Genomic DNA, 144179 nt, shown 5'->3' on the forward strand with positions numbered 1-144179 from the left:
CCCAGCTACTTCCGAGAGACCTCCTCAGCTGCTGACGCCTTGCGTTCGGCTGTGAGCGCTCGGTTCGGATTGTCGATGCACGTGCCTTTCGATGGTGAGAAAAAAAAAGATTGCGAAGGTTTTCTGCGGAACAAATGCTACGTTGATTCCTCCCAATTTGCTGTAACGGTGACCGGTAAATGCACTCCCGACGCAATAACCCTTGTAAACTGTTTACATGCTGCCCACTTGCACAGATGAGTGGTGCGGCTTACCGTAAATAACGCCATGGGCCGGGCAAGTTTGCATGCTTTGGTTATATTTCGTTCGGTCTGACATCGACGATTATTCTTGACGGCCTGTTAGAATGCAACTAATGGCAAGTTGGATTCCGCCCCCAATGGAATGCGCCCGTAGGGACCGGGAATAGTACCAGTACCAGATACATTGTGTTCGGGAAATGTTTCTTTCTTTCTCTATCTCTCTCTCTCTCTCTCTCTCTCTCTCTCTCTCTCAGTAGTATCGGGGAAAATCATTTTTAAGTTTTACAGAATTTTTAAAGATCGCCTGAGGCAGATACAAAAATTGTTCATGAGATTGATTATTTCAAGAGGCCGGCATTAGTATTAGGAGAAATTAAAAAAAAAACAGATATATTAATTAACAGAATTTTGCTTCACTTTCTAAAGGATTACTTCGGGGCACATAGCACAATTTACGACTTTAAGTGAGCTTACAAGAGGTATCCACTTGAAATATATTTCCAGGATGACGCCACTTTCGAGTTACTTCCAAAAGGGCCCTGCATGGTTGGCGCCCCTATTTCAGGGGCCAACCATGCAGGCCGGAGATCGTCATCAACCAATAGAAGTTGAAGACATCCGGCCTGACCGCTGAATTAATCTTTCTAGAGCAATAAAGTTTACTTCCTCCTCCTCCTCCTCCAAAAGGGGGGGGGGGGTTGACCGGGGGAACGAAATGCATGGGCGCTCCATCTACTTTGGCGTTTCGGTGCATAAATGAGCGTTTGCTTAGAAAAAGGTAAGTGGAACAACAGTGCATTCTTACGGTGAGTTTGATGCTGCATATCTCCAAGCTGGTGTCATTCTTGGAATTCATTACAAGTAGGTGCGCCTTGCAAACTCACCGGTTACAAGCCTTAAACTGCAATATGGGCCGCAAAGTAAACAATTAGGAAGTTAATTAGTGAAACGTGTTTAACTAGTTGACTGGGCATTTCGATTTCTCGTAGGAATAATGTCCGTCTTTCTGGATAATCGAGCTCAAGAAATGGACTTCTGTTATCTGCAACAATGAATTTTCTAACAATTCCGTTGAACTAAAAAAATTATCACCACGTAGAATGCCATGGCTATAACTAAGCCGCCAGAGTGGATGCACAGACATTCGAGTGCGAACGCCAAGGCTTGCCTTGGCGTTCGCACTCGACGACGGCAATTCCAACTTAGTGTGGTGCAATTTGTCCTCTTTCTTTTATTTTCCGTATGTTCGCGAGTGTATTTAACTGTGTTCTCTAGAGTTTTTGACCCCATGAAGTTGTTTCATCACTTCTTACAAAATTTTTTTACATTATTATTGTTACTATTACATAAGAAGGAGTAGCCGTCATCCATCTAGGGTGTCTGCATATCTTTCTTATTTTTTCCCAGTTAAAGTAAAGAGAACAGCGATAACAACACAGAACATGCGACTCAGTTCTGATTGTGCGTATGTATACTAGAGTACTGCCTATGATTGACATTAGCTGCTTGTGGTGTGTATTGTCTGGGCTGTTTTTTTTTTCTCTTGCGGCCTTGTTGTGATTTCTGTGGTCATGTTTATGCGCAAATATGCATGCTGCAAATATGTATAAGGTGAAGCCACTTGACTAGACTGCCCCCACCCGGTGTTATGCCTGACTGTCGCCTGTGCCGAGCTATGCTGACAGTGACAACACCAATTTAGTCGTGTAATTTGCGTGCTTGCGGCTTGTCCTTCCGCATCGGGAAGTGGCTGATAATTACTGCTTGCTTTGTTCTTTCTCGTTATTCTTGCCTGGGTAGTGGATTTGGGATAAATTGGTAAATAATTAACGCCCTCAAAAATGAATAAGGGTGTTAAATTGGTGTATAACTGAGATATTTACACCGAAAAAGATGTAAGGGTGAGAGTTATTCACCGCTTTACGCCCTTATTCACCTTTAAGGGCATAAATTATTTCACAGTGTAGCCGGCCCAAAAGAGGTTTCGCTTCCCGTGTTTCTGTGTTTCAATATGTTGCTCCAATGTTTTCAGTATTTTACTGCAGTTAATAAACAAAACACATAATAAGGCATATAAATTATCGTATTTGCATATACTGGGGTGCGGTGTACTAATTACGTCGGAAAGCTGAGCAATGTGACGACGTCATTAAGCGGTGGCAGAAGATCAAGAAAACGTCAAAAAAGATAAACACGGGAAGACACCGCAAAAAGAAAATTTTACAATCAGTCACAATTTCAAGAGAAAGCAGCTGTCATGTATTTTATATATGACCTACCAGCCACGGAACAATCTACAATGCTTTCGGGTAGTTTAGGCAATGGTCCGTGTTCCTTTTTCGCGAGAAAAACATCACTTTCGATTTATCAAAGGCAGCTGCAGGTCGATCCCTAATACTATTCAGTCCCTCGTTGTGCATTAAAAAAAAAACGGGTACAGCCTCTTCGTTTTTTTAATGAATATTTTTATTGTTATTGTTTTTGTTGAAATTGTGAAACGAGCGCGGTTCCTCGCGAAGGCTGTGGCAAGATTATACAGAGGAGTAAACGCACAGCGGGTTACGCTTCTCTCTTTAAATGTTCATGAATCACATCTTTCCGCAAAGGGCCGGAATCTCGATTACCCCCGGAGAAGTATTGAGCATCCCAAAGGAGGAATTAGGGAAGAATGGACGCACACAGTACTTTTCCCGGTTCCTTAGACTCCACTGGGAACCACAATAACTTCCGACAAGTTATCGCGGGATGAAATATAAAGAAAATTTCATTCACACACAAACAGGGATTTCTGATCTAGTTTTGGCAAGGTGTTAGGGGGATTTCAGGAAACACTTTAAAATTTTTCAAAGGTTGCCTGTGGTACATAGCTCAGTTCTAGTTTATGAGCCGGTCTACTCAAAGCGGCGGACACTACTTGCAGAAAAAATTGAAATGCAAAATCGACTAATTTACAAGAATCCACTAATTAATTTTTAGCTAACTATCTTATGACCCATATTGCAAATTACAAATTCTAGCAGTGGACTTCGCAAGGCGGATCCACTTGGAACGAATTCTCAGGACGACACCAGTTACGAGATATAAATTCCCGAACTTTGCGGAAAAATTCATTGGCGTTCCAGTTACTTATGTGCTTCAGTGCATGAAACGACGTTTTGTTAGCAAATTAATTGCCTCGAGTCAGATTCGTCGTCGATAATTTCAATGAGTAGCGCTCCCTGGCGGTAAAAAAGAACATATGCACAAATCTTTCTTCCTCCTCTCGCCTATCAGCTATTCTCTTCTTTCCACTGGCTTCATTTAAATTTTAGCTTAGTTTACATGTTCTATGAAAAAAGTTGCGGAACGGAGCGTCGACCGATTTCTTTACAAGCGTGCAGATGACGTTCCACATTACTACAGCCCAGACGCAATATTCTTGCAACGTCAGCGGAGTCTCCTGTGAGGTAGAATGTTCGAAGCGCGTTTGGTCAGCTCCGCAGTTGGAACTCTCGCGGTGCCATGCTACGCTAATGAATACATTGTTGCGCCATGCTACACTGTTTTTACTTTTCTTTATAAAATTACGGCCGGGCAATTCCTGCGGCAGGCATTGGCTGGCAGCCATCGAGACGACTAGGAGAAGGGAGCCCCATAACAGCCGCCACCGTAAGAAGGCGGTGTTCAGAAAGTGCCCGCAAGTAGCCGTCGTGCAGCTGTGTGAGAAACCATCAATTTCTGACTCGGGAGAGTGTTGGGCGCTCCACTACCATCACCACCACCACCACCATAATAATAATAATAATAATAATAATAATAATAATAATAATAATAATAATAATAATAATAATAATAATAATAATAATAATAATAATAATAATAATAATAATAATAATTATAATAATAATAATAATAATAATCTTTTATGTCCACTGCAGGACGAAGGCCTCTCCATGCGATCTCCAATGACCCCTGTCCTGCGCCAGCTGATTGTAACTACCCACCCGCGAATTTCCCAATTTCATCGCCCCACCTAGAGTCCTGCCGTCCTCGACTACGCTACCCGTTTCTTGGTACCCATTTGTAACCTTAATGGTCCGACGGTTATCTAACCTGCGCATTATATGACCTGCGCACCTCCATTTTTTTCTCTTAAGGCCAATAAGAATATCTACTATACTTGTTTCCTCTTTGATCCAAACCGCTCTCTTTCTATATCTTAACGTTATGCCTAGCATCCTTCGTTCCATAGCTCTTTGCGCAGTCCTTAACTTCTCAAGCTTTCTTGTCGGTTGGGCGCTCGACTCTCGCAAAATTCGATGAGTGGTACTTTCGGCATCGCGGCAAGACGTCTTTACTTGTAATGCACCCATTGCTTCAGCATTTGTTACACACACGGCGCCGGTGGTGTTGTGGAGAAAGGCGTAAAAGGAGAAGCCGCAAGGGCAGATCCAACTAGGCGCGCCCACCGGTACGGAACACCTCTGCAGAATTCCAAATTACGTGTTATACGTTGCCTTCGCCCAGTGACGTACGTATTTCTCCGCGACGCATCTTGCGGGAGCTCATATCTCGGGAATGCCCGTAATGGCTCCCCCGAGGCAGTGCCATTTCCGCCCTTTTTCGTGTCACTAATCTTCGGCTCCTCGCGCAAGATTTACAGCGATATTTCGTACTCTCTCTTTTGTTCTGGGTGTTCTAACCAGATGATGAACTTTGGAGTATATCGTCCAGAAGGCGCATAGAGTAATTGCGGTTAACGTAATGACACAAGCAGACGGGATCGTGGTCTCTCACCGTTCACCCCGGCTTCCTGGCAGTATACGATTGATTACGAGGGCTTATTGAGAGCAGCGAGCGTAGTAGCATACAAAGTACGAAAGGCTCGCCGTAGTTATTAGTTTCTGTCTGATCCAAACCGGCATAGGGTGGATGAAACTGATTATCCAAACCATGGCTAGTAAAGGATTCACGAAAGATTCGCTTCACGGAGATTCCAACGGTTGCGTTGGATCGAGAACACATAAGGCGTGAAAGCGTTTGTGTGCATGCGCCAGCTTAAATTAAAGCGGGGTCGTAACGAAAGGAAAGTAAAAAAATAATGTCTTTGGCGTCGTACTTCTCTCAGAATATATATGCGATCACCATTGTTACCTCGATAATCATCGCGTTCGTCCTCGGGATGATCGATGCGTCGACGCCTCATAGTGTACGTTCGCGTGCGCTTTATGTGCATTGCAGCTTACATCGCACCACAATAACGCATCACATTGCGTCAATCACAATGTTGTTACCAATACAGTGCATAAACACAAACATTGCCTGACATTACACGTTGCATAAGGGACAACCGTGTACATCGCATTTAGTTTTATGGCATTAGAGTAGAGGTTTCGCGAAAGATTCGCTTCACGGAGATTCCAACGGTTGCCTTAGATCGGAAAATTATTTATTTTTTCACCAACATACATTTCACCTAGATCACACCATCGTCTTCGAAGAAATACCAGGTGGCCGCGGGAGCCAGCTCAGGTACTTCGTATACATACCTAGGCCATATGAAGGGCAGAAACATCTTTCCGCCTGCATCGATCTTATCTCAGGTTATAGCAGCTACAAAACTAAATTGTACCATGCTTTTTTTAATGGTTGATGTATATGTTGTAAACATACAAATGAGCACTGAAATAGGTAATTAATGAAACGAATAAATAATGTAATTCAGTCGCAGACGCAATAACTTGCTCCTTCGTTTTGTAAACACAGGACGCCTGAAATGATAATCGTGGATGTGCGGTTTCGCAAAGCATGAACATAAATGCTGAATTCGTGTTTTGTGAAGCACATCTTTGGTGGGCGTTCTAAAAAAAAGAGCAAGAAAACAGTGCTTACCGGAGAAAATACTCCCTAACTAACAAAATGAGCATTGAAAGCTGGGAATCTGAAAGCACTGGAAATTTGTTAAAATAACAAACGAAATACTGTTTCTGGTTAAGTTGCACGGGTAAAAGGTAGATCACGTTCTCGGTAAAGTCTTATACCCGCTTTCATGAACGGAGATGTTGGTGAGGTAACAAAACCAAAATGCAGAAGCAAGCTATAAATATTCATACTTAGAGAAACGAGTACATAGTAAAAAAAGGTAAAAAAGAAAGAATTGAGCTTTTCTCAGCGCTCATGCAAATCGCTTGAGAGAATTTCGAGCGAACACGAACATTTACGTTTAGCGTACTAATCAATATCGGGTTTGAAACCAGGCAACACGTTTTAAGTAAATAAAAAAGGGGAAAGGAAAATGGTGCATCCAATTTAGTTTCCGATTCTCTGACAGTCTATGGCGCAGAATAGACGCTGACTGCGATGCACTGAAGGGGCAAACGTTTTGAAACCCCAGCCACATCAATGCGGTTAGAATAAATTTCATATGAAAGCATCGTTTGGAAACGCCAGTTCTCGAACCCTGTTTGCTTCTTTCAAAAGTGAGTAGGAAAGTTGGAATTCATCGCAACATTTACCTTGAAACCTGACGCGGTAACGTTGAAAGTGTAAAGACCACTCCAACAGAAGCGCCGTCGTAGTGATAGGCCCATTCCATAGTTTTTCGACGTCCACAAAGATGTATCGCCAGACACATGATTACGAGCGCCATCTGAACACGACGCTACAGTTGTAGGTTTAAAGAAGAGTTGCCTGATTATTAAAGCCTCGATTCAGTTACAGGACATGTATGGGCCATGAGCATAAGCCTTTAGTTTCTTTCGCTCCATTCACGCTTCAATTTTTACTGCGGAAGGTAGTGTAATAAGTCTATCAAACGGATAAACGAACGACGCAGGCACTGTGGACGAAATTCCGAGCAAATATGTAGCACTTCCTAACTAAAAAAAATACCGTCGTCTTGAAAAGCGGCGGAGAGCTTTGAACACCGTAGAAACAGATGTCGAAATGAATGCGGTGTCGAGTTCAATTTCAGCAATCCAAAATTGAGCTTGTCGTACTCCATTATTCACTTCTTAACGACGCCTCGAGCTTAAAGCACCCGAGATACTGAAGAAAATGAACACTTGTGCTTTCAAGAGCTTTCAAGAGCTTTCAAGAGTTCTGTATCGTGGCTCGACGAGTTTGATGGTAGCATTGCCCTCCAATAAGTATTGAGCTGTTCCGGATGCCCGATGTCAACGATAAAAGTGTAAAAAAAAAGTTGTTGAAATTGAAAGGCTTTGTAGACAACCGCTATTCACTCCTTACTCAATTTCATAGACCCGTGCAGCGTTTCAGCCAGCGATTCGTTATAAATTTAACAGCAACGAAACAATATGGCGAAACGCAAAAGCTCACCAAAACGGGATGTTCTTCAGCAGAAGAGCACGAAGGAAACGATTCTCACCTAATTTAGAGATATATGTTCCTGTCTGAGCCAAGCAGTGTGTAGATGTTCACAAAATGATAGGAACTCGTCAACAATGATCTAAGAAAGAATATTTGGAGCCAATGTTTCGGTAAGCCGACTTGTCGTCTCCAGTGCAACTGCTACTTTTCTTACAAGTGGATCGACTAAACATGAGCTCACATGAAGGTGTTTTTCCCTTTTATTGCGATAACAATTATATGGACACTCCAAGCAAATATTTGCTGTCGGCGTCGCCGTGAGCTTTCGCACTTATCAATGTATATGTGTGTTACACACCACGCCCTGCAATAATACATGCGGTATATAGGGGATTATTGCCATACCATTCTGTTACACTCTTGACAGCATTATAAGTGAGAATTTTGAGAATGGATGCCCACAAACAAAAGTCATGAAACAAAACACCAACAGCGCGTGTCTTTCATCTTAAATCTTCTCAGATTTTAATGTTAAAAGTGCGCATTAATAACTGAGCTCAAACCCAAAATAATGTGATTTCATTAGCACGGCTGTGCACTGCTGCCAGGATCAGCCCACTAAAGAGGTTTGATACGTACCCGATAGGGAGAAGTGGTGGTAATTTCGCTAAGAAAGGCGTTGGCTTTTATTAATAAGCATATAAAAAATTGTGCGATGGAATGATTAAAAGACAGGACCCCTAATGCAAGACACAGCTCGCGTTTACTTTGTGAACTTACGTGTACTTCCATTCATACTGCCACTACAGTTACGAGTCTTACGCTTTGCGTAATATTCTAACATGTTGCTTTCATATTTTACAACGAAGCCGTTTATGCGGGCCCTGCGCCGTCATTGTCGGACTTGCCTAAAAAGGCGCCACGTGACCTAGCGGGAGCGGTAAAGAAGAGCTCAACAGAAGGAAAGGAGTTCCAGTGCCCATTTCCCCGCTTGAGAATTCTGTCTGATATTCGAGTCTTGTAAAATTGCCACACGGTGCATTTTCGGCGATCGAGCCAAATCAGCGTCGAATCTATCGACGATTGATTCCACCCTGCCGCGAAATAGACAAATGTTATGCTGGCGGTTGGCGACCAAGGAAGAGTGCCCAGCGATTGGAACGCGATATTAGGAGCGGGTGGCGACCGGCACTTCTCGCGCCAGCAAGAAGTGCCGGCAGCCACGTCAGACGCCAAGCCGATCCAACCAATCGTCAAGACAATTGCAGCGCCCGCATCTCCAGTGGTGGGCGTTGGGCCCAATATACGGAACCTTAGATTAGTGGTTTCGCACATTCCGTCGCAGCTACATCTATGGAAAGACCACGAGTAGTGCGTACTCCTGAGGAAGAAGCTACTTACCGTGAGCGCCCGCGAAAGTGCTCGCGAAGTTTGATTTGCATGGTGCAACGCTCGGTGTAACTAATACAGCTTCGCTGTTCGACCATCTTCTCCGCGGACTGGAAGGGGCGGTGATCTTTTTTTTTTTTTTGTTCCACCCCTCTTTCTTGGAATAACATCAGCCAGCGTGTTACAACAGCCAACACTATTACAAGTAGCACAATTTCAATAGCTAACCGCTAAATATTTAACTAAGCTTGTGTATGCAAGTTGATAAATTGGATGGAGGAAAGAGACAACTAATCATTTTTTTTTGTTTGGGAGATACTTCGTGCAATGAGCCACTTCCGAAAAATAAGTCCTTGAAATGTGCTGTGATACTGGGAGGTGGACTAAATGACGCAAGCCTTCACAAGGACTATATATATATATATATATATATATATATATATATATATATATATATATATATATATATATATATATATATATATATATTCTTTTTGCAACTGAAAGACTACAGTAGGTAGCAATGCAGTGTTTCTATTTCAGAGTCATCGCTTTGGGCGTTTTCTCGTTCACCCTAATGCTGTCATAACTACGTCACATCCACGTCACAGCAGTAGACAGTAAGAACACAAGAAAACCTACCAAAAGAAACCGCAAAAGGAAGATGTTCACACAAACATGAGCGCCTGTGTCCTCATTATACAAGTCTGGGCGAACGCCTTTTTTTTTCAAGTCCGGTGCTTTATTAGAATCATAGAACACTTTAAGGTCACAGAGGACATAACGCATGATACGTATTGCAATTCCGATGATCAACAGCAGGCGAACAAGGGAAGCTTCAGCCTGCTGGTCAGCGATTCGACAAGGGGATTTGTCTTCGTCAGGGTAACAGCCTTGTACCACTGTGGAAATGCTGACTCCAGACTCGCACCTCACGATGAAGCCCCTCTTGTCGCCCACTGCTGATAATTTCTGGAAAATTAGTTCTATGGAAGCCTGCAAGGAAGGTTCAACAAAAAAAATTTCATCCACCCGGATGTAGCACGAAGATATACAAAGGAAACTCACATGTGTTTCTCAGAAAGTGTTCTTTTACTTCGAGTTGCCGATGTACTAGATCTCGCATTGCGATATGGTAGCCTCGTGGTTAGCTGAGATTTCGTGGCTGTCGCCCCGGAAAAACGTTGGTTCTTGGTTTGATCCCGGACCAATATCTGACCTCTTCTTGAACTGCGTTCTTCTGTAGCTTCGTGCTATGGCCAGCGGATGACGATTTTTCCGCTTTCTGTGAATCACTTTCAGTGTCCGTTTCCCTGTGATCCCTCTGTGATTTTTGGACAAACAACACACGAACACAAGTCGTTAGTAAGCAAAAAAAATGCATGGATTCCCGAGTTGCTGTTACAAATGCTCGCAACTTGTGAGTTCCGTTTCTTGTTATTGCATTTTACAGCCACCCCGTCTTCAATCATATTTTTCATTCAGCCTATAGCTCTCCTTTTATATTCTTCGTATTCGACTGTGCAGAATCTGTGCGACAGCTTTCATCTTCCCACAACGCCGATGATGACGTTAAGGGGACGGCAAGCACGCCATTCACTGGCTAAGGCTTGTTAGGTGTGGTACACTTTTTACGTAAAATATTCGACAATATACTATTAGGCGTACAGAGGGCCAGGACGGCCGTTTGGTTACCATAACTTGACTACTTCGTGACGAATTGCTTCGTCCCGGATATTATATATTACGTTTCAAGTATCGTGGCGTTTCTAGCCTTCTCTAGCCACATAATTTAGCCAAGCTAAGAACAGAGAAAGAAGAACTGACCATCAAATGGAAATCTGCGTAAGGTACGCGCTTACCAAAGGTAGGCGAAGGGAGGAGCGTGCAAACGCAATACTAACCGTACTTAGAAAAATAAACAGGTGATCAAAAGAAATAATGGCGGCGGATGTACATGGAGGCAGTTTCGTGAAGTCACACGAATGCATGACTGCGTGAATTTACATGAAGGCACATGGATGTTCTTCCAACGCACTCAATGGTTTCACGTGTTAACCACGAGGACGGAACATCCGCGCCGGTGCGAAGCAACTTGCAGCCGGAGCTCTGCCGCCGCTTCCGGCGTTTTCTCCTTACGCATTGTTTTATTTCCATCGTAAAGAAATGCAAGTCTCCAGCGTGAGATCACTCGAAGGCGCAGGCAGCCGCAACAAAAATTTGGAAAGCTCAACCTTGCGCTTTACCGGAAATTGAAGAGTGCTAGGCAACATGACGAAGTGAGAAAAAGAAAAGCCACAATGCTAATGCAAGCAAGTAGACACGCGCATTCAGAAATTACGCGAAAAGCCAATACCGCGTGGGCCTTCCAAAACAAAATATATGCGTACTTCGGATGCTCATGCCTAAGCGATGCTCTCTTTTTGTCCTTTTGTGGCAGAATAAATGAATTGAATTCCTCGCTTGCTACGGATTATTTCACTACAGCTTTGGAACTGCAGCACGCGAAAATGCTTTCGGTACCACGTTCTACGTACAGAAAGCAAGTGCGCGCTTTTATTTGTACTACTCGTGCGCTGCACAGCGTTGAGCGATTCATTTTCTATTTTCCCGTCTGACCTAGTTTTGTCGAGAGCAATCGAAATGCACTGTCTGATTTCCTCGGGCAAAGTGAAGGAGTCGTATGTCTCGCTGTGTTTTAACAAATTCACTTCTTCCCTCGTCATTTCGCTACCACATTTGCTTCACTCAGAACCTGTTTCGTGTCTTTACAGTGGTGTCTCTCTTGTTCTTGTTTTTTTTACTCCCGTCTTCGTGTTTGTTTACGCGCTGCATAATTATTCGATATGGACGCCTTGCGGTCTTGCAACGGAAAAGCCCCTAAATCCAGTTATCAAACAATTCCTGATATCGTACCTTCGTATCAGATTCCTGAGAACGTTCTACTTTCCTGTAAGATATCCTTTGCGAACCACGGGCTAGTCTATGTTACCTCTTGCACTACCTTTTATTATGGGCGTATACAGCTAGCTCTTTCAATGAGAATTCCGTCGAGACCATTTCGGTGCGATCAATATGTGAACGTTTACTTTCGCCTTTTTAAGGCTTCCTCTATATGAACCACTGAGATTTCGCCGTCTGCGCGCTTGAAATTCTTCTGTGGGTGACAATCTTCGACCCGTTGATTATTGCCGACTTCTGAATAATGGAGACTCTGCTAGTGTGTGCGTTTTTTATTTGTTCTACTCACTAGCTGGTTTCTAGTAGCTTGCAAAATGAAAAGCCGATTACGAGACGGAGGCAAGGGAGAAGCGGTGTGGAGTGCAGACGTCTTTGTACGCGATGGAAATAAGTGTTCTGTATGCCTTTCGGTACAGTTGGTTTCGAATGAAAATTTTCCCCTCCAACGAGTGATATACAGTTCCCCTCTATTCTGAACGAGTGCCTGTATCTCGTTTCAAACAATTTCCCCATCTCTTTTCCATGTAGCGGAAAAACGCTATGCGTCAATTTTTTTTCTTATATTGTTTAATAGAAAGTGCCCCGAAATTTATATACTTCCGGTCATAAGCTTCACGCGCGTATATTTTGTTTTCTCTTACTGTACAACTTTCTTGTTTACGTGTATCTGATATTAGATACATGGCAATGAAGTAGCAAAGTTTGCAAAGCGTTTGCGCGCTGTAGCTCATACTGAGCGCGATAGTATCTGATGATCGTGCGGGTAATTGTCCTTGAAAGATTGAGAACACGGATACGAACTGGCTTCATTCAATGATATGTTTTGAGATAACAAGCCATAATATAAAAAGTTCAACGCAGGTTATCATAATCCTTGTTCATTGCCCGCCCTAGTTCACAAAAATTTAGCTCGGAAAATTTCAAGAGAAGTATCTTGACTGAGTGGAAGTTTAGTAACATTTACGTAACTAAAGAATTAAAAAATCGAGAATAAAGATTATAGGTTGCAGTATGCATCAGAGAGCGAAATCACGGGGGAAGAATTATGCGGAACGCCCACCTTTAGGAGCCAGCGATTGCGAAACGTAGCATTACGACAAGAGTCGCTCTGCAGATTTCAGTGATGAACACGTCCCCTCAGCCACCTTGATGGACGTTGTTGAGAAAGCGGAAATTTTATTCGGCATTGAAAACCTGCCGAATCAAAAGGTACGACAGGCTCGAAACGCGACACCGCATCACAATACCATGAGAGACACTCAGTGAATTTCGGCGACGAACGACAACTAGTTCTCTCCATTTGTCAGCTGGAATGCGTGCGCGCTCACCGTATTTTTTTATAATTCTTGCTATGCGACGCGTCTGATGCACCAAGCGTCCTAAAGCGCCGAGTTGCGCGTGGAGGAATGCGTAATGGAAGTTCTGCCTTTTGGGGCATGCGTCCATTGCCCTAAGGATTACAGCGTCCGACGCCCTGCTGCCCGCATTTCGATGAGGGCGAAATGCGAAAAACACCCGTGTACTTAGATTTAGGGGCACGTTAAAGAAGCGCAGGTGGTCTAAATTTCCGGAGTCCTCCACTACGGCGTGCCTCATAATCAGAAAGTGGCTTTGACACGTTAAATTCCATAATTTAATTTTTTTAACGCCCTGCTGCGATTACCGGGTTCAAAACTAAACACCGGTCATGTAATTTCCTTTAATACTGAGCAACAGTTACCCCTCGGCATCAATCTATTCCTGTGATCTCACGTGGTTCTTTGTTCCGCGTTCCGAAGAAAGCCCGTGAAATATGAAAAAAATACCACGTGTCGGGGCGCTCGCGCACTGTTATTGTGCTGCTCTCAAGCCTGCGACGGATGAACAAGGTCGGCAAAGCTCGGCCAGCAGCATGAATTTGCACCGCAATGCGATAAGAGCCGCATGCCCAGATACCTACACCAGACATAACGCCATGTCGCGGGCCAGTCTTGCTGCAGCCGGCCTTGCTCATCCATTGCACGCTTCAGAGCAGCGCAATAACAGTGACGAAGCGCCCCGGCACGTGGTATTTTTTTCATATTTCGCGGGCTTTCTTTGGAGCGCGGAAGAAAGGACCACGTCTGATATATCGTGTTGGAAAGAATTGATTCAGAGTTTTCTCATTGTGCTCTACAACTTTGCGTAGCACACTTGGGGTATGCAGCCAATACATTAAAAAATCATTAATTAATCATAACCAATCCTTTAGTTAAGGAGAAAATAAAAAATAGCCTGAGTAACTCCAGGCCAGCACCAACGTTATGCATTCGGTTCAACTCGCGTCCGGAGTGCCTTTCATTTTTAAAGCTTTGGCTCAATTCTGTGGGAAAACGGGTTGTGCGTGCGTGCGTGCGTGCGTGCGTGCGTGCGTGTGTGTGTGTGTGTGTGTGTGTGTGTGTGTGTGTGTGTGTGTGAGAGAGAGAGAGAGAGAGAGAGAGAGAGAGAGAGAGAGAGAGAGAGAGAGAGAGAGAGAGAGAGAGACCGATTTGTCAGGTGGGTTGACTCGTGGTTCTTCACCGCTGCGTCAATACGTCCTATAGATGGTGCCTTTGTTTAGCTGAGCCAAATATTTAAAAATAACCTGTGGCAGTTAGCACTATTCTAACGCGTGACCTAATTTCTTCAATGAGACGGCAATTTACTTGTGGAAAAAATACAGAATGCCTCATTTTATAATTATTATAGTGACGTTATTTACCTTTTTAAATAGTTTACAGTGCAGCACAAATTTCAATCTGTGAAATATACCCGGTGCGTGCGTTCGCGCGTGTTTCTGCACGCCTAAGACGCCATTGGGCAAAAAGGGATGTTCCACATCCGCCCACCTTGGCTCATATTGGCGCTGGCTAACACTCCTGAAGCTAGATCTAGCAAACAGAAATACCCAAGTTAATGGACGAGTTGATAGCCATCGCCGTTGCACAATTTGTCGTGCAACGTACGTGTAACGCAGAGGTTGTAGGTTCGGCTCCCACCGGCGAGAAGTCATCTTTGCGTCCACCTTCATTTCCCGTTTTTTTTTATTCTTTTCTAGACTCCAATTTAAGTCCCAGTTAATTTCCCCGATGCTTTCCTTGGGTTCATTGTCTGTTGGCGTCATGTGGGCATTATATATATGAACGAGAGGAAAGGGAACTGCGGTGCCCGATCTTTATTAATCATATCGTAAGAAGCGAACACACAGACACTAAAGACAACATATGCAAAATTACTTACACTTACCTACGGCCCACCTGCTGCCAATTGTTTTTCAGTCACATTATTTCCTTTAATTTATCATTTCTTTTACTTAATTAGTGAGTACAGGTAATTTCCACTATGTTGTCCTTGATGTATATACATATATGATTATTTAAAGAAAATTGATACTTCAAGATAAATGGAACACTCTTCCTTTCATAATCAAAAACGCAAGATCTTTATCACAATTTAAAAGAAAACTAAAAATGCATTTTTTATTGCCAGATTAACGACAAGGATTACTGTAGTCGGTCCTTGTTCGCTTTTTATATTTTTATTTTTTATTTTGTTGTAAATAAACTTCATATTTTGTTCCCGCACAATTTTTGTTGCTACCATGAGATATGCTAAACTATGTTATTATTTGTAATCAATTGTTTATTTTGTTCTGTAACCGTTCTTTTCTTATTTGCTTGTATACTTCCTTATTATATGCTACTGTTGCTTTGAGATGTTAACTATAGTAACTGTTTTTGTTCAGGAGGTCCCGACACAGTCTTTGACTATGGGACCTCCTTCTGTATACTAAATACTTGTAATGTAACCCAACTTCTAATAATAAATGCTGATTCTGATAAAGAGTGGCGTGATGTCTTGAATGTAATTGAAGTCTGAGCGCTATTCTAACTTTGCCTGATAGCACTGGATCCGAAAGATAACGGTGGCCTGCTACAAAGAGAGTGGCTGGCAGGAGTTTTTCGCTGCTTCTCTTCTTGTTCTCCAAACATGTTATAATAAAACAAAACCACTGTGCACTACGGGGAGGAAGAAGAAGAAGCCGACTAGTGCGGTCGTGCAAACATCGGCTCCCACTTTGATCAATGTTGTTGCGCCGAATTTTTGTGCCACCCCTGAGAATCTGGTGTCGATCGACGCGTCGTATCACAAGGATTACGTGGATGCCCATTTTTTGCCGGTGGGTTCATTTTTCGCCTCTTTGCAAACTGTTTTCTGCGTGCCACGTAGAAAAGGTGCCAGCCCCGAACTCGCGCTGTAGGCCTAGGCCTCACGCGCAAGACGGAGTGTAGGCATGGCCTCCGGCTTAGCTGTTGAAGGCATGGAGATCCCCTCGGAGGAAGATATCGGATGGATGACAGCCATCACTCGCCGAAGGAGACGCGCATTAGCCGCTGGCGGAAAATCCGTGGCTATAAAGGATACCAACCATGGCGGGAAAGGTAGTCGCCGCTCGGCCACCTCGCAGAACGTGCTTAAGCGCGTCGCTACCGCCTCTAGGATCCCGATGCTACCGGGGGATCACATCAAGATAATTGTCCGCCGCCGTGGCGGCCTCGACGTTAAAAAGTTCAGCCTGGTACATCTCTCCAGAGCGCTGGCCATGGCGGCAGCCTCAGCGCCGGAAGACACGACGGAGGATACGTACTGTCCGAACGGCTGTCAAAACATTTTGGTGGTATCGACTCCGCGGGAAGAAAACGCGAGAGCTTACGCCAAGGTACGCAAGATCCATACGAGGGATGGACCCTTCGCAGTGGCGGCCTACACTGCAGCAGGAGAAGATACATGTAAGGGTGTTGTTCGCGGTATCGACCTGGACATTAACGACACGGAACTGAAAACCCCTTTCGTCAATCACCGAAATCCGGGCCTCGTCGAGGTACGTCGGATCAAGCAAACTACAACGGTGGTGGTACTTTTTGAAGGACAAAGAGTGCCAAACCACGTTATTTGTGGTAACGTACTTATGCCCTGTTATCTCTACCGACGACAGATAGATGTTTGCTACGGCTGTGGTGAAATCGGACATAGATTCGACGTATGTCCCAATCCGGCAAGTGTTAGAAAGTGTAGGGGCTGTGGAATCACTTCCCCACCTCAAGATCATCATTGTGATCCCAAGTGCGCTATTTGCGGTGGCGCACACCCAACTGGGGACCGAAAATGCAGTCGAAGATTCCAGATACCTTATATTGTGAGACAAAGGCGTCGAAGGCGCCAACGACAGCAAGCACGCTATACACAGGTGGCCGACGACATTGAAGACAGCGAGGATTCCCAGCGCAAAGGGATCATGCAAGAAAATGACGCCAACTTGCGCTCTCGCACGAGAGGACGCTCCAGCTCACGAGGGCGCTCCCGCTCCAGGGGGCGTTCTCGATCCATAGGACAACCCAGCTCTGGAGAATCTTCTGGTGTCGACCCGCAACCCCGAGGACCTGGGGCAAGATCGAGGTCCCGTTCACAGTCGACCCCAAGAGCAACCTGGGCCGATCGATTCAAGAACGGAGGCCTTGGGAAACCAGGACAACCGACAAGGGCAAGATCTAGGAGTACTAATGGTAGGGCACAGCCGGAACGTGAGTCAAATCCCCGAATATTGGCATTAGAATCAGAAAATCGGAAATTAAGGCGAGAACTGTCTGAGCTCAGGGAGGCTTTCAAATCCTTTAAAGAAAGGTCCGAAACACCCCCTAGTCACCCCCTAGATGGAGACAACGGCTCCAAAACGCTTGGCCGGCAAACCTAAACGTAAAGCCCCCCACCCTCTTCCCATTAGCGAAACAGAGGAGGAAGATTTAGAAACCTCTGAGGCAGAGGAGATGGGAGAGAGTGAGGCACCCCCCAAACACAAAAAAGTCAGAATAGCCTCAAGGTTAGCCACAATAGACAGGACCGGCGAAAATCATGGAGCTCATCACTAATCTAGATGCTCGAGTGGGTCAACTAGAAAGGCCCAAAATTAAGGCAAAGGCAAGCGCAGCGGCTGCATCGCCAGTCCACGGAGGCACAAACGGTAGCCCGAGCGCGGACTCTAGGGGTTCGGGTAGTCAACCAATGGTATCATAATGGCTTTAAACGACAAGAATAACATTAAAATATGGCAGTGGAATTGTGCGAGTTTCCGAAGGCCCAAGGCTCCCCTGCAGCAGCTCATTAGATCGACAAAAGTTAAGCCGCACGTTATTCTCTTACAGGAAACACTAGCTTAGGAGGATATCTCTCTACCGGGTTACAACTCCGAAACCTTGACCATTCCAGGGGGTCGGGGAATAGCGACTTTGGTTCGAAAGGGTACCTCCTATGAAACTCACGAGCTTCCCAAGTACAAGGTTGGTCTAGAAGCACAAATGATCGAACTCATCCTGAAGAACTAGAAAGCAGCTAACGTGTATATAGCTAACGTTTATAGCTCTCGGCAAGATAGGAAAAGGGATATTAAGACCCTCTTGGGCCGCATTTCCAGTAAGGCAGATACAGCCCCACTCGTAGTGGCTGGGGACTTCAACGCTCCCAACAAAGAATGGGGCTATGGTCATCAGAGCGTCAGGGGTACTAATTTAGCAACCACGGCAAGTGAATTAAAATTTGCTCTTATTACAGACGCTAACTTCCCCACGAGAACTGGTACCTCCACTACCAGAGATACAACCCCGGATCTAAGATTCCTTCGGGGAATTGAAGGCTCATGGGACAATCTGCAGGAGAATTTAGGAAGTGATCATTACATAATTGAAGTCATCTTACAGACGCAACCACCACCACTAAGGAAATATGAGTACGTGGACTGGGATCTCTTTCGTAAGTTGCGTAACGAAACCAGCATAGATGACGAATCTTATGAGAAGCTTTTAGATCATCTAATGGCAACGATTAAGAAAGCAACTAAAGCAGTCTCAACAGAAATCGAAGTCCCAAAAATGGACTCCAAGCTAGCTCACATGCTGGAAGCGAAAAATTCCCTGCTAACCAGATGGAAGAGTCACAGACTCAATAGAAGACTTAGAGCCAAGATCGCCCAAGTTAATCGTGATATCGAAACATACGCGGCTCAACATTCACGTCAACAATGGGACGAAACTTGCTCAGAAACAGACGGTAGATTGCACAGAGGAGGCAAATGGAATCTATTGAAGAGCCTACTTAATGATAAGCTCTCCAAAGGTACTACAAACCTCGCCATAAACAGACTCGTCAATAAACAGATAGCTATAGGGCGGACAGCAAGTGAGGTCGCAAACGACCTCGCACACATATACCTGCCACTTAAGAATGAATATTAAAACGAAGAAGAAATAAGCGAACCTTACTCCGGAATATCGCAACCGGACTTGGACAGTGACTTCACTGCAGCTGAGATAAGGCATGTACTTCTTAATTTAAATGGGAGATCTGCCCCGGGTCCGGATGGCATCACAAATAAACTTTGCGAAACCTGGACGATGATACCATAGACATAATCACGGTCAAAATTAATAGTCACTGGAGATCCGGCACTGCCCCACCGGAATGGAAGGATGCCAAGGTGACGTTTAAACCGAAACCCGGCAAACCACTAACAAAGGAGAACCTCAGGCCCATATCACTGACATCCTGTATTGGCAAAGTAGCCGAACATGCTACTCATAACAGGATAATAGAACACATAGAAAACCAGGAGCTTTTCAGGCACAATCTCATAGGCTTTCGGAAGGCATTATCCACACAGGACGCCATGCTCATGATCAAACGGGCTATTATTGACGACCCTAGCAGGGACGTAAAGGGCCTCCTGGGTCTGGATCTTATCAAAGCATTTGATACGGTTGCACATAAACATATTCGACTTGAAATCTCAACCTTGAACCTGGGAAGCAATTTTTACAATTATGTGAGGTCCTTTCTAGCTAATCTGATAACACGGGTCAAACTCGGTATAGTCACAGGCGGTCCATACAATTTAGGCGACAACGGCACCCCACAAGGTTCAGTATGGTCCCCACTCCTCTTTAACATTGCCATGCACAGGCTCTCGGAGGAATTGTCCAAAATCCCGAGCTTGGGGCACGTCATATACGCTGACGATTTCACAGTGTGGGTCCCAAGGCGGTCACTCGCAGCACTAGAGCAGACACTACAGGTAGCGGTAGACACCACAGAATCCTTCCTTAAGGGCACCGGACCCAGGCTATCACCTCTTAAATCTGAGCTGCTGCTCTTTAGACAGGGGAGACAAGGTGTTAGAAACCTTGTGCCTTTAGAAACTCTGCCAATTAAAATCACAGACAACACAGGACGGGTCATACCCAGAGTAGAGAAAATTAAAATTCTGGGTCTTCTCATTGACGCAAGGAGCTGTAACGCTACCGCCCTGAACCGTCTCACAGGTCAGGTCAACAGTACTTTAAAGCTCCTGCGCAGGGTCTCAAATCGAAATGCAGGCCTCAAGGAGGACAATCTCATCAGAGCATATCATGCATTTTTCATCAGTCATGTGACGTACATTGCATCCTACCTGAACTGGGGGAAAGGAGAGAAGGCTAAGCTAAACGCACTTATACGCTCCGGACTCAAAAGGGCTCTGGGACTCCCGCATGGAACGAGTACCGAACTCCTCAACAAGTTAGGACTTCATAACACTGTAGATGAGCTCATTGAGGCACATTCGATGTCACAAATTGCAAGACTCTCCAACACTAATCCAGGGTGTAAAATTCTAGATGAAGCCGGAATACTGCCTCGAGGAGGAGACGTCTCTAAGTTCAAAATACCCAAGGAGGTGGACACACAATTAGTTGTAGACCCCATACCAAGAAGTATTCATCCTGTCCACAACAAGGCCAGAAGGGACGCCAGGGCCAAATGCATTCTGGGTAAACGGCACCAACAACACAGCTCAGCTCTTTTTGTCGATGCAACTAGTTATGGATCGGGCAACCGCTACGCTATTGCCATGGTCGATGAGAGCGGTGAATTAATAAGCGCGGCGTCACTAAGAACGAGCTCTATTCATGCCGCCAAAGAAGCAAGCATAGCACTTGCAATTACAATGAGGAGAGGCTCCACGATTTTCTCCGATTCCCGTACAGCTATTAGGAATTACTCAGCCGGCTTTGTCTCAGTGGAAGCACACAAGTTACTTATAGACAGTATTAATACTCATAATTACGACCAACTGGATAGCTCACACCTAGCCTGGTTTCCGTCTCATCAGGGCCACTCGGTCAGCCCCAATGGCTGCAATCCTAATGAGCAAGCTCACTCTGCTGTGCGAGATCTCACATGCCGCACATCAGATCAGGAACTGCTCCAGGATAACTGCGGCTTCTACAAAGACCCACTTACTACTTTTCACGAGATCACCTCACACTATAGGGACGGCAGGAGATCTTTTCCTCCTCCCCATCAGAAGCTCAACCGAGCTCAGGCAGTCACATTAAGAATGATTCAGACTAAATCTTATCCCACACCTTTCGTGCTTAACAAAATTGACCAGGATTATCCCGCGGAATGTAAAAGTGGTGGACACCCTCCATGTCTATTTGATCATATGTTCTGGCTGTGCCCAAACCAAAGGGCTTCGGATCTCAACAGTGAGGAGGACTGGAGTCGACGCATATCCAGCGAAGTCCTCCAAGATCAACTCCTGGCCGTCCGGAGCGCTCACGACATCGGGAAAGCCTTTGGCCTACCGGTGCCTACGTGGGCGGAGCCACCGACTTAGCCTGGGGGTTCGTGCCCTCGGACCCTAGTTTCTCTGGACTAAAATAAAGTTCTTGCCATGCCATGCCACTGTGTACTACGGCCTCACAGCTTGGGGTTTATATGCCCGAAGTTATTCTGCCTTGTAGTTTGAATCAGGTTTGTGGTTAGTCTGAATTGTTGCTGTGCCTGGTTCATTTACATAAACTGAGACAATCGCCTCTCGCGTGCCACGTCTATGAGTTTAACCTTCTGCCTTTTGTAAACTACAAATTGCTTGATTCAGTGCACTCAGGCAGATGCCCATTAACGTCGTTGTTGTTGTTGTTGTTGTTGTCCTGAGTGGCCGTGGCACACACCCACAGTGGGGGATTGGCCAAGAATCGGGCGGTTTAATTAGGTGCCTAAAGATAATAATGATAACAAGGGAGTTAACAATTTGGGCGTGTGAGTTTAAAAATAAGCGTTTTGTGGTTGGAGAAAAAGGAAATAATCAGATGAAAACCGGGTATAAGATAATAATAATAATAATATTAATAACAATAATAATTAATAATAGATAAGAAATAAAAGAAAGCTATGGTTGGGAGGGAGAACGATCAATCTAACATGGAAATCGATTGGTTTCAATTAGGTAATTTTGGATCGCCAAGCAAACATTTCTGTGGCTGAACCCAACAATGAAGGCTAGGCTCCAAAAGATAGAATCACAGGCACTGATAAAGTTAGACCAATAGAGCGAAGCGGGATTTCGAGTAGTCGTTTTCTTATAATAGAAAAACGTCTGCAAGACAACAAGAAATGGTCGATTGTCTCCGCTTCGCCACAGAATGAGCATAATGGTGAGGGGACCAGACCAGACCTGTGGAGGTAGAAGTTCAATGCAGGTATACGGCAGCGCAGCTTCGTGATAGACACTTCAATTTTCCGTGTTCGGCAAAAATTTCTGTTCCAAGGGTGCAGGAGATGTTCGTAATCCACAGAGTTAGTAATTGCGGAGCCTGATACTGACTGTATAATGATACTCCTGCGAAATCTAGCTGCAGTAACATAAGCAGTCAAAGGGCAGCAAGGAAGAATCGGGCCACTTAGCGATGCCTTGGCTAGAGAGTCTGCAATTTCATTAATGATTAGTCCTTTATGGCCAGGCACCCAAATCAAACGCACGCTTCTCCAGTAGTCAGGTACCAATGATTGAAATGTCCTCATCACGCGAGAATCACTAGAAGCAGTAAGGAATGAGCACAATGATAAAGAATCAGTAACTATCACGGCTGATGCAATTGATGGTCCTAATTTGCGTAATGCCAGCACCACGGCCATGAATTCGGCGAAAAAAATCGGTATGAAATCTGGCATCCGAAGAGAAAATGTCCAATCGAGAATCGGGGAAAATATTCCGACACCTGACTTTCTTCACATTGTGAAGCATATGTAGCAATTACAACGTTTGTTTGAAGGTTTTTCAGGTGATCTTGTAATATACCGTCTAGAATACGGTGTGGAAGTAATTTTGCATTATTAGGAAAGATGTCATCAAATTGAATATCCGTGGCAACAGCTCTGTCGGTAATAGGAAGTACATCGCATATGCGCACGCCCAAAGAGTCAAGTAATTTTTGCACGAATATAATTTGCGGATTATGTAGTCGCGGCCAGATGACACCAAAAACTATGCAGGTTGTGAAATAAAGATTATTTGGGGATGACGCAGTGGTGATTCGTAAATCCTTAAGAACGTCTGCACCGTCAAAAGCCGGAACCTGCACGAAAGTGGCGGAACACGGGATTCTAGATAAAGAACAGAATTTGCCACAAATTTAGGAAGACCTAAACACAGACGTAATGCTTGTCTTTCTAAGAGGATTAGAGGACGGGACATGTAGGCTGGAGCTCCAGAGAAGAGCACGCAACCAAATTCTAATACAGGGCGAACGTACATACGATATATCATTAGGAGTGTATCTCTTCTCAATCCTATTCGACAACTGCTCAGCCTACGCAATATGCCAATTGCACGGGTACATTTCCCAGTCAAATGATCTATGTGAGAGCGCCAGTTGAGAGAAGCGTTATAAATAATTCCGAGGTATTTAACAGATTCCACCTGTGGTATGTCTTGAAGGTGGTAAGACAATGAAATGTGCACTATGTCACGTATCGGAAAAACGAGAACAGCACATTTGCTGGCATTGAGTGTGAAGTGACTAGCATCTAACCACCTCTCCAGATCATAAAGGTAAGTTTGCAGTCGTTGGTACAGCGTGTGGATGTCGTTTGCAGATGAAAAAACGCAATATCGTCTGCATAAACATAAGTAGTTATTTCTTGATGACAAGGTAGTGTGCTCATGAGAATATTAAAAAGTACCGGGGAAAGAACTGAGCCTTGCGGTACGCCTCTCGTTTGTTTGTGTTTAGAAGAAGAAACGCCGCTTTCGTAGCAATAGAATTCTCTTTCACCTAAGAATGACTGAATCCACGCTACTATATACCCAGGAACACCACAGGAAGTTAACCGATTGATCAATAAAGTGTGCTCCACAGTGTCGTATGCTTTAGCGATATCGAGCGTCACTAAGGCAGCGTATTGCTTCTGACGCCGAGCGAGTTGTATTCGGCTTTCTAAGTCGACGTGGGCATGCCAGATGGGGCAGCCGGCCCTGAAACCAATCTGGGAGGGACTAAGAATGGAATTATCATTAATAAATTTCATGACGCGACGGTGAAGAAGCCTCTCAATGAATTTTACTACGTTTGATGTAAGCGCAATGGGCCTAATGTTCTCTAATACATACCTTCCTTCTTGTTTCTTAAGCATCAATATTACCTTGGCAAGCTTCCATTGCAGCGGAATCCAAGCATATTTAATTGAATAATTCACCAGGTCTAAAAGAACGTTAGGCGATTCCTGTAACAATATTTGTAACATTGCATTTGTGACGCCATCAGGGCCAGGGGCTGAATTCGGTAAACATAGGGCAGTCTCATTTAGTTCAGCTAAGGAAATTGGAGTAAAGCCATCCCAAGGACCTAATGTAGAATGAATAGCCGGAAGCCTGGCCATAAATCGATTTTCTAAGCCTTCGGCAATCTCTTCTAGGGAGGCGCTCAGTTCCTGCGGGGTCAAAACAATTGAATCTAATGTTAAGGGTGTTGGTAGCACCTTCCTAGCACGAAGGAATGCAAATAAAGCACGCTTATTTTTTGAATTAGATAGATAATTGTAATGTCTAATATCGTATTCCTCTTTGGCTCAATTAACAGTACGCTTAAATACACCAGCACGAAACTGATAATTTTTCCAGTTTGTCGGGCACTGATTATGCAGAAGGATTTTCCAAGCAGCCTTTCTTTTTCTGTAGTCCCGCGTACACTCATTATACCACCAACGACAAGCGGTGCCTTTAGCCGAAGGGATGACAAATTCAGCTTGCTTCCGGGAATGCTCTAGAATTGAGCAAATTGTCGAAGCGATTTCCTTATCATTGGCATTGGCAAGTTTCGAAACGGCAGAACACAAGAAAGTCTTAAATTTCGTATGGTCCATAAATGTGCATGCCTGGTATTTTAAAGATGTTATTTGACAATTGATTTCAAATGACACAGGAAGATGATCACTGTTGGTTGCTGAATCAACCGCTACCCACGACAAAACCTTGATGCCAGCGCTACAAAATGTCAAATCTAACACTGAACGGAAGGTTCCTCTAACAAACGTTACTTGTCCTGTGTTCTGACATGAAAGGTGACTATCAATAGTCCACTCCCAAAGTCGCTTACCACACAAATCTGTTTTTTGCCCCGCGACACGTGATGCGAGTTGAAATCCCTACAAACAAAATTTCTTTTCTACAGGCAGCCACAGCCCTATCAAGTTGACGTGTACTTTGCACACCGCTGGGGAAATAAGCATTTATAATGGAAAATGGATGGCAGCCTGGGAGACATAAATCTATGGCCAAAATTTCACAGTCGCAGTCCATGTTTGAAAAGAAATTTTTGCCTTGTGACAAATTTTACTGGAAACAAGTATCATTAATCCTCCACCTCGCTAGTCTCTATCTAATCGGAAGGACCGATAACCTTTTAAATGAGAATTTTTCTCTGGTGAAAGCCACGTTTCTTGAAGAAGTAAGATATCTGGATTGAATTGAATAGATAGGCAAGATAAATCTGTTGAAGCTGAAAATATAGAACGACAGTTCCACTGCAGCACTTTCAACTGTCCAATGGTGTTGAACGCACAGCAGCGGCAACTGCCGCCTTTAGAATACTTTCTGTAAGCACAGGAGTTGGTTGACTCTTTTTTGATTTTGGTTTCATAGTTTTTGAAATTGGGGACTCCATACGTTTGGGAGCTCGAGTGTCAAGTTCCATGTCTGTGACAGTAACAGTGTCTGAATAAGAGGGCTCATCCTCGCGTGTTTGGACTAGCGAAGTGGTGTCTGTGGGATATTCTGCAACTGTGGAAGGCGTCTCTACTTCGTTGCTAGACGTTCGAGGTGTGGCGTTAGATACTGGGCACTGCATTGGTGTCTTAGTGGGCTGCATTATTTGCATCATGTGACTGGAAATGATTTGCGCTAAGCAATCAGAGAGACTGGATATCAATTTATCCATAGCTTTAGCCATTGCTTTTTCCACAGCAGAGTCAATTGCTTCTGAGAGGTTAAGATCCATGCTTGGAGTGTTGCGCGCTGTAACACCAGAGTATACGAAGGCCCTGTCTTTGATAACTGAAATTGCATCTCTGCGGGAGCAACGACGGCGGTCGATTATTTCAAGAATTTGTATTTCTTGAGCGCGAGATGAGCAGTTCGAATAGTCTGCTGGGTGTTCTCCCCCACAGAGGCGGCACTTTTGAGATTGAGTAGAGCATTCACTTGTAGAATGACCATCCCCACAGGTGCGGCAACGCAAGCTAGACTTACATCCTCCTGCGCTGTGCCCGAATCTCCAACAATTCTTACACTGGATTGGACGTGACGCAAGTGGCTCTACACGGAACACAAGAGGCCACACCTTTATTTCAGATGGACATGATGTGCCCGCAAACGTTGCAATAACAGATTCTGTCGGAACCCTCTCGTTATTGGCCAGTCGATTGCAACGGTAGATGGCAATGACGCCTGCTGCGAATAGCTTGTCCAGGGTTTCAGTAGGACTTAATCGGGAGTCTACGCCCCGTACAAGACCCTTGGTGCACGCGAGGTGAGGTGGAATAAAAGCACTCACCGGGGTGGAAGCGAATGAAGTGCATTTCAAGAGGTCTTCTACACAGGTCTGGTCGGGTGAACGACACACTATACCTCCCCGTCCGAACGCTCGCACATCAGTTATGGTCTGGAAGTGGTTGGACGTGGCCTTAAGTGCCTTCTGGACAGCCTGTGGATTCGTGATCCTGATGAAACCTCCATTGGTAGGCACAAGCGCCACAGGAATGGTGCAGACGCCACTGCGAAAAAATAAATCTATGGGCAATTCATTAGGTGACAGGGATGCTGACCAGGCGAATCGCGCCTAGCCAGGAGAACTGGTCGACATCAGCTCAAGACGGCAGACGTAAGGAATGCCAATCAATCAGGAACTAAAATACGGTTATTGAGACACCTTAAACCACCCGATACTCAGCCAAAACACCACTGCAGGTCAACGAAACAGTCGCTCTGTCGAGGCCAGCAGGAACCAGGAACCTTCTTCACATGCAGCCGTTCGATGCCACGAGCTTGCAAGTCTTCCTTCGTTTCATACTTTTTTTAATCTGAGAGGATGACCGATAACGTGCCGCCCACCAATCTTCGCGAACTTCTGTTGCTGCGCATATGAAAAGGATGCTTTGCTGCTGACAGACTCTTGATGAAAGAAAGCCGGCTTTAAAAGATTCAGGGACTCAAATTAGATGCTGTTGTTTTTGTTTTTTTCTTCTTTTTCTCTCTGAAATAAAGGAAACGTGCTGCTGACGGCTAAAAAAAAGAAGAAGAAACCGCATTAACACGTTTATAGTTGTTTCTTGAGTACCAGACTTCGTTTGGCGGCGAAACCGAAATGCACCGTAATTTTTCGGAGCGTAACGCGTAACGTTGAGGTCTAGCGTTCGTCAAAAAAATCTATTAAAGAGGGGCATTTTTCATCCCCTCGTTCTGCAAAGGAAGCACTTACAAATCCGAGCTATTGTTTCTCTACCTTCATCCATCGTGTTCTACAGAAGGGACCTATGCAATAATGTTCCAAAAGCAGGGTGAATTCATGATTGAAAATAGGTTTACTCCGACTTAAAAAATTACAACAAAAGGGTATAGACGTTTCGCCACCCATGCAGATGGCAAAACTCAATTGAGGGGAGGTCCAGTCTACTCGTCCCACATTTCCTTGCAAACACCCGGCAGGGGGCCCTGGTTGGTGCTGCACGCCGATTCGCCACGACGGATGAACCGCGATTCCCTGGAGTTTTCTTTCTCCCCAACTCTTGCTCTCGGACCAGCATCGTCGTATTTTTCAAGGTCGAAGCTAAACCGTGTTGTCCAGCAGTGTTCGACAAGTTCGGTCTTAGAACACCTTGCATGGGTGGCTTTGGCGACGTCTCCTTTGTGTTCTTTCAATCTCGTTGACCTTTTTCTGCCCGTTTCGCCAATGTAAGTTGCGCCACAACCCCCGCATCGAACTTTGTAGGTGACCCGCTCTGATCGTCCGCAGGGGCGCGGCGTTTTGGTTTCGTGAACGCATCCCCAAACTAGAATGGCGTTTGAAAACTGTTTCTATGCCCAGCGGACGCAAAGCCCTCCGCACAGTATCTGACACACCTTTAACGTAGGGAGCAGATATACTAGAATCCGCCCTCACTCGTGACTCACTTCCCCTTCTCCTCCGCTTCGCTTCTGGACATCGTTAAGAAGCATCCTGGGACGATGGCGCCGTTTTATTGCGTCAAATACCTTTTCTATTTCTCGTAGCCGCAGCTGCTTGATCGAGCACGCTGCATCAGAAAGTGATGAAATAAGTTCTTACAACGGGGCGTTTGACCCGACCGAAGACAAACTCTTCTTCGTAGACGATCTATTCCATTAGCGGTTTATTGTGACGGACAACTGATTGCGACGTGTTTTTCTAACTCTCGATAAAATAAAAATAAGCGTGTGGTTTGGATACAGAAACGTTTCTTATCTCGTCCCTTAATGCGACAACCTTCCGGGGGGCTGCTTATGAGAAGTTAATGCAGAATTCACGTGGAATCATTATCAATTTTGTGGAAACGGCGCTATAAAAGCAAAGAATTTTTCACGTGGATAAAAAACGTGTCGCTATGATATGACATCATTCTTATATTTCATTGACAGAATACCACCGCGCCGCAGAAATAACTAAGGACTGCTACCGCATTATCGAAGCTTCGAGCACCAGTAGTTTACCCAACGAAATCATTACAACGGCCGTATGAAGCCACCCTGGCATCTCGCTGACTTTGACATCACACTGCTAAGAACGAGGTCGCGGATTCGAATTTCAGTCGTGGCAACCACATTCTCATGGCGGTGGAATCCAACAGAAAAAAAAAAATATCTCTGGCGATGTCCCGCGTTGCCTAACGACTTCCTCTCCAGCGAAGCCGAATGGGAGGAGGCCATCAGAAGCACGGTACTCCGAAAGCAAGCCCAGGCTATCCAGAGGGCCCAGGAAAGAGCGGAGCGTCACGGCGTTCTGTCCTTTACGTGGGCGCGGCCAGCGGCTACAATGGCCTCCCGTTAGGAGGTCCTGGTAGCTCCTCAGGATTAAATAAAGTTCGTTGTCTGTCTGTCTGTCTGTCTGTCTCGTGTGCCATGGACTGGGGGCACGTTAAAGAGTCCCACGTAGGCGAAGTAAACAAGGGATCTCCCACTACGATGTGCCTCATAACAAGGCAATGGTTTTGGCACGTAAAACCTAAAAAAATTAACATTTATATTTTAACAGAACGCCGATGACGACGATAACTACGACAAAGGGCGGCGAAGGCACGGTTGTGGCACTAATGCCATTTGATGACTATAGTAATAATACTTATGATGCTGCAAATTCGCCGGCGAACATTTAAAGTGCACCGAAACAAAGTTTTGACTTGTCAATCAAAACAGCAAGGCATCTCGTGGACAATAATTGCAACAGTTATACAAGTGACCATTTTACAACTCTCAAACGAAAAGAACACTACTTGCCTCATCTTCGAGTATTCTAGACTATCATTGTTGAGAGCGAGGTAAAAAAAAATGTGTAGAAATATTTTACCAAGAAAGAGTCGATGCGAAACTTAGCGAAATTTATTCAGCGTAGTACTCTATACGCCAAGAGTTCTTGTTTGTCAGTTCACATAACTTACCACTGAGAAAAAACAACCGCTACCCAAAAAGGATTTCTGCAACATCGAAAGGACCTACCGTCACACAAGAATGCCGTGCAAGCGCTATTGCGCTTTTTGCGATCTACCGGCCTGTGTGAACGACTTTAACTGGAACGCCTTTTGTGTGTGCGTCTCCATGCGTGCGTGTTTCTTTCTTTTTTTTAGCGTTTTCCTCTCTGTCATCTTTCTAACCCCTATCCCCCATCCCCAGTGTAGGGTAGCAAACCGGAGACTCATATCTGGTTAACGTCCCTGCCTTTCCTCTTCATTCTCTTTCTCTCTCTCTCGCAATTCCGCCCGAAAGCCCAAGCACCGATTGCAATAGCAAATTAGTTGATTGCCATACGAAGTAAGGATAACAGTTTTAGCGGCCGTGTAAACTTGCAAACATTCACTCACTAACTAAATTAACGATGATAGAACGTGTAAACGTGACTCACCGAGGACGTATAAAGAAACACACAGACAGAGACAGTGCTGTCTTTGTGTCTCTGCTTCTTGTGTGTGTCTGTCTCCACTCTGTACGGAACGGTGGGCGAGGAGGACATCGAGGCACCCGAGCAGCCGCCGGAGAAGAACGGCCCACCCTCGCCTGACCCCCCTGCCTCACGCGCGACAGGAGAGGGCACGCAACCGGGCCGCGTTCCTCGCGCGCTCAGGAAAGATTGAACCGCTATCGGCTCACCCTCAGAAGCTTTCACTCATACGGACCCTTACGGCGACACCGATGCCAGCAATGCGCGAGGAGTGTCCATGTAACTGCTATCGCAATAAAATCAATGACTGCTCCTCGGCAGAGCCGACCCTCTGACAAATTATCGCATCGCTTGCGCACGCTTCTCAACGACGGATGCAACCACTCGAATTATGGACACCCCCCTTTGCGTCCCGCTGTGAGCGCCATGTGCGGTCGGCCCAATCAGTGGAAGCCCCGTTGCAGTTCGCACGGTCGCTCAGACGAAATCGATCTATATACGGTCATTGTCATAAATGAACTCCCGTTTCTCGAACCGTTGCGGCCATCTCGCTACACTCAGGGTGATGCCCTGCCTGAAACGTGCCATGTGATGACCGTTTACTTCCGTCTGTTCATCAATCAAATTATTCGGTGCGGCATCACCAAAATTCTAGAACTAGTCCGGGTGTGCTGAATAGGAATAAAGAAAAAATGAGGACAGTTTGCGCTGCCTTGCTTCTGCCGATGCGAAGCGCGAATGGTCAACATTTCTTCATGACTCGCCGTGATGGCTGGGCGGTAATGACAGATCTGCTGCTCTGAGCGAGGTTGGCGTGCTCGATCCCCGATGGTCACAATCCCTCTGTCGTGGAATGCAAAGACGCTCTTGTACTGGGAGTGTCTTGGATGCGCCTTAATCCTTCGGGGTTCAATGATTCTCTTTAGGAATTATTCGTACCAATTGGAATCAGTTTGGAATCAACATAGAAACAAGCGGTAACTGAACAAACAAGGCATTGTCTTCAAATTTTTGGTCGCGCGAGATTGGCACTCTTCAAGGGAGCGAGAACTGTAGCCATGACGTGATATTGCATTATAGATTTTGACTTAATAAGCTTGAGTTGTATGAATATATACTGCGCTTTTTTCTTACAGCTATGGATACGCGTGTGCGTCCTTATCGTGTGCGTTTTGTATACGTAAGCTTTCGAAACAAATTCAACGTTCTCACTCTCTGCCATGTAACGGGCGCTTGGAGCTTTTCACTTGGATACGGCCCCTTCTCTTTCAGGTCTTCGCTTTCTCCATGCGTTCACGCAGGAAATAAACTTGACTCGAGTTAATTTGTCTAGAATCGATATCATATCAAACATGTCGAAAAACAAACACGAACGCTATAGTTTCAGATATTTGGGTACCATAATCTCAATGTTTCATAATTTGTCGACTAAACAAAGCAACTGCGTGTCCAGGTCAACAAAGCACTAAAATCTTTCAATGATACCCACCCGTTTACTCATACTAATCTTTAGTCTCTCTGCCATATATCTTTCGAGAATGCTGCGTGAAACACATCGCCCCCTACGTTGGGTACCGGGGCGGAGTTAACATCTTACTCCATTGTTTGGTCTTTAGCAGGACGTTAAGTAACTTGAGGTAGTCAGAATAAATTCGGAGGCCGCCTCTAGCCCATCACTCATTCATAACCCACCCTGCGCGCTCGATAATTTAAACTGCCCCATTCAAACATTATGCCTAAGGAGTTCACGATCCGCTCAGTCGTGATGAAAAATAATCACTCGTGAACTCTTTGCAATGATTCTAAGCAAAAATGACCCTCCGTCTATATAAATCAGGGTAGCTGAGGAGGTGCCAAGGTGAGAAAATCGCTTTGCGCAAGCTGAAGCCACAGAATGACGGATGGAACATATAGCGTACCGGTTTAACCACAGGTGTTTATTTTGATCTGTAAAAAATGGCAGCATTTACAAAGACACGCATTTTCACAATTTCACAATTTATTAATTAAGTTCGGGGATCTTTACAGTAAAATAACGGCATAATTTGTGCCGGTTTGGAAGTTTCGGTTATTTTTTGTTAGGTACGATGGTGTTTTACAGTTCGCGGGGGCAACTTAACACTTTTCGTTACCCGGTGTTATGTTGCGCTTACTGTAAAAATGAGACCCAGCGTCGCAATAAGATATTGTTGGTTTCCACATGTTATACATCGATTTAAGTGAACCCTTAAGTGCCGCATAACTTTAGGCCTCACTTCGCCATTATATAAGACAATTATCTTTGACTACGAAATTTTGTGATTATTCAACAGGAAGTGTACTTGCTACTTCCAAAAATGTTAATTATTCACTTAAATGTAAAGGTGTGCTTATAGCTTGAGGGTGTGCGTTGCCTTTAGGCCGCAATTAAACTTGCAGGCTTCAAGATAAAGTGCACAATGCGCAAATACTAAATCCAATCTAACAAGTTAAAAAAAATTCTGGGAAATTAATTATTTTGAAGCACACAGAGAAGGGAAACAAATTCAAATTGAACAATATCAGGTCCGCCGCCATGTTAAAGTGAAGCCTCCGTTCTATAGCATGTGTTGACTGTGGCCAAATTGAAATAAAATTTTCTGCTTTTATCTTGATTTATTTGAGTGGCTATAGGTCTATTTTGTCGAAACTAAAGGTATGAAAACAGGACTTAGCAATGTTTCAGCGTGGCAAAAAATAAATAAATAAATAAACAAAAATACTGTTCCATCGAAGCTTCCTTGAGCTTTTGCCAGCCGTACTGTCGCTCTCAAGTAAAGAATTCACACATCTGCTTTTAGAATTTCAGTGTCCAGGGTAACCCTTCACATCAATTCCTCCCCCCCCCCCCCCCATCTTGGAGTAACTATACTTCTGTTAAAGAAAAGGTGTGGGACGAAATACGGATGCCAAGTACAACAAACAAACAAATTGTTTTTTAACACAGTTTCATTTGCACATAAACATACATAAACACACAATGAGAAAGCGACATAAACACAGTACCGACATGACGCCAAAATGTTCAACTTAAGTTTACGCAGCATGCAAATGGACAAAAAAACAATTAGCTGATTTTTCTTTTGTAGTTAAGGATAGCGCTGTTAAAAATATGTATTTCTTTGTTAATGTCAGTACGTATATATCGTGTTCGACATATTATTCCAGTACAGATAGCATTATTTGTCGTAGGGTCATTCTTTCCTAATGAATACGGGAGAAATGAATTTGGTAAGGCGGCTGGTACCTAAAAGAATAACACGCAGTATTTATGTTTAGGTTGGCTGCAATATTTCTCTTTAGGTTGGCTAAGTCTTAAAACATTTCAATTTTGCCTTCTGTAGCATTACTATACATTTTAAAAGTGCTTTTTTTAATGTAAATGCTCTCAGCTTTTAAAGTTGCTTGCGGAAAAGTGAATCGGTGTGTTTTGTGACGGTAGCGTTCTCAAGTGAGCGCAGTGCCTTTTCCCGCGTCATTTTAAGCTTGTGTAGGTTTGTCATCGTAGTTTTACCCCCGCATTATTGCGCAATATTATGAACGGGAATTAAATAGAGCGTACATTTAATCTTTTCTACACTAACTGGGAGTATGTGGCGACCACCCGTTTAACATACCGACAGCTTTGCTTAACTTCGTAAGTTCTTAATATGGTCGTTTCACGACACATATTCTTAAAAAATGACTCCAACTAGTATTACTTATTTGTCAACGGTGATTAAGTGAGGACCTATTGCTATGCTTCTGGCTATCTTTTCAAATTTTTCGTGTAGGCGAACCAGAATTAATTTTTTAACGTATTGAAGATTACCTACTTTTTTTTTCTGTAGTGCCGCAAGTTATGAGAGAAGGCGGTAGCCTTAGCTACTATTTCATCCAAGTTCCTTCCACAAATAAGCTCTAAACAGACATATGCATTTGTCATATACCTGAATTTAGCGTAAGTTTTTATGATGTCAATTACGTAGAAAAGACAAAAGTATTGGTCCGAGTATATTTTCTTGGAAAACTCCCCATTCTATAAGCCTGAGTATATATTTATGTTTATTGGGTTCAACGTTCTGGTAACGGGTATTTAAACAACTTGGCATTATTTTTAGAGCCGTCCCGCAATAACCATATTGTTCTATTTTCTCTACTGAAATTGACCATATAACTCATTAATTTAACTCGGTTATGTTTAAAGCTAACTGGGCCAAGTTTTAAAGGATACTTATTGTCATGATTTTATTTTTCAAAATTTCCTGGATTACCTCCTTTGAACAAATAGGCGAATCCCAGTATGGCGCTCTTTCGTAAAGCCATGCTGAGAATCAGTTGCGAGCTTATATTTTCGGCAGAATATTTCTATACGAGTGTGTGTGTTACGAGCTTTTCTAGTCCTTTTTGAGGAAATTCGCAACACTGACACTAGACGATGATTATTCAAACTTTTTTTGTGAGCTCTAGTTCTTATATATCACCGTCGCGATCGATACTTGCGAGCTTCTCGGAAAGGCGGCAGTCGGAAGTGACAGATTACATGTGCGTAATGCTGGTGCCAGTGAACATTTTGAAATTGTATTTGTTTAATTTATGATTCATTTGAATCTCGTCTGTGCTTGTTCTTCAGCTGCTGAAAAATTTCATTCCTCCCCTTACATTTGCAAGTAAAATTTTCTCAAGGACAGACAAAGCGGAAGCAGGTAGACCGAAGAGACCTATATTTCGAAGACGGAAAACGTGAGGCGAGATGCCTCCAAGGTACGTAATATAGGCGAAAATCGTAAACTGCAACGTGTCACGTAGAAAACTGGGTGATGGCTTTCCATGCTTTTCGAACCTCGAGAATGTCCGACATAAAAGCAAAAGGAAACCGTACACCCCTTGAAGGAAAAAAACAAACGAAGCGAATGGCGATGGCGCGGGAAATTCGCCTCATTTGTTCGCGCATGAGATGATGGCATGTGTGCTACATCCAATATACGTGACATTGAAAGTGAGCAATAGATTTCATCATGGCTTACAGTTTTATGTAGAACGCATCTCGCCTCTTGTTTTTTTTTTTCGTCCTAAGATGATGCGTTCCTTCGACTCTTCTTCTGCCTACCTCTTTCCGTTTTGTCGTTCCTTGAGCGATCTTCAATTATAAAAATAAAAGCGTGCAGTTGGTTGAGTTGTTAGGATTCAATCCTCGCTCGTTCCGCATTTCGAGCTTGCAGCGTCCTCCAAACGACCTCTGACTTAAATGTAAATGCGAGCACAGACTTCCATATCTATACAATGTGGAAGTCGTGACAAGAATGTTCGAGGAACGTATAGAAAGAAAGAGGTGGTTTTCGCGAATGGCATTTCAGGAACGATTTAAAACGCAGCGGCAAGAAGACGAAAAGTGAGCCGTGCTACCGCGACTAGTTTCGTCTTGCTAGGCTATAACATATGAACATTTGTCGAGACGTCTATGATTATCGCAGTCTAAAAGGAAACAAAGAAAGGAACACTACCTTGTTAATGTTCCTCTACTCAATGATTCTCTACCGTCCCTTCAGCATGTATTTCTCCGTCCGTGGGTCACAAATTTCAAACACGAAACAGCCCCTACCCCCTCAAAAAAATTTTTTTTTAATCTGTGAGATAATTTTTGCCTGAATTTTTTCGTTTTAGGGTAAACATTGTTTTATTTAGAAAATTTGTACACTTTTTCCTTTATGCGTGGCTTGGTATTGCGTTCGTCAGTACTCTATTTTACGTATTATCTACTTTCTTCACATTTTCTTCACATTTTCTGATACAGTTTCTGATACAGTTTCCTGATTCTCAAGTCCGCCGTACGACATAAACGTCTGATATACGCAAGTTTTACGTACATCTATGTTTGGTTTTCTTAAATGAAGCCCAACAGCATTACTGTAACAACCTACTGTGCTTGTTATCTCCTGCAGTAAAATCGTGTCATTTGTGAAGTAATTTTCATCATCAGTATCGTCAACCTCTTATCTCGGAGGTATATGTGAAGAAAAAAGCCTTAAAAAAGCTATGCTTAAGCCAGTTAACAAGACAGGGTATTACGCGAGTTCATTCGATGCGGTTAAAGAAATGAAATTGCACAGATAAAGCTAGTAAAAACTGCTTTGTCAGCTTGGGTTTCGTTTTAGAGCTTATTTCATTTCGTCGCACTCATTGTAGAGCTTCCAAATAGACTGCTATCTGCTCCTAGGAGTTGCGCGTCTCAACTACAGCCATTTAAGTTTACTTTTACCAACCTGTTTTTTTTTTCTGTTCGCTTCGCATTTACCACGCACACTCGCGTCTACGTCGAAAACTTTGTGCAGCGTTCAGCAAAAGTATTTGGACACTAATGGGTTACCGCTATCTTCAAAGGTCTTCGTGTTTTTTTTTCTCTGTATCTTTTTACAAAGGCTCTGGAATAATTTTTTGAAAAACAAGTGCTAAAACACAGTTTCTGAGCTTGTTACGATGGCGCCTGACAGCCAGTAACAGAAAAAACAATGTGTGCGGTTCCTTATAAATTTTTTTTGTGAAGCTCTATAACGGTTGCAAGAAGGCGTGCAAGACAGACATGAGCATGCGTTTGAAGAGAATTGCACACGAAGAATTGATGTCGTGGTACGCTGCAATACCCTGCTTACCACAAAGGGATGAAGTGAGCAGGCGGAAAATAAACAAAGCTTCAGAACTCTGAAACAAGCAGCCTAATGAAGCGCAACAAAATTTTTAAAAAAATCTGTGGAAGGGATGGCTAACATTCCTCCTGAAATGCTTACACGCACGAGTGTGCGCACGAAAGTGCTGCTTTGCGTTCGGTTCCTGCTGATACACAAAGTGAAGGTAAGCGCCCGCAAATGCAAATAAACATTGTAATGAAAATTAGCCGAAAAAGGTTAAATCGCCTCTGAAACCAATGCCGACGTTTTGATAGGGGACACATATTTTGCCTGCTAGTGGCCTCGTCGTTGTTGACGTCTTAGTTTGATCTTGTTAGGGGAGTTACAGGAAGTGACAAACGCGATTAATAGCGACATCACGTAGCTTCACTGCACTGACTACTTAAAATTATGACTCCTTTGTTTAGCGGGCCTCCATTGACAGAACGTGCACCCCTATCAAAGAGTTGTCCTGAGGCTTGAGGCACCTTAACCTGCCTCAGTTATTTTTTCCGTCATTAATGCGACCATCGCGACCGATATTTGGACGCAAGGCATCATGCTCGGGAAGAGTGTGCGATAGCCACTTGACCAAGGCAGCAACCACGTAAACGTAACAGCTCTCGAATTCTAAGGATCGAATGCTTTGAAAGCGCTGTTACTCGAGAAACTCGACGTGTTCCGGCGCACATGTCTGTACATGATGTAATTTTTCTCACTTCGCAAACGCATTGAGCGCACATCTTAACCCCTAATTGACGATGCGTATAAACACCCCAAAAACATATCTTTTATGAGGTGCGAAACACCTTAAGAGTAAGCGTAATCAAAGAAAAAAGAAATATTTGGCGGAAAATTTTTGAGCGATAGGGGGAAAACACTAGGCAGAAAAATATATACGGATCCCACGCACTGTAGGAATCGATGTAAGCGAAGCTTTGTATGCTGTTTGCTTTGATTAACGATAATCAGCGGTAATGTTGGCGGCGAACGTACGATTTCTTCCGCGTTTAGTCTGATATGACAGTGGTGAGTTGACGCTAAACGTTACCTCGCCGGAACAACTGCGGTTTGCCTGCGTATTCCACAAGGCACACCGGGAGACGTGTTTGAGGCGTTGTTGTTCATAAGCTTTGAGAGGGTTGATCATTATCATTTCCTCACATGGCACATGGGATCTTGGCAGAAGTGTTAAGCTTTCAATTGAATTATGGGGCTGCACCTAATTAAAATAATTATAATTGTATGTGTGTATTGTATACGTACATTCGCTGCCTGCACCACGTTTCGCTGCGAAGCGAAGGCGCTCCTGTTCCGCGCGACGCTTCTTTCGGGCCTGGGAGTCCTCGACGCTGGAAGCACATTTTGGAGCCATTTTGCTTGCGCGTGTTTACATGCTCCTTCTGCATACGTGGCCATCATGCTGTTGAGACGATAGCTCCAGGCGCTCTCTTCAGGCTGTGGACGATTGTAATATTTACACTATTACAGCCCGGCGCGCGACCTCCACAGCCCAGCACCTGCATTTTTTTGTCGCGTAGGAAAGGAAGCATGGTCGCTATAGCGTAAAACTATTCCAAACTTTTCTATTCCAATTCTGCTATCAGCCCTCCACGATTGGTCAAAAACTTTTTTCGACCACACCCCACTTCACCTGTCTGTCACGCGACGTCACGAAAACCGCGATAGCTCCCCATCTGATATGATGTGTACACACTGATTATGCATGATTTGACAGAAAAAAGAAAAACAGTTGCTTCTGATTCGACCCCTTTTCGCCATTCGCCCTCGGCTATTGGTAAAAAAGTTCTCGGGCTGCACCCACTTCACCTGCCGGTCACGCGACGTCAGAAAACCGCAAGAACTCACCGCGTCAAAGTGACGTGTACGCGATAAAGATGCATTAATATGCCGAACAAAACTGAATTTTCTTCGGAATAGCCGCAGGCTGCCCCGTTCCGAAAGGAATAGAAGATGGCTGCTGCCAATCGCTCAGACGCTGGATACTCGCACATGCCGGCGAGCATGGGTGTATTTGCGAATAATAAAACTTCTTGCGTGGCCGTGTAACGTTTTCGAGCACTTTCGGCACGTTTACCCCCTCATTCTGCCAACTCTTCTTTGCTGAGGGTCCGTTTTAGCGTCATTCTTGAGCTTCCGCTGCATGCCGCCGCGATTTTCGACCAGCGACGGCAAGCTAAGTAAGGGAAAGCCGACCAGTCGTAGACGCCGGCACCACCCTCTTCATCCGGTTATCGACTTTAAGTGCAGTGGCTCGGCCCCATTGAATCTCTCTGCACTTGAGCGTTCTCCTCGCCTCTTGTCAGCCAATTAGATACGACAAGCCGCTCAGTGTAGGCAATGTGATTCGTTTTTCAAGCAAACAAAAGTGACCTCCTATGAACGAGGAGAGCGTTTGATAGGTCTGTTCAGACAACCCGGCGGGTGACCGCCCGGTGCTTGCGTTGGTGGTTACGCAAATCTGACGTCAGGAGATTGGAATAGAAACCTAATGGAATAGTTTTACGTTATAGGGCCCCATATTACGTGCAATACGCACAAACTGTGAAACGCTGCTACGCCGGCACCTGCCGGGATTTCCGTAGGCGATAGGTATCTGATGGTGTGTTCAAGGAACCCAAAGGCACGCGACTGATGATGATGATGATGGTGATGATGATGATGATGCTTTTATGGCATCCTCTTTGAAACTGGGTGGTGAAGATTGGTCACCTAGCCTGTTTGACTAATTCAGGTATATTATGTTTGTTTTTTGAATTATCGAGAATTTTGTATACGTCTCTTTAATCATTTTTTTCTTCAATATCTACCTTGTACCGCTAGCCGTGACTGTAACATATCCGGTCGCATCAATCTCTTCCCTGCTTTTTTTTTCACCAATACTCTAAACGTGTCTCGCTTATCTCGACTACTGACCGGTTGACGCTTCCGTCCCCTTCAAACCCAAGCGCTTCTGCAAAGTGTACGTTACGTACGGTTCCCACTGCATTCAATCCCTTCGCATTCCATTGGGATGTGCTGAGCGGTCTGCGGATTTTCGCTGCAGCATCCGCACGCCTCATCTATTTCCGAATATTAGGTCCGGTATGTTCTTTCTCCTTAGGCAACCGGTTCGAGCCTCAAATAGCAAGACAGTGAAACAAATAGCAAAACACTGAGACCAGGGAGCGGGCGCCATTAAATGGTGTTGCAAGAAACCCAGCGGCACTCGCTACCAAGACCGCATCAGCGCCCGGAAAGTCGGGAGAAGTGGCAATGAAACCTTCGCTTTATAGCTGGAAGTAGGCTTCGCCCCAAGCCCGCTATGGCTCCTTCTGGAATTAGTACAGGCAGGTCTCCTCATATGTGACCCATACGTGTACTTTTTTTTTTTGCTTTACATCACGTGTGCGACACCACTTCAGCCGAAGATTACGCAACCGTCACTTCTGCACATGCGTTTAAAAGAAAGCGAGCCGCCTTCCAAACTTTTTATTCCTAGACCTGCTTTGCTGTTCTAAAGCAACAAATGACGCTTTTTTCCTGTCGTTCAGTGTTTGCTGAATACATTTAACCAGAAACTTTCTGATTAATACTGAAACTAAGCAAGAAAAAATGTGTTTTTTATTGTATGTTGCCTGTAGGCAACGCTCATAAATAAATCGCTAGCAGAAGGAGCCGCAAAAGCATTTCATTGTTCATCTTCAAGCGATGAAAACATAGTTACCTTGAAAGATAACGCACCTGAGACGCCGGCTTCTAATTATTTGAGTTGCGTAAACGCAGAAGAGCAAGCTCGTTGAATTTTAACGAAATTATCATTCGCGCATGGCAAACAGCTTGCGGTGTACCTAAAAACGTTAGCACAAGCGTTCTGTTTTCCACCGCAGTAAGAAAAAACTTGTACCCGTCTTAAGATATAACAAATAGCATTCCGCCTCATTCTTCGCGCTATTTCTTTGAGCACTGTGAAACAATATTCAATGCAGCTTGCAATGCTGGAAACCATTACTGTTTTGACTAGGGAAAGAAGCAAAATGTCCACTACAACAGAGAAATAATGGAAAGTTAGGACTGGCATTGAACAAGGTTAGGAAACGGTATATCAACGCTAATATTTCTACCGCTGCCGGAATAATCTGCGGCAGGCATGTCAAGAAGTTTCGTGCAAGGTTTAGTGTATGATGGGCAATGAACTTGACATTGCAGCCAGATCTGCGAATGCACGAATACATCCCCTATTCAAATTTATTTGTCAGAGGAGCTGTTGGAGAACTTGCTTTAGGGAAAGCGGGATTCGACACGGCAACAATTCTGAAACAAGACGGTGCGATTAAGACTGAGACTGCGCGATATAACAGGCATGAGGGGCCAGCGTTCGAGAAAGTGCAGGAGATTACGTTACTCACGATAAGGGATATTCCGGGCCGCTCTTGCCAGTTGTCAATTATTAAATTACGGCAATGCTGCAGAAGCATTTTACCGCGACCCTTCATCAGCGAGTTCTAGGGTCGGACATTCTGCAAGTCAAAGCATAAAATCGAGGCATTTATTTTCGAAATTAAGCAAACTGCCCGATCTTTGGCGCTTTGTTTCCTTTCACAGTCGAGACCTGTTCAAAAAAATGAAATCTCAAATCGGCAAAAAAGAAAGGTTCATTAACTCACCTAAAGAAAACAAGAATGATGGAAACTATAGTTGCTTAAAGCTTTCCCATCGCTATTAACTTTTTGATAGCCCGTGAAAATGGTAATGATCCGCGCACTCGAAGGCGGAGGTTGGAAACCTTGCATTGTCACCTAATCTAATTACCATATCTGATGACGCCGCATTTGTTGAGTCATTCATTAAGACGTTACGTAATTGCTTCCGTCACAAAAGACATATTCGACAGTTCATTCAACAAAGCTTAGCCAACAAATGTACGCTCCTTAGTCACCGCAGTCGGAATTGAACTTTGGTTGCTTCATTTGTAGGATACCGGATTTAGGTGTATGAAGTAACTGACATGTAACAAAAAATATGCGAGTATAATTTTAAGCGGCTAAATGTCAGGCAACGTGCAGCGTCCTCAGAGTGGGGAAATACGACTGTTTATTGTACCCTCTTTATCGCTTGGGCTCCTACGCTCTCGATCTCTATTGCATTTCGCTGAAATAGGTTACACTTAAATATCATGGCGAGAAGAGTTTCAGTTAACAAAAAATTACGTTCCATGGTTATTCAAAATTATCTGGTCTGTCTTGTCATGTTAACTGCTCACACCCTGCTACTTTTCGTGGTCGCTAAAGTCATGCGATGATTGCAGCTGTTTCCTCTCGGCAAGCTGTCGTGCTCTGAAGCCAGCCGAAACATAAGTTCCCTCACATAGAGTAGTCATTAGTATCGGCCATGACGTGTGTCCTTGCGTGTTTTTTTCCTTCGCATGCTCTGTGTTCGTGATAAGGTTTTATTTGCACCTACGCAGCCTGCTTCAGACGCGCAGCCCGAAATAACACCTCATTGTCCACGGATTGTATGGGACAAGTGTAACGACTGAAAAAGGTAGGTAGCGAAGACAGCGCCATTTTATTAATGTGTTTCTTTGCTTTATTGCGATAGCAGCTATATGGACATTCCAGGCACATTTCTGCCGTCGCCGTCGCCGTGAGGTTTCGTAAAATATTCAAGGGCTATAAAGTCATCGCCGCGCGCCATGCACTGTACGTGCGAGTAAAAGCGTGCGAGGGTGAGCCGGCGGCCGTGGCTCAATTTCGCGCGCCTAACGGAGGTAAGTGGGGAGGAAGCGCGCCGTCTTCCATTGCGCGCTAAGCTTAGGAATGAGGGTAGGGAGGGGGGGGGGGGTGGCGTTCTGCTTTTGGCGGCCCGGGCTGCCGCGCGCGCACACCCGGACCGCTGTATATTGAAAGCCGCCTGCGACGGGTACAGAGTCCGCCGCGCGCTATGTTTTTGCGGCTTAGTTCGCGTTGATGCGAGCGGCAGCATGAAGGTCCATTCGCTCGCTGCTGCTGCCGCGCCTACTCACTCCAGCGTTTTGACAGACAGTTTCCGTGGCCGTTGAGTGCGATGTGTTCATGTTCGCGTCTGCGAGCGTGATGCCATGCTTGTTAATTTAGTTAGTATGGTTATATTCACACCTTTATACGGCCGTGAATACTACTATCTTTGCACCGTATAGGCATCCAATAATTTGCTACCGCGATCGACGCTTCGCCTGTTGGGCGTAACTGATCACTTTTTTGTTTATGCAATACTGCAGACCCAAATGAAGGAGGGGTAGAATACCTTAATATCTATGTGTATATACTAACACATATCAGGAAACGAACACAAAGCAATGCAATTTATGCAATGAACAGAAAAAACAAAGTGACGACTAAATAAGATTAATTGAATATACACTGAAGGAATAAAACTTTACATACGGTACAACAGTATCAGAAGGAACAAAAGGTGTCAGAATAAAGGCTATAGGCACATGTGAGCACTCGCAGCCACTCTCGCGAGACAAAAGGCCACAAGTACCAGTGTTAAGTTGATAAACAAACGAACGTTACAGAACACTCAAGATACTAAATAAGGAATATGTGGAATGTATAAAACAAAATTCCCCAGTAACAAAATAAAACCAAGCAATAACAAGGTATGTCGACGTGGCGATACCGTTAACATTAAAGACACATGCGTTCAATGGAATCAGTCATCAACTGTGATAATGGCAGGCCGTTCCAACCTCTTATAGTGCGCGAAAAAAAAAGCAAAGCTTAAAGAGGTTAGCTCGGGTGTTATAAGTTGTTATAGAATAAGCGGGACGATGCCGTGTCCAACTCGCTTCAAGTGGCTTAACATAAGCGTGCAGGTGTAGGGATAAAAAGTTGATTTTAACACCACCAACAACAACAACAAAAGAAATTTGAGTCTGTATTTTCCTATGTAGCTGTGGCCTCTGAACATTATGTTTATTCATAAGGCTAGTAGGAGAGTTACTTAGTCTACATTCAGAACAAAAATGAACCTCACAGTATTACCTTGAACTATTTCTAAAGCGTTAATGTTAGTTTTTTTATAGGGATCCAGTATTCTAGTTTTGGTCGGATGACTGAAGTGTAAGCGAGTAAGTTAGTACCAGAGGGAGCGTGCTGTAGTTTCTGTCTGAGACGACAAAGTTTCCTGAACGACGAGGTAAACACGTTTCAAATCTGGATATTCCAGCTGAGGTCACTGGTTATTGCGATTCGAAGGCGTGTATATTGGCTGACTTTGGTCAATGGTTCAGAGCCGAGGTTACAGAGAAACGATATTTTATTGTTTTCTCTTGTTATGGACACGTAAACAGTTCTTTCCCTGTTTGATTCCATGCTCTACCGACTGACTGCGCCAGGAAAGAATATCTTGAAAGTCAGAATCAAGCATTGACGGATCGTTGTGGCAAGCAACCTCGTTAAACAACACACCGTCGTCATCAAATAGTCCAACTTGAACATGGTGAGAAATTTCGCTAACGATGTCGTTTATATACATCAGAAATAGTAAAGATCCTAGCACACTACCTTGAGGTGCTCCAGAGGTTCCTGGATGTTCGTTGGACTTTCAGTGATTATCGGAAAATATAATTTCAATCATGCATAATTAGCTTAAAGAAATAGGAAAAGTGCTGTTACATACGCTCATCTTCGCGAAAGAAATGTTTTCAATTTATTTTAAAAACTCTTGTAAGGACTTATGTCAAGCTCTTGTTGACTATTTAGCTTATAGTGTTAGCACCGAAGCCGGCGGGTCCGGTTTCACTAAGTCCTCACTTAAGAGCAGGAACAGATCTAGGAGTCTCTACGTGATCCTGTGTGGTTGTTTATTTTCCCTGTATGTACGTCTCTCTCTCTCTCTCTCTCTCTCTCCCTTCTCTCTCTTCTCCTTCTCCCTTCTCTCAGCGCAGGGTAGCCAGACAGACTATTGACTGGTTAACATCCCTGCCTTCCTTGTACCCCCCCCCCCCCCCTCTCTCGCTCTCTCTGTGCATTTTCGAAATAAGTCCGCAGAGAAATATGTAGCCAAGTGTGTACGGGTGAAAGATCGCATACCGTGCAAGGTGTTTGAGCTAACTCGTACCAAACCTTCAATATTCCGCGCGCGTGATGCAAGAATGCAATCAACTTAGTATTGTTCGTTATCCCCTTGAGCAACCAGATGCATTGTTTTTACTGTGAGTTTAAATTATTCATTATAAAGAAATAGTGAACCAACCTTTAAGGCATTGCGATAAGTAGAATATCTTAAACGTAGAAGTTGCAGAGACCATTGAGAATTCATTCAACTGTATATATAAAAAAAAATCCTGTGCTGCCTCCAAAGCAGTGATTGCCGTGGTGATGGTTGATTGCGATCTTAAACATATAATTATGTACTGGATATCTGGAGCTGAATGCATTGCTGTTGCAGTTGTCAAGTTTACTCAGTCCCGAGAAATGCAGAGGGAAGAAATGTTGATAAAAACATCAATGCATTTTCCATCATATTTTGAGACTATGTTTTGCAACTGGTCAGAAAAGAAGTTTCAAGTAAAAGGATATTTTTTACCTGATAATCGCATTGGCTGCTATGTAGAAATTGTCAAGTCGGCTTCTATGATGTGTTTTTTTACAAAGACCAAAGTTTTGTCTCGAATCATCAGTGTTTATTAATCTTGAATACTCATCACATCAGTACGAGGTATAATCCGTTTTCGTCTCAGTCTAGGCGGAGGGAGAATAGCAAATAAAAGTAAGAGGCTTGACAAATGAGGAGATTAAGAAGCCAATGAAAAGTCGCCTGCGTAAACGTACAGACCTCTGCATATATACCGAACAGACGTGCAGTTTTAAGGTTAGGTGTCTGCTTCTATGCAGCGCGGAATTTCCAATAAGGCTGTCCTTGCTTTTTTTCCCAAGCTTCTAGCAGCAGGCCCACGGCCCAAAACAGCGATCTCGAACAATTGCCATCAGAAGACGCTTCATAGACGAGGCGTACAATGTGGTGAGCCAAGATAGGATTGAAAGTGCACAGCCCCCATACCACCGATGTCATACACAGCGGCATAAATAAGGGATCGAAGGAATGAACAGGACGGTTGTGGGAGTTTGGAAGAGAACAATGTAGCGTGGATTGCAAAGAACACATAACTAATGAGAAAAAAAATACATAGAAGATAGCGCTAGAGAAAGCCAACTATGCCCTGTGGTGGTGAAGACGTTGACTGGGAAGGACAAAATCAAAACAGCGGGGAGGAAAGACAAGGTTGGTCATCCACGAGCTATGCGCAGTGGCTATGGCGTTGTGCGCTGCTTCGCTCCAGGTGGCAAGTTCGACCGCGGCCACATTTTGACGGAGGAGGAAGGGGAAAACGCTCTCGTACACAGAATTAGCAGCAAACGAAAGAATCCTGGTTGGTCAAAGTATAACCCGGAGTCGCCTGTTACGGCGTTGCTCTTAACTGGACCGGGATTATGGCACGGAAAACCCAAGAATTTAGTTAATCATCAACTGCGTCGGAAGAATGACCCAGTATACGCGCGCATGCGCATATGCATTGTGCCTCTCTGTATAGTCAAACCGTATCGCCGTACTAACAAGCCCGCATTGATGTCTTAGTAATGTTCACGTTCAAACGTTTCGTTCATTTTTGTTCAAGTGGTCATTATGATTCAGGAAGTTGACCTATATGCGCATAGCGCGGGTTACTTATCCTTCATCCCGGAAATGTTGCTCCGCGGTGAAAAATTACAGTGATTCGGAGAAAGAGAAGGCAAGAAAAAATATCATAATGATAACACGACGAGAAAAAAAATTAACGAGAACCTCTTTCCTTTTTTTTTTTTTTTGGTCCGTGCCTCTTTCCGGCGCTGACCTACCGGTTCGAGCAGAAAAAAAAAAGGCACAGTACGAGTTAACGCGAACGGGCCGTGACTTATGAGGCTGGTAACATAAGGGGACGTTTTCCTTTCTTCTAAAGAAAACGATAACCGTAAACGTAAAAGAAATAACACAATCGAATAGAGAGAGAGATACTTCACAGGGCTTTCCCCATGCTCCCGGGGGTTCTAAACAAAGCGGGCAAGTTTTTCTCCGAGTGACATGCCGAATCCAAGTGACTTGACATCCTCACGTCGAAATCGCACTCCCAAAACGAATTTTTCTCTTTTCTGGGAGTAATATTGAAATTAATTAGCCTCGATCAGAGATCAATGAGTCTGAGGAACCCATTGGGTCCATAGCAAACAGTTATGCCGCGTAACGTAACTGTTACTTTTAGAGAATTGTCTAAGGCGACTCATATCGACGAGCAATATAGGATCAAACGTCCACGTGCATTCATTCCGCTGAGAATAATAATGCGTCTATGTGTGCACGCATGTGTGTGTCTGTTGTGACAAAAGGCACAATAACGTACGCCCTATTCTTCTTTCTCCGTACACCTTTCTCCACATAATTTCTTTCTCCCGACAAGGATTAAAGATCGCCGACGTCTAACACTGTACACAACCTGAACTCGTTGTTGCATTTCGGCGATACTTGCGAAGGCTGTAGTGCGGGAAGACGATCGAGGCATGTCGTTAAATTTCTGACCTGTGTCATGCATAAGCGCCGAATGTGATGCAAATCTTGCTTACAATGAATACAAAGGCAAGTCGAAGCTTTCTATTTAGTTCTATACCATTTGACTAACCGCCTGAGGGCAGCTTCACTGTGCATGTGTTCGTTAGACCTGCATAATTTTAGAGAGCAGCTCTTAGGCGCCCGTTCCTAGGCTGAGCGTCGGCGTCCCTCGGCGTAACCTCGCGAACGCGCTTGTGCCACTGCTCGCGCATTCGTCGTCGTCGTCTTCCACAGCTGGCTCAGATACCGCTCATCATGCCAGCGTTGCCATACTGCCCCTCCTTCTGCGAAAGCACTGACGGCACTGGCACACTGCCAGTCGGTACGGTGATGTTGGTCTCAAATTTTTCGCCTCACAATATCGCGAAATAAAAACACTTAATCAGCTGCACTTAAATTTAGCGTTAGAGTGTAGTGGGATCGTCGGACATATATTTATTGTGATAGGAACTATATGGACCCTCCAGATGCATTTCTGCCGTCGGCGTCGCCGTGAGCTTCCGTATAAAGTCGAAGGGCGATAAAACCGTCGCCGCGCGCCGTATGCTTTTTGTGCGAGTGAAAGTATGTGAGGGTGAGCCGGCAAACGCGGTTCAATCTCGCGTGCGCGAGCGAGGAACGCGGCCCGGATGCGTGCCCTCTCCTGTCGCGTGCGATGCAGAGGGGCCAGTCCAGGAAGGAGGGGCGTCCTTCTCCGGCGGCTGCTAGTGTGCCTCGACGACCTCCTTGCCCGACGCTCCATATAGAGTGGAGACAACCGCGACGTCTACGGCGGCGTTGGCCACGAGAATCGCGGTCGCCGTAGTAGACTCCTTTGGCGGACGCCGTAGGGACGCGTTGGCGGCGCTCGTGGGTCTTGAAAGCGATCTGCGACATTGACAAAGTGCGCGCTCGCGCGGGCCTCATCTTCAAAGTGATCTGCGATGTTTGCTGAGTGCGCGCAGTAACGGTAGCTTCGTATGCGCTGTGGTTTCGACGTTTCGTTCGCCTTGAAGCGACAGATGCATGGAAGTCAATTCGGTTACTGCTGCCGCGATTCCTCACTCCAGAATTTCGACAGCGAGTTTCCGCGCTCACCGAGTGAGGTGCGCCCATGTTTACCTGTGCGCGCGTGACACCATGCTGGTTAATTTAGTTAAAACACGTCGGCGGACTGGTTGGTTTGAATCCATTATACATTGTGTAAGCGCGACTGAACAAGGACGTAGGAAGAAGCAGACACACAAAGAAAGCGCTATCTCTGTTTCTTCCTAGGTGCTCAGTCAAGCTTACATAATCTATCGTTCTTAATTTGACGACCCGTGGTAAAGCGACGGGTCGTCATTCATGTCATCCGAATTGGACGTATTGGTTTCGGGGGATATGCCGTCTCAAAGCATTGCAGCATTTGAGCATGTGTGCGAGGTTTATAGTAAAAATTCATGCTATGAGTTAGCAACTAAGTGACAGGAGTTTTAGAAGCACCACTTTCTCGATTCGACAACTCCATTGACTTCTAGAACTGGCCGGACTTCAGCGTGACAATGCGGAATTTTACGCGAGTACTATGTGCAAACCGATTTTTTTTAAATCGCTTTCATTTTTTCTGGAGTTCGTTTAAGCCAGAGCACAGTACACCTCAACGTGCCAAGCACTGCAAAAAAACACCAAATACTTAAAGATGTATCGTAATGTTCTAAAGAGCCAAGGGTAAATCTAGCTGGTGTTTCTTCGTGTATTTCTGTGAAGACAAAAATTTCTCGCAACGCAAATTTAACTAACATTTAGAACAACCCCGGCTACCTGGTTGAGCTCATTGTCGCGCAGGCACGCTAACGACATGAAGCAACTCGGCTATTAACAACCAGCACGGTAGAGCATATTGCATGATATAAGATATGTAGGCACTGATTTAACACTCCGGATAGAGGGTCCGAATTTGTACTTATTCGTCATGCAACAAATATATATTTCGTCAAAGTGCGTAACGACTACGGCAGCGTTCAAGGCTGGTTCGGTAAAATAATTTCCTCACGCGAGATCCGATAGCTCGCTTTGAGATGTGGCGCTAAGCGGCCAGATGACAAACGCTTGTCGGTGTGGCTTCGTGGCGCGTTCGTGGTGGTTTGTTTGACGGCAGTGTCTTTTTCGCCGCTTAACTGCAGGAAAGACAACTTTAACTAGCACACTTAGGTTTAGTAGTATACCGTGGATGAATTCGCGATTCGTTTGTGAGTTAAAGGGAACATTTCGTCTTCACGTCTTATTTGTTTGGTTCACTTTCTTTCCTGGCAAAAGCTCGACCGTAATCGGATTCTCGTTGCCGAAGGTATGAGAGATTCCTGCGCCTAAAGTCTGATCTTCTAAACTCTGCCTCAACGACGACACTGAAAATAATAAAGCAGGTTTTATTTTATCCAGACCCCTCAGATAGGGAAAACACGCTTGCTAAGCAGAAAAACAACGTAAACGCGTTTGCAGGATCCAGAAAGGAATAACCCGACTTTAGCATGCTTACGGCATCCATCTCCGCCTACTCGAGTTTCCTACGTAAAGGGAATTTGTTCTGCGCGATAGAGCAAGTGAACTTAGTGAATACCTAGCGCGTAGAAAGGAAGCTACACTCGGATGAAAGTAGCGGCGAGACAATGTCTGCCAAAACTTGTTCTCCTGGAAGTGTCTTGCTGCTGCGAATTCCGAAGCGCCCACTCAGGCGACAAAGGCGGCAGTACTCGAGCTTCGCATTCAAATTTCAAAGGTGCGTGACATTTTCTAACCCTATGACACGAAAGAATGGGAGGAGAAAAAGAGAGCTTGCTGAGCGGTTTGCTGTTTTCTCGGTTTTGCTGAAAGCGCAGAGCGATCCGAGGGCGGACGGCGCAACTCTCGAAAACAACCATTCGCTGTTGCCCTTTTTTCGTTCTGAATGTATCGCTCCTGACGGCACAAATAAAGTCTTTATTTCAAGCTACCGTAAAGGCGCGCTAAAGAGAAACACTAGATAGGTTTGTAGTGATAAATTATTACTTGTGAACTCTATATTTGTTAATTTTGTAAAAATAGTTTGATAACTAGGAAAAAAAAGAAGTTTGATTGCTTTGTATTTTGCACCGAAAGCCTAGAGACACGTCGTCAGTCTCGCGTCACCAATTACAGTTTATTTATTATTATATATTTGTCTGTGTATATGGGTCACTGTGGCTCACAACATGCTTCTTAAACTTGGTAGCTTCGGTTTTCGGCCAGTCACGCAAAATTGTGGCGTGACTGGCCGCTCGAGGCATTTGCGTGTATTTGCGGGCTTCTTTTACGCTCAGAAAAGTACCTTTATGTAGCACGTATTGAGCTGCAGAAACCTGTGTCGGCAGTTTTTTTATGTTGCTCTATAATTTTACTTTTGACACTTTCCATGCTGTTATAATATTTGAGAAGTTGATTAATAAATTAAGACTAATCATTTAAGTACTCAGAGTATCTCCAAGCGACGGTGAACAAAATTACCTTGGTTCTGTCCAGCTACCTGGCATTTGTATATCTTTAAACCTTGGTCGACCAGTCACGCGAGAATTTTGCGTGACTGGTGCAGGGTGGTTTGCGGACATAGAGACGTACGGAAGCGATCATATCCCCGCGTACGTCAAGATCAGAGGATTGTCTCCTTCCAAAATACGGGATAATATCCAAAAAGTGGACTGGCCTAAATTTCAGACTATTATGGAAGAACACTGCGACGCCAGTCCATCTTTCGACTTGGAAGAGGCAATAAAGAGCGCGGTGCAAGACACTATGCGTACTCTCACATGTTCTTCGAAACGGAATGAACTTGATGTGGAACTAGAACGACTTAGATCAATCCGATAACGTGCTGAACGAAGATACCGACCTACGAAGACAATGGACGATTTACTGACCGCCAGGCGCACGCAGAAGAAGATACAGCGTCGCTTAGACAAGCTCGAATCGCAACGTTGGGCTGCCTTCTGTGAGTCGCTAGATCCCTGCAAGCCTTTATTACAACTATGGAGAACGGCGCGCTGTCTCCGGACACTCCCCGTACAGTGATTCCCCTTCAAGGCGCTTGCCCTCTCTCAAAAGAGATCGGAGATGGATGTGGCTGAGGATTTCTGCGCCAAATTATCCAGCCAACTCACAGCTACCAACATTCCATCGCCTTCGAGTAGCTGTCCGCCACCACGTGATCACCGGATGGATCTACCATTCTCAATACACAAATTTAAGGCAGCATTAGCTTTGTGTAGCCGCACATCAGCGCCAGGACCTGACGGAATTTCCTACCGAGCTCTGTGTCACCTGGGGGAGCGAGCGAGTTCTCCTTGAGGTGTACAATGAATCTTGGAGAGATGGCACGCTACCAACAACCTGGAAGACAAGTCGCCTTGTTTCACTGCTGACGCCTGGCAAGTCGCCGTTGTAAGTCTCACCATATCGGCCAGTCGCTTTGGCGAGCAGTGTGGGCAAAGTAATGGAGAGGATGGTCCTAGGACGCCTGGAGTGGTACTTGCAGTACCACAACACCTACCCAGATGCCATGGCGGTCTTCCAACGTGGTCGATCATCGATCGATAACGTCGTCGACCTGGTCACCTACATTCAACATGAGAAATGCCGTAAGCGTCTCTGCGCTTCTTTATTCCTCGACGTTAAAGGGGCGTATGACAACGTTACGCATGAAGCAATCCTCTCTGCTCTCGCAGAGGTAGGAGTGGGTGGTCGGATGTTTCAATGGATACGGAGCTATCTCTCTATGCGATACTTTTTTGTATGCACCGAGGAAGGCCATACTCATCTACATTACAGCTACCTGGGTGTCCCCCAGAGCGGTGTACTTAGCCCTGTGTTATTTAAGCTAACACTAATTGCTCTCCTTGAGCACACGCCAACCACAGTCAGGCTATCAATGTACGAGGATGACGTCTGCATATGGACGTCTGCAGTAACACGCCTACAGTTGCGAGTGCGAATTCAGAGAGCCGCCACACAAACCGCTATCTAGCTCCGTAATCGAGGCCTGGAAATTTCCTCCGAGAAATGCACACTAGTTCCATTTCTGGCAAACATAACGCTGTAGTTTGCCATTTCATGGCAAACTACAGCGCAATGATAAATAGCCAAATAATGCAACGTGTCCGAACGTACATGTTTCTAGGCGTCATAATCGACAGGGACTTGCCATGGAGCCCCACGTGTCATACGTGAAAAAACGATTGACAGGCATCTGCCACCTGTTCAAGTTTTTCGCTGGCAAGACCTGGGGAATGTCAACAAGTGCCATGTTACAACGGCACAGGGTGCCTTTTCTAGGATTTCTGCGATACAGTTTGCCAGCAATAAACGACACAGGTAAAACGAATCTACGCTCAATTCAAAGTCTTCAGGCTCAAGTGCTCCGGATCTGTCTAGGCCTGCCTCCGAGTGCTTCAACAGTGACTACGATAGCAATCGCTAGAGACCACCTTATCAAGACCGACATTGAAATTGAAGTACTCAGGACCCATATAAGGCATCTAGCCAGGACTCCTCGTCACCACTTAGCCTCTCTACCAGCGGACAGACCACACACATCTTTCAGCCAAATGATAACCGCATATGATGAATCATTGCCAGCTTGTCTCACTCCGGCTGCGAGACCTTCGATTCCTCCATGGTGCGCCGCTCAGCCAAAAATCAACCTCAGAATACCTGGTATCTCGAAAAAAGCTGATCTATCATTGCCAGCCCTTAGACAGCTCATATTTGTAGGAGAACTACCGTGACTCTACGCATATATTTACACTGATGGATCTGTCCTTCCAAGCAGTTCCGCGGCGGCAATCTTAATACCCGCTAAAGCTACAACAATCAAATTTAAGACGACCCACGCGACAACAACGACGGAAGCAGAGCTCGCAGCGCTCTTTCCTGCCCTTCATCACATTGGTGGTGAAACGCCACACAAGTGGACGACAAGTGGACGAAGGTGGGCACTTCAGTCTCTACTGTCACCTTTACGACGCGGACCACACGAACAACTAATATTCCATATCACAGAGACGTTACACCATATAAGTGATGCAAGCCATGAAATAACCTTCCAGTTTCTTCCAACTCACTGCGGGATTACCGGCAATGAACGGGCGGATCAAGCTGCCCGCTCAGTCCATACTGAGGAGCACCACGTCCCAATCCCTCTTTCTAGAACTGACGCAGCACGGAAGATCCGCCTACTTGCTCGGAAGTGCACCGCGTCGCAATGGAATGAGACACATTTAAGAAATACGCGACTGTACTCACTTGATCCCACATTAAGTCTTCGAGCGCCATCACAGTTTCGCCGTAGAGACGCCATGCTTTTACATCGACTTTGGTTGGGCGTTGCCATTACCAAAGCCTATGCATTCCGCATAGGGATGACCGACACCCCAACCTGTGCCGGCTGCGGCCATGAAAAATCAATTGGCCATATTTTGTGCGCCTGCCCACAGTACAGTCCACAGAGGGAATGCCTTCGCCACGAACTTCACCAACTGGACGACCAACCGCTATCCGAAAAAAAGAATTCTACAACATCGAAAGGACCTACCATCAGAGAAGAGGGCCGTGCAAGCGCTATTGCGCTTTTTGCGATCTATCGGCTTGTGTGAACGACTTTAACTGGAACGCCTTTTGTGTGTGTGTATCCATGTGTGCGTTTCTTTTTTCCCTTTTTTTAGCGTTTTCCTCTCTGTCATCTTTCTAACCCCTATCCCCCATCCCCAGTGTTGGGTAGCAAACCGGAGACTCATATCTGGTTAACCTCCCTGCTTTTCCTCTTCATTCGTTCTCTGTTTTATATCTTGGTGCATGATCGTTGGTACGTCCTGTATATACAACGCGCGTGTGAAAGTGCCAGAGAAAGTGCTTACAGAACTCTTGTTTGCTGACCTTTGTGACATCTGGATATGATCACTGTCTTGCGTAGAAAAAATAACTTCTTCCATAACACAGCAACATATATTGTCGACTCTCAAGCATCTGTGAAGCACAGTGATCTGTTAGCAGAATGGTGAATTACGTTTAACAGTTACTTTCATTTACTTTATCGTGCTTGATTTAACCACTCAGTATGTTCCACTGGTTGTGTGCCTGTTCTCGGTCGATCCTCCTGAATGGGCTTGCCTCACTTCGATTCCTACGCAGCACCTGTTCACAATACCGCCGCTCGCAGATATATGCAAAGCGCACCAATAGTTTGCTAGAGTGGCGAATTTCCTTTCACAGATTGGTTTATTTATCGACTTTCCTTGATTTAGCGATTCGGTATGCCACATGGCATGTGCCCGTTATTTGCCAATCCTCTAGAATGTGTATGTCCCACTGGGGCGCAGAAGAAAGCGTAAATGTTACTTCATACGCGTCGTGCTTGTTTTTGTTATCGCCACACTTCCCCTCGACACGCATCGTGCTTCGCTATAGCCTTTGCGACTTCGCTGCATGTGCGTCTCACCCTGCGCATCCACCTGATCTGGTGCGTTTGCATTTCGGCATAGCCCGCGCACGGTGTATACAGTGCGTGGACGTGAAAGTTGCACGAGAATGAAGTGATGACTTTTCTGGTGGATAAACGTAAACATTTCACGAAATCACACATTGCATGACCACGAAAGCAAGCAAAATTGCACGCGTCGACGTTAAGCTGTAAAGCAATGTTAACGTAAACTCGTATATATGCGGGTAAATACGCGTGTTTTACGCGCTTGACTACAGCTTTGCTTCACGCAGATTACAACTTGTGCGTTGGGTCTGCCTACTTTTTTTTCCTCATCTTTTTTCTCTCTTTCTCTTGGTCCGGAAGATAAATAAAAGTGAAATATCTGCAGATCTTCCGTTGATTATTGTGCATACCGTGATCATCTGCGTTGCCTGCCCAGTTGAACGTCAGTGCGTACGATTCGATTTCGCACGCGCTGTCGAATTTGCCGCGATAAACATGTGCTCCTCGTGATAGGCATCAGGCCACAAAAAATAGTCCGATAGCATTAAAGGAATAATAATAAGAAAAAGAAACGCCGAGGAAAGCGTGTCTTTGTGTGTGTCATTGCGTCGAGCGCACTGCGAAAAATCCTCGAGACTCCAAAGCAAGGCGCCAGCTTCAGTGCGTCGCGGCGGGAATAGCACGGAGCTTCAGTCGACGACGTGCGAGCTTCAACGGGTTATGTCCCGAAGGTACCGCTCCAAACAAGAATTTACCGCCTTCTCCCCAGCTTTTTTTTTGAAATCTGAAATCGTATGCTGGTCAAAAACCCTTGCTGGAGTCCCAAACAACGACAACAAAGATACCTCGCTTTCCAGTTTTTTGGCATCCTGCTTCATCGGTTTCGTAGTCGCGGCCTGGCGAAAGTAATAGACATTGCTCTGGTCAGCACTTCGTAAAACACGCATTTAAATGCGGTCGCATTATACTAGGACCTCACCTACTCTGTATTTATCGCCTTCCCCTGACAAAAAACAAACAAAGGCATTCGCTTATCCCCCGAATACAGTGCAGGCGTAACACGCACTAGCTGCTTCGTGGGAAGAATGCGAGAGACAGGTGATGGGCGTTTCCAATAGTGATTTTGACCCGCATTCTATAATGGCCTAACGGGTAGAGCATGCGGCTGTTTCGCCGGAAGGCAGCTGCCTGCAAGGTGACGGCACGATCAGGCATCTGTTATGCTTCGGGAACCTTGAATGCCGCACTGCAGGGGATGTGCATAACAACTTTTTCTAATCGGTGCGTTGTCCTCTTCCGCAGCGCGGCATTCAGTGTATGGGGGTCATGTGCCTCCAGCTGTAGCTTTTGGCATCATCTACTTTTTTCGTGAACACAGTATCTTGTGCGTGCTACATAATTACAATCCTCTGTTTACGCATGTGTTCCATTAGACTAAGCAGAGCAGATCTGAAAAAAAAATGTTTCACCTACTATATGGAACTTACGCACAATAATGTCCCTGATCATCGGCTCCCACTACGGTCGAGATTCTCGGCACATCTACTTCTACTGCATACTACTCTTAATATTGCTGCAAGTCTGTTTTAATAAATAGGTGGAACACCTTAATTTAATTCAACAGTGGTTCCAATAACCAAGTTGGGCATGTTAGAAAAAGCGCTTCACTCATGTGGAACTACATTAACAGCGTATTATTTAACTATGCGGACAGTATATGCTATGAAAGCAATTTTTTTACTAGGTGGCACCGAAACCGCATGGCGAAAAGTCTTCAAAGTTACTCTCGAAAGCTGCACTATGTGCTGTCTAAGAAATCAGGGTAAGCGCCTTCATACGAGCCCGAATGAAGCCAATATCCACTTTATCAGCAGATGCAGGTAGCGAGCAAAGGCAGTTAAGAAGGCGCCGAGACTTTTAACTGGCGGTGTCGCTGTCACGCATTGCAACATCCGTACGCCGGGCGCCATGATTCTCATATTAAATTAACGCCGTGGAATCTGCAGACAGACGTTGGATGATAAAAGGAAGACAGCCCGGCTTATTTCCACTCATTCTTTGCCAAGCAACATTTTTTTGCGTCATCTCTTGGAACAGCTCGAATCAGTAAACAATGGTTAAACGTTCTTCTGCGCCAATTCAATTCATGCACTGCGCAAATCCTACTATACACTACAGAGATTTTCACACTTCTTCTTTTTTAATTTTTGAAGCTTTACCGTTCATCTGAGTTTGTCCTCGATAGGTGAAACGACAGGAAACCACATCTAGAAGTGACAGCAGGGCCACTAATGGCGGTAACTAAGCAACAACAAAAAAATACGACGGTGTCGGTTATCCCGACACTTTTTTTTTCTGTCGTGCATTGTGCACTGGCCTCTTTGCCGGCGAACAGCCTGGCTTTCGTGAGGCCGTTGTGCTCCGTAAATACGCGAGCGAGCTTACGAAGTATATCCTCCAGATGCACCCTCCCCCTCCCCCCAAACAACAACAACAAAAACAACGACAACGACGACGACGACTAAAAGACAGTCATAACGGATAACGAAACCGGCAGCACACACTCCCTGCAATATATCACCTTGTCATGTCGATGTCATCTTGTCATAGACCTTGTCATGTTGATATGCTGCGGCATTTGTAATCATTTATATATATCGTCGTAGTTTCCATAAAGATTTAGTAGCGAGTTAGCGCTCGTCCTGTCTGCTTATAGTCTCTTTCTGTAAACGAGAAGAAAGGGGGTTAACCGGGGGTCCGATTTATATTACTGATATCATAAGAACCCAACAAACACTGACACCAAGGACGACATAGGGGAAATTACTTGTGCCTAATAAATGAAATAAAGAAACGATAAATAATGGAAATTAAAAGTGGTCGAAAAAGAAAAAAACTTGCCAGGGGGGGGGGGGGGGGCGTACCCACAACGTTCGCATTTCGCGTGCGATGCGCTACCAATTGAGCTATCGCGGCGCCGTTTACCCGTCCATTTTCTTTGGTATTTACGCTTCCTTGTAGAACCCTGCGAAATGCGAAGGTTGTGGGATCGTTCCCCACCTGCGGCAAGTTGTTTTTTCGACCACTTTCATTTCCATTATTTATCGTTTCTTTATTTCATTTACTAAGCACAAGTAATTTCCCCTATGTTGTCCTTGGCGTCAGTGTTTGTTGGCTTCTTATGATATTTTCTGTCTGTGTCACTTATCGCTACCATCCAAGAATATATCACTAATCTCGTCTATGTCAGTATACCGTTACGGCCGGTTCATGGGCGCATTCGGCGAGTTCGTAATATGGCGTATTTCGCCGTGCATTGCAAGCACCCCGGTAACAAACTCTGCCCTGCCACAGAAAGGTTAGGGGGTCGTCGCTGCCAGATTGGCTTCCCCAATCAGCGCGGATTTCCGACGGTGCTTTGGTCGAGCGCGCTTGTGAGTGATTGTGCGTGTTTGTGTCGTGAGCAGGACTGCACGTCGCTATACAGGATGAAAGCTATGCGCTGGCTGGTTTACGTCGCGTGTAAATGTTTTGATTCGAGGTGAATTTTAGAGCTGAAGCGGGCCGTGGCCACGATGAGTTTCGTGGAGCGCGCGTGAGTTAATAGAGCTGACGCTCTTGCGTAGCAGAGTATGGGAGATGTTGCGAAAATGGTGTGAGGCGCAAAAAGAAAAATAGAAAGAAAGAAAGAAAGAGAAAAAGAAAGAAAGAAAAAAGAAAGAAAGAGAAAAAGAAAGAAAGGAAGAAAGAAAGAAAGAACGCATTCAGTTCAGCATATATTTGTGGCGTTTTATATTTTTTTCTCTTAATATTATTGACACTAAACTTCGGATCGACGCAGCCTGTTATTGTTGGTGGCGAACACAGGGCTATGCTAATAGGCCCTTATTAAATTGAACTTAGAAGGCCTGTATGGTATATCTAATGTACAGTGCTGCATTTCTACGTGTGCTTCTGCCTGTTCAAATTGTTAACATTCTTGAGGTTCATAGGCCACCGATACTTGGATATGTTACCTTTTTGACTGTCGGTGAACAATTTACCCTCGATATAGTAATGCAACTCAACAGCTCCACAGCATATATGTATACAGTATAAAGTTAGCGGAAAGGCGTATATACGCAACGCATTCAATAGGCCATCTTCGAGGAACAGTCTATAATTAAAGTAATATAATGAGCTCAGTAGAATGGTCTGCATATAGAATATGCAAACTCCCGCGTCATACGTGACACCCTTCTAGTGCGTCTTCTAGGCATGATTCACACAGCGGTCACGCGCCTCCTCACTTCACCATCTACGTCGACGTCACGTCACCGCAGTTTCCGGTAAGGGAAGAACGTTTTCTCGGCGGACTTTCCTGAAACGCCATTTCTTTGTGATTTTAGAGGGAAAGTACGCTTAATTCTGCAGCGTATTGGGAATGGGCGCTGGGGACGAAAGATAAGGGGATAGAGGGAGAAAGGAAGAGTAGATGTCAGGCAGCATAAGTCACTACTTTTCGAATAATTTTTTTCCCGAAACGTCAACTGCGCCCAAATAAACATAAAATTGGAGCAAAAGTACGGCAAATTTTCCCCCCTGCGAGCATACATAAAACACGAGAATTTGCGTAGTCAAGCAGCTAAGTTACTTAGGTAACAATACTTTGCAGGTCGTACAGCAATCATTCCCACTCTCTAAAGAGCTCTGTGCATTCGGAGAAAATACATTGCTCGTAATGTTTTATTCGTGCTATTAATAAGCAACGTTTCATGACATACAATGTTATGACAGATACTTGCTAACCTTGAGAATACTGTTGTGTGAAGATTATTTTATATTGTTTGTGATAACGACTAGTCATTATTCGAAAAGCATTCGAAAAGTCGGTTCGAGTCCTTTCTGGCCCTATTCGATTCCCATTAGAATAGGTCTCAAAAATCACTATTCGCAGATCCATAGACGGTGAGGAATCGGAAATGCTGAATCCCGTTTTCTTACTCTCCAATTTTATCTCTCGAAACATTAATTTAAAAGGCATAGGCTGCCTACGAAGCTTTTTATTCGAAGTTTAAACCGTAAAGGTTTCAGTACCTACTAAATATATCTGAAAAAAATGTTTGCGCCCTCACCCGGACAAACTAGCCCGGTTTTGTAACGTGGGATGGCTGTGTCGCAGCCGATTAACATCTGGCTTCGTTTCAGTACCAGCTGCGAAGTCGCTCTTCTGGGCTGCATTGCTATGTTATTTGAATAACAGCCCTGAAGTAACTAAACCTTTGCCAACACGATAATGTAAAGAAAGCATGGTATCGTAAACCTCCTGATGTTTGTACACTCACCAAGCTCAAACAACTCTGAATATCGACTTCTTAGTATGCAGTGAGCCCTGATTCCTTTTTTAAAGGAGAAAGCTTTCACGCCGTATGATGTTCACACAAATTGCCGCTTTTCTTACTGTTGCCCTCTGTTGAATAAGGTATAAGTGTTCTTTTATTTTCTGCCATTTTTTTGCAACGAAAAAATGAGAGAAGCAGCCGATGGCAAGATAGGGCATGCGAGGGGTTATTCAAGGCGTTGCAGGGTTAACTATTGCAGCATGTGTATACCCTACACTTGGGAAAGGCGAAATGTGTAAAAGTAGCAAATGAAGGAAGATCAAGCCAGAAACTAGCTTGCTAAATATGCGATAGCATATTCAGAATGGGACGACGGGCACGTCTCCACAGCTGCGCGCACCTGCGTTACCGGCTACCTTGAACTATGAAATTTATCGAAGCGACGTTTATGCATCAATTTATCTCAGAAACTTGCCATTTCGTACACAACGGGGCACCCAGGCGCACTCTCAACGCACCTAGAGTTTTGTGTTTGATTTCTACAAATTGGGTTAAGCTCCCCCTATATTGCTATAAAAATGTGTGACTGATTGCGAGATTGAACCTCTGTTTTCCAGAACAGCAACCCAATGGCCAGACTATTAGGCCATATCGCAGGCTTTCTTTTTTCGTGCCAGAGAGTCACTCTTGGAAGCTTTTGGCAGATGCGTTACGTGCCAGTTTGCCTATTAATGTCTCCGTGATAGGCCCCCTTTGCTCGGCGCGAAATTGACCGAGAAAACGTGCCGAACTATAGAGAATGCAGCGAAGCTAGTCTACCTCCTCGTAACAGCCGCAATAATTGCTTGCAGCGCTGTCATCTATTTCATTTAACAATCAAACGTCATCATTATCATCATCAGCGTATGTCTTTAGTCCACTGCAGGACGAAGGCCTGTCTCAGCGAGCTCCAATTACCCTTGCCTTTCGCCAGCTGATTCGAATTTGCACTTGGAAATTTCCTAATTTGATTACCGCAAATAATTTTCTGTCATCATCGACTGCACTTCCCTTGGCACCCATTTCTGTAACTCTAATGGTTGACCGGTTATCTGCCCTGCACATTACATGGCCTCTCTATCTCCTTTTTCTTTCTTAATGTCAAGTAGAATGTCGGCTATACCAGTTTGCTCTCTGATCCACACCACTCTGTTCCTGTATCTGCATAAATCTGCCATTGTTCTTTGCGTGTTCCTTAACTTGTTCTCCAGCTTTTTTGTTTACCTCCAAGCTTCTGCCCCATAGTTAGCTCGGTAGGATGCATTGATTGTGCACTCATTTTTGTCTTCAGTGGCAAGCTTCCAGTCAGGTTTTGGTAATATCTGCCCTCTGCAGTCCAACCCATTTTTATTCGTCTGTAAATTTCCTTCTCATGATCACTGTACCCTGTGAGCAATTGACCTACATGTACGTACTCCTGCACATACACTAAAGGCGGTCTGGCAATCGTGAATTCTTGTTCCCTTGCCAAGCTATTGAGCATTACCTTTGTCTTCTGAATAATATTCTTCAACCCTTCTCTTACACTATCTCGGTCAATGTCCTCCTCTGTCATTGGTTGCAATTTAATCCTAGTGTTTCTGAACATGGCAATGTCATCTGCAAACCGAAGGCTACTAAGATATTCGCCGTATTTCCCAAGACATTCAGGTATGCCTCCTGTACTCCTTGATTACGCGATGCCTCCATGACTGCTTGTATCTCTATTGCATCAAACTGTTTTTTCCTTATATATGAAAGCAATATAGAGAGGTTGCCAGAGTAACAAATGACGCAATAAAGAAATTTTAAAGCATCAAAGTGTGTAACTCAAGACATCAGATAGAACTCGCTGAACTGTCAAAGCTGATAACCGAGAAAAAAGTAAGCGATATTCGAAATTAAAACGTCGCAAATGTTGACGAAGCAGCAAAAGATGACCGCAGCATGAAATCAACGAGAACTTGGCATAGGCAAGGGCAAGATGTTTGCAGTGAGAGATAAGAAGGATAATATCATCATCAATTTCGATGATATACTGAAAGCAGCAGAAGAATTCTATACCGACCTGTACAGTACCTGTAAAGAATGAATAAGCATTCGTAAATGCAACACACTGATATTTCACAACAGGAGAGTCCGAATTTGCAAGGTGAAATATGGCACGATGGAGTGCGGCAGCGCACTTCGAAAAAACGGCGTAACGCGGAATGAGCAAACACACGAACGCTGTCTTTGTCCACTGTGTGTTGTGTCGTTGTTTCGAAATGCGCTGTTCCATATTCCATCACGACTGGCCAACTAGGCCACCAGTACGTCTTCAAGAAATAGGAAATGTAAGAGACGACTCTATTCAAGCAACGGGGGTAAACGCAGTGATTTCCAGTGCAGAAGGGAAGGAAGAAGAAGTTTGGTTCGACACTGTCGCACTGCTGTCTCGCTCCCTAGTGCTTTTGCATTTTTTCGACGTTTTGTCAAATATATTTGTCAAAGACGTCGGACGACTCGCCAAGATACCTTCCCTACCAGGGTCCGGGGGGGGGGGGGGGCTTCGCCTCCCGTCGCCTCGATAGGAGCCTGCAGAAGAGCCCGGTCTGGTAGCGGCGAGAGCTCCGTCATGACTACCCCTGACCTGACACCGGGCCAGAGGCCACCGACTTACCCTGAGAGCAACCTTGAATGTAAGCGATATAAGGCTGCCGAAACAGACGACGAGTCTACGCTTATTGATGATTGTGACATTGCTGACATCACAGATCTGGACGATGAAGGCTTAAGGCTTGTGCGTTACCGCAAGGAGAGGACCGTCGGAATCCCAGTGATTACTACCCCTGCCACAGAAGGAGCCGACCTGAAATAAGTATATCCCATTGCTCTGTCTACGGAAATTGAAAAAAATTCTTGGCGCATCGCCAGTTAGGAGCCGATTTACATCTTAAGAAGCGCTGCTTCTAGATGTACGGACAGAACAGCATGTGAATTCCCTTCTCAGCTGCAAGTCAATCTCAGGGACTGCAATCTCAGCACGAGTGCCCAGTTCGTACCTGCAAAACATGTTCATTATTAAAGGAGTACCGAAGTGGTACACTGACGAGGAACTGTTGGTATACCTAAAGCCACAAGGTGTTTACCATGCAAGCAGGGTCACGCAACGCGTTCAAATTTCCGAATCCGATTGGAAGTCCAGCGGAACCAGCTCCGTGGCATTTACGTTCGCTCCAAATACAGACCACCCAGAGAAGGTCAACTTGGGCTTCACAAGACACGAAACCATTGACTACGTTGAGACACCACCACGGCGCTTCAAGTGCCAGCTCTATGGACATGTGGCCAAGTACTGCCGTAGTGAGCAGCGGTGTAAGAGATGTGGAGGACCACGTGATTTCAAAACATGCTTGCGCATCGAGAATTTTCTATGTGCAAATTGTAGTGGTGGTCATCCAGCTCGTTATAGCAACTGTCCTACGTGGGCAGCGGTAATAAAGCGAAAGAAAACGTTTATATTGGGGCCAACAGGAAAGGATGAGAAAAATACGACAAAGAAAAAGACAGAGAGTCGCAGAGAGTCAGACGAAATCAAATGGAGCTCAAAATGTGAAACTGATTTTCCAAGCCTGAAGCCTTCTCCAGGAATCCAGGACACAGTGGTGCCATCGCGCAGCGGACGGGCTAAAGCAGTCAAATCAATGAACAGGAACCCCGTAGACGAGAATACTGCTGAACAACCGGAACAGCGAAGTTATGTGTCTGCGCTGCAGCGACCCCCATCGCGTTGTGATGAAAAAACACCGCAGGAGGACAGTCAGCAGGTACTACGTGCTCTCTTGAAGGCCCTGTGATCACACATAGAGAAGATGCCGCCGAGCTCGATGAAGGACATGCTCGAAGTAGTCCTGGCTCTCGAGTCAGTGATTCTAAGCTGTGCCTCTTCCTAAATCACCTAGCAATATGGATGTGGTCAGGACACAATGTTCACCATCTCGCCCACAGGTGCCACTTATTATACAACGGAACTGTGCGGGTCTTGCGTGTCATTTACCTGAACTGCCGCTTTTATTAAGCAACATTCCTGTGCCAATATTGGCCCTGTCCGAAGCTGGTCTTGCAAGTTCTAGATCAATTGCTAGTTATGTCGCACATGGAAACCAAAGTATTCTGGCATTTCTGAACGGAAGCGCCATGCTATATGTCAGACGTGAAGTGCCGCATTACGTTCTACTAGTTCAAGAGCTTTGCAGCAGTGCTTTGGAAGTCACTGCTGTACAAGTGCGGCTGGGAAACCGAAGCCCCAGCGTGGCCTCTGTATATGTGTGCTCTCACCTGAAGGTCTCGATGGGAGAAATTATAAGAGGCTTCTGCAGCCATTGCCCAGCTCCGAGGATTATATGTGGGGACTTTAATGCGCACCATACTCTCTGGGGCGACAAGGCGATTGATGCACGTGGGAAGCAAATTGTTAGTGCTTTAAACACCGAGGTACTCTGTGTGGCAAATGACAAACAGCCAACGTTTTTTCGACCACCGGCCTCTTAACAGTGTCATGGACTTGACGTTACATTCAGCGGACATCCTCGCATCGTCAACGACGAGTAAAGATAGAATGGGCAGCGACCATTTTCCTGTCTTCGTTAACATTTCTGGATATAGAACCAACGGCCGAAGATCCTGTCCTGTGACGCATTGGGATACGTACAGGGACGGCCTAAGCGAATCATCTGGAGACCTCTTTGCGGACATGCTACGTAGCAAGAGATTAGCTACCGCTGAGCTGAAGCTACCCGACCACTTCCCCGCTCCGAATCTAAGGCTAAAAAATCTATGCGCTGCCCGTAGAAGAGCGGAACGGACGCTGATGAGGGCGAATGGCGACCCACCAATGAAGACTATATATAACATGATTAACACAGTGATTCGACCTTACACAAGGAAACTAAGAAGAGATCAATGGGCATCATTTTGTGCAAGCCTATCGGTCTCCACGCCAGTTCCAAGGATATGGTGAGTCGTTAATAACCTTGCTGGAAACTTTGGACCAAACAAGCCATTTGAAGCCCTAGCATTGAAGTTAGGCAAGACGCTCGCTTGTCTTGCGAATACCTTTGCTGAAATATACTATTCCGGCAGGTGAGCCGGCACAACCAACCCGCCTCCGCCGCTATCGTCGTCTCTAATGGATGCTCATTTCACACTCAGAAAGTTGGAACTAGCTATGAGCAGTCTCCGACGTCGCTGTGCGGTGGGACCTGACCTTATTAGTAATCAGATGCTGACTAACCTATCGGTTGAAAGACGACGTGATTTGCTGGCAATTTTTAACCAAGTGCCACATTTATCCCACATATCCCACATTTATGGAAGGTATCATGGGTGGTATCGGTTCTGAAGCCTGGAAAGAATCCTGCAGCTCTGGACTCATATACACCGGTATCGCTGACCTCCTGTGCAGAGAAGCTAATGGAGAAGATGGCGTGCACAAGACTCACTTGGTATGTCGAACAGGGTCGAAAACTACCATCGTGCACGACCGGGTTTCGGCAGCGTCTAAGCGCTCAAGACAATGTGCTGGACCTGCTAAGCCGCATAGAACATTAGTGTGGATGGCCTGTCGACACTTGCTGTTTTCATGGATGTTTCCAAGGCTTCCGACTACGGGTTTCAAAGAGCCATCATGAGCCAGTAACAAGTTACAGGCGTCACGGGTCATCTCTTACACTTCATACATACCTTCCTCAAAGATCGTCGCATCAGAGTTCGTCTTGGCGACACTTTTAGCGATGAAATACGTATATTTCGCGGCGTGCCACAGGGGCGTGTTTTATCTACCTTATTATTTAACATTGCCATCAGTAGCCTCCCAAGAGTACTAAACCATCGAACACCAGTGAAGATGTCTATATATGCCGATGATATCTGCATATGGCTCTCCGGCTACCAGCATCACCGCCTCGCACGAATAGCCCAGGGAGCAGTAAAAGCCATTCAGGGCCACTTGGCAACGATTGGATTATCACTATCAGCAGAGAAATCATCATTCGTACTATTTCCTGGAGTGAGAAGGAAATCTACACGCTTGACGCTGAATTTGGACGGATACCAGATTCAACAAGTCACCAACGTCCGATTTCTTGGCGTTACCTTAGACCACAGGCTACTCTGGCGCCGCGGTGTTGACCACATTGTGGCGTCATCGTCACCCAGGCTACATGTGCTCAAGCGAGTCGCTGGCATGCGCTGGGGCAACCACCCGACGTCGATGCTACGGCTACATACAGCGTTGGTTACAAGTGGGATCCTGTATCAGCTACATCTGGTGGAACCCTCAGACAGCCAATACGAGCGCTTAGAAGCCATACACAGAAAAGGTATCCGACTTTCCCTTGGAGTCACTCAGCCAGCGTCAAACAACAAAGTGCTCTACGAAACTGAGTCACGCCCTCTACGATTTCAGGCTTCCTAGACTCTCATGACCCAACTACTACGATTGAGTGAGTCTACGCCCGGTAAAGGCCTCTTACGACGTATAGGGAACAGACCGCGCGCGCTCGAATTTTTATGCAGCACTGAAGACGCTTCGCGTATTAGGATTGCGCTGCTCGAGACAGAGGGAAAGGATAGAACCACCCTGGACATTCGAGGACATCACATGCAACTTAATTGTACCACGACTGCAGTCAAAGAGCTGCATTCCATCTGCAGAAGCCAAGTCATCAGTCCTGGAACATCTGAACACGACTTACTCAAATCACCTACAAGTATAAACAGATGGCGCTACCAAGGTAGACGAAGACCACTGCGCAGCTGCATTCTATATCCCCTCTCTAAGATATACGTGGTCTGGCCATCTGGACTGTATAGCCTCGTCGACAGTTGGGGAAGGCGTAGCAATAGCTTCTGCTCTGTGCAAACTAAAGACTTTGCCTACACAGAATGTGGTTGTCCTTACGGACTCAAAGGCTGCGTTACAATAAGTATACCGTGGTCTGCCATACCTCAAGTTCCTACGGAAATCACTAGCCATCGTGAAAAAACACAACAAAGGCTTCACAGTAAAGTTTCAGTGGATTCCCTCCCACATTGGTATCTCTGGAAACGAAAAAGCTGGTGCGCTTGCATACGCAGCGCTCTATCATCCTCCCAAAATCAAGGGTCCAAAGAGTCACGCCCTCTACGATTTCAGGCTTCCCAGACTCTCAAGTGCAAAAATTTGACATTCGAAACCACTTTGCGTCGCTTTGGATTCCACCGCATATGCCCTGCGTAACCAAGAGATTGCACCGAGAGGAAGCCTCACTTCTATATCGAATAAGGACAGGATCTGCTAATACACCGGCCTGGTTATTTAAGACGGGGCAAATCGATTCTCCGAACTTTACGGCATGCAACGAGACAGGAGACATTGAGCACTTTTTGTGGTCCTGCCAGCAAGAAAGGGACGCTATCCTGAAGAACCTGCAAAAAAAAAGGACCTTCCGCATGCGTGCCAGCAACACCTTATATTTCCCGAGGGATCGCTTATAGCCCGCAAAGAAACTTCTCGTGTCCTCAGCGAATTCTTAAGAGAGACTGGTTTGATGGAGATATGGTGAAACTCTTCAGCGGTATTGTGTGAGACGCTCGGGCGGAGAAATTGCCGGCCTTGATCGCCAGGCTAAACCCTCCTGTTGCTATAATTCACCACCACCACCACCACCATCCAGTGCAGAAGCATAGTGTGGTGAGCGAGTGATTGCAGTAATCCAAGCTTCGTTGAGGTGATTAGCTGATATTACGTAATATTACCACTTGGTTGTGTTGTTGACGCTGTTTTGTTAACCATATTTGAAGTAGAACTGTTTTTATTCCTCCCCCCTGCGTAATGTTTTTGGTGCTGAGGGCATAAGAAACAAACAAACAAACAAGCATGCAAGCAAGCAAACAAAGATTTCCCGCGTAGAATCTATTCGCGAATGTGGTAAAGAATTGTACCGTGGATTTGACCATGGTGAAATGACCGTGGCAACAGGAATTTTCGGAGATGGCAGGCAAGTTCTGGCCGCTGCTGTCAGAAACTGTACACTTGTAAATTAGAAAAAAAAAATCGACACCTACGGCAAAAAAACAAACTGAATACGACGTAACTCACTATATAGCGAACTGCTTCCCATCCTTACTTTCGGCGCCATGCAATTGTCTCGCTGCTGCTACCATAATACTCACAAAAGTAGGTAAGAAACAAATTTTCTCTATTAGTACATATAACATTCATTGTAACATATCTAGGACATTAAATTTATCAAATATAATTTAATGTACTACTCCGGCGTTGCGCTCGAGCCTGTTTCTTTTTTAGCGTACGTGAGCGTACGTGAGTTAGCGTACGTGAGTTAAGTTTAGTGTAATCGACCTCCAACCCTCTGCCCTCGATTCAATACTTTTCCAGATTTGCTTGGGGCATGGCTTCGTCGTTCGCGCGCGCTAAAGCCTTATGTTCTTTGCTCTGATATCTCGGTTTGTTTTACTTCGTGTGAGGCGTCATGTTTGCGAGTTGAGATATAAGTCACACAATGAACGGGTTTCGATCGAATGGAACTCGAGTTTTAATCGAAACTGGAGCCGGATTCCAAATCTGCTCTGATCCTGTTGAGGGGCGTAGCAGCAAGCATTTTCTAGACACAACTGCCTCCGTAGTTCTTGACGTATTCATCGATTCATTGCCTATCGTGCCGTGCTTAGTGAACGAGATACTTTACGAAATAGAGGCTGGATTGTTATTCGTCCATTTGGACATTTTGTGCTGGAGAGAGCGTAGACAACTTCTCTCACCCGTAACACGTGATTCTGAATTAAGCCGCCCTTACAAAATGCAGCTGAACTCGAAAACGAAACAGCGCGTTGGAACAGTTGTTCGCGGTTTGACTATTTGAGCACCAGAAAAAGAACGGGAGCGGCAAATTGTACGTTGCACCGAGACGGTTCACACACCACTGATGTGGCAGTCGGACGTTGCGGATTAGTCGATGTACGCAGAGAACGTCTATGAGAAGGGGATGGGTCTCCTAATGGTTTCCGCTCCGATGCCCTTTCTATATCTGCGCCGACATCTTGGTGCGTTCATGTGGCCACTTTATCAAAGGTGTCATAGCGTTACGCAGCAGTTTCACGACTAGAATGAAAGCATTGGACCCTGGTAGATGTAATCGATTACTTTTTGAAAGCGTAACTATTTGTATGCCGGCACTACGACGAAACCCGCCTGTCCGCGTCTCATGTAATAGAGATCGCAATAAAGAAAAATAATGTCTAAGACAAAGTGAATTCGAAAGGAGAAAGGTTGGCGTTAGTGAGTTTCGAACCTAAGAGCCCGCCCCCTGAAGCCGACTGTCTTAGCCACTGTGCTGATACCTACTTTTTTTTTCATGTTATGTATTATGAGTATAAGACGTACTTGCATAAGGTGTTGACATAGCGCCCATACAGTCATATCCACATCCACAAGCACAAAAACAAACAGTTCACAGTAGGGTATTACAGCAAAGGTTTATTTAAAACGGTGGCAAGTAGACATACTGCATCAACAATGGATACCAGTCTGGTTGGAAGTATCTTTGATCATAAAAGTCTTTCATTACGGAAATCATCTGACTAAAATGTGACTGCGAAGTTCCAAGTGATTCGGCATTCTGATTTTCCATAAAATAAAACGTCGCAAGTAGCACCTTGCCAAAAAACACACCTTCAAGTTTAGGCGGAATAGGATATCGTATCGTACGAGGATTTGCGTCAAGAGCCTTCTTAAAAGTCCTTCCGAGGACGTCATAAAACAAGATGGCGTTCTTGTAGTCAATAAAGCAGTGTTCTATACTTTCCAGCGCTTACAGATGCAACCGTTAATCAAAGATACAAAAATGCGTTTCCTACTTAACCAGGCTTTAACAAGTAGCGTTTCAGTATGCACATTATAGAAGGTTGTTTTGGAGTGCGGAGAAACTGGGTATTTTACAGACTCGTGTAAGCCCGCCATGTCCAGGAAAGTCGATGTACAGTGATCACAACTGTGCTTCGTTTTTTTGTTAAGCAAGGTTATCCCTTGTCGCCATTATTTGTTACACTTTACTTAGAACCACTGTGTTTAGACGCAATTAACTCTAGTAGTATTCATGGTTTCACTGCTTATGAAACAGAGGCAAAAGTTCTGGCATATGCAGACGACCTCGCTTTTTTTCTGCGGACAAGTCCAGTATCAGAACTGTGCTGTCCAAGATAGAGGAATTCTGCACCATCTCTGATGCACGGATGAACTGTGCTAAAAGTTTGTGGCTAAGGCGTTAAACCCTAAGGCGTTATGTCTTTGGCAGAGCTAAAGCGAGCAGTTTTTTGTTTGGAAGCGAAGCTCTTCTATGTGCTACAAATAATTAATTGTTCCAGGGTTTACATTCAGTATTGTCACCGAGTCCTTGCAACCTTTATTTGGTCATCAGGTTTGTTATGAGCCAGTGAGGCGTGACGATATCTTTAGATCAGTTAGTGCAAGCGGACTTGGCCTGGTTCGCCTTTATGTTGGACAATTAGTGTCTCGTTCTTTTTTATTTTTTTCAGCACTGTTCTCACCAACTACTTCGGGCGTTCTTGCAAGTTAATCTCGCCAAAGTTTCATCAAATTGAGTAATTTCTGCACACTTTGCTTCTCATCCATATTTGCAGTGAATCCTCCTGTGAAGTGCACTTCTCTGTGCGCTTTCTATCGCTGAGGTCCTCAAATAAATCCTTATTCTCTATGTCACAGAAAAATCAGTATAAAAGATCTCATTCATATGTTTTTTAAGCCTTTGTTATACCGATTGCTGGGCTGACACCCACGCTTTCAAAAGGGGAATGTATGTCAACCATATGAATGTGTTGTACCGGTGGTACAAAACAAATGTCAAAGAAGAACAGTTTCTATGAAGGTTAGTGGAAAGATTTCTGGATCTTCTGGAAACATTCAAAGCGGTGTATGTATTGCATCTTGCTTTGCGCTTATTCTCATAGACATTTCTCGTGCCTATTTCGGTCGTGCCTTCATACACAAACTTGACGCCTCAGTAAAAGTCATAGTTCGCCGATATGGTGATGATTGCTTAGTACTTGTAAAATGTAACAATGAGTGTTTCCAGAAGATATCTTCAGATACTGCGGCTATCTTACGTGAGTGCCTGAGGCCACTTGTTCTAACGTTTGAATTACCCGATTAAAACATCCTGCGGTTTGTTGATTTGACGCTTTTATTCACGCCTACATACGTTTGCTGAATGTATGAAACAAGAAGCGGTAAATCACTTTTGCCTTTGTGCTCGGCCCACTCAAAGATAGCTAAGACGAACATCACTAACCTTCGCCTTGCCAACGCCCTCAAGAAATCTTGCCTCCACGCAACGCTAAGTAGTTTCAGTCAACAGGCGAAGCGCTGGTAGAAGCCAATTACCCAGTACACTTGCTTACTCGGGTGGCTGAAAAGGTTCTCAAGGTCACTCAACGAGGACACTGGCCTGAGAAACGAGACATCGCATGAAAGAACCGGCCTTTCTGCCGTATGTGCACAACATTTCGCACAGGTTAAAGAAGATTGGTCAGGTCGCTAGAGTGAATAATCTAATTACACCGCGTGAGACCGAACACGCAGCAGTCCTGTCGGCACCATGATGGCAGCATAGTCCTCGCTGAGGGGAGCGCCAAGGGCAATGTCATCGTGTATATTTGGCATGAATCTTAGGGGCAATCCAGCGATACTTCTGCTCATCCGCATTCGCATTGTAGAATCATTTAAAGCGAAGCTTTCTTTGCTCTTTTCCCCACTTTCCGGGCGGTGTGAAGGTTTTGCCCTGCGTGTCGCTGGGTTTCTTGCAACACCCCCAGATGGCGCTCGCCTCCGCCGCATCCCTGCCTGCGCCGCCGCGGGCCGGGATGTGTAGTTTGTGCGCATGGCACTTGCTTTGTTTGATTTCCTATGCGACAAAAACGCAGGTGGTGCGCTGTGGAGGTCGCGTGCGGGGCTGTGATAGTGTAAACATTACAGTCGTCCATAGCCTGAAGAGAGCGCTTGGAGCTGGCGTCTGAACAGTGAGCTGGTCACGTACGCAAATGAGCATGTAAACACGCCCCAGAAAAATGGCTCCAAAATGTGCTTTCAGGATCGAGGACACCCAGGCCCTACAGAAGCGTCGCGCGGGACAGGAGCGTCTTCACTACGCAGCGAAACGTGGTGCAGCCAGCGAATGCATGTATACAATGTGTACATACAATTTTATAATAATTAATTCAATTGCGTACAGCCCCATAATTCAATTACACTTTAACACTTCAGCCACGATGCGATGTGATATGTGAAGCAATGATAACGGCTAACTCTCAGAGATTTTGAACATTGATGCACAACAACGCCTCAAGCACACACGTCTCCTGGTGTGTTCTGTGGACCACGCAGATTAACAGCAGTGGTGCACGCAAGGTAACGTATGACATCGACTCACTACTCTTGTATTCGACTAAATGCTGAAGAAATCACACATTCGCCATCCACGACACCGCTAATTGTCGTCAATCAAAAGAAACAGCTTTGATGGACGAAGCAAGCTGCGCGCATATCGATTCCCATGGTGCGTGGGATTCGCATAATTTTTTTATTCTGACTTCCCTGGCCTTTTGATCTTGATGGGCAAGCGCGTTTGGGATAGAACGAGCAAAACAGGCTTGTTACGATAGTAGCCCCAGAGCGCGCTTTGGACTTCTACCAGAATGCTTTATGGCACTGGAGGCGTTGTAAAACTTGTTGTGACATGGCTATACCTGGGGACGGTTAGATCCTTCTGTGGCTTCCACCATTCTCCTCCCATTGTATGCCGTATTGTATAGATGACTCTGCATGAAGGATGTGCGGCGTATAGAAGCATAGGTTGAGATCTCGTGACAATGACGTAGAGATAAGGCTACTAGACTGCATTACTTTTGTGTCATCATTCTCAAATTCTTCGTAGGTGTTTGCCACACATTGTGGCTATGGTGTTGGGCTGCTGAGCACGAGGTCGCGGGATCGAATCCCGGCCACGGCGGCCGCATTTCGATGGGGGCGAAATGCGAAAACACCCGTGTGCTTAGATTTAGGTGCACGTTAAAGAACCCCAGGTGGTCAAAATTTCCGGAGTCCTCCACTACGGCGTGCCTCATAATTAGCAAGTGGTTTTGGCACGTAAAACCCCAAATATTATTAATATTTGCCACACATTCGAAAAAGAAATCGTATCTCGTAGTGCAATAAGGTGCTTGCAGAAGCCCCTTGCGTGATTCCGAGATGGGATTCCATAGAAAGTGCCTAGGCAACTGCGGTCACAGGTGCGCCTTGAAGAACATCCTTTCGAAACCTCAGCGTGGCGAATGTATCGCGGGTTGAGATTTTTCGGGCCCGTCCACTTCGGTAGGTTTTGAGAGAAACAATTACCGAAACGTATAACATCGAGAGGCACAACACGAGAAATTTAAATAAGCGCCGTACCACATTCGCTGATGTCAGCACGTGTGGGAATGCAACGAAATTGATGAGTTTATCGCATGGGTGTTCCGAATCCACCTGTCGCTTGCTTGTCGACAGCGGGACCTCTTGAAAAATTGATCCTCACTGTGAAAGGCGGAATCCCGCAACAACGCCGCACAGAGGTTTTTCTTATCTTCCCATATATCACGGACAAAGTCGCAATAATCAGTTCTCGCTCGACAGTTTCTCTATCCTGCATACTGGGACCTGGCAGAACACTTGCCAAGATAACAGCAGAAGGCGATGTGTACCTGTCAGGTTCTCACGTTCCATTATTCACAATCTCCCGTTCGTGTCAGGGAGGCCGCTAGAATGTGCTTGTGACAAAACTATGATAAAATACGTGCCATTTCAGAAAGGACCTAAGATTTTTTTTCGTGTGAACGGAAAACCCTGAACGCTCCATCACATACTTCCAAAGAAAGATGGCCGTTTATATAACTAGTCGAGCCGCAAGCGATCCTCTTAGCAAACGCAGTGATAGCTCTGGGATGGTCTGCATGCGCCGTGTATTAGTCCATCATGACAGCACCTGCGGTTTAAATTTTCAAGTAATCTTTCTTCAGCGAATTCAGTACTGGCGAGGCTTGGAAAATCTCGTTGTCTACGCTGACAAGCTGCCTGCATAATTGTGCGACAGTTCTTTTTTGTCAGGTGCCACATGTTCATGACGGGACATTTCGTGCGACTGTGTGTCGTTGTAAGTTATGATCACCAAACTAAGTTGCCATAACGAACTATCGATCGGTGCTAGTCAGCTTTCAGAGCTCCGGAGTACCAGAATAATAGCCCGGAGTGTGTTTTACAGCCAGTTCTTCTCATCGTTGCGAGTCAGCTTACCTGTCTGCTTTCTTTACATTGTTATCTGGTCACCATCGTTACGGTTATTTATCACTCCGATGTGGAGCAATTTCATTACCAGATTGCTCAGCGGTACCGCGACTAACGCTGAGTGGCTAACAAAAATATTTCCTTTTATATCCCGCGTTGAATACGACGAGTTTCAATGGAAACATTTTATTTCCCCACGTCCCCCCGTCACCATCTGATCCGCGGACGTTCAATACCATTTTTGACTACAAAAAGAGTCAGTAGTGTGCTTCTCGCGAAGCCAGTGCGGTGTTCGAAACGGCTATCCAGTGAAGCATGGTAATGTTTTCGGGGCCTTCTAATGCGGCGATTTTTTCCCGTGCTGTTCTAATAAATCTTTACCACTTGCCGCTCTATTTAGCTCTCCTGCCGAGATAAAAAGATAAATGTTAAATAGAGCGCAGGCATTGACCCACGGATTATTGCAAACAGGCTCGTATTTCAGCCCGGTTTAATTCCACAAGCTTTATCCCCACACCTATGCCACTAGTTCTTGCAGGCACTGCAATGACATCGCTAGCCTAGACCATATGCTCTGGCGTTGCCCCTCGTTACGAGGCACAGAACAAATCAATGAGGACACGTGGCTCTCCGCTATCAAGAGCTCCGATGCCAGGGCGCAACTATGGGCTGTCCAGAGGGCCCACGATGCGGCGGTCGGGCATGGCCTGACTGTCCCAACGTGGGAGCGGCCCGCAGCGCGCTGAGTAGCGTACCTCAGGACCTTCATTAAAGTTTTGCATCCATCCATCCATCCACTTGCCGCTCGACAAAGGTTAATTTTGACGTTGATGTAAATGGGGCACTAGTTCGGCTGACCGCTACATAGGGGTTCAGCATTTACCTTAGTGCGTGCTGTATTCATTTGTAAGCGGCATTGTGCACTTTCGCGGAGGCTTTCTGTGACTAGACACACACACACACACACACACACACACACACACACACACACACACACACACACACACACACACACACACACACACACATATATATATATATATATATATATATATATATATATATATATATATAATATGCACTCTGCCTAGGCTTTCTGGCTCAACGGCTGAACATGCCCGCCCAATAAACTGTGAACTATTGATTATGGATAATACATTCCACAGACCACTCATGCAGTTTTTTTTGCAGACACATTCATGCGGGTATTTATCCAAGATATTATGACAGGTGGCAGCCAGTTCCGTAAGAAAAAAAAAACATACAAGAGTCAGGAATTGTTTGAAAGGCGAATTAGCAGGCCGATTTATAGCAATAACGTATTCGTTTTTATTAGTGCATGCTGCTGAAGGGGCAGACTCGAAAAAGCGCAGATATGCTCAGCGGCAGTCTGATTTCTTTTACATACTGACGCCATCACACAGCTTAGCACCCCGACAACTTGCAGCAACAAATTAGAATCATTTGGGTGCAAAGAGACGATTATACGCACGCTGTGTGATTATAAACTCTTCGGTGCACTAAGAAAAGGTGCCCAGTACTATGCTCGACAAACTTGCCAGCCGTACCCCATCGGGGCACTTTATATGAAGGACCGATATAGTTGTCAATTTTCCTTCATTGTGTGTCTCTGAACAGGTTCTTTTCATGTCCCCTCTTCTTTCCTCCTCAACTTTTCTGACCTTTGCCCATCCCCCAGAGCCGAGCCGCCAAGCAGACAGTTACTCCGGTTATCTTCTACGACTTTCACCTCTCATCTGTGTTGCTCTCTTTCTCTCTCTCACACACACACTGTATTTTCTTTTTTTCCAAGAAGGACCACCACAGTTGCAACCACCAGCAAAAAAAAAAAAAACTAGTCTTCCTTTTGATCTGACAAGTGTTAATTCTGCCCCACGTTACGTGATGCCATCTCGACGTTGTTTACGAATGGTAAATGGTTTCAGTTAGAATCGCGTTCTCCCGGTGGATAAAAAGAGAAGTAACGAGACGTCGAAGTGCATTCCCTTGTAGCAGTACGGTGAAAAATGGAGCTACTTTCGCAAACTCATGTGAACTATACAAGCACTCTTGGCGACGCATAAATGTCGCGGGAGGAAGTTTGGGCATGCGGAAAAAGGCGTAACGCTTGCTGGCACTCGTAAAAGATGCGCGCAGAAAAAGAAGGACTATGTTTCAGGCTCTCTCGTCTCGAGTTTCGTATTTTTCGAAATGTGTTCGACGCCGACAGCAACAGTGAAATCGTAAGAAACAGAGTTATATTTTAAGGTATCTTTGCGTGGCATAAACCAATGGGCGCGGAAGCCGCTTCTGCCGATACCTTTTATTTATTTATTTATTTATTTACTTATTTATTTATTTATTTATTTATTTATTTATTTATTTATTTATTTATTTATTTATGTAAACTCTGCCCGTGAAAACTTGGAACCGTTACGTTGCTTCAGCCTATGCTCCGTTGGTTAACATTGAAGTCCTAGCCTGTGGATATTGTTTGTGTGGTAAGTGAACGATGCTTTGTGAAACAGACTTATGTCGTCTTTGTTTGATTGGGTAGTGAGTTTTGTGAAGCTCCTGAAACGGCAATTTTTATCCCACTATGCTTTGGCGCTTATGTGCATATTGGTACCGACAAAAGTGGGGAAAAGCAAATCAGCTCAACTCTTATGGTCGTTTAACAGGGCAGGGCAGAAGAAGTTAAGCTATTCTCTGCTATCATGAAGCACACCAAGGTACGGGGGCATGTTGTCTCATGTCCGAAGGTTTGTTCGCGTCTTCTTGAGTACCGTTAGGCACATAGTAGTCTAGACTTAAAGATGTATACTGCTGACCTAGAGTCGCGAGCAAGCGGGTTCCCACCACCTTCGCCGGCGTTTCTAGACGTCTGTTCTATCTTCATCTGTTGTTGCCAAACCACAATACAAATGGGTGAACTGGGGGGAGAGAAGGGGAGATAATAGATTTGCTAACGTGGCGTGTTTCTAGCGCAAAATATGGTGGGCTATATTTCCGATTGTTTTTACACACATTTCCTGGTATGTATGGCTTGTACTTGGTCGCCCATTCTAGCCTTCACAATACAACTGTCAAAACGGTTCTCTGTATTGATTCATTCTTGTTTTTGTGCGTAAGCATTCTAGGCCTGCTTCCCTCCGAAATCTGTACGTCCGTCCGTCTGTAACACGTAACACAATACGCTTCATGGTGCACATAGGGTCCTAGGGAGTACGTATCACGATGCCTCATGACCACGTATGTCTACTGAGAGTTATGACCGTGACTATATAACACCTACAGTTACAGTCGGCATAGAAAGAAAGTAGGCCACAAAACTTGGCGCAGCAAATAGCGCTATCATGTTTCCGCAAAAAACAAAAAAGTCACAGGCCTGCGCGGCACACGCAGCACAGTCACAGCGTAAGCTGGAGGAGCGGCTCCATAGGACCTCCATTTTCGGCAGCATGCACTGGAGGGTCTTCTCGGCGAAGTGTCTTTGGGTGGTTTTCACGAGAACGATGGTTTTACTTGGGAAAGCGTATAGAAAACCCGCAGTTGACGCAACCAACTGCAAGCGTAAAAAGAAGTCACACTGTACAGTTGCCCAGAAGTAACTATACCACGTAGAAGGAAAGCAGGCCACTACAGTTGTCACAACAAGTAGCTATATCATACAGTTAGCGTAGAAAGAAAGTTGGCTGCTGCAGTTGCCGCAGCAAACATACCATATCACCGGCCATGCCATACAGTCCGTGCAGGCAGAAAACACGCCACTACTATTATCGCAATAAGTAATTATTTAAGCCTTATTGATCAAGTAAATAATGAAGCCTACTCAAGAATAATTAGGGATAGTTAAAATTGCATCGAATTTCAATGGATGCACATTAAATAAATTAGGATTATTCAGGTTTAAATAGGGTTAATAAAGATGGCTTAGGCTTAATGAATCAATACTTTTACATTACTCCAAGTCCAATCTATATTAATAACGAATAGTGATGAGGATAATAAATACCTAATGAGATTAGTTACCATGAGAGAGTGCATGGAATGCTTACGCACCATCTGACAAATCCAAACAGGGAGTTTCTGCAGTAGTTCATTTTTTCTTTTTATCCTTTCTTCAAATGTTTAACGCACTTCCTCTGTGGATATATGTGCACATTTCACGAAGTGTCCTAAGACGCCCGCTACATTTATCATAGGGTCAAACACAATTATGCTATTCGCTAGTTATTAGTGGTTTTCTTTTTTGTTCGTTTCCCTATTTCGTCGTGTCATTTCTGTCGGTTCACTTGGCAATCAAGTGTTGTGGAAAATACGACAAAAATCCCGACGTTTACAATATCATAAGATAAACTCATTGACCAACCAATAAGACAATCAGTAGAAGTGACTTGGGAAGTCACCAACCGAAACGGTCAAACATAAAACTATTATTTTTTTTCAACGTTTCCCGAAAGAGCTTGCTTCAGTTTTAACGACGTACTACTCTGGCCTGAAAACTTCAAATTGGTCAACAAACAGGGCAGCCATTATAAATTTCATGAAGCCTTAAAATGCGAAGAAACTAACTTTCGTGATTTCTGTGTCGGAATGCCCATGTAATTTGCACGTGTTGAAGTTTATGTGCCGCTGAATAACTGGGACAACACTACGGTCGTCGTAGACGTTGGTAGACAACCAGGCATAAGTGCGCTGACGTTTGCACAAAGAAATGATGAGGCTAGAGTAACGGGGCTACTTCGAATGGTTACAGAACGAATAAGAAGGAACTAACCACGGTGCAGCTTTCTTCCCTCGGGATTTAGAGGCTGAATGCACCGAAACTTTTGGAATGAAACAAACCAAGCAAGTGAACACCAACCACAATACTCCGTTGTTCGAGTTGCCCGGAGCGCTACGAATGCGCCGAGATGTTCCAAGCAGAGTACCAAACCAAAAATAAAATACTTGTGTACGAACCGGAACTGAACTAGGAACGTTACAATTACTATTCATTTTCACTGTAGGACACGACCACAAAAAAAAAAACAGTTTTCCTTTTCCTGTTGGCCAACTTTGGAGTATTTCATTCATACAATGCTTGCACATTTGACTCGATGATTTCGCCTCATTCACAATGCACACGGCATTTGTTCCCATTTTAGAAGCGACAGCACCGTTGGTTATCTTTACATCGTTTTAGGTTGACAAAGGGGGGGGGAGGGCATAGAAATGTTCATAATAAGCTCCTGAACGTTTGAAATTCATGAGCACTTAGTCGTCCTGCGTGGGCAGAGAATATATATTCGCTGAAATTGGGCGCGTTTTCTAGTAAGGAAGTTGCTTTTCATCACACTGGTTTGCAAATTGAAGTGTGTGTGTGTGATAGAAATTGCGTGTTACTTTGAAGGCGTGCTTCCGCAATTTGAGCCTTTTTTTGTTTTTTAACTTCTGGTCTCAAGACTAGGATGCGTTCATTTTTTAAAGTCTGTCTATGCAGCTCGGAAGCAACGGCGACTTTTTACAAAAGACAAATTTTCTGTTTTCTTGTCATTATTATTTCCGGTATGCAAACAACATAAACTGGTTCGGAGATGTACGGAAAGTAGTTTTCTGGCTCTCGAGTTGAACCGGAATGGAACCGTTACCGCTGAACTGGAACGGAAACTAAAGTGCAAAACATTTCAGTTCGACACTGATTCTAATACTGTGCAGTTACGCAGTGCATAGAGATCTCGCAATGAGCACGCAGTCTTCAAATAAGCAGCAACCGCGCACGCACTGATGTGCCCCTTTGATCCAACATATAGGCGCCAGGAATTCCAGAATAATGTCCAAACTTGGCATTGCGATCCTTCTCGTGCACTCGTTAATTTCACTCTGTTTGTCTAAATTACGAAATTAGGTTTTTTTTCGCCGAGCTTGTGGTTCGCCATACTTTTGGTTACTGGTCTACGTAGCGACGCTGGGACAAACTACTACGAGCGTTGCAGGCGTGTGGAGTCATCGCAACGTCGAATAGACAGAAGCCCCTGACAGTTTCATAGAGCGACAGAGTCAGTGGGGCCGGTTTTTCCAGGCGCCTGCTTGCGGCGCCTGGATTCTAACAGCAGTTTCACTGCCAAACCAAAAAATGTTTGCTTACTAGTACCAAATGTTGTTTTGGTGAATGTTCACTAATAATTTAATTTTAAAAGTAATAGGCGTCGCCTGAATAATTTATAGTTGCTTAAAATGTTAAATTCATATCGAAAGCGCAACGACGCTTGCGAAGCGTTCCGCACAGCAGACAATCGACACCGGCGTCGTCTGCTTCTGATATTGTTGCTGTGGCTGCCCGATTGCTTTGGCCATACATTTCGTAAATTTTGCCTCGTTCCCATGATAAATACATCAATACTTCTTATTTGGCACTCAGAAGCAGCTTGTGCACTCACCTTTGAAGGTTGGCGATGTCGCGTAGGCCGAATGAAATCACAACGCAAATCACACAAAGTTGCTGTAAATAAACTGCTTTATTTTAACAGCACTGATCGTTGCAAGAACTAAAAAACATCTACGTGGCGTTCCAAAGATATACCCGTCCGTAACGTGCATGAGTGTTTGTGAAAAAAAGATATTAAACACACATTCCTACCACATATCTCTGGTGACCATAAGCTGTCCATCGCGTCGCTCTATGAATAAACACATGCAACCGCATGGACCCGTCACTGGCGCGATCAAGATATGGGGCTTAAGTTCCTGCACTTTTGTAGGTGAAGATGCCACACCACTCTGTGCACAATGGTCACTTTGATCTCCCCTTACACATTTCCAGTGCAGGGTAGCATATCTATATTCCGGTTAACCTCTTTGCCTTTCTCATCTGTTTCATATCTCTCTCTCTCTCTCTCTCTCTCTCTCTCTCGCTCTCCCATTTGAGAAGGGGGCAATATTATAAAGCTTTGCAGCGTTCAAGGCGAATTTCCTTCCCAACGCTGAAACATTAAAAGAGCAACGTTTTTCTGTACGTATTTGTTTGAAGCATATCAAATAAATTAGTTTAGTTGAAATAAAAGGCTTAGTTGACAATTCGATTACCGCTGCTGGCAGTGCATCTTGTCGTTTCGATGGTGGCGACCCCTCAAGGCTTGGACGCAAAGCACACCACAGGCTTGCAGACGACGCGCAGACGACAGGGCGTGCGGGAACACATTCGGTATGGCGTTCACCTTCCCTGTTAGGCAGAACTGCACGTAGCCAACTCAACGCCGCCGGGAACTGTGGAAATAGATCCCACAAACGAGCCATGCGCCCAGCCAAGCAATTACCGCCTGCACTGACCAAACAGATGTCCCTTTCTAGCCTAAAATTAATTTTAAATTAAATTGTGGCGTTTTACGTGCCGAAACCATGTTCTGATTATGAGGCATGCCGTACTGGAGGACTCCGGAAATTTCGACCACCTGAGGTTCTTTAACGGGCACCTAAATCTAAGCACACGGGAGTTTTCGCATTTAGCCCCCATCGAAATGCGGCCGCCGTGGTCGGGATTCGATCGCGCGACCTCGTGCTTAGCAGCCCAACAACATAGCCACTGAGCAACCACGGTGGGTCCGCCTAAAATTAGAAAGCCATCCATGGCAAAAGCAAGAAATAACTTTTCTTGCTCCTTACATGAGAATCATGCATGTAGCCATATAGAGGCATCTGCACGCGTTTTTTCTTATTTTTCTTTCCCTCCAATGCCAGAATCCCCGTAGGCATTTTCAAGCTCTCCGTTTCTGGCAGCGGTACACTGACACATCGGCATGCAGAATTTCTTCGGGCGTTTCTTACAGTATGGACTGGGCTTCCATTATTTTCTTTGGAAAGAGACGCGTAGCGTGTTTTGGAGATATTTTACCGCTGCCTTCGTTTTACACTAACCTGCTGCTAACTGCACAGTCGTTCGCCCATTACAGCAGCCCGTGTTACCCTCAGGCTGTCTTGATTCTTTTGCAGACGTGTCGGCACCTTGTAGTCAACCGATTGTGTTTCATTAACAATTAATTATGCTGCGCGTGCTTTCCAGAACAAGCGACTGATATGCTTAAGCAGAAACTTTCTTTGATGTTGGCTAGAATTAGGCGAGTGAAAATACCTTGAAAAGTGGCAGATAAACGTACTGCTATTAGCTTTCTTTGGAAAATTACCCAGTTGGCAATATTTATCTAGGTACGTATATATCCATGACCACGCCCAACCTATTTCCCGCCAATTTGGCTCACTGGGTATAGCCCATGGTTGCTCAAATGAGTAGAGCACTGGGCTGCTGTACTGGCGCAACCTGGTTCAACACGAACCCTTGGCCGAACTTGGGTCAATGAGTGTAGGACTCTGTATATGTGGTGCTCGAGCTCGTTGAATCTATCTGACATCAACACGGGTCACTGCAGTATGTGCTACTGGGTAATATATGTAAGTGGCTCTGCACTGGGTGTCTTTTACGCCAGCTTGGCTGTGTAACTCTCGGTATGTGGTGCTCTTCAAATTACCTGTACCGCTCCACGGTAGTGCGCGCTATTTGGCAGCAGTGGGGCAGGAATAACCAAAATCCATGATTCTAGTAATTTGTAAGATGATGGCGTTAGCACAACGCGCACTTGGATGTTCAAGAACATCATTTCAATATGATACTTGTTTAGGCGTGACACAGTTTGTAGATTTAGGTGCGCGTTGCAGATCCACAGGTAGTACGTACAACTTATTCGGAGTCCCCAATTACGGTATGCCTCGTGACCTTACCGTGGTTTTTACAAGTAAAACAAAACAATTTAGGGCATGGTCCCTGAATAATGTACTTCTTCTAAAACACAAATCCTTTATGATTTTGGGAAGTTACCTCAAGAAAACACGAGACTTGAAGAAAGGTACAAAACAAAGCCATACTGACAACTGATGATTCAATGAAACGAACGCCAAGCTTATATAGATCAGGCACACGTCGGCACCCGGAAAGCAACAAAAAACAAAAAGAAGCACACGTCGACCTTAAACAGGGGTACGATACGAATACTAAGATAAGCACTGACAGACAGGCACCGAACACGTGTGTATCACATGGAAAGAAGCAATAGTTATTTCTGCGAAACTGCAACTGACGGCGAGCTAACGCAATCTTCAAGCAAACTTCAAGCTTTCAGCCCAGGTTCCCTCCAAGGTCAAAAGCAGGGTCATTGCTCTGATAAAAGAAACCAACCTGGAGAAGTTGGAAAAAGTGGTGTCGAGCAGTAAGTTGAATACGCTTCCCATCTTTTTTACGGCCAAGACCCACAAGGAGTCTTGTCCATTCCGAGCTATTGTAACCGAAAGAGGAGCATGACAAGAACTATCTCTGGAAGTTTCTTCAGACACATGTAAGGACACTGGTGCCAGTTGACGTGTGTCTGATCTATATAATCTTGGCGTTCGTTTCCTTATATCATGAGTTGTCAGTACCACTTCGTGTTATCCCACCTCCACCAAATGTAATATGAGGATTTGTTATAAGACACTACGCACAGTCTAGTTGCACCGGCAGTACACGAACGCTGATCGCACGCACAACCGACACAAGAGCGTTTTCTTCGTCCTTCTCTTCACTACACAGTGACAATAAGTATGATTCTGCCGAGATTATACATCAAAATTGCTCATAAAAAAGTGCTGATATTTTGTGGCTTTTTTATCAACACGCTCGAAATAGGCCAGTGGATGTTAATTTAGATGCCTGCATATAACTATGTTCTGAGGCGCCACTATTATGCATAAAGGAAAATTAATTCGCTACAAATCGGTTACTCGATACTGCATGCAGTTTACATTTACCTGCCAAGTTAAGAGAAAATGGTGTGCTGGAGCATTTAGTTAAATCTGTGCTCAAAGCTTATTCCTTTTGCGGCACACGTAAGACTATACGTTCTCTTTAGATAAGCACTCATAATTTTCCGGTTATATACCGTACAACTGAGCGTACTTTAGGTATATATAAGCATTGCATATTACTACATTTTGGAGCGGTGTCGCGTGTGTGGGGTGTTTGACGTTGTGAAAGTGTTTGGTGGCACATTTTGTCAAAAAGGTGCTTTTTTTGGTGACCACGATTGCTCTCGAAATTTCGGTTGAAGCAAAATAGCGTTCGCAAAGTGTGCATTCATCTTCGCAATTTCAAGATTACGCAGAAACAAATCAATCATTACGACCATGGACAAAAACGATGAGGCGTGCAGACAGGACACAAGTGAAGAAAAGTGGATAATACGAACACCTTTTTTGCATAATGAATCCTTACCAACTAGCTCAGCTTTCTATCGTTCTGACCTTCTACACTTTGTTGTTTAATAGACATCGTCCTAAAAACAATTTCGTAAACAGCACCCACGGACTCAAATGATGTGCTTCTCGGAAGAATTCCATTTTACCTGCGGCACTACTCGGACTTACCCGAACCTTTCCGTAAATAGTGCGTGTCAAACTACCAGTCCTATGAGGATTTTCGCTCTATTCAAATATGGCTTTGGGAGCACATGACACAAGATCCACTGGTGCACTTAGTTTAGAAACACATTATTCAAAGGGCTGTTTCATATCTTTCTATCAAACAAACAACGCTCGAAGACCCAGTTCATTTTAGGGAGATTGTAAATTGCAACAATTAAGACGCGTCGGCACGCCGCTTCTGACGCCGGGTGTCCTGTTACGTGACACTCAAACTTTGAGCATGTAGATCCGTAGATTTATTCGGACTCAGCCAAAGGGGCCGTTGAAGACGACGATACGCCTTGCTTGACGAGGGCTAGCTTCCATCTTAGCCGGTGCTTACTACACTTGTAAATAACATATCTTGTAAATAGCGTCCCGTTTACTTTACTACTACATTATATTTTTTTAACTGCAAGAAGATTGGCGAAGCCAATGATATTGCGAAGTGAAGGGTGTGCGATGTTGGTTGTTGGCATCGAAATATGAAGACCACGAAAAAAAATATGCTCCTTACTGAGAATACGAGGTCCCTTATTTCAGCTTGCGGATTACCACTCTGCTTGGCGGGCCACCTCTAAGCTTTCTGGATAGCTGGATACTTTCCAGTTGAATGCAGTCGCCATAAAACAAGTGCCCCTTAAACTACCAAGCCACCTTAAACTAAGTATAAACACTGAATGCATTGACTTTATATTTTTTCTTCTGCAAATTGCTTTGTTCCCATAGACCAGTCGTTTTGTCTCTATAAAGTTCTGTCTGCACTTTAGTATTTCCTTACAATTTCTGTTTCCTTTAATGTTATGTTAAAGCAGACTTCTCAGTGGTTTGGTGCAGAATGTCTACGTAAATTTACCGACAAAAAATTCTAGGAGCTAAAATGCTGGAGCTTCTCATAGACAACCTGCAGACTTCAAAAGAAACCGTTTCTATGGTTTCAGTAGTTCATCTACTTCGTCCTTAAGATTGAAAAGCTTGTTGGGTTATGCCTGAAATAAACACAGCGATGCGCTTGCGTGACCTGTAGACCCTCATTAGAGTGCAAGGTCCAAGCTTCTGACGTTGGAGCTTGGACGGGATTGAAGAAGCCAGACAGAGCGATGTGAAATGAAAGTCTACCCATTTTAATGAGCCCAAGGCGCCAATACTTTATGATTCTTTGGTAGCCTTTTCTATCAGATGTTTCTATTTTCTTGCACTCAACAGGTGAATTGATCTTATTTGCCCGAACATAAAACACATCAATTAACACACATGAAATAGAGCAAATTGGTTTTGCTCCTCTGTTGCACTGGTGGCTTTCAAGAACGCCTAATAGAATACACCAAACGAAGATAAGCTTTCAATGGCTCATTTAACAAAGTAAACGGGGTTAATCATCCAAAACAACCTAAAGCTGAATGTAACAGTACCCATTCAAGACCCAACAGTCGCGGCACACTGGCTATATAGCGTCTGGCCCCTCAGAAGAAAGTCATGGGTTAGATTCTTAACAGCGTTATGACGCCAGTCTGATGGGGCTGAAATAATATTTAACAAAAACGCTTACGCGTCGATATTTAGGTGTGTGCGAAAGAGCCGCATACGCTCGATATTATCCAGTGTATAGCAGTGTTGCTTCCTGACGTTAAACAAGTTCATCAGTGAAATTAATAACTTCAACTCTTGCATTCACAGTTTAAGAATTTGGTCTAAAAGAGGGCATAGGTGCCATGGCTCCAATATAATAACCGACAACGGCTGTTTTAACGAACGAAGCAGAATCTACCAGTACCGTACGTGCCGAAACTGTAGCACACATATTCTCGCACTATTTTACATGGACTGTCTGACATCACAAAAAAAAAAGAAATCTCGAAAGATTGCGCGTTGTAGCTTGCGTATTGCTACTTTGAAACGCACAATTTTAACAGATATCGAAGTCAGCCAGCTCGAAATGCTGAATTTTTTATAGTGTATTAGGAATTTCGTGATTTTTTGTTGTTGTCGCATTCCGTCGCTCTTCTATGCATTCTCGGTAGCAGTGTAAGGGCCACGAACGCGGGACGTCAATTTAATTTTACCATGATCACTTGAATTTTTTCGAACTTCTCAGGAATATTTCTTTTTGGTGCATTTATGTTTTGTGAGTAACTGTTGTGACTGTAGATACTTGTCTCTATTCTTTGTGGAAATTTTTAACATTTTGTAGTGCACATAGTAGCCAGCGTCGTCCAAGGTGCAGCAGCACGTTCTTCAGCACAGGTAATTCAAAGAAAAAAAATACACTTTACGGTCAATGATAAGCATGGACGTCAAAGGCAGCACACTCATTTAGCGACCACGTTCATGGCTTCCTCCAACGCTTCGATCTCCACGTGCCCAGAATGATTAAATAAAACCGGAATTTCCGACGCAACGCGTCATAAATATACGCCTAACCTCGCTTTGAGTGTTCCTTACTTATACGTGCTTCATTTGAGTTCATTTTTCTAATTATATCCAACGTTCACACTCAGATCGTTTATTACAATGACTCGACGCGGGACTTTGTCACATCGCCAGGTTGTTTTCATCAGGGACCTTATTCGAGACCGCGCAGCCAGAAGCCATTAACGCGTCGGCTTTAGGGACACGCCGCATTCTTTAGCGGCCATAGAAATAACGGTACATTCCCTACGCGAGAACGATAATGATGAAACGAAACAACGAGAACACGTGAAGGGTGACTTTAGCGCTGTTTGCTGCTACACGAAAGGTAAACAACACAAAATTTCCTGGGTTGTTGCTTCTACTCATTCATTTCAGGCATTTATATAAGGAATAATACTTTTAATTATGTTCTCTTCGTTGCTTTATAAAAGTGATTTTTAACCATTTCTTTTCTTTCTTGAATTTCAGCCCCCTGCTGTATTGCCTACAATAGTAAAGCAAGTACCAAATAAACAAATAATTATGTGCACAAGATGGCTGTGGACATCGAAGAAAATGAGAGCAACTTTACTTGCCACTTTAGCGAATGCACCGCCACTAACCAGTATAAGCCGAACACATATTTACACGAACAAACAAAGACAGCTGCGCAGGCTGTTTATTGTTACCCTTATTTATTCGTTTGTTTTATAAAAAAAACAAATTCATAAAATGGGTACATAGAATGGTGACGGTCAATTAAGTCACACTGGCCTGCACACCGCGCCTCCATGCGCTCCCTTTTAAGCAGCTCAGTGTGTGAAACACTTGCTCATGCTTTCAAGCAATTAGCGGCATCAAAATTTACATTTTCGTCTGGTTCTAAAACGTTGGAATACATGCAAGCTACAAAATCATGCGAACTGGCTGCCAACACCGCATGTCGCGAAGTCACAATGCAAGCAAGCTGGCGATACTTTTAACAAAGACCAAATGTCTTTTCTTCTAATGAATTTTTCTTCATGATTTACTCTTGCCCTACCTTGAAATAAATTTCGTTAGGTCCAAGAGGGATTTAAATTTGATATTAATGAATGTGACTGAACGATTCTGAACATCAATAGCCGAAATGTCTCCATCGATATGGCTTAGAGTGTTCAAAATTTCACACCTTTTATTAATTTGTAAGGAGGTTGTTATAAGAGCTATTTAAATACTTCAACCTCAGACTACCCGCTATATTATAAAGCGAACAGTAAGATGACCTATGACACTTTAAGAGCATCCAATTACCGTCATGTGTTCTCCGGACATATGTAACGTTTCCATGCAGTTGACTGCATGGAAACGGCTTCCCATGCAGTCGAGCAGTTTTAAATTACAATTGGGTGTGAATATCACTCTTACGGAATGAATATAGATTTTATATTACCTTTGGACATCACTCTCACTGAATGAATAGGGATCTTATATTAGTTCGCAATATTTGGGCAGAATCGCAGGACAAACATGTAATTATTGCACTTTGTCCTGAATGCTGGAGTAGGGGAGATGCCGGAACTTTCACGAAAGAAAAAATACAAAAGTGATATAATATGAAAAGAGGAAAGCAGGCACGTTAACCGGAAACCCGTCTGAATGGCTACCCAGTACTGGGTGAAAGAGGCGACGAGAATAATAAAATTTAAGATATAGGTGGTTTCCTGAATACATGCGCGCTTAAGAAATGAGTCACGTAGTCAATGCGGATCATGCAGGCCTGTCCATACAACAAGAAAATATAACAAATACGTTACGTTCGAGGGAGGAAACATACAAAACATAGTCAATGAATTATTAGGGTGAACCATATCTTCTTTAGAAAATAATCCTAGTGGAGGAAAAAGGTCTCACAGACCGGTTTAGCAAGTTCCGAGGTGAGCAAGCTTACATGCCGAAACTAATCTGCTTTTATTGCATTTGAGCTTTTTTGTTGTTGATTATTTAGTATATTTGCGCGCCTGTGTTTGGGCTGCTTTGTGTTAAGACACAATTGACGTATAACATAACTTTGGCGGTAAGACATTTTCGTTGTTCCTATTTTATTATCTTCTACTTGTCATTTCTTTCCTTTTCTTTTATAGAAATAACCAATATTTTTTCTCTGCATTTATGTTTCTGTCCGTCTGCGCCAAATGAAAGAGACCGTGGACCTCACCAAGCCGTTTTGTGCCATTTAGCCTACGGTTTTCAATATCTGTACTTTTTTGAATTGTGTGTCTAGAATAAAGCGATTTGATTTTAATTTAGATGGATGCTGTTGTACAGCGAAACGGGTAACTTCGACTATCTTAAGATGAAGATGTAGACCGGGTGCTCCTACCTAAATACATGTAAAAGGAGAATTCGTTCTTCTCGGCCACTACTGCACCAAATTTGACTAGGTTTCTAGCATTTAAATGAAAAGACTAAAGTCTGGTGACTGTTGGTGCCCATTTTTATTTAGGCCATACATTTTTATTTAAAAATGGCAAGAATAGAACATTTTCAGTAAAAGAAACTATCAACTTTACAACTCTGTAACTGAGCAATGAAAAACGATTTTTCAATTCTGTGAATTGCATCTAATTGTCTATTAAAGCGAACAAAATTGATATGTTACACACAAAGCCTAAAATATTTAGCAATAATGAATTTCAGCTTTGCAGAACCGTTGTAAACAAGGTGACAAACTCACGTAAAATATCAATTGACATATCATATTTGTGCGCTTTGAATTATATATTGTATGCCGTTTACAGAACCGCGATCTTTTTTTGAAGCGGAGTTACTAATTTGTAAGCTTCGCGCTTCTATTTTTTTGAACTTCTGAATTCTTAAAATTTTTTTAAACGAAATTGAGGCCCTAAATTGTAACTCCGCTTCTAAAACCCACTATAATTTGAATTTCTCTCAAATGCAACATATTTCATTAGAATCGGTCCAAGGGTTATCTCAGAAAAACATTTTTTGCGTTTTACATGTATTTGAATAGGCCGTTCGGAGTTGGGCCCTAGATGAAGCTTCCTCTTAACCCTCTCTTGAGAATGGTTGCTGTTGTTTAACCTACGCGCGCATTTGTATACATTTATTAACACGCGGAATTCATCGTAGCTCAACTGAGAAACAATCACAAAAAAAACGTTATAATATTTGAGGCGAATAAAAAATAGTAAGAAAAGCCTTGGTTCGCACCATACAATACTCAAGACTGGATGCAATGGCCGCTACGATCACAGTCGACTTATAGGAGTCCCCTAGCTGCGCGGCAGAATGCGAACAAAATATTCAACATTAGAATAGACTCAGCACCGCCAAAAAAAATCGAAATACCTTATCTTGCTTCCAGATAAGCAGATTGACGTGTCCGTAACTCAATGCATGCCTCTTTATTTCACATAAAATTCCTCCAAATGGTTCATGAGGAAATTTTTCATATCGAAAAAGAGGCATCTATTGCGTCACCGTCACATTTCTCTCCTGTTTGGAAGCGAGATAAGGTGTTTTGATTATTGTTCTTTGTTATGCTGAACTTCTGCGCAGACATTATTTGGCGTGCTTCATTCTACTCTGCTTAATTACGGAACTCCAAAAAATCAGTTCTGAGTGTAGCGCCAGTGGCGTTCCGTCCTCTGTCCTTTGCGATAATTTTTTTTAATTGGCTGCGATCACTGCACCAAAGTATCAGCTAACTGACCCAAGAACTACGTGTATTGAGGTAATAAACAGGTAACAAAACAAGTATTTCACTCCTTCATGGCCGGAAGGAACCTTCTATGTGAGAGTAATGCATAGACGAACATTTTTTTGATAATTTTTGCACCCGTCTTTACCAAGTTCATAAAGTTTACAACTTTCTCGTGCAGAGAAATATTTGTAGTAATACTCACATAATGTAAGAGTTGCGTAATTTAGTTGATATTCAAACATCGTTATAACCGACGCTCTAACGAATTCCTTTTTTTATTTATTTAGAGTTAATTATGATGAGTTCAGCATAACTTTTTATGAATTATATAAATATGTTTAATAAGACGGTTCAGAAAAATAAGTTTCTTTTCAAAATAAAGTTAGGGCGAACATAGGCAATCTGATTTCTTCGACTAATCGTGTATCTATACAATGAGGCAAGAACGAACTAGGTAGCGAAAAAAGAATTCCGGCAGCACCCATCTCACGTTATACGTCTACGTTAATGCGATGAGCCTCACATCAATGTAGCGACATGCCGTATTGCCACCCCTAATACGCACCGTTATGTATGAGGCGTGCCTGGTGCCGGGCTCCCTTCTTGCGCTGCCCACCGTACTCGCTGCGCCATCTGGTGACGCCGCCTCGAAGTTCACCAGTGGCTCATGTGTGCATATATAGTAGGGCAAGTTTGATTGAACATGCGTGACGCGATTTTCAAATGCACCCAGTGCCATGCAGAGATAGTTTCAAGGAATTTTTTTGCTCGCTGAACAGTGGCACATAGCCAGTGACACATACCAAGTGGCCGAAATTGGCGCGAAATGGGTTCATCAAAGGGCGACACATAACCAAGCGCGACATACCTCGTGACCCACGTTGACGTCTACGAGGTTCATTGAAGAGCGGCACATACCCAGTGTTACATACAAACAGACTCAAGTTGATCCCACGGTTGGTTTTGAAGCCTACTCCTTCAGCACACGACTGATGCTTTACGCTTTAGACCATGGACTGCCCAGTTACTCAAGTTGGCGGGAAGGTGGTTTGAGACTACGATGGATAACCACCGGAGACAGCTTGAACTGTCCTATGAATGCAAATCGCAATCAAACGGCTCTTAAATGCCTAACTTGAACTTGGCGCGCAGTACAGCATCATCGGAAACTTATCCTCAGTAGTAAAGGAAGCGTTATTCAGTACAAATGCAGTTTTCGAAATAAGAAACACATTCGAAGAAGAAACACACTCCTAAGAAACACATTGCTTAATGTCCTCAAACTGTTGTCCTCCACAAAAATTCTCATATGATGCAACTTCCGTGCACGCTATTGAATGAGAATTTCATAGCGTGGTCAAGCAAATTACCGAATAACGGGGTTAATAGTTTTCTTTTTAGTGGTTATCATATAATTATGCCAACGTAAACGATTTTGGAAGCAACTTTTCAGAACGTATGCTTACGCACGGGAAGAATCAGTTCTCGTGCTTGTTTCTCTTTCCGTGTATCACCTTTTATGCATTTTTAACACAGCGCAATCCCCTGCACCCCGCACACAACCAACGCTCTGTTGAATACATTAAATAGCGCAACTGCAACTAAACACCAAGGTTCACTGGAATGGAAGTTTGAAGTGATCAATAGTGATCGAACAAGAAATTTTGCTGGAATTAGCGTTTCCACAAGGTGATTCATCTTTGTCAGGAAAGTGACGCAGACGAGACCCCTTGTTGAAACGTTAACTCAAGGAAACGAGGCACCTGGTCCAGCACCAGCGAAGACACAGAGGTCTACACAATCACAGGTGACGACTCATCCGATGACAGTTTCGTGTCGGTGAGGAGCCGAATGGCTAAAGGAGGCTTATCAAGGTGTCGTTACCACGGAGTACGTCAACCATGCAGGCAGGCAGTGAGCGCTGGCCGCACACCATCGTCTTCCTGAAACTGGATTCTTCCATCAATCTTCGAGTATTGAACAGGCAAGATCTCTGTTTTTCTTGAGGGAAAGGCACCAAACGAAATCAAGGAAGACCGGCTGAACACATGAAAGAATGTTCTAGCTGTCGACACAACCCCTGGAACCACGCTGGAGACGCTATGACAGATAACAGATTTGGGCAACATGAAAGTACGACCGGCCATACCTATGGATGGGGCCTGCACTGCAGGTGTGATCTACGAAGTTGACTTGGCAATTTCGAACTCGGACCTCCCAATTCTGATAAAATGGGCATACCAAGGAGTGGTCATCACGCACGTATGCCGACTCGGCAACAGCCGTTCTGTGAAGCTAGTGTTCGAGGGGGATTCCATCCCTTCGCACGTAAAGGTCGGTTAATATCCGACATGTCGTACGGCGGTTTGTCCCAAAGCCACTTCAATGCCACAGGTGCTTCAAGATCGAGCATGTTAAGGGCGCCTGCGCAAACTCCACAATGTGCCCCTGTGCGCAGAGTCACACACAGTAGATGTCTGCCGTGCAACAAACTTTAGGTGTGGCAACTGTTAAGGCACCCATGAAGCGACATCTAAAGAATGCCCAAGAATCAAAAAAGAGTTCGAATATCTGAAGCAAATGATCAGGGTTAACTCAACCCATAGAAAAGCCTCAGAAAAGATCCGGCGTCGACGTCATCATCGACAGAAACGCTCAAGACAGGGTGGAGTTCGTGCACCGCTTGCGCCAACGCCATCATCTTCAAATATAATGCCCGAGAGCACAAGGAGGTCTCAGACTGAAAAGGCTGCCCCCGTGGAAGAGTGGCCGGCGCTCGCAAGCTCTGTCTTCAAAATAGCCTCCACGCTTGATGCTCCCATCGAAGCCCACTTCTTTTGGTGAGGCTTCGACAGTCGACTGCCAAATGATTCCAGTGCTGCGACCCATTGTGAAGGTCATCAGGGCCATGCTGACAAGCATTGACATTCCATCTGCTGGAAGTGGGCTACAAGTGCTCGACTCGGTGAGCCCCGTGCTAGCAAGCCTTGAGTGAAGCAATGACTGACAATCACCAGTCATTTCGCAAGGAGGTCCGAGAAGCGTCGATCCTTCAGTGGAACGCGAGAGGTCTAAGATCTCGCATCGCCAATTTTCGTAAATTTGTTCTCGCTGACCGATTTCCAATCATTGTCATCTGTGAACCAAGATTATCACATCCAATAAGACTATCCGGCTACGAGACAATGTTCTCATCAAGCGACATGAAAAGTAGCAAGGCGGTCGTGTTTATTCGCCCTGAACTCACGTCGTCCAACCGGTGCAACTTCATAACGACAATGAGTATGTGTGCATGACTGCTAAAAATTGGAAAGTCACCTTTGCACTCTTGGGGGTGTATTTGTCTCCATCAAGTCGATCTGACAACAGAAAACTAGAAGAAATCTTAAAAACTCAAACTTGTCGATGGATTATCTCCGGGAGGAGGAGGAGGAGGAGGAGGAGAAGGAGGAGGAGGAACTTTATTATTGCAGAAACCGTTGCGCGGTTTATTCCTGGGTGGTTCCCTCTGACAGGGCTCCACTGGCGATCGCGGCTCACCGGGCCTGGTCGAGGGTCGCCAGTTGGCTTCCCAGGTCCAGTTCGGAGAGTCTCGCCTCCCAAGATCACGTAGTGAGTGTGTGTGTTGTGACTCGTGGCGAAATTGTGTCACCCGGACGGTCGGTACATTCGTGTGTTATGTGCGCGAGTTTAGCAGTGTGGTTGCTACACCAGGGACATGTCCGGGACGTATAACTGTCTGGGGAGATTGCATGTAGACGAGACAAGTGTGGGTATGTGTTAGCTTGCAGGCGGCGCCAGTCTCTTGCCTGGAGTCTATTGAGAGCTTTGGGTGGGGTAGCGTATTGCGTTCTTCCGAGACGTTGGTCCTGTAGTATTTGTTGACCTGTCGTTAATAACTCGTGGGTCACTCGTCGGTCTGTCGGGGGCTGAAGAACGGTATGGTCTGCCGCTCGGCTAGTGAGACCTCGAGCTGCGCAGTCCGCCTCTTCGTTGCCCCGCAGGCCTTCCTGCCCGGGGCACCAAACGATACCGTGGGTCCATTCTAGTGAGCGACCCAGGATTCGAATCGCTTGTATAGGGAGTATTCCATTCACGTACAAACGACACGCCGCTTGTGAATCCGTAAGGACGCGGGCGGACGTTCCCTTGCTCTCGGCGTCGCGAAGTAGGAGAGCGATCGTTGCTGCTTCTGCGACTGCGCTGCACGTGGCGCGTATGGAGGCAGAGTCTACCAGGTTCCCCTGATTGACAACGTCGAGTGTGTATTTGGGCCCGCAACGTGGCGACGAGGGATACGGGCTAGCGTCCGTGTAGGACGTATCTGGGTCTCTGAAACAGCGTTTGTGCAACATGCGGGCACGCGCTGCTCTCCTCTCTTGATTGTGGGTGTGGTGCATGTTCTTGGGGATAGGGTCTACTACAATGTTCTCTCTAATGTGGTTAGGCAAGAGTTGTGTTTCTTCTTTGCAGTACTGAGGTTTCAGCGGGTATTCTAGCCGTTGAAGAGGTGTCTTCCCTGTTGAGTCTTGTTGAGGCGCTCCCTCTGCGCTATGAGCATGGCACTTGCTAGCTCCTCAAAGGTGTTGTATACGCCTAGCGCTAGTAATTTCTTTGTGTTTGTGCTTGACGGTAGCTTTAAAGCCGTTTTGTACGCCAAGTGCGTACGTGACAAAGCTGATGACGAGGGCTTGTACCAGTCTTAAGATATCGTCCCCTGTGAAACCATCTTCGCTGCGCGCTACTCTGGCGATGATTGATGTGGTGCTTCTTATTACGTGATTTAATTTCTCCGAGGCTACCTTTATGCCGTTGTTCTCCTGGACGTGCATACCTAGTAAGCGTGCGGTTGGGACGCGCTTTATAGGTTGCCCGGCAATCTCGAGATGTATTGGCGGGGCTCGATGTCCCTTAGTTTGCTTGGGCCGGAGGTACTCCGACTTGTGTGGGGCACACCTCATTCCTGCTGTGGTTAGGTATGACTCGATGTGTCCGATAGCTGTAAGTAATATGTTTTCTCTGTCGCCGTATGAACCCTTGGTTGCCAATAGGGTGATATCGTCGGCATAGAACGCACATCCGAGTTTTGGGATGTTTTCCAGTTGCAAAGCAAGTTTTCTAAGTCCGATGTTTAAGAGGAGAGGAGATATTATTGGACCTTGAGGAGTACCTTTCTCCGCTAGATCATATATGTCTGATTGTAGGCCTGCTATGACAGCGTGGGCTTTGCGGTGGCTGAGAAAAGCCACGGCATATTGGTATACTCGCTCTCCGCATCCTATGGCGGCGAGGCCATCTAGGATGGTTTCGTGTGCTATATTATCAAATGCTTTTTCCTCGTCGAGGGCTAGGAGTATGTTGTTGTTGCTGCCCGGTTGTCGGTTGAGGACCTCTTCCTTGAGCAGGAGGAAGACATCCTGTGCTGACATGCCTTTCCGAAATCCGTGCATGCAATTGGGGTGTAGTCCATGTTCTTCCATGTGTTGTTCTATACGAGTGAGTACAATTCGTTCAAGCCTGCCCAGGCAAGACGTGAGCGAGATCGGTCGTAATTGATCGAGCCTGCGCGGTTTTCCCGGTTTGGGTATAAGGACTATGTGAGCTGTAGTCCATTCCTCGGGTAATGTTCCGCCCGGTGTCCATATTTATTCGTTCAGCTGCTTTTTAAAGGCTCGCAGGGTTTCATCACTTAGGTTTCTCAAAATGGCGTTGGTTATCCCGGCGGGACCCGGTGCCGTGTTTTTCTTTAAGATTTCTGCTGCCGCGTATACCTCCGCATACGTGATGGCTGCATCTAGTATCTCGTTCGGAGGTGCCGGATATTGAGGGTATGGTTTCGGATGCCCGGTCCGGATTCCCGTGTATGTTTGCTGTAGTTCCTGTAAGAGTTCATTCTGGGTTGCGGATATTCGCCAACGAGTTCATGTAGGGTTGTGTTTGTTTCTGTTTTCGTATTTGAAGGATCGATGATGCTGCGGAGTATGTTCCACGTCTTTTTGGTGCTTAGAGTGTCTTTAAGCGAATCGCAGAACGTGCGCCAATCGTCCCTGTGAACCTTCAGGGCATAATTGCGGGCCTGTTTAGTGACGTTTGATATCGTAAGTCTAAGTTTGCGATTTAGCTTCTGTTTGCGCCATCTTTTTGTGAGGCCTCTGCATGCTTCCCATAAGTGTATTAGATGGTTGTCGATTGCCGGCGTGTCAGTATCGGGTTGGTAAACTTTAGTGTTGGCGTCATATAGTTCTTTGATGCGTTGGGCCCACTCCTTGATCGTGGTTAAGCGACTTTGATGTTCCGGGAAGGGCGGACTTGTATGCAAATCGAGCTGTTGCCTCTTCCTAAACTTAGGCCAATTTGTAATTTTGGCTTTCCCTAGGGGTCGGCGTAGCTTGGCCGAGGCGCTGGTGATTTCGATAATGTAGGGATCACTACCCAGCGAGTCGTCTAGGACACTCCAACTTGTTCCCACGGTATCGTTGGTGATGGTGAGATCAGGGGTCGTGTCCCTGCTGGCGCTGTTTCTTATTCAAGTAGGCGTACCTGGTACAGTAATTAGTGTGTATTCGTGGCGCTCTATGGCTTCTAGGAACTCGGTGCCCTTGGTGTCTGCTTTCGAATAGCCCCACGTGTTGTGCTTTGCATTGAAATCTCCGGTTATAAATAGGCGATCGCGGTGTTCCAGCATTCCTTGTAGGTGCCGGAACATTGACGCGGAGTCAGCCTTCCTGTCGCGGGGGGGGACTGTATACGTTGCATACGACTTGTTTAGGCCTCCCCTTCTTGACAGGCCATATCGTGGTGATCAGATGTGGGATTTCCTCACCGAGGAGCACTGTAAGGGTTCTTGCGAAATCTTTGCAGAAGAGCGTGGCCACCCTACGGTAGCTGGGGTCCGTACTGTATTTTATACACCATAATTGGCTTCGGTTGCTCTCCCGCCTCTTGCAGGCAGATAATATCCGGGGGTACTAGCGCTGCCTGTATGTATAGCGAGAGGGATGCGTGCTTGCTTTTAATGTACCTACAGTTCCAAGACCAGATCGTGATGCTTTCGGTTTGCATTTGAGGTTTACGGGCCATGATGGGACTTAGAAGGTATTGTGCTGTCTGTGTCGGAAATTAGCATGCTACCGTCATCTGTCTGAGAGCGTATTTGACTGCGTTTTCGTTTACACTTGGGTTCCTTGGTTAGGGATTCGTTAACGTATTTCTTTAATTCTTGGAATTCCGCAAAAAACTGTTGAAATTGTTGCTGTATTTGTTGTAATATTTGTTGTTGTGATTGTTGCTGAGCTTGTTGCAATTGGTCCTGGGTTACCAGGTTGTTCTCAGACGGTGAGTGCGCCTGAGGCTGCTTTGGCTGTGTTGTTTGGGGGGAGGGGGCAGTTGTGTTTGTGGTGGCGGACGTCCGGTGAGAGTGCTTAGCTGTGGTAATTGAGATTGTGGCGATCGCTCACAGGTCGTAGCGTGTGCCGATTCAAGCATGGCCACTCTTTTCATTAAAGCTCCGATTTTGTGCTCGTAGTCAGTTAGACGCTGTTTTTGCTGTATATCTTCCTCAATGACTCTCTGGTATTCTGGATTTTGTGTGATCGGTGTGGATATGTTTCGTGGCTTGGGAGAGACGACTTCCGCCCAGCTTACCTCGTGTGAAGGCTTCTGCTTCCTTGCCTGAGGCGACGGGTTCCTTTTGGGTGTCGGTGGTGCCCGATGCTCGCGGTTCGCTGACCGGGAGCGGGATTGGGAGCGGGAGCATTGCTCAGTATTGACCGGCCGGCCGCGAGTGTCCGGCCTGTAGGTCTCTTCTTCGTCTTTCGAGGCGAACCATCGTGGGCTTTCGACTTCATCGGGGCTGACGTTGGTGTGGATCGGGGTCGAACCGGTTTGAGTCGCTGCTTGCACGAGTGGTCCCCGGTTGGGTGGGCCTCCCCGCACGAGGCGCAGTTTATCTCGCATTTGTGTCGTTCTGTTGGATTAAGCAGTCCGCACAATCTACAGATGGGTCTGTCTGGGTTTGGGCATACGTCGGTACGGTGGCCTTTTTGCCTGCAGATCTTGCAGACTTGGGGCGTCGGTCTAAATGGACAGCAACGTAGTTCACCTCCGTAGTAGTACACAAATCGTGGTAGATGGGGACCAATAAAGGTAAGCGCTGCACTTCGAGTGGCACCGATCATCCTGGCTGTAAGGATTTCCACGCCTTGTGTTCTCACTCTGAGGTGGGCCATGAGGGTTTCGGTGATTGTGTGCAACGGTATTCCATGTACCACTCCTCTGAGGGTGCCTTCTGCTTGGGCGTGTATGCGCGCACTGCGTGACTTCTGCCGCTAAGTGTTAAGGTGTGGATGTGTCTTCCATTTTCGGCGAGCTCTTCGTACTTGGTCGATAGGATGGCTATGTTGGATCCCGGGTTGATTTTCATATGAATTTGTGACTTCAACGCGCACCATACCATTTGGCGAAGCTCAAAGGTTAAGGCGACGGGACGACGACTAGATTCATTAGTTTCCAACAATGGTCTCTACCTGCTGAATGACGCGAGTCCAACGTTTAAAGTACAGCAGCTGCCTCGATTTGACTGTCGTCTCCCACCGCCTCGCCACACATGTTAAGTGGTTTTTAGACATTGAAACTCACGGAAGTGACCACAGCCCCACTTACATCAAGATCAAGGGAATGTCTCACGCGTATACATCCACCACGATACGAAGAATAGATTTCACTGTCTTTAAATCCCAGATTGAGGACGCTTGTCACAAAGACCTCTCTTGGGGACTTCAACAAGCTCTCAAGAAAACGGCACAGACAGCCACGCGCACACTCACGTTTTCTCCAAGGTATTCTGAATTCGACCTGGAATTGGAGCGGCTTCGTGCGATTCGCCGCCGTGCTGAAAGAAAATATCGACGCACTGATTCAATTCAGGATTTAAGAACAGCCCGGCGAATGCAAAAGAAGATACAACGCCGCATGGATAAACTAGAGGCTCAGCGGTGATCGAAATTTTGTGCGTCGCTAGATCCCCGCAAACCGCTATCTCAAATATAGAGAACTGTGCGAGATCTACGTTCTGTTCCGGAACAGCGTTTCCCAGTTAAGGCCCTAGCACCATTCCAGCGCCGACAAGACATTGATGTGTCGGAAGACTTCTGTGCTATGATTGTGGGCTAGCCAATTCGCACAGGTTCGCTTACTTTGAACTGTATTCCAGATTCACGAGATTCACGCATGGAGCTGCCTTTCACTACGGGAGAGCTTGACGCGGCGCTCGCCCTATGTAATCTTGTCGTCGCCTGGTCCGGATGACATATCTTACCGTATGCTATGTAACCTTGGTGAACGGGCACGAAGTGCACTCCTTAATATCTAAAACGAGTCCTGGCAGGAGGGCAAAGTTCCTCAAGATTGCAAGAACAGCCTCCTGGTACCGCTTCTTAAGCCTGGCAAACCTCCCTTAGATATTACTTCATACCGACCAATTGCGCTGGCAAGTTGCGTTGGGAAGGTGATGGAGCAAATAATCCCCGCCAGACTTGAGTGGTACCTTGAACATTACGAAATCTACCCGGACGCCATGACTGGTTTTCGACTTCACCGATGTTCTATCGACAACGTTATTGATCTGGTAACCTATGTTCAACACCAAAAGAGTTGCAAGAGGTTATCTGCCGCAATGTTCTTAGATATAAAGGGAGCCTACGACAACGTTCTTCATGACGCCATACTTGAAGCATTGGAATCGGTGGGCCTAGGCGGCCCATTACATAGTTGGACACGCAGTTATTTACATAGGCGGACTCTATTTCTTAACACTGAAGCTGGCCCAACCTCGCAATATTATGCGCACCATGGAGTTACACAAGGCGGTGTCTTGAGTCCCACGCTTTTCAATCTTGTACTCATTGGTGTCGTGTAACGACTTCCGAACACAGTAAAATATCAATGTATGCCGACGACATCTGCGTCCGGGCATCTGGTGTGACACGGCCGCAAGTATACGCCAGGCTTCAAAAATCTACTACGTCAACATCGGCGTACCTGAATAAACAAGGCCTCAAGATCTCGCCAGAACAATACGCATAGGTCGCGTTTAGCCCAAAGCCAATGAGATCATACGATGTCTCTATCGGCGGTCAAATCATACCTTATGTCTGGACTCACCGATTCTTAGGCGTAATGATTGATCGTGAGCTCTGCTGGAGTCCTCATGTGGTCTACCTAATGAAGTGCTTGACGGATGTTTTTAATGCGTTTAAGTTTCTTGGAGGAAACGTCTGGGGTACTTCAGTACATGCAATGATGCAACTGTACAGGACGCTCTTTCTTAGGGAATTGCGATACAGCTTGCCTGTGCTGACCAACACCTGCAGAAGTAATATCGGTACACTCGAAAACGTCCATGCCGAGGCACTTAGAGTGTGTCTTCGATTGCCGCGGTGCTCGTCAATTGCTGAAACAATTGCCATTGCGCACAATTTCCCAGCCAATACCCATATAGTCATGGGAGCACTCAGAGCACACGTAAGACACCTTGCTCGAGCCCTTGCCCATCATCTAGCCTCGCTGCCAGAGGATCGACCACGTGCTTCCTTTTGTGAAACAGTCCTGCCCTATCGTGCATACCTTCCATCAAGTTATATAGCTCCAGCGAAAGTTCCGTTTCCACCATGGTGCCTGGCTCAAGAAAAGGTTCGATTAATGGTACAAGAAACACGAACAAATTCCCAACTCTCGTCTCCAGCACTCAAACAGCTTTCACTGCTCTTGCTTATGAGACGTACAACGAGCATCATCATCTATATACTGACGCTTCAACCACGGTGAATGGGTCTGCAGGATCGGTGATCTTTCCTGCAAAACCCTCCACCATAAAGATTCCACTATCTCACCAGACTACATCGACTGCCGCGGAGCTTGCTGCTATTCGTTGTGCACTTCGTGTAATTTCTGAAGAACGACCCAAGAAATGGAGCATGTTCAGTGACTGCAAGGCTGCTCTTCATTGTTTGGTTTCTGCCTTACGCCGAGGACCCCACGATCAAATAGTTCTAGAAATCAGACTGCTGCTTCACCACCTCGTCGAGCAAGGACACCAAATCACGTTACAATGGATTCCAAGCCACTGTGGCATAATGGGTAATGAACATGCCGACGCAGCAGCGCGATCTGCACATGAGGAGGGCTTGCAACACTCCATTCCATTCTAGAAGAACAGACGCTGCAATGAAAATTCGTGTGCTTGCAAATGAAGCCATCAAAACTTCATGGAACACAGCAAGCTTGAAGCATACACGTCTACACCGACTGGACCCATCCCTTCGACTTCGAACCCCATCCGGACTCTCTCGACTCGAAACAGGAGTACTTTGCCGACTGTGGCTTGGTGTCGTCCACACAACTTCTTTCGCCTTCCGAGTCGGTATGAACGACAGCGCTGCTTGCAGTCACTGCGGCAGCGCTGTCGGCAGCGCTATCCAACACGTACTATGCCACTGTCCTCAATACAGCGCGCACCGGCTGTCTCTAGCGACCGCGTTGGCACGCCTTGACGACAGGCCACTTTCAGAACGCTCAGTTTTGGAATGCCGACATGAACTGTCGTCGCAGCGAAAGTTGGTCAAGGCTTTGTTGACCGTTTTAAGTGACAGTGGCCTATTATAAAGACTATAATGACCCCCATTCCATCCCTTTTATTATTTTTTCTCACGCTTTTATTTTTTCATGCTCTTCTTTCCGTTTTTACTTCCCCTTTCCCTTCGCCTAGTGCAGGGTAGCAAACCGGAAGTTTTAACTCTGGTTAACCTACCTGCCTTTGTCTCATTTGCATCTCTCTCTCTCTCTCTCTCTGTTCAATTAAATTCCTTTTTTGACCGCTGTTAAGCGACTGCAACACAGTAGAAGATCTGACGCGAGAACGTGCTGGAATGCCGATATATTTGCGAGAACCGGAATCACTTCCGCTAAATAAGAAAAGAGCAATTTTTGTAGCGCGAAAATTTTTTTTCGTTTTAACTTTGCCACATAATACGGAAGGCACCCCATACCCTCAAGTGTCAAAATAATTTTTTTTGTAGGGGAGGGGGAGGGGTTTCTTCCGCCCAGGAATAAAATTTTTCACATTACCACTGCCGGACTAACATCGCTTCTAGGAGTGAGCACTCTGGAATCTACCTTTATTTGTGGTCCGAAGTTCTTATCGAACATGTTTCTTTTTTCGTTTTTTGTCGGCATGTGTGACGGTTGTGCAGGTTTTGAAGCCTTCAAGCATGATACGTTGAATCCCAGCTTCTTTGGTAGCTTTTCGTAGGAGAATAAAATTGTTTCACCGCTTCCCTCTCTCAACACTATAAAGTTAACTTATTACACGTGAAAATTATTTAGTCACTGTGCTTCTGGGAGCCTTCTACGCCGCGAATGTTCTCGATTTCAATGGACTACTTACTTCGGCGTTATTAGGTTTCCTGCGTAGACAGAAGGGTGAAAAGAAATTATGCGCGATAATCGCGGAGACGCAGGGTTACATTCAGCAAGCGTCCTAAACTACCTTTTTTTTTGTCTGCGGCGAGGCAGTTCAGAAAAAACAGGTGTTTTCTGCCTTTTATTTCTCCACCTATGAAAGACTGGCTGCTGAATCGCCTTTGTTGCGAGAGAGCACCATCCCGTGATTGTTCTTTTTGATGAATTAAGCGCAGAATGGTGAGCGCTGCTGCAAAAAAAAAACAACTCTTGCTTTAACGTGCTTGTGATTGTGAGCAAGTAAACGTAAGTATTTTCATCCCACGAATGTATTTCGAAACTAGATGGCCAAAGTGACAATAGACAAATGTTTCTGAATTCAATGTAAAGTTCTTACGCTCGGGCGAGAGAGAAGGCATTGTCTTGCTTTCAACTTTTTCACCCGTTTCTTGCAAAAATTGATCTTTGTTTCTCGTCATCCTCAGCGTTCTATTCACTATATGATGGCAAAAATTAAACAATAGGACTTTGCTCCTCACAGCAGGGTAAGCGCTGTGCGTATAGACGCCGTGCTCACTAAGCACGTTCTCGAGAAAATGGCGGCGGAGGCGTACGCTGTGACAGCCTGATGATGTTCGTGGAAAGAAGAAATCGTGTGCGTGTGTGCGTGTGTTTGTTAGTGTGTGCTCACTCTAGGCTTGCAGTGTGCTTCTTGGGACGATGTAGACACGAAATCGAATAAGAAACTCGCGGCATCGCCCACCCGAATGGAGTTATACGTTGTGGTTATTTCGAGGAATATAGAAGGGGACGGTCTACTTCATCCTCCTGAATGCAAATTAGGCACTGAGGATGCCTTGCCCAGATTTTACCCGATTCCATTCTCCTTGTGCGGTGTGCACAATAGCTCATGGGTGCGTCGTTGCGAAACTTTCTTTTTTGTTATTGTTACCCGACTGACGATGGTGTTTGTGCTCGGAGACTGTGGTGGTGGACACGGACAACGTGCTCGCGCCACTCTCAGCTCGGTTGGTATGCCGGGCACAACCTGGCAACGTGCGAGTGCCTCTGGGGTTTTTCCTACACCTGAGCAGCGAGGGACCCTGAATGCCAAGAAGGAATACAGTGACAAGGAAAGGCACCATCTATTAGAATGTCAGGCTGTCATCACCGCTTTCTGAAGACCGTAATTCTTATGTAGCTTGCCATACAAGCCTATGGAGTAGTCCTACGTGGTACTCGAAGTCGTTTAGATGAACGGCTCTGAGGAGAAAAAGACCTTCGGATTCTGGACACTGAAGCTGCTGGGCTGCCTTACCTCAGAGCACTTATTCTGGGATCAACGTAACGTAGATTCTGAAGAATGAGGGTTTGGTCAACGAGAGTAGCCGCCTGTTTCTCTACAAGTGCGGGAAACGCGCGTGGGATACCCCCAAATATTGCTGGGAGATCTCGGCTCAATTGTTGATAATCATGCACTCCCTTTGAAACCGGTTAGAATTTATGCTATAAAAAGCGTTGCAGCTAGCGTGTGCCGCCTGCAGAAAGCTATCGGAGAACTGCTGCGTAGACCAATATACTATACTGGATTCCACGACTGTATCAGACGAAGCCGGACCATTGTGTTAATCTGTATTACTATTGGACTGAATAACGTTGGCCCAACCAAGACCACTTTCGAAGAGCAACTTGACCGTACGAAATTAGTGGCGTACGCTTCTGCGTGTGAATATTGAAGTGTTTGTCAAGCCTTCTACTGAATTCATTCATAAATTCTGTCTGTATAACCGTATTTTTAATGCCACGTAAACTACTATCAGAATAAGAAATTTATTTCCACATATATATAGACACATAGTCTCGCTTAGACTGTTGTATATGGGAGAACACAGCTCTGGCCTTTGTGTTGCCCAGCTGAAGCATGTATATAAAGTCGATTTGAGGCGTTGATTTCGGGCTTTGAAGTTAATTGTGTTAATATCTATTTCCAATTCGCATTGTGTGTCAATTTGCACCCATGTGAAGCAGGAGCTAGAAGAGTTCTAATTGTTCTAAGTATATTTTCAAAGTTTTTTTGTTTTCGATAACAATTTTCATGCATGAAAATCCCAACTAAACTGTTTCTTTTTCTTTCACGATTTTATTTCACGATTAAAATGATCGATGTCAGTATACATATCGAGCCTGAATACAGCCCTTCTCTGCCTGGTGATGTGGTGACCCCACTACATATAAACAGGTAAATGCTGCCGCTGGACTCGCTTGTTTTACTTTTGCAGCAACCGAGCTTTGTTGCTTGTGCGTTGTGCGTTGCTTTGTTGCTTCTTCTCGTTGATGACGTGACGGCGAACCCTGAGCCCAAAACTGTTGCTATAACTAGCGCGGGAGTTAAATTCCTTGATGACATTCTTATATCACCATGCAATACCAACTACCCCGGTCTCACACCTTGCGTAGGACTGCAGATGTCATTGTCCTTTTCAAAGAACACATGGCTACGAATGAACGCTACTGTAGCAGTACGTTGAATTTTCTAAAAAAAATATCATTCACAACGTATGGTCTCGGGCTGGCCTCATTGAAAGAAGCATCTGTAGTGTTTCTGATCTATGCGTAAAAAAAACATGATGCGTGTTCTTTTATGGGGGCTACTGGATGATAGTAAATCAGCCGTGTAGAAAACGAACATGGAACTCAGTGGTGCGGCTGACGACTTTAACAACCCAAAAAGACGGCATAACCTGCTTGTGAAGGGCTTGCCTGACTTGGATGGGGCGAAATTCCCGACGACTGAGGGAACAGTGAGGCATTTCATAACTAATATTATGAATTAGAACGTGCCCATCTCATTTGCCCCCACCGGTTCGTCCTTGCACGCCTTATCGTTAAAATCTTCGGTATTATAAAATGAGTGACCAGAAGAAAATGTATCCAAACTGAAGGTCGTGTCACCTAAGGTATGGCTAGGGGAATATTACTTCCCAAGAATGTAACAAGGACGTAAGAAGCTAAGGGAGCTTGAGAAAGCAACCGCATGAACAACAAACGTTTTACACTTCGATGCACCAAACTGCAGCGGAAAGGTTCATATGGTGCACTCTCACCAAGTGTAAGGCAAGTAGTCCCACAAAGTGAGCATCGTGATTCGTGGCAAAAATATTTAGTGCAGCGCAAAAAAAGAAAAAAGTGAAACACAGCAGTCTTTTGTTCTCGCCAACTTTTTTAGCACACTCCCAAAAGCATATATGATAAACGCAACGATGCACACACACGCTGCAGATATCCTCATTGGAAGCTATCTCTTCCTGGTCATGATATTTCCAAAGACAGGAACGAGGGTAGATGAGGTGGTATGATGGGTGGCGTCAGAAGCGACAGTTAGCCATCTTTGGTTGCCGTTAAAATCCCGCTAGAGGTGATATGGGTGGTAATGCAACTTAAGGACATCACCTATGATTTAGGTCAAATGAAAAGAAATCAAATCGAATCAGCTTATTTAGGTGCTTTGTAACACCCTCAGAGAATCCCTACTGATTTGATGGGTAAATTATAGCAATAACTTTAATGCACATTTAACACATCCAAAATATATAACAATTTAGGCGATGACCTTTACTACCCCGGCAATAACTGTGCAGCACGCTCCGTCAGCTCCTTGGAAAATCATTGTGGGTGTTCCAGATGGCCCCATATCTTGAGTGTGTATCACCAAAAAAACTACCGATTACAATTACTTCATAAAAATGAAAGTGATTACAGTTGCCAGATGCTGCGCCGCGAAAGTAAGTGAGCAACTACTCAAAAGTAATGGATTACCTATACGTTACTTTACTTCGAACATTTATTGACATTACACAGATACCATAAAGATAACTAACTGGCCTGGAACATTCAGGCTGTCTTCTGCAGCCCATTATAGATTGGTATTTACACTGACAATTGCTTTTCGAAAATTTGCTTGGTCAGCCTCCCTCCTTTTTGTCGTGGACACATCAGCAGCGACACTGAAAACTCGCACGATGTACCGTGCTAGGGAGTAGATCGGTGACGTAACGCACGGACATTTAGAGCACAAAATTAACGTTACTGAGTATCCGGGTACTCTGCGAAGTGAAGTACTTCATTGCTGCTGGCACTTGAAGAAGACGCTCCTGGTTGCGCCAATGAATATGCGTAAGAATCGCGCGTAGGTGACATCCTGGCACTAAGGTCCTAAGTAGCGACAGCGATTCAGGCACGCAAGCGTCCATTCAATTGGTCAAGCCAGCCTGGAGCCGTTAACATGAGGAAACAAATATTAAGCTCCCGGGTTTGTCTGTCCGAAGTGGGTCTGCGCGGCGCGATCTCGGGCCTTCTGCTGCAGTCCCCGCCTAATTCGGGTTCCCAAAATTGCGCCACGCGTTACAGTCTGTCTCGCCGTTGGAGTAGCAAATGTCGTGTAATTCGATACCTAAAAAGTACGTAACTGCATTACAGTGAGCGTTACCGTCTAGTAAATGCTCTGGGCAAATTACAATATTACCAGGAAGTGTAACGAATTAGAAGTAATTAATTACATGGAATTCGTCACGTATAAGTCTGAAGCGAATGTTGTCTAGCACGCGCCATCGACAGAATAGACGGCGCGTGCTATCCATTCACGCGCCATCTTGGACTGCGGCAGAACAGCCCGGGCCCTGTCACTATCACGAATGAGCGACTTCGAATAACCTCACACCCGCCATGGTGGCTTAGCGGCTATGGTGTTGCGCTGCCAAACATGAGGACGCGGCATCAAATACTGGCCAAGGTGTCCGCATTTCGATGGGGCGAAATGCAAAAGAAAAAGAGAAAAAAAAAACAACAATACCAGTGCCCCGTGCGTTGCAGGCTCGTTAAAGATCCCCAGTTGGTCAAAATCAATCCAGAGTCTCTCACTACGCCGCCGTGCCTCATAATCAAATCGTGCTTTTTGGCGCGTAAACCCCCCGAACTCAATTCGACTATTCCCATTCCCTCCATCAATGTAATGGTGATGGCAATATATTGCTATTATTATTATTATTATTATTATTATTATTATTATTATTATTATTATTATTATTATTATTATTATTATAACGTGCCACATGCCAGCTACTCTTGTTAACCCATAAACTATTTCATGAGTCCTTGGAATCGGCGAGTCTTCCTGACGAGTGCAAGATTACGCTTGTCGTTCCGGTATTAAGGTTAGGCGAATGCACTTGTCCCGATAATTATCGACCAATCTCGCTCACCTCGGTCTGCTGCAAGTTGATGGAGCGTACAGACAACATCCACATAATGTTCCACCTAAACGAAAAGAATATACCGCCGGAACAGCAACACGGATTTCAGCAAAATAGCCTTCTCAGAGATAATTATTTGAACTTGCTATTCGCCTTGAAGACATTTCACGCTTTACACTGCGACAATGTCATATTAGTAGATTTCTCTGATGCTTTTTGATCAACTACCCCAGAGGAGTATAAATAAGGAAGCTTGTAAGCGGAAACTTGACAATAATGTCACGTTTTGGATCGAAGAATTCTTGGGTAGCCGCTTCTAACACTTCAAGATGAAGTGTTGAAACTCGCGCCGCTTGTCTAGCGCCAATTGTCGGCTGTCAGTGCTGATACGGAACAGCATGCTTACAGAAGACTAATTAGGTGTCCACTAAAATACGCTTCAATAATGCGGCATTGAAACAGCGTTGACCTCACAAGCAGACTTGAATTTGAGCAGAACAGACAGTCAGGTTCATTTTATCTATATCCTTACGTTATAAAAGCGTATCAATGTTTAAACGCAGGCTTAATTTATCTAATGTTGAACGACAACGCAAGATAAGTCGTTTACTACTTTACTTGATGTATGACAGCAATTCAGTTCTTCCAGTGAGAAGTAAACTTTCAGCGCATCACGTCTTTCGAAGCAATAGTATTTTCTATACATTTTATTCGACACAATGTTATTCAGCATGATTTATTCAAGTGGTTCATTTTGAGATGGCCTTTTCAGTACTCTGCTGTGTTGCTTTGCAAATGATTCATTTCTACTCTATCAACGCCGAAGACTCTGGAAGTTACTCTCCCTCTTTGGTTGTGTTTTAGCTCAGAATTGCCAATGTCATCTCGATAAAGTTGACATTTAGCGACCTTTGTTTGTTTTGTGTGCATGAAAACGCTATTTCAGAAAGTATATCTTTTATTTTATCGTGATGTGGAATTTTTCAGCACTGCTGTTTTGGTTTGTAAATGATTCCTTTCTGCTGCGTCACAGCGGATGACACTGGCGCTAGCCGCCAATGGCAGGGAAACATTGTCTCAAAGTATTATGTATCCGCAATGTGTGACCGTACAGTAGAAACAATAGCTACAAAGGCTGCTCTGGCCTACTTGAAGATCACCGGACTAGACGCAAGGCTTTAAGGAAACCACTGTGTTAGTGTATATTTGGGCTGCTTCTTCCTGTCCTCATCATCATCTTTCATGGCTCTTTTTTGTCCCCTTTCCTTTTCCCCTTCCTAGAGTAGCAGGCGAGGATATGCTAGCTCAGGCCGACCTCTCTGCCTTTCTAATAAATCATCTCTCGCTCTCACTTCTATTGTAAACGTCAACTCATCGATTTTCTTGATCTTTGTACTCTGTAACCTTTGAAACGTCTTGTATCATATGCCCCCCTTTGTACGCCCTCTTGGCCTTTACAGCATTAAATAAATATTAAGTAAATAAAAATCTTCGTCCTAACCTGGCTCGGCGCACATACCTGTTTACAGCACTTAAATAACCTATACTAAAAGTCCTGTTCAATAGATTGTAGTTGCTCACACTGTTCTGCGCTTAATGCACTTGTGGAGTTGTAAGAATTGCGAGGCGGTGCATACCAGTAGGAATATTAACAAATAGTAATTTGCTCTCTACAACACAGCTGAGGGCATAACATACAATTGCGTAAAGAATTCACATACAAAAGCGAACGAGATTTTTCAGCCAATTAAGTGCCCCATGCGGGAGAATCTTGAGGGTTCGCTGACTTGAACAAAGCATTGTTCTACGAAGCAAACATTCACAATTAATCGCGTACATTTTATTGCGTTAATGCACCGATGGTTCGCAGCTAATTGGGCACAATTATTAAGCCATTTTTGTTTGCGTGTAAGAAATATTCCGCCTGGCTGTCTGGTAATTCACTACAAAAGAATGGAAGCACTCAAAGAAACGTTAGTCATTTCTCTTTCAGCGAAAGTACAACGCAGTCTTCGCGTCAGCGGCCGTTGCTCTTCCGAGTACAATACGACTTCACTGTCGCATGAAGAGTAATTGGTCGTAATGAAGAAAACTATTTTTCGAGGATCACCGTTTTCTCTCCTTGAGGCAGATTTGTAATAACGCTGTTGCCGAGGCTGTGAGTATCCGGGTGCCCTCTGCAAAGATCCTCATGACAATGTTTTAGGGCGAAGTCATTCTCATTACACCACCAAAATGTAAAAGCACACGCTGGGGCATGTATATATGAAGCGTATATATCTGTGAGATATGTAGGTAACATTTGTAAGCCGTTTTAATCAGCCGTTTGATGTGCGCCCTAGTTTCCTCTTTTTTGAATAACGGTATCATAAAGGATCCTTCATTCGCTGTAGTTATAGCGAGATACGATAAGGTCACTCACCCTTCGATAAAACACGTATGAGATGGCTCAACAGTCCTGCTTCTTAAGGCGACAGTTTAAGCGTGGGCGCTACAAATAGGCAGTTTACTTTAGAGCAAAAGACAGGGCAACAGCACCGCGTGGTGCATTTAGCTACTTCTTTGCTAGCTGTGCGCTGCTTGCAAACGTTTAGCACCTGCGCTCAAGCTGAGAAGAAAAAGTTTATTTCCCAAGCAAAAATGCGATATCTTGCTCCAAGGTATGTATGTATGTATGTATGTATGTATGTATGTATGTATGTATGTATGTATGTATGTATGTATGTATGTATGTATGTATGTATGTATGTATGTAGCCATCTTTTTTATATTGTAGTCCCTAAACCATCGCATTTTCTTCCATGACGATTTTCTATTCAAGCACGTAAAGCTCATTCATGCAAATTTGACGCTCAAAGTTTACTTCCGGTCTTTCAACCGAATTTCATTTTCAATTGAAAGTGTTTGGCATCAAGTCCGGGAATAAAGTTTAATCATCTTCGCTCGCAAAGAAACAGGTAGAGTGAGTAAGTAAAGAAAAGCTATACCCAGATCGGCCAAAGCGGATCACGCATACTTGCCTGCTCTGGCAAAATCCATGCTTTGCTACCTCGCATATGGCTTATGTTCCTGTGCGCAACATTGCTGCCCGATGAACTCAACGCTGAATCAACGCTGAATCAATGTTGAAATCAACGTTGAATCAACGTTCAAATCAATGTTGAAGCTATGGCTTGAGCTAGGGCTGTTGAAGGTAAGGCTCTTCGTGTGTAATCTACTACTCGGCTATCGTGAGGAAGGTTCCTGAATATCTTGGGTCTCGGTTGTGGTTTTCTGTCTTCTTTCGACGTGCCCGCGCAAGCACTCGCAGGCCAATAAAGGAAACGTGTGCACATAAAACCTGGATTAAGCCGTTGATCTCAGTCTAGCTTTCAGAGGTGGGCCAGCTTTACGTTGATAAATGCTGTATTGACTCATTCAACGAAATCTATAAAGCTTTTTATATGCCCCGGCTTTTGATACCAGAAGTCACCTTCGTTTTTGTTGGCAGTGCGGCGGCTAAATAATTTTAGGCGCACGGGGTGCTCTAGCATTGAGCCTTCACTTAATGCGTGGCATAGCTTCCGGGATGTGACGTCACTTGAGGTTCAGAACGACTTCGTGTAAACGGAGTCGTGCGGTAAATGTATGCTACGGGATGCAGGGTTTGTTCTTCTAGGTCTTGCAAAGAAATGCGTCGTAATGCTGGAACAAAGCTTAACGGCACGCTTTTCCATCTTTCGTGGCCCAGACAGTTCGGACATCATGCAGAAAGAAGGGCAGACAGAAAACGAAAAGTAATAGCTTAAGAGGCGACGAACACCTTTTCACGCAAAACTCGTAGTAGTCTCGGAGAATGTCTCAGCTGTGTTTCACCGGAAAATAGAAGTGATCAGAACTTCGCGTTTGATGGTCCTGTGCGTCCGAGAACTGGCAGTCCAAATTGCTGTATAACTTCGACGACGGGATGAGTGACCGAGAATGACATATGAACGATGACCTGGCACAAAAACGGTCAACATTGAAGAGGTCACTTCTGATTGTGCGCGAAATTATTGTTTTATTTGCATTTAACCCACCCTTGCTGGAAGTCATATGCCACTTAAGGTTTATAAATGTGAATGTAAAAATGCATTCGTATGGTTTTTTCATCACTGCAGGTAAAATACTAGTTAAGAACTCTTTAAACAATGAACCAATGTAATTAATGGCGGCAGCGACGCTTGGCAATGAATAATGTCATTCAGTTCCCAGTCTTCTACATTGCCCATTAGTAAAACATTGGCGGTTCAGTAAATCACGGAATAAATCTTCTTTATCACATCATAAACTCTTAGCACAAAGGGGCTTTTTTCTATGATACCACTTACATTTTGTAAATGTGCGGGTCAGTATTTGTAGCGCAAAAGGTTAGTTGAAGAAACAGAAGAGGCGGAAGGTCTCGCGATAACCTAGGCACCACAGCAATTGAAGCTAGCCCAACGTTGTACTGTCCTGGCCTGCAAGCTGGGCTTGTTTCCGAAAGGCACTACGAGAGAGATATATAATGAACTTTAATGGAAAGGATGGCTCATGCAGTGGCCTATGCAGGGGCGAAGGTCAATGGTGTGGATCATAAGATAAGCAAAGAAGTACAAAACGAAATATATTTCGGTAGAAATTCATTCGCTCTCAGCGAACCATTATTAACGCTCAACGTGGAGCCACAGAGCATGAAACGTTGACGTGCATTTCATGGATTCGACGCAAAAAAGTAAACCTCGATGTTACCCTTATATATCAAAGGTCCCTATTGAAAAGTGCACGCAGGTAAAAAAACATGAAGCGGTGATACAGTTCTTCATTGATAAAGTTACCACTGCAGTATCCATGCATGAATGACGACCCGGTCGTAAATACACGCTATAATTTAATAAACGTACATAATAGCACGTCGCTATTCTCGATTGATTGTGTTCCTGATCGCGGCACAGAATGAACGTAAGCCTGTAACAGCGCCGTGGTGTCACATTTGTTCCGTTTTCTTCGACTAAAGAATAGCATCTTCGCAGCTACTGTCCTCTTCTGTTGTCTACACTCGTAGGTTTCTGCCACGTGATCGATCTGTGGATGTTGAAAGACACGACGAAAAAGAAAACGCAGAACTTCCATTTCCTGATGGTTAGGGCATCTGTTCTGCTGATGTCTGTTCCATGAAAGGTGCAATGGTAATGTACATTTTTATCTTGTTTCTTTCGGTAAATGACCGGTATAATGGAAGAAGGGAACTGCTGTAGCGCGTATAATCTACGTCACATTTCTTAGGGGTCAATATATGCTGCATTACTAAGCTCCCAGAAGCACATAGCTGACAAGGTGACCTTCGGGTGACCGAAATTATAAATATAAGAATAAATTATAATAATTCTGATCATTTACCGCTTCCCTTTTCCGTGTTCATATCAGTTGCACTTCAAGAGGCCACATTAAAGATCTGCAGCGCGTTATTTGCTTGCAGGGAGTATGTTCTTATAGCATTAGAAGGGACTTTGATTTCCTCGACTGTGTTAAAGTGGAAAAGTGACATGCTACAGAAAAGCGTGGCGTTTATCCTCAGTGACTGATCCTGAAAACAACAACATAGCTGAAGCTGTGCTCATGTCGGCACACGTACACGCACACACACACACACACACACACACACACACACACACACACACACACATACACATGAGCACAGCTTAAGCTATGTTCTTCTTTTCAAGGTCAGTCATTGAGGAGAAACACCACGTATGCGCATAAGAATAAGTAAAACGCTCTTCTGTTTCGACTTTAACAACAAGCTGGCTTGCAGTTAAATTTATTTCCACGAGAAGCGAATGAAACAAGCTCGCGTATTAACCGCTTTCAATTTCGCACCGAACGCAGATCAATATTTTTCGTTGTTCTTTTTTGTGTTTTCTTATTGATGGCCTTCGTTAAAACCGTCTTTGGGCGATAAAAATGACAAAGATTAAGAAGTGCGATTCATTTCATAGATTGACAGTTCTGTATGGTCAAGCTGCACATGACAAAGGTATGCTACCCTCCAAGACCTCAGCAACTTCATGTCCTATGCCAAGCAGAACCACGTAACGAAAGCCACAGTAGAAAAGCTACTCAACAACACCGACACGGCTCGCAAGAAAGCACGTAAAGACCTCCACAATGCTGCCAGACCGGAATCCATGGTCCGGGGCGAAGAGAACGATATCGAACAAGATGGCGAGTAATACCAAGAAGAGATTACCACAACTCCCAATGAAGCTGTGGCAATGGAACTGTCGCTCTATCCGAACCAAAAGAACAAACCTCCAAGAACTGACCAAACTGGAACAACCAGATATCATCGCTATCCAAGAAACTTATTACACCAATCTGCGCATACAGGGATATGATACATACACCGGATCTCAGAGAACAGCCATCCTGACGAAGAAAAATCTCAACACGCAGGATCACACAATTCAGGGAACAACCGTGGAACACACCCTAGCGGAAGTGCTACCTGAGAAGAAGACACACCAAAGACTATACGTACTATGCTTATATAGCCCACCCAGGGATCCGTTATCCGACTTTGAAAACTTCATCACGCAAGCCAGAAAACTATCTAAAGGACATAAACTTGTAATAATGGGGGATTTTAATGCCCCCCACACAGCATGGGGTTACCAGCACACGACCAAGAAAGGAGCGCGAGTGCACGATTCGGCGCAACAAAATCACCTCACCCTCTGGAATGATCCTAAACTACCGACTCGAATAGGCAACAGTGTGTCCAGGGATACAAATCCCGACCTCACCTTTACAGTAGGAATATCCAAGGCGGAATGGACCCGACTTGAAGAAAATCTCGGCAGCGACCACCACATCCTTCAGCTTGAAATTCTGCACCATAAGAAGCCGAGTAGAACAGGAACGGCAAAGCTGACGGATTGGAAGGCCTTCCGAGAACATAACATAGAAGAAAGCATCGAAAACATTGAAGAGCGGCTCACCGAAGTGGTCAAGACGGCGGAGAAGTACACTAAAGTCATCCAACTCCCGACGGAATCGCCGGCCGTAGACTCTCACCTCCTACATCTTTGGGATGCCAGAAGAGGACTACTGAGGCGGTGGAAAAAGATGAAACTTAACCGCAGACTGCAGAGACGGATCGCTCACATAACAAAGCAAGCAGAAGAATACGGAGATCAACTCAGCAGGCAGAATTGGCATAAACTGTGCGACCAGCTTCAAGGCACACTCAGCACGAAGACCTGGCATATACTGCGAGCCCTTCTAGCTACCACCAGAACCAAGACTCAGCAAAGACATGACCTCAAGAAAATCATTAACTCCCATCCAGGAACAGACAAACAAATTCTGGAAGAAATCAAGCGTAAACTTGTCGGAGACAATGCCCCCAAGGTTACCTATCCCCGACCGTACAAAGGCGAACCAAATCTCACCCTCCACAGCCCTTTCACGCTTCCTGAACTCCATGCCGCCCTTGCCAAATTGACCCGTAACACATCGCCAGGAAATGACAAGGTGACCAAAAAGATCCTACGAAACCTCCCAGACAAGGCCCTAAATGTACTCCTCGACTACATGAATAACTGCTGGGAAAAAGGTGTGCTCCCAGCAGAATGGAAGCACACAAAAGTATTTATGATCCCAAAACACAACAAGCCGCTACAAATCAGCAATCTACGGCCCATCTCCCTTACTTCCTGCGCTGGAAAGCTGCTCGAACACATGGTTCACGATCGCCTCACCACATACCTCGAAGACTCAGGACTCATGCCCGGCACAATGTTTGGCTTCCGACAACTCCTCTCAGCACAAGATATACTACTACAGCTCAAGGAAGACCTGTTGGACCACCTAGAACGCCCCAACAAGTTCTCTATCTTAACAACAGATGTAAAAGGAGCCTTCTATAATGTGAAGCATGAAGCAATCCTCCAAAATCTCCAAGATACAAACTGCGGAATTCGAACCTACCAATACGTACACGACTTTCTCAAAGATCGCGCGGCTACGGTGGGTATCGGCAACATCCGAAGCGACAAGTTCGAAATGCCCAACAAAGGAACTTCACAAGGGTCAGTCATTTCACCTTTGCTGTTCAATCTCGCAATGATTAAGCTCCCACAACAACTCGATGGCATCGAAGATTTAGGCCATGCAATATACGCCGACGATATAACGTTATGTTCAAAAGCGTCCACAACGGGCCAACAGCAAACCACCCTCCAAGAGGCAATCGATCAGATAGAACAGTACCTCTCAAAATGCGGTCTCCAGTGCGCCCCCGAAAAATCAGAGGTACTTATACTCAAGGCAATGTCCCGGGGAAGACCACCAGCCTACGTCGCTCCAGATCCCAACGTCAGACTCAATGGAATCGATATCCCTTAAGTTGGCTCCCTCCGCGTCCTTGGCCTCACAATACATAAAGACGGTTCTGGGGCAGCTACACTTCCAAAGCTTCAGAAGACCCTAACGCAAGTAACCCATCTCATTCGGCGTATAACCACCCAAAGAAGAGGCCTTAAAGAGCAAGAAACCGTCCAATTAATCCAAGCACTCCTTATAAGCCGGATCACATATGGCACCCCGTATCTACTCCTCAAGAAAGCTGAAATTGAAAAACTCAACATCATCATCAGAAAAGCAATCAAGAGCGCACTAGGACTCCCCAGTACGACCTCAACCACGACACTCCTCAAACTTGGCCTCCATAACACCTGGGAAGAAATGAGCGAAGCGCACAGAGCCAGCCAGCTGGAACAGGCAGAGCAGTACTTCGCAAGCTCGCATACAGCGAAAACTTCATAGCAGACTCAGACGCGAAAGCCCGATTGCCGCCACTTCTTCGTGACTCTATCTCAGTCGCTCCAATACCTCGCAACATGCATGCAACATACCACAAAGACAGAAGACAAGCAAGAGTTAGAGCGCTGAGCAAGAAATACTCAAAGAACCCCAACACGAGATATACCGATGCGGCAAAATACCCAGCCAGAAGAGCATACGCAATTACCGTGACCAACAACCAAGGGAAGGAGCTAATCGCTGCCACCATACCGGTCAGAAATCCAGAAACGGCGGAGGAAGTGGCCATCGTCCTCGGCATCGCCACATGCAAAGACACAGCAATCATCTTGAGCGACTCGCAAACGGCGTGTAGAAACCTACGAAAAGGCCGAATTTCTGCCGCAGCAGTGAAGATTATAAAAGAAATAACAAGACACCAAGAACTACCCGACACCTACGTCGCATGGACCCCAGGCCACGAACACCTGGCAGGAAACGAAGCAGCACATGCTGTCGCCCGAGAGCATACCAGCCGGGATTTTCTGCCGCACGGTCTCCAGAAAGCGACGCGGGTGGCGGACAGTCCCATCAACTACGCCGTAATATTGCAGCATTGCCGACCGGAAAGAAGACAATATCCTCCACCTCATCCAAAATTAAGCAAGGAAGAAGCCACCGCCCTCCGCAGACTACAAACAAAGACGCATGTACATGGAATATCATGCACGGAATGCACCCCACCAAATTCTCATACCTATGCCGGTATTGTGACGTACCAGACACGCTCTCACACATGGTGTTGGTGTGCCCGCACCGCGAGAAAAACAGTGAAGATGATGCCTCAGAAATGTGGGAGGTAATGTTAAAGGCACAGAGCCTGGAAGATCAGCGAAGTCTGGTGGACTGGGCCCGGGCTGCAGCATTAGCCAACGGCTTTCTGGACTAAGAGAGCCGCCCACCTAGGGCGAAGAAAGGACACTTTCTCGCTGTTTCTTACAATAAACGTTCATTCCTCCTCCTCCCACTCGGCTGACGCATGCAAGTATTGAATTCTCGCTGCAAAATGGCTCCGCGTGCGAGCGCAGTGCTGTCAAGAAGCCTAAATTTAATTTGCAGATATGACATCGACGGGGACTGCGACGATGGCATATTTGAGTCCACACCTGTTCAATTTCAGCTGAATAAGGTGGTTATTCAATACTTCTGGACGTACTGATTATTTCCTCGCAGGGATCAATTTGAGGCGCTGATCAGTGTTGTCACTTTGGACAAGTGAGGTTTAGGCGCATAAAAGGCAATCAGCACTCAAGTTTTTAGAAATTTAGATTTATAATGATCATTATAGCTTGTAAAACTTTTGCAACAGTTATGGGCTTTTCTAGTAGGTGCATAATGAGAATATTTGTATAATCTTTACCCGAAAAAAAAAACATTTGATGTTTCTCTAGCGTGGATTCATTTTGGGAAATCTTTGTTTATTGAACATGCGCCAAAAGTGCTTATTATAGTCTCTCAAGGGCGAAAAGTAACAGGATATATATATATATATAAAAAGTTGTTCTGCTCTCTGATTTTTTTTTTCGCAGGCATTACAACTTATCAGCATAAATTTCCCATTTGCAAAAATTCAACAATTGCCCGCAAGGCTTTAGTGCAATTTCAAACTAAATACGAACGCAGGGATTTCGAATTTTGCCAATGCTACCCGACGTATAATTTCGCAGCAAACGCACCATTTGTGTTCATGTTAGTCAAATATATTTTACACACAGCTAGTAATTCTAGACCTCTGTAAAGCCAAGTAATAGCCATTTTTTAAGATCCATCACACCATCGGCAACTATTACTGATGCCCTTGGCACCTCTTCAGGACATTTGGCCCTTGTGGAAATGACAAGCTCGTATGATCCTTATCATGTTTAAATGTTGATTTCCAAATAAAAACAGTGTGCAGCATATGGCGTGTTCTCTGAGGTTGAGAAGTCATTTTTCCTGGAACTAGCCAGCCAGAAAAAAAAATGATTTGTCTTTTGCAGTTGTGTCCTCCCCAAGCAATATAAAGACGCGTTGAGTCGGAAAAGAAGTTTCCGTTTTTTTCTCCACTTTGAACGTCGCCGTCGCACAGCGAACCACTTCTGTTCAGATAGCGTAATGAATTAAAATGATATTACAATAAGACGCGATTAGACAAGCATACGCACCACACCGGCGTCCGTCGGGGAAGTTAGTCTGGCATTTTCCTGGTAAATTATTATCTATTTTTCTGGTTGCGGGGGAAACGGCGGTCCGTGGTTGACAACAACAACGCTGGCTAACGACCAGGGTTTATTGCACATCGAATGCAATAAATGGGAATGAGGATCCTCCTGCCTACATGTTGCAGATTGTACGCAATAAACACTGTGTGTTAGTCAGCGCTCTTTCTGCTGTCTTCACTTCAACCTGTCTGTGGCGCTGCTTGATTGCCTTTGAAATTGTTATGGATAATTTATTCGGAAACGAGGCTGCGGAAGGTGCCACCGAGCTCGTCACATTTGACCTTTCTCCTCCTCTCATTATCAGCTTTGAAACGTGCTACTCCCGCAAACAAGCCATCGACCCTGAAGGAACTTCATTGGTTAAAAAATGTACTCCTTATGTTCCCCCCCCCCTTTTTTACCAAGCGCCCTTTTAGTCTAAGTGTGCGTCTAGTTTATTAAAATAAAGTTGTGGTGGTGGTGGTAGTGGTGGTTTGTAGCAAGAGGCAAATATTAGCCCGGCGATCAAGGTCGGCGATTGCTCCGCCCTCGCGTCTCTTACAATATCACTGCGGGGTTTTACCACTAGGGATGGTCGATTTTCTCTTTTTGATTAATCGCTTTCGACGCAGGGTTATTCGTCGATGAATTTATTAATCAAAATTGTTTCCGGCCCCTTTTAAAAAAATGAAACTCATTCTTATACTTTTGTAGGACCCTACTTTAACGTTTGAGAAGTGGAATCAAGTTATAAACACAAATGTATAAACTTTTGATAAGTAAGATACCTAACTTATTAAAAAGTTATAGTTAGCACTAGTAGCTTTTGAAGGGACAAACTATATATGTTATAATATTGGACTTAATGCAGACTATAAGTAAGATATCTGCATTAGTGAATCCTTGTACAGTACAACTAAACAAGAAATAAGGAAAATGGCAAAAGTGAACGGCGAAGTCCAACTGAAATAAGCGATAGATCGCAGTATGCACAGGGGAAAATAAAATTGCTGGTTTAAGATTTTAAACCGTGTGCTCTTTTCTACAGAGCGCAGGAATGTAAATTGGCTGGGATGCTTGGATGAAACCGACGCCTTCTTTGAATGGCCACACAACCAGCATGCAAGAACACGTGCTCGGATGCTATAGATTTGCTGGAATGGACACGAAAACTCCATTGCTATGTCAAATACATGCTCCAAACCAGCGCGCATGCTCTGCCAAGTTTTCAGTGGACTGGGAGTGAAACGACGATCAACGACTGGGTTGCCATAGTATGCCTCGAACTGCGCGGGCATTTCAGGCCTTCGGCTTCGGACGGCGTAGTGGCGAGTGAGGTGTAGGGAAAGAGAGGGGAAACGTATCGTCTCGGCATCGCTCGGGGACTCGCGGGAACAGTCGACAGTCGCTCTACCATAGCCGTGCAACGGTCACTGCTCATGCGCCACCATTCCAGCATACGAGTTCAAAATTTTTCGCTCCACTCCTGTCAGAGTCTCGAAAGCAATTATTCGAACGGGTCCTGATCGACCAAGTCGAATAAATGAAGGATGGACATCGATAAAGGTTAATCGTCTTGCTGGATACCTTAAATCGATTATTCGTTCATCGATGACACCAACCCTATATTCGCCACATGTCCATCAAACCAGTCTCTCTTGAGAATGCAAATAAGGAGACCGGAAGCTTCATTGCGGACTATAACTGATTCCTCCTGGATTGCAAGAGGCTGCAGGCACGTATGCGGAAGGTCCTTTTCTTTTTCGGCAGGTACTCCTTTCACCTTGGCATTTAGGGCGCGATCACAGAAAGTGTTCGATGTCTTCCGTCTAGTCGCATGCCCTACAGATCCTGACCGCTGTAAATCATATCATTATTTTTTTGTAACTTACGACTTACCGCGGCAGCTTTAAGAATGCAAGGAAGTGTTAGGAGAGAGATAGAGAGAGAGAGAGAGAGAGAGAGAGAGAGAGAGACCAAAGTAGCGTTTATGAAATATAACTAAATAAATAAGAAGGAACCCCCGTGGTACTTTCAGTGAGCTGCCTAAACAAGGTTGATTCTTTGGCTTCTGAACTGGTACAGCAGCAAGCTGTGTTATATTGCATGTCGGTGGGCAAGGGGACGCTTCTTTAAAAAGCCCCTTAGTCTGGAAAAATTGATCGTTTCGTCTGAACTCGAAGCACTCAAAGCATTGGCAAGGTTTCTAAGGTTTTGTCGAAGGCTTCAACGAACACCGGCGTAGGGATGCGCGGCTCCTTCAAGACGAAGACGCATGCGTTTGTGAGCTTCTTATACTGGTCCATCTGCGCAGGTAATACCTGTGTGCGCCAGACATCTATGAAGTTCGTTTCAAATAAGAACTTCTCGAGAGGATCAGATCGATCCAGCAATACGCCCTTCACCCGTTCCGCTCACACTGTCCCCGTTACAGTGTGGCAAGAAAAGTGCTCGCGACCACGCTCGAAAAGAAAAAAAGAACTGCACAATTGCTCCCTTGACGGAGGAGAAAGAGGTTCTTGGACACTGGTCCAGACAGGTGTCGGCATCCAAGGCCCTAGATGCTCTGCCCAGGTTCTTAAGGAATTGTGGATTGTGCGACCGACTTTGAAAGTTGTAGCGCGTTACATCGCGTTATTGTGTGCATGTCTTTTTTATTTTATTCTTTATCTCAGCTTTTAGCCCCGTCACTCATTTCCCCAACACAGGGCAGCCAGCCGGTACTAACGCTGGCTAACTTTCCTGTCGTTCCCTCATATTTTTCTCTCTCCCTCCTCCACTCAGACAAATGCGTGCACCGCGGTGTGGCATTTGAACGCAGCTGCTCAGGAGGAACCTGACCTCCGAGATCTCCGCGCGCCGTAGCAAGTCTCGGAGGCCATGGCAGGAACGTTAATGTGCACGCGCAACGCTCACGCCAGCATCGCAAGTCAAAAACGCTGCGCTGGCTCCGGCGGAGCTGATTGAGCAGCACAGGGCAGGGCGTCCGCTTCACTTTGTTGATTTGGCAGCTAAACGGACTGCGCGTCTCTGGAAGGCCTCCTAACCCTCCACGGAGGCATGCGCACCCCGCTTCGACCCTTCGAAATTTATGCGTGCCATAACTGTTGTTCGCGATGACGAAGCTACGCTTGCCTTCGCGATAACCTAACCGCCTGTAGCACTGCGATCGAACGCAAACGGTCCCGTGGTCGCTCCGGTGCGACAGGAGGTAATCCGCGGCTCGTCGGGATACCTGGCATTAAAGTGACGTGCGATAACACCCGCTAAAGAGGTCGATATGCCTATATCTATGACGGCGTGACAAAAACGGTCCAATGACGACGGAGCAATGATGAGGATAGAATGACAAACCGAAGCCCCGTTTCGAGCTCCCAACTGCTGTCGCAGTACTATAGAACGCCGTCACCATCGAGGACTAACAGCTGTAGTTATTAAGCAAATTAGGACAAGAAAAGGTTTACAACAAACACTATTTGGTTCATCACTATGCACTACTTTGATATGTGCTGTTCAACATTACTCATAACTACCAGTCACATAACCACGAACTGTTCGCCCTTGTCGTTTCAGCCCGCAATCTCCCGAAGCCACCAGTGCAGAAAACATGAAGCGGCATTGCTCTAGTGAATCGAAGGTAGTCTTATCTCTTTACTGTTGAAAACTTTCATGTATCTTTGTGCTTAGGTGACCTTATGCTTGACCGCAAACACATGGTACTGTGCTTGATACTTCCCCGTCGATGCATTCATTTGGTTCATTTCAAGGCTTCGTACGGTGCAGCACGTTGACATGTTCCTAAAACCGCCATTCAATGTAGTGTGATGTGAATACGCAAGTAGGCGCGTCTCTCACACCCAGAAAATTTTATGCAATTCGGCGCGCCCCAAGATGGCCAAATAAAATTGTGTTGCAAGGAAGTTTCAGGAATTGTATAGTCGTGAGTAGAGAGGCACATGTAAATTTTTCATTTCTTGTATATTGGCGCGAATTCTTTATTTTTTCGTTTCTTCCTGAGCATGCGGGCAAGTTACACAGTATAACAATGTACAGAATAGCGAGTGCAAAGAAAGTGCTTATTCTGGATAATTGTTCGAATGCCTCATGATGCCATACAGATCGTTACGCAAGCCAAAAGTAGAACAGTGCGCGTAACACAAAGTTCAATCAATCAATCAATCAATCAATCAATTAATCATTCAATCAATTACTTTAATAAAAACTTAGAGCTTTAAAAACACAACGGTCGTAGAAGAAGAAACACACCAAACGGTCATACCTCGCCCTTGCGCCAATAAAAACCACACATTCATTCATTCATTCATTCATTCATTCATTCATTCATTCATTCATTCATTCATTCATTCTGTTTCTTCTTCTACGTCCTTTGTGTTTTTAGCGCTCTTAAGTTTTTATTATAATGCATTACCAACTAAGCTCACTTATCCCTCCTTTTGTAATCAATCAATCAATCAGTGAAAAAACACTTGTAGATCAAGTACTGCAGAAATATCCATGTAAGAGGAGGCCTGTTGCTGAAAAGAACAGCTTCTTGGGACACAAAGCCGTCCATTTCATAATTTAAAAAACACACACTACACTTTTCTTGCGAGCTCCATTCTGCGCAGAAAGCACACTTACAAGTCAAAGGCTTGGCGCAGCATAGTCACAGTCGCGTTGTCGCCAATAAACGCGATTTAACTAACTATGAAGTTGTAGGGTAATTGCATGCGCCGAAAATGGAAGCAAGAGACGAGGACACACAAAAATAACGTTTTTATTCTGTTACCAATGACTGTTGTCGAAGTGAGTTGAACTGATTGAAGAACTTTGTGCGCTCCTCATGACCTTCTGCCTAAATGCAAGGAGACTGAGGAATCATTTCGCTTCGTATCTACGACACCCTATACTTCGATGGAGGTTGTTGCGTTTACATGAAAAAGTTATGATCCATACCAACTGTAGGAAGCAGATTTCTGATTTAAGCCTTCGACGTTTCACAAAACTACTTCGCAATCACAAAAATAAAAGAACAAACTTCTTCACACAAGTCATCCTAACTTTAATGCTAAGAGGAAACAAGGCCCGAATAACCCTCAGAACCAGCTCAGCTGATCCTTTCCTTTTTTGTGTGTGAAGACGAACGCGACTCGAGAGTCACCGACCATACTGAAAGCGGTCACTGGTCCAGACGACCCTCTTCCGGATGAGGCCAATCACGACGTTTTAAGGACTCGCACAAGGAAAGCAGCTCTCCGATATTGATCCTGCCCACAAAATACAAACCTGTGAAAGTTGCCAAATCGCCCGTTGAAGGATAAGAAAATGCTGTCCTTGAGGCCAGGCTTAGCGCACTGATGCCCGTGGGGCAAGAAAGACGAAGGAGACACCCACGAAAGACACCATAAGAAACAGACAAAATCGTGTTGAGGCCACAGCAACAAAAACAACATCAAATAGATCAGTGGAGAAAGCACGTGACTGCAGAAGTTGTGTGCCCTTCACACAAAAATGAAAGGAGCAAGGTGAAACGGAAGTTTCACTGGAACCTGGTGCCGAGAAGATTTTTGCATGGTACGGTTTACGCTCGGGTGCTCCTAGCTAAATACATGTAAAAGGAGATTTCCTTTTTCTCTGCAACCACTGCACCGAATTTGGCGAAGTTGGTTGTATATAAAAGAAAAACTTAATATTTAGACACTGTTGGTATCGAATTTTCGATCTAGGTCGTCAATTTTATATTAAAAAATGGCAAAAATCGAAAATTTTCCAAAAGCTAAACTATCAAGTTTATAACTATGTAACTCAGCAATGAAAAATGATATCACAATTCTGTGAATTACATCTACTAGTACATCTAAAGCGAACAAAATCGATATGTTACACGTGAATCTCAAAACATTTAGTAATATGAAGATGCAGGTTTTGCAGAACCCTTCTACACAAGTTAACAAATTGATGTAACCTATAAATTGACACATACTTTTGTCCGCCTTGTATGATCTAATGGATGGCCTTTACAGAACCGCGACATCTGTTCTTGCTGCAAAGTTATCAATTTTTAAACTTCGTGCGTCTATCTTTTTCGGACTTGCTAATATTTTAAGATTTATTTAAGAAACTTCAGGCCCTAACTCGAAATTCTGTTTTCAACAGTCACTAGAATTTAAATTTCTCTCTTAAATTCAACAAATTTCATTAAAATCGGTCCAGGGGTTATCGTAAACAAACGTTTTTGCGTTTTACGTGTATTTGAATAGGCCGCGTTGGACTTGGACCCAAGCTAAAGCTTCCTCTTAAGGTCATCTTCTTCTACGGTATGGGACAATGGCTGCGCGGTCAGGTGACCTCTGTCAGAGTGAAATGCTTAGCAGAAATTCTTCCACTTACATTGCACTGAAAAGTGTGGATAGTACATACCGCTTTCAAGTGGAGTAGAAGCAACCGGTTGTTAATGCTGCATTCACACAATGAAGCAAATCGGTACTATTTTGTCCGCGCTGGAATTCGCTTCACGTGATCCCACGTTTCCGGTGTATTGTGAAATCGGCGATATGTTGTAGGCTTTGCAAAGCCCATTTGTCTGATTTGGATTTCATTCAATATAATTCAATTTTATTGACATAACTCATCGAAATACCGCTGGAATCATTATTTTATGCTGGCAGACGTTTGAAAGTAAAAATAAAAAAAACCTGCGAATGGGCCTTTGTCGTATGAATAAAAACTCGGCACAATTAAAATAATGCAAACCGGGCAAATAGTTGTATAGTTTATAAATGTAAGCTAGAAAGGTCTTCGCCAGCTAAATGACAGTACACTTAGTCATACAGCGCATAATATCGCCGGTATATGAACAAGATGATTTACAGGATGAGAAAAGCATTAGCACAAACATACTGCAGGTAGCTGATAGCGATATCTGATCGTGTTAATATTATTATACAACAAACAGTAACACAACACAACATACACAACAAATGGTAAAACAGGTAGGTACACCAAAAATAAACGTGCGAATAATTGAAGTGCCACGTGCACGGCCCCGTAGCCTTATAATCAAAACAGACACAAATTTTATATATTCGAAGTTTTAGAGTCTTTAAAATGGACATTACGAACTTTACATCAATTTGACCTGTTCTAGTTCATTTGGTGAATGCAAGTTTTGCAAAATTTACATACCTTATGTCGCAAGCCCATTGTATGTGCATATTACGAATAACGTTAGGTTTATCGAAATCTCGTTTTTAACTAAGCCGCAATATACAGTTCGGTGTTATCGTTTATTTCTGGGTAGGGAAGTTGTAGCCGGACGTTCTGAATTGTCCTAAAGCTTGGATATTTTGTTGAACATTTCGACGCTCTATAATGAAGTTTTCATTTGAATGCAGTAAATTTAATTAAAATGACTTTACCGGATGCCTTGGCAGCATTTTAAATTGTAATTTCGATGGCGATAATAACATAACGAAACTTGATTTAGCCAAAAGCTGTTATATCTGGCTGAGCAACGAAACTCGCTCTTCATCGGGCTGCGGTCGCTACGTCAATGTCAGCGTCTCCCTTGTGGTATCGGGGTGGGAATCGATAACACTTCTCTTATGTAACTGCAGTCTGCGATTGATCATTGCAAATGCACCCTGGCCGTTATCTCGTCAATAGTTGACGCATGTATCGGGCGTCCGTAGGCCAGCCAGTGAGGACTTGCTTTCTTACGCTCTTACGTAAGAGAAGTTTTGTTCCCTTAAACCAGGCACCTTCAACAGTGCCTTGTATGATCGATTTGCCTTTCTTACAGTTGAGCGTCGCTCGCATCTCAGAGCGTGATGAGGCAGACCTCAGCAAGCAAAGAGAAAACAAGGGATCATTTTCGAAACATATAACATGCTCCCACGAGGCGTGGCACAGCTCAGTCATCAAACATATCGCTTATCATGGACAGGTAAAAGAAAATGCCCGGTAAAAAAAGAAAAAAAAATCAAGGAACAAGCTTACAGATTTCGCATGTGCTCTTAGAAATTGTACCTGGGAATAGACATGAAACCAGCTTGTTTTTACTTAATACTATTACGATATCATCGAGCGATGCTCAAGGGACGAGCCGCCTCGAGGACGACGACGAAGTGGGTCTGTGCCCACTTCCGCATACGAACCGAAGTGCGTCGTATGCTCGGCTATGCTCGTACTTTCGTCGTTTTGTTCAAGATTGTGCGGCAATTGCTAGACCCCTCACTAATCTTTTGAAGAAAGGCGTACAATTCTCGTGGGGTACTGCAGAAGCCACCGCCTTCTCTCGTCTCGTCACTCTTCTCTCCTCACCACCCATTCTCACCCACTTCGACCCTGATGCCCCTACAGAATTGCATACAGATGCCAGCGGTCATGGCGTAGGTGCCATTTTAGCCCAGCGTCAGCGTGGCCAGCCGCCTCCTCACACCATCGGAGCGCAACTATTCCATTACGGAACGAGAATGCCTTGCTGTAGTCTGGGCGGCTGCGAAGTTCCGTCCTTACCTTTACGGTCGCCCTTTTTCAGTAGTCACTGACCATCAAGCTCTCGGCTGGCTCTCATCGCTAAAGGATCCTACAGGCCGGCTTGGTCGATGGGCTTTGAGGCTACAAGAATTTTCATATTCCGTGGTCTACAAGTCTGGCCGCCTGCACCAGGACGCTGGCAGCTTGTCGCGTTACCCTGTTGACGACCCTGATTCCTCCAATATTACCAGTGCTGCTTGTGTATTCTCTGTGTCGCAGCTGCTTCATTTCGCCGACGAACAACGTCGTGAGGCCTACATCAGAGCACTCATCGACCGTTTTGAACACTCTCCGGCCGACGCCACTCTACACCTCTTCGACCTCCGCGACGGTACTCTGTACCATAGTAACCTTCATCCGGACGGCTCTGAGTTCCTACTTGTCATACCTAAACACATCCGCTCAACCGTTCTACAAGAGCTTCATGACGCACCAACGGCGGGACACCTCGGCGTATCTCGAACCTATGACCGTGTACGTCGCCGTTTTTTCTGGCCGGGCCTTGCCCATTCCGTATGACGTTACGTCGCCGCTTGTGAACTTTGCCAACGACGCAAGAAGCCTTCCCAGCTCCCCGCTGGTTACCCACAGCCGCTTGACATCCCTGCCGAGTCCTTCCATCGTGTCAGCTTAGACCTTCTCGGCCCATTTCCGGAATCTACATCAGGAAACAAGTGGGTTGGAGTCGCTGTGGACTACGCGACCCGCTATGCCGTAACCCGCGCTCTTCCGACCAGTTGCGCAACTAATGTTGCGGACTTCCTCCTGAATGATATCATTTTGATTCATGGTGCTACGTGTCAAATGCTAACAGACCGTGGAAGTACGTTCTTAGCCAAAGTCATTGACGACATCATGCGTGCCTGCTCAATACAGCATAAATTTACCACCTCCTACCACCCTCAAACGAACCGCCTCACTGAGCGTTTGAACCGCACCCTTACAGACATGCTATCCAAATACGTTTCAGACGACCACCGTGACGGGGACCAGGCTCTACCTTACATTACATTTGCGTATAACTCTTCCCGTCTCGAAACTGCTGGCTTTTCGCCTTTTTACCTCTTGTATGGCCGTGAACCGACGCTACCACAGTACACTGTGCTTCCGTCCACCACAGCTTCAGCTAGCGCTTATCCCCGTGATGCTATCGCCCATGCTGACCATGCTCGCCAATATGCGCGCACTCTTCTACAAGTCTCTCAAGGCAAACAAAAGCAACGCTACGACCTCCGTCACCGTGATGTCAATTTTGTGCCCGGCACCCTCGTGTTGCTTTGGCCACCATCACGTAAAGTTGGCCTTTCTGAAAAACTGCTTTCCTGCTACACAGGCCCATATCGCGTTCTTCGCCAAGTAACCGATGTCACCTATGAAATCACTCTAGCCACGCCCACTACGTCCTCCGCTGTGAGAACCAGTGACATTGTCCGCGTCGCCCCACTCAAACCCTGCAACTCTCCACGCGCCTTGGATATTTAACAGCGTTTTTGCCGCCGGGGGGTAGTATTACGATATCATCGAGCGATGATCAAGGGACGAGCCGCCGCGAGGACGACGACGAAGTGGGTCTGTGCCCTTGGCGCGAGCGAGTGTCGGCCTGGCGATCTGTCCCCAGTGTAAATAGCCTGTATATAGCCTCTTTTATATGTGTCTTTCCAAACGTAACATTATCTACAGTGCACCCAAATCGCGACGAGACGACTTCGGACAACGTATTTCGGCCGCCAGTAAACAAGCCTAAAAAAATGATTATTCTGGGAGATTTCAGTGCGTCTCACCCAGCCTGGAGGTACCAAACAGAAACTCCAAAAGGCCGCCGTCTAGCCCACGCCATGAACCTACTCTGCTGACAGAACCTGACAAACCACCCAGAACGGGCAACAGCGTAAGCAGGGATACCTGCCCTGACCTAACAATGATCAAGGGGTTGACTCAATGCTCCTGGAACAACCTAATGGAGAATCTGGGCAGTGACCACTGCATTCTAGCCACAGACGTCCAACTGGTGGCCATACGCACCCCAGAACGTTCAATTAAAATAACGAACTGGGACACTTTCCGGAGCAACAGAACGAAATCTGAACAACACGACCCGCCATCTCTACGCGAGTGGACACAGCAGCTACAAGCAGATTTTAAAGCAGCCACTAAGAAACTTACTGCAACAATGGAGACACCGGATGTGGACAGACATCTGCTCCATCTCTGGGATGCTCGAAGAGGCCTGACCAAACGATGGAAGAGGCAGAGGCACAACCGTAGGCTGAAACACAGAATCACCCTGATCACAGCAGAAGCTGAAGAATACGCGACCAGCCTCACTAATAGCAATTGGCACAACCTCTGTGACCGCCTTAATGGCACACTAAATAGTTCCAAAACGTGGTCCCTCCTCAGAGCACTACTGGACCCAAAGCACACAGAAATGCACACAACGAACACAGTCCGCACTATCATCCACAAAGAACAAATGAATGATGACGCCCTCCTCCAAACACTGCAACAAAGATAAATTGCTACAGGCCTGCGACCGGAGTACAAAGACTATCCACACGAGGAAGAAACCCAATTGGACGGCGATATTACAGAGACAGAAGTGAGGACAGCCCTACACGGCATAAGACGAAAGACGGCGCCCGGAGCAGACGGCACTCATTATGCACTGCTACGCAACCTCGACGACCAGGCCATACGGCAACTCACTGCATACTACAACGACAATTGGCAAAACGGAACGCTTCCACAGGAATGGCGACACGCCGATATCACCTTAATTCCGAAACCCGGGAAACCGCTGTCCCTCCAAAATCTCAGACCCATTTCCCTGACTTCGTGTATTGGCAAACTCTTCGAGTGCTTAGTTCTAAATCGCCTGCAGCCTCACCTCGAAGCGAACCAATTCTTTCGCAATACCTTATTCGGCTATCGACCAGGTCTGTCTGCGCAGGACATACTCTTACAACTTAAGAGGAAGCTTTAGCTCGAGTGCTCCTATCTAAATACATGTATAAGGAGAATTCGTTTTTCTCGGCAACCACTGCACCAAATTCGACGAGGTTTGTTGCATTTAAAAGACAAACTTAAAATCTAGTGACTGTTGGTTTCGAATTTTTGAGTTAGATCGTTAATTTTTTATTAAAAATTGGCAAAAATCGAAAATTTTCAGAAAACGAAACTATCACGTTTACAACTCTGTAACTTAACCACTAAAAATGATAATACAATTCTGTGAACTGCATCTAATAGTACATCTAAAGCGGACAAAATTGATATGTTACACATGAATATAAAAAGAATTAATCATAGTGAAATACAACTTTTGCAAAACCGTTGTAACCAACGTAACAAATTCACGTAAGATGTAAAATGACATATTGAATTTGTCCGCCTTGAATGATCTAATGGATGCCGTTTACAGAACTGCGATATCAGTTCTTGATGCAGAGCTATGAATTTGTAAACTTGGTGCTTCTATTTTTTTCAAACGGTCAAATATTTGAAAATCGTTTTAAAAAAATTCAAGCCCTAAATCGAAATTCCGCTTCCAACAGTCACTAGAATTTAACTTTCTCTTTCAAATGCAACAAATTTCATCAAAATCGGTTCAGAGGTTCTCTCATAAAAACGTTTTTGCGTTTTACATGTATTTGAATAGGCCGCGTCGGAGTTGGGCCCGAGCTAAAGCTTCCTCTTAAGAGGAAGCTTTAGCTCGGGCCCAACTCTGACGCGGCCTATTCAAATACATGTAAAACGCAAAAACGTTTTTATGAGATAACCCCTGGACCGATTTTGATGAAATTTGTTGTATTTGAAAGATAAAGTTAAATTCTAGTGACTGTTGGAAGCGGAATTTCGATTTAGGGCTTGAAGTTTCTTAAAACGATTTTCAAATATTTGACCGTTTGAAAAAAATAGAAGCACGAAGTTTTCAAATTCATAGCTCTGCATCAAAAACTGATATCGCGGTTATGTAAACGGCATCCATTAGATCATTCAAAGCGGACAAATTAAATATGTCATTTTACATTTTACGTGAATTTGTTAGGTTGGTTACAACGGTTTTACAAAAGTTGTATTTCCCTGTGATTAAATTTTTTTATATTCATGTGTAACATACCAATTTTGTCCGCTATGGATGTACTTTTAGATGCGATTCACAGAATTGTATTATCATTCTTAGTGGTTGAGTTACAGAGTTGTAAACTTGATAGTTTCGTTTTTTGAAAATTTTTGATTTTCGCCAATTTTTAATAAAAAATTGGCGAGCTAACTCAAAAATTCGAAACCAACAGTCACTAGATTTTAAGTTTTTCTTTTAAATGCAACAAACCTCGTCAAATTTGGTGCAGTGGTTGCCGAGAAAAACGAATTCTCCTTTTACATGTATTTGGATAGGAGCACTCGAGCTAAAGCTTCCTCTTAAGGAGGATGTTGTGGATGGTCCAAGTAAAGCTCAAACTAGAGCCATTCCGGCGTTGGACCTCAAAGGAGCCTTCGATAACGTCTCACATGACCTCATTCTAAACAACCTTGCATTCTCCCGATGCGGAAAGCGCACCTATGATTATGTCCGAGCTTTTTTATCTGACCGAACAGCCACCATCGGCGTAGGTGATATTCGGTCGGATATCATAAAACTTTCCCGCAGAGGGACTCCCCAGGGTCCGGTTCTCTCACCCACCCTATTCAACGTGGCGATGGCAAAGCTACCACCGCTCCTGGACAAACTTCCGAACGTGCAGCACGCCCTGTACGCGGATGATATTACAATCTGGGTGACCACAGGGTCAGACGGCGCCATTCAAGACGCACTACAGGAAGCCGTAAATATAGTTCAAGAGTATGCAACAGCCGGAGGACTCACATGCGCAGCTGAGAAGTCAGAGCTCCTGCTTGTATTCAAAAAACGGAACAAGGCCGATATTCCACCAGTGATCACATTGCATCTCAATGACAACGTTATTCCAAGGGTAGACAGACTACGTGTACTAGGACTTCACATACAACACAACGGGAAGGCCACACATACCTTACACGTGCTCCGCCAACAACTTACCCAAATAACGCACATCATAACATGCCCAACATGCGTCAACGCAGCTCATACTACGACTGGGGGTGCACAACAGTATCCGCAAACTAGTTGAAGGTCATCTTAACAGCCAGTTGCAACTTCTGCAACGAACAATGCAAGGGTGCCACATTCTATCCCGACTAGGATACCAAATACCAAGAAAACCACAACAGGAAAACCGTACACTTCTTCCGCTTAGCATTCGCAACAAAATTGCCTTGCTTAGTGACTCAGGGGACCAATTGCAATGCATGCTCACTGACCTGGAGAGGCAAAGCAGAAGAGTGGGTCTGAAAATTAATCTGCAGGAAAATAAAGTAATGGTTAACAGTCTAGGAAGAGAACAGCAATTTACAATAGGTAGCGAGACACTGGAAGTGGTAAGGGAATACATCTACTTAGGGCAGGTAGTGACGGCGGATCCGGATAATCAGACGGAAATAATCAGAAGAATTAGAATGGGCTGGAGTGCGTTTGGCAGGCATTCTCAGATCATGAACAGCAGGTTGCCATTATCACTCAAGAGAAAATGTATAGCAGCTGTGTCTTACCAGTACTCACGTACGGGGCAGAAACCTGGAGGCTTACGAAAAGGGTTCTACCTATATTGAGGACGACGCAACGAGCTATGGAAAGAAGAATTATAGGTGTAACGTTAAGGAATCAGAAAAGAGCAGATTCGGTGAGGGAACAAACGCGAGTTAATAATATCTTAGTTGAAATCAAGAAAAAGAAATGGGGGCACGGGCAGCACATGTAATGACGTGGGAAGATAACCGATCGTCATAAAGGGTTACGAACTGGATTCCAAGGGAAGAGAAGCGTAGCAGGGGGCGACAGGAAGTTAGGTGGGAAGATGAGATTAACAAGTTTGCAGGGACAGCATGGCCACAACTAGTACATGACCGGGGTAGTTGGATAAGTATGCGAGAGGCCTTTGGCCTGCAGTGGGCGTAAACAGGCTGATGATGATGATGATGATGATGATGATGATGATGATGATGATGATGATGATGATGATGATGATGATGATATGTGGCGAATTACTCTTCCTGTAGGCCATATTCTGTGCAAAGATTCGGAAAATATCGTGTCACTGGCGGTCCGTGCGTCGTAACTGCGTTCAAGCATCATTTCAAACTGTAAATTTTACTATTCTGTGCGTGGCTTTGTTTCTTCTGAAAAGTTTCAGGCCCGGGGGAAATTAAAATTCTGCTTTTATTCGGCCTGTAGCACCTACTGCGAACTTGCTGAGTCACACAGAAGGTAGACGGCGGCCAGTTGGTTATTTTTGGTAAACTTAAAAGGTGGCGAACAGCTTAAAGGAGGATCTGGAACAACTATAGGGAAGTTCTCGCTATGGCTGTTCTCAAAATCAGTTCTCCACTGTAAGACGTTTGCGATGTCGAACACAACTCTTGTTGAAGGCACCTAGAGTAAGCTTGATATAATTGGTGACATCACACACGATTCTAATGTTCCCTAAACGCACGCATTTCATGTGGAATGACGCGCTCATCTTTGCTATCACCACGGACCTAAAATGGAAACAAGGCAACACGAAACAGATGTACTGCCTTGTTAGAAAAAAAACGACTATTTCGTGTGTTCATGTTGTTTGTTCTACTGTATGACGCGAGTGACCCTAAATGGTTTAGCGGATCGCGTGGTACCGTTGCCCTTTCTTTCGGTGTAACATAAACTGTCTATACATTGCATCTCGATTTAAACGCTGTTTTGACTCAAGAATTAAAGCTATTGAGCCATCTAATTTTCTATATTGGATGTGAGGAGCCTTACACATGTCGCAATTTTTTTAATAAGACGAAGCTGAAACGCACCCCGTTGGGCGAAGAAAAAAGGAAATGTAATTCATGCAAACGTATCTAACACACGCTCGACATTAATACATGCTACAATGGTTGGTTTCTCAATGTTGTAGTGTACTACAAATGACGTCGTTCAAAAACATTTTAGCGAGCATCTTGGCCGAAAGTACTTGAATATCTACCACCGCTGCAACAGTTTTAATAGAAATATGCCTTAGCACATATAAAGAAGCTGGTTCCCGGAAATTAGTTTGAGATCATTACTCCCAATTACTGTTCACGTGACCGCGAATTAGTAAATTACACGGAACAGCAATGTCCGCTGACGCAAAAAAATGTATAGTGATTTTGCTGAAAGAGAAGTGATTAAGGCATCGTTGAGAGAGAGAGAGGAATATAAGAAGGCAGGGATGTTAACCAGTCAAGAGTCTGGTTGTCTACCCTACGCTGGGGGAAGGGAAAAGAAGAAGAGTGAGATGGGAGAGAGAAGGTGAAGAGACGTGTACGGACAGTACTTGAGTTAAAGTCGCTCGCGCAATCCGGAAGGCATCGTTGAATGCTCCACTTCCTGTGTTTTAATATCGACAGATAACCCGGCAGAATATTGTAGGAAGAAACTCTAGATGGATTTGTCATTTTCTCCGCTTGGGCGCGAACAATTGCCACGTTAAAACAATGAAATATTCGCAATACATTGTGAATGTTTGCTTCGATGGCGGAACTCCGATTTTTTAAAATTCAGCATACTCGAAGTTCCTCCTACTCATTCGTTACTAGTTGGTGTTCACATTGCTATGTGCTCTCTATATGTGCTCTACCCCCGTGCCTTCACTCGGTTTCGCTGAAAAGCGCGAAAGTTTGTTCGGTAAAATCTCTTTTTGTATTCATGATCCCGCGATTCTTATGAACTTTCAAACGTAATAAATGTAGACTTGTGAGAGCGTGAACATTAAGTTAAACAGGACTTTCATTTCAAGTTATTTACTGGTACGAAGCTAAAATAGGATTGTGCACAGAGCCAAGTAACGAAGGAGATAAGTGCTACATATCGGCGTAATATTCTTCGAAGCCCGAAATGAAGACCCCAGTCGAGCATGGTCCATTTCGGCAATGCTAACGGCACAGCTGCGTTTTCCAATATGCAGTTGTGGCAGTCGCAGATTTTATGCACTTGTATCTAAGAAAGAAGTCTCTTAAGGCGACGTCGGTTCCTTGCCGCGTATTGGAAACACATTGATAATAACAAAGATAATTAATGAATGAGTGAATATATTCAAGGAAAAAGTTGACAAAATACTTCAAGATGGACACGACGAAGCATTCATCACTATATCAAATGACTAAGTGGTACTGCAAGCACGGTGAATGTTGCACCAACGGTGTCCAATGCGGTGCCAACACGGCCTAATGATTGGCTGAGCACGTGTTCGGCTTCTTGTACTGCAGTCCAGGAATCCCGCATTGGCTATTGGCCAGCGAAGTAGGGATTCGATGGTGTTTTACGCTCGTGAAACGCTGGCTATAATGCATTTTGTAACATAATTGTAACTTGCTTCAACAACAGTACAACATCATCAAACATTGAAAAAATAAACAACTTCCCTGCGACATTCGGAAGTTCTCGCTATTGCGTTACCCTGCGCCTGTAACGAAACAGGTCGGCTGTCTCGTTTACTGCGCCCTGAACCTTCTTGAGCCATATTACGCTGATCCCGGAATAAATGCACTTAGGCAAAACAGCTCAGCACCTCCTGGATACATGGTACCGAGCTCTTTTTCGACTCTGAATGGTTCATCACGTAGGAGACTTAGTTACCACCGCGGGCAGCTCTAGGCTTGCCTTGCAAACTTCATGAGAGATTCGGTCTTTACACGGTGGCGAAGACAGCCAGACTTCTTGTCACGGCGCCCTTTCTTGGTCTCTAAGGGTCCCTCGCTGCTCAGGCGCAGAAAAAAAACACGCCCTGAAGCACTAGCAAGTTGACCGACAACGCCCTGCATACGAAACGAGTTGATAGTGGCGCGAACAGGGTGCCCGTGTCAGACACCGCCATACGCAAGCACAAACACCATCGTCAGCCTACCTGCAATGACAAAAACCGAAAAAAGAGGAGGTTCACCTGGAGGCACACACGAGCTGTTGTGGACACTGAGCAGGGAGAATGGTATGCATGGGGAAAGAACGGGACGTGGCCATCCCCAGTGCCTCGTTTGCTTCCCGGAAGACGAAGGTGGCTTCCTTCTACTCCCTATGCTTCCAACTAACAGCATCTGTATAGAAGGTATAAGGTATGCCACAGCTTCTTCGTCGATTTTGTAGATACATCATCTCAGTAAGCATGCACGCATCCGCACATGCATAGTGTGGACCTCTCTTGGGCCGAGCGATAACTTTGTAACAGTGATTGGACGGTGAAAAACAGTCGCCGAGAAATAGAAACAACGTACGCGCGTCAATATCTTCTTACTGCGACAACAGCAGGCTGTCCAGCTGACACTTCCTCCGCCATGTTCTCGTAAACGTGCTTTTCTTTTGTTTGAAGTTTTACGTGCCAAAACCAGAATCTGACTACGAGGCACGCCATAGTGTGAAACTCCGGAGTAATTTCTAGCCACCTGTGGTTCCTTAAAGTGCCCCAAAATCTAAATACACGAGCGGCACACAATCCGCTGGAATGCGGCCGTTGCGACCGAAATTTGAATCCGCAACCTCGAGTTTAGCAGCGCGGCGCTATAGCGGCTAAGCTACTACTGCGGCTCGGGTTCATTGCTCGGTTGAAAGGATAGTAAAGGAGCTTCTACAGAAATCATATTTCAACAGCATCAATGAAATATGTCATTCTTCCCTGCAAGAGATTAAAGTAGTTCAAATGAGTTCAATAGCATTCGTGTGTTATTACGCGTATTTTGACCATCTAGTTTCGAGGTACATTGGTAATCCAAAAATACGTAACTTAAGCTTCGTGCAGTCGCAGTCACATTAAAGCGTGAGTTGCTTTTTCCGGAGCGCTTACAAGCTGTAGCTCATTTCGAAAAAAAAAAAGAGGCCCCAGAGTGCTCATTTATGAGGAGCAGTATTAGTCTGGCAGGAGTAACGGGGAAAAATTATTCTCCAGTAGAGGAAACCGCAAGAAATTCATTTATTTTGACGCTTGTGGGTACCCGGTACGTTTCTGAGTTAGGTTACAAGGTGGAAATAGAGAACGAAAACCTATTGTTCTATAGTTGTTTCCTTTTTTCTTATTATTATTTAATTATGAGAAAAGAATTCGCGTGGACAGGAATACATTAACATTACCGAGAGTTCTCTTGCGGGACTTCTATACTCATCATAATAAACGCATTAACGCACAACTGATATAAACTCATAGCAACACATAGTATCAAACTCTCAAAGAAAGACATATAGTTGAACCGTTGGTTATTAGAGAGTCATGAATCATAACTTCATTACGCAATTCATGCCTGGAAGCAGCTCTTTCTCGTCTGTATGTAAGGATTAGGTCACTGCACGAACCAGTACCAAACGTTTCGAACAGCAGAAAGGCAGGCGTGAAATTTTTCTACAATACGTTGATATATTTTTGCCGTATTTCCACGTTCATTTTTCCTTCTTGCCAGAAAACAATGATAGACTCGTTGTTTTGCTTGTTCTTTATGAATGGTTCAAAAAAGAATACGCAAGCTACAACACTGCCACCTATCCCAGCACCAGGGTTAAAAATGTGTGGTTATCTCTTTCATCATTTAACCCACACAGATACACACCCACACCCGCGTATGCACATGCGCACAAACACACACACGCATACGCACATGCACTCACGTATGCACAGTGAACATACAAAAAGGGCTTCTGTAAAGAAAACAAGATGTACTTTGTCTTTAGAATAATAATGTCCGGATGCAAGTTTCCTAACACCGTAACCTTATCAGGCTGCATCTGAGGCCTGTTTCTGCATTGTGATCAATTTCTACAGAAGATATAGTTCACCTTCATAATCGATAGACTGTGTTTGTATGGTTCTCCGGTTGCATGTGAAGTATTTGTTACTGGTAGTTACTGTAGCGCATTGTTCGATGCTCAGTGATGCCATGGAATACTGACCTATGAAATAGCGGGACATGAATTACAGGACTTCTGTTAGTTGAGTCACATGTTCATGCGCCCCCAAGTGACGATCCTTGTATCTGTAAGCCTTATGGCAGAAATATTAGCTAACGTGTTTTCTTTGTTTGTGTTCTGGGTCTTCCGTGAGTGCGGCAGTCCAACAATGAATGTAGCGCGTAACCCATAAATGTTGATTTCAGACTGATTGCAGAAATACGCAAAATTAGTATTGAGCTGGTGTTCGTTCTGTAAGCAAGATTCCAAAGGCACAGAAATATAAAAAAAAACTTGATGACATACGTAGCTGTTTCTTCGTGGTTGCAAGTTTGCTGAGAACATAGGGCAGCTGGATGGCGCTTTTGTGGCAAGTCGTCTTACATGCTTACGCTGTTGCAGAGAGTTAAGAAGAGGAGGAAGTACTCAAAAGACGCTTTTAAACTCTCTATGAAAGATGGGTAGTTGTTGTGAAACAGCGACCAGTCTAAACTTCAGCGAGGCAGATGTATGGATGAGGGATGTGCGTACTCAATCAGTGGCATTCACTTAAACTGAATTGAGATCTCTCTTAATCTTGAAGTAATTTGTTTCAACGTGAAAGCAGATTATATGTGTAAGAAAAGCTGTCCAACTATCCATTACAACAAAGGAAAGTTTCTTTGTGGAAAATGGTTCGCCAGCTTGCTTGCGTAGCCACCTCGCGCCTTGCAAAGTTGGCAGGCACTTCGCATGATTTTTTCCCTTGCAACCGTCTGCGCGGTCAGTAGAAAAAAAAAACAGAAATTTGGTGCCGTTAACTTTTAAAAAGTGTAAACTAATGATTCACACAAAGCGCTATACCATATAATGTAAGCAAGTAAGTGAAGGTATGAAGTGCAAGCCAGTGAAAGTTAATTGACCGTCACCATTCTGTGTACCCGTTTTATGATTTTTCTTTCTTTTCATAAAACAAAGGAATAAATAAGAGCAACAATAAACATCCTGCGCAGCTTTCTTTCTTTGTTCGTGTAAATCTGTGTTATAATTATACGGGGTAGTGGCGATGCATTCAGGAAAGTGGGAAGTAAACTTGATTTCTTTCATGTCCCCAGCCCTTTTGTGCGCATATTTGTTTGTTTATTTGGTACCTGCTTCACCATTGTAGGCACTACTCCAGAGGTTACAATTCAAGAAAAAAGTGAAATAGGCAAAGTCACGTTTCTAAAGCATGATAAGGATCCTGAGAATTTGTACTAAATATGCATATGACGTAAATGAATGAAACAAACAAACAAAAATAAACAAAAAAGAACATTTCTTGCTGTTTACTTTTCATGTACTGGTAAGCAGCACTGAGGTCATTGTTTGCGTTTTTTCTTGGATTCTTTTCTTTTTATTGTTCTTCTCGACTAGCGAAGGTCTCGTTATTTCTGTGAACGCTAAAGAATGCGGCGTGCCCCTAAAGCCGACGCGTTAATAGCTTCCGGCTACGTGGTCTCGAATAAGGTTCTCGGTGCAAACAACCAGGCAGTATGAGAAAGTGCTGCGTGGAGTCATTGTAATAAGCGGTCTGAGTGTGAACTCTGAATATGGCGAAAAAAAAAGCGAAATGAAGCTTATATATATGTAAAAAAAAACAAGAAGTGAAGGTGCATAGTGAGGCTAACCATATATTTATGATGCGTTGTGCCGGAAATTCCGGTTTTGCTTAGTGATACCGGACACGTGAACATGGAAGCACTGGGCGAACCTGCGAACGTGGTCGGCTAAATGAGTGTGCTGCCTTTGACGTCCATATTTCTCATCAACCGTAAAAAGCTGTTTCTTTTTTCGTTTTAGTTATGTGGGTGCTGGCTTCTCCCGATTTCTTCCCCTTCTTTTCTCCTGATTCGTAGATGTGCTCTAATTTTTTTCAAATTTTCAGCAAGGAATAGGGAGAAGTATTTCCAGTGATAGCAGACAAGTGTTCCCGAGCAGCTCACAAAATTCAAATGTTGATGTTCAAATTAGGGGTGGTCGAATACTCCAAGTTTCGAATACGAATTGAATATTACACAGCAACTATTCGTATTCGCATTCGAAAATGAACAATTATGGATTTTCGAATAGTTAAATCAAGCCGAATGGTTTCCATTAACCACCTGTCAAGGCTTAGAAACGTTTCTTCGTCTGCTATACAACTTATTGCAAGGGTGAGACAAAAGTTTTCGAAGCTATGCAGAAACAAAACGGGTACTTAAATCTTTGTTTTCCGGTTTGCGGCGGAAGCCTGAACGACGACCAGTAATTTTTGCTTTTTATTTGTGAGTTAGCACTTTCGGAAGCGTACTTATCTAGTAGTTTTGTAACCGGTGAGTTTATTTTTTTCTTGCAATGGGCCCTTTTACTTGTGTTTACGGTCGTCAACAGCTTCTTTTTCAACAACTTCAGTTTTGTTTTCCCGGCAAGCACTTACTTAACCGCTTTAAAACCTGCAACAATAGACAACAATTCTATTAAGATTTCTTTACGGCCAGGTATTAAACATGTTCGGAGCTTATTTGTGCAGTTTTTTGAATGACAATTAGTGATCTTGAGTCTAAAACGGATCTTATTGGCCTCTGATAGCTGTCTTTTTTCAGTAGTTGGAACCTTCGTAGTGCCTAGTTATGCAGAAATAAATATGCCAGCTGTAAATATAATGTTAAGTGATGCTGCGCGAAGCAGCAGAGAGGGAGACAGAAAAGGCGAGGATGAGGAAAAAAAATGCAAATATGAGTACCTGCGTCAGACTATTCGATATTAGATATGATATTCCATACTTACGCTTTGTATTCGATTCGTATCCGAAAATTTCGATATTCGCCAAACTCTATTTAAAATACGGATGATGACCCCCATTCGTGGCCAAGACATCACTCGCCAGCGCCGCACACAAGTACCACAGGAACACTGTAACAAAAGGAATCACGAAGATACGAAATACAATAAATAGTTTCGTAAGAAGGGGCATTTAGCAATGGGTGTCGTAGGACGTATATTAGAAGGGTTGAAATCCAGGCCAGTTGGTACATAGTTGAAGGAAAAAAACCATCGACAAAAGGCGAAAGACAAGGAGAGAGGTTCACACCAGCATGACTGGACTGTCTACTGAGCCTTGATAGAAACGGCGTAGTCCCAGCAAGGCTAGCAGAGCTTGCGCAACAACAGCATCACTAATCACAGAGCATGAAAAAGTGTGAACCTCCCATCTTGGGTTTTGACTTTTTTGACTGTTTTTTTTTCCTTCAACGTATACTACTAGCGAAACCTTCCCAGGATGCATTGACTGTAGGCCAGGGACATGTGGTTGAACTGATGATTAACATTTACGGCGGTGGCCCTGAGTGGCGCTCCCCAACTCCTTTAGTGCAAACCTTGCTACACGTGTGGAAATACACAAGATTGCGGACGAGGGCCGCCGCGGTCCCTGTTGCGTTGCTCACTTGTGGGCATGTCACAAACGGGATGCGGAAGTCGTGGGTTCGGATCACACCTACTGCAAAGCTGTCTCATGTGCAGCTTTCATTTCCCTGAATGCTGATCTAGCAGCAAATTCTGCACCTTTCGTAGTAAGTTCTTTATTATAGTTAAAAAAAGTCCCTTTTTTTTCTCTATGCATTTTTTTTTGTTTTTAGGTCGGTTGGGTTCTTATGAGTGTTGCTAAAATTACAGCCTCATTGTTTAACTGATCTTTCTCGTTCTTTGCTGTTCGGCACATTGAGGCAAATTAATCAATGAATCAATAAATTTTATTACTCAGCCTAGTGACTGCGTACGCGCAAAGACAATGCCCCTTTTATGACACGGTGACCGTGAATGTGTGTGTGTGTGTGTGCGTGTGTGTGCGTGTGCGTGTGTGTGTGTGTGTGTGTGTGTGTGTGTGTGTTTGTGTGAGTGTGCGTGCGTGCGTGCGTGTGTGAGTGTGCGTGCGTGCGTGCATGTGTGTCATATCAACGTTTCTTCCTAGCGTGAGTTATCATCGCCGAAGTAAACAAAAAATGACCGGGTTGAACAAGACAAGTTACAGGACACTGGGGCAGAGCTGGCTTCCAATTGATGCATTTATTGCGCTGGATGCGCTATAGAATATACAAGGAAAGCAATAAAGCCAACAAATCATAACAAATAGGAATAGAGTAGCTAAAATTGCAAGAACCGTTACCGAAAAAGAAAAAAATAAACTCGGGCGAAAAGATATGAAATTTCACAGAACGCTCACGCACTGGGTTCAGGAACACCACTCACACATGCCGAACCTTCCCTCTGTATTTCCGCGGCATCGATAACTTCTCCAGCTTGCTGAGTGCGTTATCTGTTCGCAATGCGCGTTTCAGAGTAAGATTGCATAAGAGACCGTAAACATTGTATTGAGGTCTTTTTTTTTGTGTGTGCCTGTGCCGTAGGACATAGCATATTAAACATGAATGCGAGA

Source organism: Dermacentor variabilis, unplaced genomic scaffold (genome assembly GCF_050947875.1).
Source record: "Dermacentor variabilis isolate Ectoservices unplaced genomic scaffold, ASM5094787v1 scaffold_13, whole genome shotgun sequence".
Classification (NCBI taxonomy): domain Eukaryota; kingdom Metazoa; phylum Arthropoda; class Arachnida; order Ixodida; family Ixodidae; genus Dermacentor; species Dermacentor variabilis.